This window comes from Ursus arctos, unplaced genomic scaffold (assembly GCF_023065955.2).
Source record: "Ursus arctos isolate Adak ecotype North America unplaced genomic scaffold, UrsArc2.0 scaffold_11, whole genome shotgun sequence".
NCBI lineage: Eukaryota > Metazoa > Chordata > Mammalia > Carnivora > Ursidae > Ursus > Ursus arctos.
In genome coordinates this window covers 12,420,315-12,542,210 of record NW_026622775.1, presented here as the reverse complement: position 1 = coordinate 12,542,210, position 121,896 = coordinate 12,420,315, and the positions used below count along the sequence as shown (strand labels likewise).

Genomic DNA, 121,896 nt, shown 5'->3' with positions numbered 1-121,896 from the left:
CCATGAGGTGATTTGACACATGAAAACTCTGCCCAAACAAGGATTGGCTGGGAAAATTAGACTGTTCCTCTTGTGAATTTCAGAATTTCAACTGGAAATTTGGACCAGATTGGGTAGTTGAAGCAGAAGTTGGGGGAAAAAAAAACATTCAGAGAAAGTGGTGGGACAGGAAAGCCATTAGAAAATAAGCTAAAAGGGATGAGTGCTCTTGTTGATAGTTCATAAAAGGAGAAAACGCGAAGACCAGAGCTGAATATCATGCAAGCAGAGAAACAGTAAACTCCTGCCTCCCAGGTAAAAAGAAGATCCATGTATTCCCTAGAACTCTGTCTGAGCCCCCACTTCAGTTTCAGTCTCTGTGACATTCTGTCCTCCAAGATTCCCATGAGATTCCTGCAGTCCTCCTGTGAACATTTATCTTTACAATAAACCTCTCATTACTTGACGTAATCCTGAATGGGCCCAACTCACACCAGTTTTACCAGTTTTAGAGGATTCTCTCTTTTTTATCCACCAATGACTATTCCTAGTTCTGAACTCTAATCCTCGCTTTCTTTCGTTCTTCACAACTTCATTCTCACATGCTAGAGATCTTCACAATTCTGTTCTTGGGAGAGTTCCCTTGTTCTCTCAGCATGGGCATGAACTCTTTTTAGTATACCTCTATGAGGACTCACAATTTATATTTACGTGTTAAAGCAAACCCTCAGAGACTGCTGTTAAACATTTAAACCAACCCCTACCTTCCGTCAGCCCTCCTTTGCCTCACATTTTGTTGTAAGACACACTACCCCAAATGGAGAATATTCCCCCATACTTCACAGTCTCCTGGAGAAGGAGGACTGTTTCTCTCTCCCCCTCTATCTCTCTGTATAAACAGATAAGTTTATATAACTTCTATGCAACTATAGCTGTCATGTAGTTTATAAGTCACATCGTGGGAATTGCTGGAATGACTCACTGTACTAAATGATACGCAGAACACATTAACAAAATGTGTGTGTCAGGGGATTTACATTTTCCTTTCTAAAAACTTTTATGGTGACATTGTCCCTTAGCCAGTGGTTTTCAAAAATTCTTAAGCAGTTGAACCATTTTTCCAAATGTGAATCCCAATATATAAAACATGCAGAGTGGAGCTGTTCTGTTGGAAACAGGAATAGAAAGCCCAAAGACTCCCTGTGTCAGTGTCTTATCCTGCCAAATCCCTGTTGGCTGCTCCTCGAAGTACCTTGTCAGGGCCCCACAGCTCTAGGGAGTGCAGTTTGAGAACGCTTGCCTGAATTTGAGACCCATAAACAAGGGCTACGTGGTATTAACTGGTGGAGGTGAAGAGTTGGCCACCGTCCAGGGTCAAACTTCTCGATAGCCCTGGGGAGCCCTGCGTCAGACTCTCACACTCTCAAAGGAAGGCATTGCCCCCTTGTCAAGCCCTTACTTGCTCCCATCATTTTTTGTATCTGATAAGACCATTCTCACAGCTTTATGAGTGGTTCTGGCTGACCTTTCATTTGCTTCTTGAGGAAGTGTAGTAACTTGTTCCAAAGCATATGTGTGCTTTTCCCTGCGGCATACAGGACGATACTTAGCTAATCGCCACACATTCCTATACCACAAGAGCTATGATATGTATCCCATGAGCAGTGGCACTGAGCCTTTGGTTTCTGGATGTCAGATGCAATAAGTGAAGTACTAAGATGACTCAAGATGGTTGGTGTCCCACCTCTGCGGACTGCCTAGATCTCAGTGAGCCTTCATCAAGTCTCTGATTTACATGAAAACAAGGCTCTAGGATCAGTACAGGTAGGAGATGCCCTGAAGGAAGCCTCATCTCTGAGGGACCGCCTCAGCATTTAGCCACGTGGGCCAGCTTGGGACCCGCGTCCTCACGAGGCTGCAGTACTCTGGGGTCTGACCTATCTTGGTATGCTGCTCTCCTTTTCTTTCCTGCTCACATATACTTTCCTCTTCCTTTCTGGTTATTTAAGCATGGTATAAATATCTCTTTCATAGTTTTAATGAGTGACATGCAGAGTTCTGTATCTGAGTTCCCAATGCAGCTTTCACATCCTGACCCTCTCCTGCTCTGTCTTCGCAGGAGGTCATAGTGCAGCAACACCAGTCACTTGGAGCGGCTGGTGAGGGCTCCTCTGACCACGAGGGGCAGTGTGTGAGTTCTCCCTTCATGGGTAGCTCGGGAGAACAAGCATGACTTATTTGTGTGACTGCTTAAATGTCCAGGAGGTATTAGGGGACATATCAGAGGACAAGGTTGTATCACTGATAAGTTAATCTTCTCAGAAGAGGGGCTTGGAGTGATAATGTGGACTGACGTAGTGTGCTGTGGAAGCAGGATGAAGTTATGTAAGGATTGAATTAGAATATCTATATATCTACATATAGATATATAGATATATTCTCACTGAACACAACAATACTTAGCGCGTTGTGATCGCCCACACAATGAATAGTGGTAATTTTGGTTGTTATTATTATTGTCGTCATTTTTGTTTGTTTGTGTAACATCAGCCTGCATCTGGGTTGACTGTAGATTGACAAGATGACATTAGATCTTTGTGAGGACTAGTGAAGTTTGTCTTTTATTCTACAAGTACATCACCCGCATAGTTTCCCTAGTAGGTATCATTATGCCTAGTATCATAGTAAGTTTTCAAAAAAAATTTTGTGGAGTGACTGAGTTCCTAACCTTGGCATATTGCTTCCCAAGTGTGTATTCTGGCATGTTGTTGAATCCCTGTACATTTATCACCCTGAATGGAAGAGGAAAACAAAACAGCTTTCTCTGATCAGTATCATTTTAACTAAATTTTGGATTTGCTTATGTCCCAAGTTGTGATGCCAGCTTTCATTTTTTTTGACTCTGCCCTTGTAGAGAGGACTTCATACTGCTGTAGGAGGCAGTAAGAGGGGAGTTACAGATGTTTCCAGTCTGTGTTTATTAAGCATTGACAGCCACTTGCGGATGGCTCTTGGCTAATGCAAAGTTGCTGGAACACAAAGGTTGCACCATATACGAAGCATTGTGCCTCTGCCTGGACTTTCTTTGCTTTTGAACAGTTTGGAGCCAATAGCTTAGAACACAGTGGCTGTTAAAACTAGGTTTACACTTCAATGGAAGGGGAAATTTTATCAGGTGATAAATTTTTATAGTTCCTGTTTATGGTTTGGTTGGCAAAGGAATAATTAGAATCTACAGCATATTCTTTTTTTTCCCAATCTTTTTTCTTTGAACCCGAGGCCACTTAAATGCCCAACTAAATCAGTCAGCTGTGGGGGCAACAAATTTTCTCTATGTGTCATAGACATTCTTGCACTTTCTTGGGAAAGTTACAGAATATTTCCACAGAAGATCTACCTTTCCTTCATGCTGAGGTTATCAGGGCCCCACGGCCTGTGTCTGAACGGAAGCAGTGAGCCTTTACGGGTTAGGGAACAATCAGAAAAACCATATCCTGTTGAGTTTTGCCTTGTGGTTATAGTGGTGGAGGAAGAGACAGGTGTATAAGTAACTGTTTTGCAAACTGCACTAGGAAACGGGACATACTCCTTTCTTAAGTCATTTCAAATGCATCCTGAGCAGACATCCCTAATATAATTATAGTGCTTAAATTTTCTGCACACTTCGAGTTTTATAACATTGTTTGCCAGCTTTATATTTTGCTTCAGGTGTTCAGTTCAAAAATAGCGTAACTTATAAGTACATTCTGTTTTTAAAAATTACAAAGCCAAGTTCTACAAATCGTGATAAAATTATGAGGAAGGACGACGGGAGATGCCAAAGAATAGCTTAATATATCAACATCCACAGCGCAAGCTTTGATCATGAGACTGTCCCCACTTATGTAAAAACGTAGTTAAGGAGACTTAAATTGGGACCCTAGAAATATTAGATATCTTTAACATGAATCAAGGATTTACAAAAAAAAAAATCCTTTTTAAAGAAATCAAATTATAATATAATGGTTTGAGAATAGGGATTGAATGGTGTTAGGATTCTAATTTTCATGGTGCCACTAACCTTATTAGCTAAATAAATTAGGTTTTATTTATATGATCCCAAAAGCTATGTGTGAAGTGAGATAATGTTTTGCATGATTCTCTCTTCTTCTTTTTTTTTTTTTTTTAACATTTTATTTATTTATTCGACAGAGGTAGAGACAGCCAGCGAGAGAGGGAAGACAAGCAGGGGGAGTGGGAGAGGAAGAAGCAGGCTCATAACGGAAGAGCCTGATGTGGGGCTCGATCCCATAACGCCGGGATCACGCCCTGAGCCGAAGGCAGACACTTAACCGCTGTGCCACCCAGGCGCCCCCATGATTCTTCTTAGAGAGAGAGAGAAACATCACTGGCTAACCTGCAGTCACTTTTTGAGAATCAGTTACGTGTCTCGGACTGGAATAAGAGCAGGAATAAAAGGAATAGAGTAGGCAGTCCTATTGTCAGATAGACATTCAAAGGGAAAAGATATTAAATGGTTTTGACCGATGACCTTTAATAAATGCCCCTCGGTGGTGGCTCCTAGTTGTTGCTCGGCTCCGTCAGTTTCCATCAATGCCACCCTTCCCTCCCCAAACAGACGTACCGCGCTCAGATGAAGCCAGGCTCAGACATAACTCTGAGACACATTACCCCTCACCATCTTGCCAGCCTTCCTGTGCCTCAAACGGTAAAGTCCACCAGGAAGTTTGGAACTTTCTCTGATGTTGCATTTTTTCATGACTGAAACTGTTGCCATTTTTGTGCTTCATGCTTCCTCACAAAAGTGTCTTTGTGAAAGTTCTCTAGTCTCAGAGCTATAAACTTTTTTCCATATCTAAAGAAGTGGCCCCAAATAAGTGTTTTTGTTGACCCCAAAACTGATTGTATGAATGCTGTAAGTTCTTTGCCTAAGTCTATGCTGGTAAATGACCTCTTCATACAAGACTAGGAAAGAGACGGCATTTGCAAACACAAGAGACTCTTTCCTCTACCACCACCCTTCAGGACAAGAGATTAACAACTGTAAATCGTCACATATTCCTGATCAAGATGCATTTCTTTAGCGAGGGGTCTTGAAAGGTAAAGGTGATGCACATTTATTGTTATTTGGGGACGAGATGGCCGCATTCAGAAAAACAAAGACCCTCATCTGAAAAGCTAAACATTGTTTCAGATGAAAACAATGTAAAAAAATTTAAAGCCATAAAATATTGTTTAAAATTTATAAAAATCTTAATCTCAGAATAATACTTACAGTCAAAAGACAAATAGCAAATGAGGGAAAATATTTGGAAATATATGAGGATGATCTAATCACAAAATATAGAAAAAGCGCCTACAGATTTACTAAGGGCAATTAAAATATGAGTAAATGACCATGTTTTTGAAAATATGACCAGATTTTATAAGGAAAAGAATAAAAATGATTTTTGAGCAAAAGAAAAGGCATACAACTTTACACATAATAAATGTATGAGTTAATATTAAATTAAAAAGCACTTTAAATTGACGCTATTTTAGTAACAAAGTTGGTAAAAACTGTTGGCAGATTTATTCTCTCTTTTATTGATGGAAGTATGAACTGGTTAAAGCTCTTTAGTGAGATACTAGGCAATATCTGTTAAAGTTTAAAATGTATATACTCTTTTATTCAGACATTCTACTTTGAAAATTGAGTCCTACAGTTTATATGTACAATTTGTGTGTACAATTGTGCGTACAGTTCTAACTTCATTAACTGAAGAATTTTTGATACCACCTAAGTACCCCAGGTAAAATAACTTACGGAACACTATCATGTGGAGTGTGAAGCAGCCCTTGAAGACTAGCAAAACATCTCTGTACATAGTGTGTGGAATGATCTTTAAGATCTGTGGTAAAATGAAAAATAGAACAAGATGCATAATATGTATATAATTTGTGTACCCTTTAAAAAATAACACACACACATACATGTTAGTATAGGAGTATAATTTAAAAGTACAATAGATACTTCACATTTACTGCATCTGGAGGATGGAAGGGAAGAAGAGAAGACAGGACAGAGAGGAAAACTTATTTTTTTCTTTATACCTTTTTCATGCTCCCAGAGTGAATGAGGTTGTATGAATTAGTATTTACCAACCTTTGAGTGCTTTATCATTTATAACACCACTATTATGTAATTTAGAAATCATATTAACACACAGAGATAGTGTCATGTTTATTTTACAGATGATGAATGAAGGGTTAACAAAATTTATGTAAGTTGCACAAGGTTAAAAAGTGTATTAGAGTTAAAATCAGGAAGTGACTCCTAAAGGCTTGGGATAGGCACAGCTGTCCTTCATGGCTGGGTCCAATGTTAGTAAAATTCTGTCTTTTAGCTATTGCCATCCCTCTTAAAATTCCTTCACACAGCTTTCCCAACCAATGGCAAGTGTTTAACTATGGTGATACGAAAGGATGAGCCTACCACTTAATATCTGGAGACACACACACACACACACACACTGCTAAATTTATTGTTTACTTAAGTGAGGGAGAGTTATGCTGGTTAGATATAATCCTCTCTGAGGATAACATTGAATTGATTGTATAAAGGACTTGGGAAATATCAGATGAAGGAGTTGGTGAAGTTTTAGAAATGGGTTGATGTCAGTTATAGAAACATTGTTACCTGGGTACCACTGTGGTTGATAAGTTGGCTTGAGAAGCTTGCTCACTGAGGTAAGTGGCTGACTTTCAAAAGAGAAGTATTGTCACTGATCAGTTGGATTGCAGAAGTGTGTTCACTGAGGCAAATTATCATTAATTTATTGTATTGACTTAAAACCAATTCTGTTGTCATGACTACAACATAACCAGCATTTTTTTAGGTGTATGGGAACTTCTAAAACTTTCATTCTCCATGGTTGTAGGCATTTCTAATTCTGGGTGGCCTACCTAGCTTATCTTCTCATTTTCAAACAACTTATCTCTAGTGCTATACAAGTGTGTCTCCTGGGGCAGTTAATATGTAGTATCCATAGTTCGTTGCTCAAGTTTACCCTTGTTTATTTTCTTCTCTCACATAAAAAAAAAAAAGTGTGTGAAAGAAGCAATGGCATTTTGGAGGTAATATTCTTTTTTTTTTTTTTTTTTAAGATTTATTCATTTATATCGGGGGGGCAGAGGGAGAGGGAGAGAAATCCTCAAGCAGACTCCCCTGCCAGGCAGGAAACCCGATGCAGAGGTTGGTCCGAGGACCCCGAGACCATGACTTGAGCTGAAATCAAGAGTCGATGCTTAACTGACTGAGCCACCCAAGCACCCCTGGAGGTAATATTCTAAAATTATGACTTCAGCCTGATCTTTGGTAGCCAGAATCCTTGCTGAACCCAGAGAGAATTCAGATTTCCATGGCTCTATCTGAGGAATTTGTGATTATGGGTAATTAGTGGTCTATTTACATGGCAGCCTGATTATTTTGGCTGAGAGATGAAAGGAGAGGTTGGTGCACAGGATCCCTGAGAAAGGACAGAAGACAGCAATGGAGGAGTCATGAAGAGTCAAGTCCTCTCCCCAGCTCCTTCCACGTCTTCCCAAGCACCTGTAGAAGAGGCAGAGGACAAGGCACTATTTTCATGAAAAACATTTTCATGTATGATGAGAAGTAGCACAATAGTTTGCCTTGGTTCATTCCAAAAGCAAAAAGTGGGTAAATGAGGGAGCAGGGCCATCTCATTATTGTCTGATTCTTGGAGATTGGTGGTTTAGAGGCTTTTGGGAGACAGCAGCCTCGTTGACTTCTCACGGGGGGCGCCATCAGGAATTGCACTGAGGCACCTTCCACCAGGTGGGAGAGCCAAAGTTACTGCCAGGGAGAAACCAGGGCAAGAGAGGAAGGCAGGGGAGATGCTACAAGGTATTGTGGCTTAGAGGAAAGTTTGCAAGTCCATGTGGCCTCTCCCCTATGGAGGCCTCTGAAACCCTAGGGAGCACAGTTTCAAGAAGTCTGGAGACTGTGGGTAAACAGGGACAAGACAGATTATCTGTATGATTGTCACTTGTTTAATTGTATAACTGTGAAAATGACTCCCATCTGCATTAATAGGATTTAGTACTGGGGTCATTGAGTTTATATTTATGTAATTCTGACTAAAAACCAATGTTGATCCTGTTCTTACTTTGACTTTTTTTGATGCTTCAAGACTCATGAGAATGTATCTCTGTTTCTAGTCACAGTTAGTTTATTCATTCATTCATTTAGTTATTTATTCATTCAGGTTTTTAGACAACAAGCATTTAATATGTGCTCACGATGAGGAAAAGACAGTTTCTATACTCATAGTGGTGTTTGTGATCCAGTCGGGAGCTAATCACCTTGACAATTACAACATTTTTTTATGTGTATAATGGGGTTATTTGCACAGTAAAAAACTTTTACAGAGTAATAGGAGCTTAAATCAGCTGGGTGGGGTCAGACCTGATTTTGGCTCAGGGTCGTGGGATCAAATGCCTTCAGACTCTGCTCTGGTGGGGAGTGTGCTTGAGATTTCTCTCCCTTTGCTTCTCCTTCCCCTCACACACACACTCTCTTTCTCAAAATAAATAAAATAAATCTTTCTTTCTTTTTTTTTTTTTTTTAATAAAACAAGATTTGTTGGCATCCTGGCAGAAGTGCCTGCAAATGCCTAAGTGATTTGTCAGGGAACTACAGGTGATTTTAAATTACTTGAGCACATAGGGTAGAAGGAGGGGTGAAAGATACGGTTAGATGGATGTTAGGGACATGTAACAAAATGATCCTTTAGCCAGAGTACAGTTTGTTATGGGAAATAATTGAAAAAAGAGTAACAGGATTAGATCTGTATGAATGTAAATCTCATCGACGACATTTTTTCAATATTCTAAATTTAAGTAATTGCATGTGGGTATACATCTGCATTCTTTATTCTAGTTGTTCATTTCTCTATTTTTTTTCAAGCACTCTCACTACTTTTCTTATCTTTTTTTTTCTTAATACCCAGTTCAATTTCACATGAAACTGTCTCCTAACTCTTCAAAAGTAGGAGAAGAAAATCCTTGAGATGGGTCCTAGGAGAGCATGTTAAGATGCCCTGAAATAACAGCCAGTGTCATCTTCCAATCAAGAAGCAGCAGTGCTGGTTTAGACTAGACTCACTAAAAATACATCTGGAGTCAGCTGCTTGAGAAACATTTGGAAAAGCTATTCTCCACAGAGGAATGGCCTTCTCTATTGTTCCAACAGAGCATTTGGTTTCTTGGAGATCATCAAATAAAAGTCCAACTGCACAGTTTTGCCTCTGGGCACAGGCTTTTTTCTTCTTCTTCCAGCTCCACCTCTCCTCATTAGTAATGTAATTCTCTTGGGAATCCCTGCTTGAAGAAAGACATCTGTTTCCATTTTCTTCTTCCTAGAGAGAGGAACCGACCGGATCTCTAAACATCATTGAATAGATTAGTATCAGGAGTGTTAGCATAAGCCCAAATATCAGGGAGAATCAGGGATGCAGAAGACAGGATGCAAAGTGTTTTCCCCACACCCTGGGATGTTTTACTGCTACTGCTACTCAGTGTGAAGGGAATACATTTCACTTTCTTTCATTTTCTTTACCCCACCTTCCTCCTTCCCTCTCTCTGTTTCTTCCTTCCTTCTTTTTTTTTTTTTTAATGTGTAGAATTAGTGAACAGATACAGAGGTATTCTACTTCCCCTGAAAGTGGAAATTAACATTTACAGTCTAAATTAGAAAATTATAATTTTGTTTTCTATAACATCTTACAAGTAAAATGTGTCCCTAATGGTCCTATGACTTAGAAGTGAGTTATAAATCTAAAATTAAAAAAATATATATATCTTCCTACATAATATATGTAGAGAGATACAAGAGACTAATGCATGAAAAAAGAAAGATGGTATATTTGCCTTTCAAGCACCTTGGTTAATTCAGTTTTGTTTGTTTGTTTTTGATAATTCATTTTGGGTGAAGTATACATTATGAATTACAAACACATTCAGTAATAAGGGACTGATAAATGAGTTTACTATCACAAACCAGTTATTTTAAAAAATATGCATAACTTCAGTTAGGTTAAGGTGGTTTGATCTTGTGACTTTTTTCTTCCACAAATTATTTAGTTCTATCAGCATGCCTCATGAGAGTTTCCCTTGTACTATTTATCAGTTTAACTCTTACATTTCATGAACATTAGGTAAGAAATATACCCCATTGTGCATGCTGCATACATAACATTTAAATATTAAATATATCTTAATATTTATTGTCTTTTGAAGAGAATGTTTTTCTTTTTTAAAGCATTTAGTTTGAAATTGACAGTTGGAAGCACCAAGGAAATCAACATTTCTGAGAGGCACACTATGTGCCAGTCTCTGTATATAAATGTATTATTTAAACCTTACACAAATTCTAAATTAGCTGTTGTTTTCTCCATTTTACAGATGACAATGAGAGAGGTTGGAAGATTTGGCCTTGTTTGTATAAAATCCAAGTACTAGAGTTTTGAATAAATTTCAAATCTGCCAGGCTTCAAATCCATGCTCTTTGCAGAAATTATATAAAGAGTTTGAAGACTAACGACACTTCTGAGTAAATTAAATGTTTTGTGCCAGATTCAGATAAGATTTCATACTCCCAGAACTTGTTACCAAAATAGGCTTATTCTAAAGTGTGATTCAGTCATTGTTTTAAGTGGTCACTTCTTTAAGCTGAGGATTATTTCATTTGCTTGTCTGTATTTTGCTGGGGCTGCAAACTGGTGAGGCTAGAAGTTAGAAGCATCTGATGTAGAAGGATTTAAGAATATTTGAGTAGACTCTGGAGAAGGAAAGAAAACAATGTAACACTGTTAACCCTTATAGCTGGTGGAGTCCGTGGCAAAATAGCCCTTTCCCCCCAAGTCCTAACACACTTGCCCTTTGATTTACAAGCTGCTATCTGATCAGACACTCACTTACCTTTTAACTAACTAAGAATTCCACCTGGGAGCTAAGTGATTTTGGTGCTTGGTTTCCAGAACAGAAAAACTAATCTGTCCAGTGATTCAGATATTGTTTTGTGTATTGTTACTGGAAATGGATTCAGTTACTGTTCCAAAGCCTTTATGTGAAAATGAAAAGTTACTCCTTGAATTCCAGGGTTTTTTCCTTAGAAAGATGAAAGACAGGGGTGCCTGGGTGACTCGGTTAAGCATCCAACTCTTGGTTTCAGCTCAGGTCATGATCACAGGGTTGTGAGATCAAGCCCCGAATCAGGCTCTGTCCTGGGCATGGAGCCTGCTTAAGATTCTCTCTCCCTCTGAACCAACTCCCTGCCCCGAACACACATATACTTGCCTGTGCACATGCTTCCTCTCTCTCTTTCTAAAAAAAAAAAAAAAAAAAAAAAAAGATGGAAGACATTTTAATTTAAAATTCTACCAAGTAATAGGTTTCATGGAAAGTCCTTCTTTATAAGATCATTAATATAAAGATAGCTAGCTAGCTAGCTAGCTAGATACAGTCCTTGGTTTCTCAATCTTGGCACTATTGACATTTGGCTGGGATATCTCTTGGTTGTGGACTGCTATCCTGTGCATTACAGGATGTACAACAGCATCCCTGGGTTCTATACCACGTAGATGCCAATAGCAGCTCCCCTTCAAGTTGTGACAATCAAAAATGTTTCCAGGTATTGTCACAAATCTCCTGAGTGACAACCACTTTTAGAATCACTGCCACAGACCTCTCAAACTTTATTTTGTTAGTGCTGTTTGGGATAGGAAAGAAAAAGACAGTCTTGAAGAAGAGTGGATAGAGAAGAAAAGATAAGAGAGAAAAGATAAACAAATAAAATTAGATATGCGATAGGATTATTTGTAATATCCCCAACTGAAAACAGTCCAAATGTTCATCAATTGGCAAATGGATAAACAAATTTTGGTACATCCACACAATGGAAATTTAGCCATAAATAGGAATGAACTACTGAGCAATGCAAAATCATTTTGCAGTTTGAATGAATTTGGAAAACACTATCTTAGTGAAAGAAATTAGAAACAAGAAAGGGCTATACATCCTATGATTCCATTTCAGTGAAGTTCTAGAAAAGATAGACACATAGGGACAAGAAGCAGATGATGACTGTCTGAGGGTGGGCATGGGGAGGAGGGATTGATCTCAGAAGGGCACGAGGAAACTTTTGTAGTGAGGAAAATGTCCTATATTTTGGCTGTGGTGGTGGTCGCCTGACTGTGGACATTGCCAAGATGTATGCAACGTAGACTTAAAATGGTTTAATTTTATTATATGTAAATTAAACCTCATGAAAGTTGTTTTTAAAATAGATGTGAAGAAAAAGGAAGAGAATATAATATAGAGGAGTAGATGAGGAAGACATTTTCAGACTCATCTTTGTAAATCATCTGTGACAGTTGACCTTGTGGAAGTGGACATGGATGCCTGGGGCTGGAGGTGATTGGCAGGTCTGATTTTTGCCTTGGGAAAATCCCCTGGCAGTCCCTATTTTACACAGCAGCCTGTTCCAAGTACGGCCAGTCAGAATTGTCTCAAAGATGATCTGGCCACCCCTAGATCCTTGGGAACGATCACCTAGGAACCCAGAGGCTCCTTTCAGAAACTATGAATAAATAAGAGGTACAAGGTTTAATGCTGCTACTAAGTTTCAGCACTAACAATAGAGAGTCAGATAGCAACATCTCCTGGACTCGGACTCGGAGATGCCACGCCAACATTAGAAATGACCTTTTGGAAGTTTGCTCATTAGCTAAGCAGATACTCAATGTTTCTTTTCTCCTCAACCCACTTCAGGAGCTTCTTGACATCAAACAGTGTGAACTAACAATCTGAGGACTTAATGCATGCTTAGCAGAAACAATTTTGCCAAGAAATGGTAAGCAAATGGTAAGAAAAAAGCCAAAGAGAGAGAGAGCTTGTGCTATGGAGTTAGAAGAAGGAAGGGAGCTTTCAAAAAAGAGGTTTAAAATTGACTTAAAAAAAAAAAAAAGGCCTTAAAACCGGACAGTGCAAATACTGGCTCAGTCGCTCGCTAGTTCAGTGACCTTGAATCAGTTACTTTCCTTTCTGAATCACAGTTTTTTTTAGTATAGAAAATGGGACAATACAGCTGTTTATAGTTATTATGAGAATACTAAAGTACTATATTAGTGTCTAGGTTGTTGACAAATTATCATAAATGTGGTGGCTTAAAAGAAGGAAAATTTATTCTCTCACAGTTCCGGAGGACAGAATCCCCAAATCAAAGTGTTGGTAGGGCCACATTCCCTCTGGAGACTCTAGGAGAGGATCCCTCCTCATCTCTTCTAGTTTCTGGTGGCTGCATCATTCCAATCTATGTCTCTGCCTTCATAGGGCCTTCTCTTGTGTGTCTCTGTCTATCTCCCTTTGCTTTTTCTCTTCTAAGGACACCTTTCCTTGTATGTAGCCCCTCCTTAATGCAGGATGATCTTATTGCAAAGTCCTTAATATATCAGCAAAGACCCTTTTTTCAAGTAAGGTCACATTCAGACGTTCCAGGTAGACATATCTTTTAGGTGGGGTGGGGGCACAATTCAACCCACTACAAGTACTTCTGGAGAGAAGACAGTGTCAGCTCAGTACTTGGTAGCTATTATGTTCATGATTTTATTTTTGTAATTTCACGAAGGCTGAAGAAGTAACTCCTGTAACAATTATTTGAATGCCTCAAATTTCATGTAATTCTATTCCTGTAGGCACAATAATGTATCAAGATAGATGACTTCTGAAATTAATGAAAATTCTATAATTAATTAGCCCTTTTCCCAATACTGTGATAGTGTTTCTCTCTTGTCTTCTTCCAGTTATCTGTGTAGCCTCAAATTCTCTCAGTAGGGGTGAACATTAAGGACATACGGTCATTATTTTTATTTTACACGTTATTTTAATAAATATTTATTGAACAATTATGATGATAATGGTGAATTGGAAGGCAATAAAGAGCATTAAGATCTGATAATCTGGGAATTTACTCTTGTTCCATGGAATAGAAGGGGGCTAATCTGTTTAGGGTCTTTACGTACAATATATTACTTGCTCCTCTCTTATGTTATGAGGTACCTGTTTTAATTCCACTCTCCACACACTCTCTCAGAGGTGGAGTCACCCAAGGTCACATAAGCAGTATGAGTGGCTTGGCTAGCTTAAGGGACTCCCCTACATATGGAACCATATAATACGCAAGACGTGTAGGCTCATTATCCCACCCCTCTTTCCAAATCAAAAATTTTAATTATGTGCCTCTACAATGTAATAGCTTTTGAAGTTATGATTCAAATGAATCTCTGATCTGCTCAGCAGTAGGATTCTGTGGAGTAGTTTAAACTCCAAAGAAGCTTTTCTTCTCCCCCTTTTTATAGGTTTAATAACAATCTTTTCTCCCTCAACGTCCCTTTGTAGTGATCTAGAGGCTCGGTATTTTCTATAGATAACACAACACAAGATCAAAATGTGCAGAAGTGAAATAAACGGTGTCTGAGGATCATCTGTTGTCCGGAGGCGGCGCGTTGGCAGGAATTCCGTTGGCTTTACTGCAGACTTGACAGGCATCCCGCTCCCTCACGGTGAAGCTAACCCGCCTCGGCAGCGGCTGCAAAAGCAGCTTCGGGTGATTAAATCTCAGTCTTTCTGTCAGGAAACTGCCTGTGATGTCTTTTCTCACAACTACTTATGTCTCATTACAAGCTTCCTTTCTTCTCTGTAGATTCGGCTCTGGCTTTGCGAGGAAAAGTGCTCACGCGGCACGTCTTGCTTTCAGATCCCTTACCTTTATATTTTAGGTGACAGGATGCTTTATTTGCTCATTAACAAAGAAGCTGAAAACAGAGGAAAATACCTCTGAAAATATTGAAGCTTGCACATGCATTTCTAGTCTAAATATAAATGCTTGAGGTTTTTTCCTCCCCAGTTGATGATGAACACACATCGTTGCTCTGTTTTCACTGATGTTTTCTAAGCAAAGATTACATTTCAATAAGAATATGTAGTGGATTTGTGCAGTCTTTTAAATGTATAAAAACATGAAATTTACCAACAGACTTAGAGAAGTGATCCAGCAAAAGGGTAGATATATGTTCTCAGGCAAATACTGTAAAAAGTATGTATACATTCAGCTTGGTAATGAGAATAGGCATTTGGATGGAGGAGATTCGTGAAAAAAAAAAAAATCCAAAACCCCCAAAAACCATAAAGGTTATGAATAATACTGAGCTGAGGGTTAGCCTGAAGCATCATCTACATCACTCAGGAATAGATATATTTATTTAAAGACAAAAACAAAACAGTCACAAAATTGAAACATGCATCTCCCGTCCCTTCCTGTAGTTTGCTTTCATTTCTTTCTTATTTTAATTGATAAATGGTTGTGATGTTTTTATCAGATGAGTCAGTTCAGGAATTAATGAAGTTAAATGTCAAGCTATCTCAGAACAAAGCTAGTATATAGCTTTGGGTTACGTTCCCTAGAAACAGATCTTGAGATGGAGATTCAGATATCCAATTTTTTTTTTAATTGAAATATAGTTGACACACAGTGTTACATTAGCATCAGGTGTACAATGTAGTGATTCAACAAACCTATTTATTATGCTGTACTCACCACAAGTATAGCTACCATCTGTCACCACACAATGCTACTACCATACTATTGACCATATTCCCTATGCTGAAGTGCATGTGTTTTATTGTAAGAGTGGTGTTCAGGAAAACCCTCTAAGGTGGTGAGTGACAGAATAGAGGGGAGAGAACTAAGTAAGGATATGGTCTCAGGTAAAGCTCAGAGTTGGCCTGCCCTACAAGGGGTGCATGGGGGAGCATAAACTATAACACAAAGTAGATCTTCCCTCAAGGCGAGGCGGGTGGCTTATCATTATTCATTGCCCTGCATTTGTGTGTGAGGCTGGATGGTGAGGTGGGGACATAACTTTCCTTAGCTCCCAACAGCTAAGGCCAATTCACTGAGGGAAGATGCAGCTGTGAGCTGTTGGGAGCCAGCACTTTCGGTGGCTACAGGTGAGTGTGCTGGCCCAGAAAAGGGGGTTTGACTGGCCCTCCACTGTCCCCTACATATAACTTATAGGGTCTGTTATACTAAAATAGCATGTGTGCATGTGTATGTGTGTGCCAGAATTTGGCCAGAAAGGACCACACATCTTCAAACATATTGGCTAAAATTTTGCCTTTTGGAATTTATTCTATGAGCAAATGAACTCATCATGGTTTAAAATGCTGGCACCATGGCATAGTTAATACAGCAAACATTTCATCTCACCTTGTACTAATTAATAGATTACTGTTCTTTCCAGAGCGGGATAAGTTTAGTTGAAAGAGATGGATTTGAATGACACATAAATAACTTCAACTTGAACTTAAGATACACACATAAAAGATAATACAGTGGGAGCTTTGGGCAGTCACAGGGATGGAAAACTTGCCAAAGTAATAGCAGCAGCCTCATAGCTTTGGGTCAGGCTGTCCTGTGTGTGGCTATGTGAATATATCTGCGCAGGCATCATGAAGTCATAGACCAATTTGTAGCTGATTAGTTACATATTTTCACTCCCCAGAGCTCTTATTCCATGCAATTAATCAAGACTGGATTATTGTACTTCTAATTAGTATTAAATATAGCAAAATTGTTTAGCAAAGAGAGGTTGGAGGAAGTAGAAAAGCTATAGTTCATGATCAAGTACCTGTATCTTAGGGATCGAAAGTTCAAGACCAGAACAGGGGATGGGTTCGCCCGCATCCCAACTAGTGAGCACGTAGCTTAGTTAGGCTACAGATAGTCTGTGTGAGCTGTAGATAAAGCATCTATAACTGTAAATCACTAGAACGGTGTTTCACTTCCTATCATAAACTTTCAGAAACTTGATTTTTTTTATGTTGATAAAAGAAAACATATGAAACATAATAACCTTACAAATGAAGATAAAAAGTAATACTCTTGCCAAAAAAATAATAAAAAATAATTGTGTATGTTAATTGTTTGATATTTAGCCTGGCTCCAATTTTTATTATTATTGTTAAATATAATACAATGAACTTGCATACACCAAACTTGCCCCTTTATTTCTGATGATTCTATCCTCTTTGCGAAAGGGTACATCAGTCATTTTTTATTTTCTGGTTTCTGGTTTCAGGGCTTCTGGGGAAAAAATTGCAATGAAAAGAAGCATACCTAAATATTAACTGTGTTTATGATGAAATTCATCTGTTACTGGAGCATGTGAATATGTATGTGGTATTAAGTTCAGGCATCAAGTGGATTGAGCAGTTTTCCTTAATTTTCTAGCCTCCAGATGTTATTACGTTTTTTTAAAACTTTCTGCTACTCAGATTTAAAAGAGCTTGTTTAAATTTCTATCTATATTAGGAACTTTATTTGGAGGTAACCTTTTTTTTTTTTTTAAAGATTTTTTTTATTTATTTGACAGAGAGATAGACAGCCAGCGAGAGAGGGAATATAAGCAGGGGGAGTGGAAGAGGAAGAAGCAGGCTCATAGCAGAGGAGCCTGATGTGGGGCTCGATCCCATAACTCCAGGATCACGCCCTGAGCAGAAGGCAGACGCTTAACCGCTGTGCCACCCAGGCGCCCCCGGAGGTAACCTTTTAAGGTATGTATTTCAGTTGGTTCTTTCCTACGAAAATGTCTATTATATTAGAATTTTCAGGTTTGTTATCGCGTAACTGTACATTATGTTCTTGTAAAATATAAACAACAAATCTATAACAAAGCCCACTCTCATTTCTATCATCTATCCCCTTTCCCATTCTCCATTTTGTTTCTTCTTTCTCTTTCTCTCTCATTTTTTTTTTAGTTTCCTCTGCTTTGATGATTTCAAGATTAAAACAAAATTCATGTTCAAATAAAAAATTGCTAGGTTAGATCCAGGTTTTACCCTTCCTGTATCACTAAAATTTCGTGGAATCCAGTGAGCCTTTTTGGTTTGAAGAATCTGATTTTAAGTTAGAAAAATTTCATTCTATTAAGTATCTGAATATTATTCTTCCATTCGGACATCTGTAATTCCTAGCTTAAAATAATTTCTTACTTATGTTTGTTCTTGCATTTTCTCTCTGCATCTGAATGAGTTTTGTGTTTTTGTCTTTCTCATTAGCAATTCAATTTTAGGCTGTGTTTTTATTTTCACAGCCTTCAATGAACATTTAAATTGTCATTGAATTTTAAATTCCCTTTTTTTTTCTTTTTCATGAAATTCTACTTTTATCTATGATTTTTTTTATATTATCCTTAAGGCTAAGCTTATTGAATTTTAACTTGCTTTTAAAAAATGTCAAGAAAAAAAATGTCAAGAATGTCAAACAGATTTTTGTTCTTTAAATTTTTTTTCATACTTTTCTAGAAGAAAGTCATTTTTGTAGACATGATCTTCATTTTCATCTGTGTCTTTAGGGCATGTTCCTTGCTCTTATGCTATAGCATTTTCTTTTATATTCTTTATTTTCATCATTATTACTCATTGTACGGGTGAGAGCTACCTAGATTTAGCATAAATGAATGGCGTTGGCAAGGCTGATGACATGTCCTTTGACCTCCAAGTAATAATAGCGGCCTTACCCCCTAGATATAATTCTGAAAATCAGGTTGATAGCCTCTTCTCTGTTTAATATGCAAATGCTTAGTGGGCATTTCTCTACTCTGTGTTTAATATATTGAAACTGGATTGTCTCCTCTTACCGATTTTGGGGTTCTCTGACTTGTGTAAGAATTAGGGATAGCACATGACTGCATTCTCTAGCCATTCTAATCTCAGGACTTGTTCATTCTTTCCCCTGTCTATAATACCTTCCCATTCTAGGTCTCAGAATGCTATAAAATTTTTTCTTTATCCCTTTCACTTTTGCTGGGCTGCTGAAAGCAGTAATCTTTGTTTATAATAATGAGTGTTGAATTTTACCTGAACCCTTGATCCTGAAAAACAGTAACAACATAAGGAATATACCTCCTACACCTTTTTGTGTTGTGGGAAATGGCTTACTACAGTTTATTCCCATATGATTTAGATAAGTCTAATGGATGCCCCCTTAATGACCTGTGACAAGGTCAGATACAGCCCCTCCAAATTTCCATTCTTTGCTCCACAAATGATTAACTGAACTGTTTTGTCTCCACTGATCAATCAAAACAAAATGCTTGTTAACCAAAGTTTGGTAAGTTCTTCTTCTTCTCAAAGGCCTCTGAACTTTGACCCACTCTCAGCCTGAGCCAGTCTTCATGGATGCCTCCTGAGAATAGTCCAACCGCAGGGTAAAAAACATTCTGATGTAAGATCTATTGTCTGACCCCCAAACCCTTGGTCATCCCACTTCCCCCCACCCAGTTTGTTCTAGCCTTGTTTATTCCTCTCTATAAAAGAAAAGCCCTCTTCTGCCTAACCTTTGAGATGCTTTCAAATTGCACTGTTGGGATGTTATACCTAATGCGATAGTTAACTTTACAGGATAGTGAAAGGTTGGGAATCCAACGGCGTTCCTTTTTTTCTATATGGATATCTAGTTGTCCCAGCCCAATTTGTGGAAAACTATTCTTTCTCCATTGAATTGAATTGGCACCCTTGTCTAAAATCACTTGACCATAAATGGAAGGGTTTATTTTTGGACTTTATAGTCTATTCCATTGATCTATATGTCTAATCTTATGTCAGTACCACACTGTCTTGACTTTTGTTACTCTGTAGTAACTTTGGAAATCAGGAACTGTGAGTCCTCCAACTTTATTCTTTTTCAAAATTGTTTTGACTCTTCCTGTCCTTTGCATTTCCATTTGAATTTTAGGATAAGTTTTTCAGTTTTTGCAAAAAAAAGTCAGCTGGGTTTTGATTGGGATTACATTGGATATGTTGATCAATTTGGGGAATATTACAATCTTAACAATATTAAGTCTTCCAGTGATTGGACATGGGGTTTCTTTCCATTTATTTGGATCTTTTAATTCTTTCAACAATGTTTTATAGTTTTTAGTATACTGGTCTTGTAGTGCTTTTGTAAATTTATTCCTAAATATTTGACCTTTTTGATGCTGTTGTAAGTGGAATTGTTTTCTTAATTTCACTTTCAGATTGTTCCCATTGTCCTTTTAACATTTATTTAGTGAGGGAAGTTTTTCTTCTGCTAAGGTTTGAAACTCTGGCGGGTGCTGTATTAATTCCCCGGGCTGCCATAACAAAGTTCCACAAACAAGGTGGCTCAGAACAATAGAAATTTATTGTCTCACAGTTCTGGAGGCCAGAAGTCCAAAAGCAGGGTGTTGGCAGGACCACGCTCCTTCTGGAACCTGTAGGGGGATCCTGCCTTAACTCTTCCTAGCCTCTGGTGGTTTGCTGACAATCCTTGGCAGTCGCTGGCTTGTAGATGCATCACTCCATGATGACAGATGCTTCTGCTGTCACATGATCATTGATCCTACGTCTCTGTCTTCATATGAGATTTTCCTCTTCTTATAAGGAAAGGACACTAGTCTTTTGGGATTAGGGCCCATCCTAGTGACTTCTTTATAACTTGAATACATCTGCGAAGATCCTATTTCCAAATAAAATCACATTCACAGGTAGCAGGGGTTAGGACCTCAACATAAATTTTGGGCACACAATTCAACCCATAACATGTTCCATGAGGTTTCTTTGTTTTCTTAGGCAATAGAAAGTACAATGCTTTCTTTACATTATGAAACCCAGTTTCGATTTAAAAAATAAAATGTCTAGCTCATGTCAAAGGTAAGGCCTGTAAGCTTTTTACCCTCCACAGAAAAATATAAGGTGGGTTTCTTTTCTCTTTATTGCTAGGCAACTCTCTGATTTGCAAGCTGCTGTTTCTAATCTTCTAGGGTTGGAATGGAGGAGGAAAAGGAAAAGGAGGGAAGAATGTTCTTATTTTACTAAGATAAGTTGTAAACTGCCATCTTTCTCTCTGGACCCAGATGATACTTCTAACTGATCTTTCATGGATTCTTTGGAGACTCTTCTGGGGAATTTTTTGACTACAAATCCTGTGATATCTCTTCTATGTATGCTGTTTCTCTGACTTTTTGCTCCCTCCCTTTTCCAGCAGTGACTCTAAGCAGATAGTCCCTGGTGGAGACCATTTGCCTTTCTGTGCTGGCAGTTTTATTGGGAAGAAACTTCTGTCATTTCTGCACTACCTGGTGCACATCTGGTTCTTGGGAAGTACTTGAAGTATGTTGTTCTCCGAAAAGGTCGACTACCTCTTTTCAGAGGAACTAACTGGCTAGCCAGTCTCTTCTCAGTTAAGATTGCTCAGGTGGTTCAGTTTTCTTTGCTTCTACGCTACCAACAGCACATACCAATGTTCCATCATTGTAGCCTCTCTTACTATACTTTAGGGGAAGAGGTGACAAAAATTCTCTCCTTGACCAAACTCTGGCCAGGCTCTCTGAGACCTCTTCTTGAGTAGGACTCAATCTTAGCCTACGAAGACTTGAATAAACACTATTAGAGTTTCTAACAGCTCAAGGCTACATCCTTAGGATGACCCTACTCACCCTTAAAGTGCCTGCCTGAGGAAACTCAAGGCTGCCAAAATAATCTTCTGTTTGTTGCAGACAACACTTGAAGATACGGCTTCTGTCTCTCAGACTCTGTGGGCATGCAGGAGCCTAACTTCCATAAACCGTACTTAGCAAATCCAGATGGATTTCACATGAACCAACACCTCCCCTTCCTGCTTTTTGTAATTTTTTATTTTTCTGACTCTACTGACTCTCTGTTCTACCTTCTCCCTAGTTTTTCATTCTCTCTTTAAAACACTCAGTGACTTCTGTACAAATTGAAGTTGAGTTCAGTTCATGCTGGACTCTTTCCTATTGCAGTAGGTGTTACTGATTAAAATCCATCCTTACCACTTTAACTAGTACCCAGCTTTATTTATCACTGACGGAAGGAAGCAACCTTCTCCTCCCCTTCTTTTCAGGAGCTGAGATTTGTAACACTCTAGTATCTTTCTTCAAAAATTATTCCCACATAGTTCTCTTGAGTTTACATGCTTTTATATATTTGATCTAGGTCAGAGACTTTTGCTTGAAGGGCCCAAGAATCATATAACTGATTAATACAGTTTGGATTCCCCCTGAAGCAGACCCTGAAATAAGGATTGAGTGAAAGTAGTTTTTTTGGAGGGGATGGAAAACATCATCGGGCTGGGGCTGGGGTTGAGGGGAGGTGGATAGGAAAGTGAGAACAGGAAGGAAAGCCTCTAGAAAGAAGATATACTATTAAAGCAGCTGTCATGATGGAGAATTGAAGCTTAATCTCACAGGGAAACTCTGAGAACTTGTAAAAAATGCATGCCTCAGAATTTTCCCACCAGTGGGATAAGACAGAAATGATATTTATGCACCAATGTTGGTTGAAGAATGCTTCCTTCTAGCAAGAGAGAAAGAAAAACAGTTAATTTCCTGGCACTTCCAGCCTGCTGTACCTGTGAGGAGAACTGCTCTGTAGAGCTCTAGAATAAGCCTTTAGACCATAGTTGCAGATCCTGGCACTTAAAAATTTTCCAGATAACATTAAGTAGAAAGACAAGGGGTCTGGGTGGGGGCACTGACAGTATTTGCTGCAGTCTAAGACTTGCATGTTTAGGTTCCATTTGTGTCAAGGTAGTGGCTGGTAACAAGTTCTTTTTTTTTTTTTTTTTTTTTAAGATTATTTATTTTTATTTGGGGGTGGGGGGAAGGCAGAGAGAGTCCCTTAGCAGACTCTGAGCCAAGCTTGGAGCCTAGTGCAGGGCTGGATCCTATGAACTGAAATCATGACCCGAGGGGAAACCGAGAGTCCGATGCTCAACCAACTGCACTACCCAGGCATCCCTGGTAATAAGTTCTTTAAAAAAAAAAAAAAAAAAAAAAAAGACAATACAAATATTGAGCATCTAAGATACAAGTTTTAGTCTCTGCTACAGCCATTGGTCCTAAGTCCACAACTGATATTTATCATTTCCCTTCTCCACCAGTGTTCTAGATTATCCCACAGTCTCACCTAGCATTTCTGCTGATCTCTGTCATTTGCCCAGTGAGGTAACACAGACAGACTATAGCAGATGCCTTGTCCACATCCTCTTGGATCCTTTCATCATTTTTTTGTGCACACTGCATCTCAGTGTGCTTTCACATCCAACAGTCAGTACTTCCATCACTTTGACACTGGGCTACCTGCAGTAGCTGCTGGAACCCACTTTGCCTACAGACAAGGAAGCTCAGAAGTACTTGGGAATTTAAACCCACATGGGGGCAATTCTTAACCAATGATTGAGGTTCAAGGATGTAGCTACTCCAGTTCTCTTATCCTTGTTAAGTAGCACTGTGAGATGTCACGTATGCTGCTTCCTGTGGGATGGCAAGTTTCTTTCCGTTGGTCTTTGCTTGACATCATACTATTGCTTGGACTTCTTCCATTCCCAGTCCCATTCCACCTACTCCCCTACTAGTGTTTCCTAGGAACATCTCCTGTATAAACAAATTTTCTTAAGAATCCTTGTCTCAGTGTCTGCTTCTGAAGAAACCCAGACTTAGACTCATCCTGAGTGGTTGGAACCCCAGATTATTTAGCCCTTGTCAAGCTGTGTGTCAGACAGTTGCACAATTAGGGTTTAGAAGCACCAAGAAAACAAACTCCTGACTTCCAGAAACACTCATTCCTTCACCACTGTGAAACAATAGCACTATCCCCTCATGGTAATCAGGATTGTTTTCCCTTGTCAATATACTAAATCTGTTTTTTAACCTGCTGGTCTACTGGCATAAAAAGGTCCAAATGACCAGATAGTAGCCTAGCCCTAATAAGTTTAGCTTAGTGGATGCCTTAGTATGTCCTCTGCAAGTACCACTTCTAAAGCTGCTAACTGAGTAATAGTGAGAAGTGTCATTTCTGTCTTGGTTTAAAGTATGTATAGCATATTTTTTTAAAGATTTATTTATTAATTTGAGAGAGAGGGTGTGTGCAAGAGGGGGAGGGGCAGAGGGAAAGGGAGTGAGAATCTCAAGAAGACTCCCCACTGAGTGTGGAGCCTGACTTGGGGCTTGATCCCATGACCCATGAGATCATGACCTCAGCCAAAAACCAAGGGTTGGATGCTTAACTGACCGAGCCACCCAGATGCCCCATACATATAGCACATTTAATGAAAATGTCCCAACATTGTATGATATCATCTCCAAGCTAATGCTTTAGTTGACCATTTCCAAGGCCTTTCTAAAGTTATAGGAGGCCAATCTAAAGTTATAGGAAGCCAATCTAAAGTTATAGGATTTTGGACAATGTGATTATTGTAGGAACAGTGAATCTGTGATCATAGACTCACAGTGTTACCATTTTAGCTGAAAAAGTGGACCCTTGGTAAGGGATGATATATGCAGGATCCCATGATGACAAGTCAGACACTAGGTGAGCCCTTAAAATGCTGGAGGTAAGTCAAGTTAACTGCAGGCATGAAAGCCAAACCCAAATCTCTCCTCAACGGTACTGTCCCAAAGAACTTTCTGCAATGGTAGTAATGTTCTACATCTGTGCTGCTCAGTATGGTAGCCACTGGCCATATGTGGCTATTGACAGTTGAAGTGCAGTTGGTATGACTGAGGAATTGTATTTTGAATTTTATTGCACTTTAATGTGTTAAATTTAGAATTAAATGGTTATATGTGGCTAATGTCTGTTAAATTGCAGAGCACAACAATAGGTCAATGGATTTCAACATTTTGCTAGTACATCTTATAAAATAATTGTGAAAGTTTATTTACTCTCATACATATTTTAAAATTAACATGAAAAACTTCTATTACATATTGAAACAATTAAAAATATAAACATACTACATGTATATATGTAAAATATAGAAGCATATTAAAAGTTTAAAATAAAATGTCAGTTTGTATCAACTAAGGTCATCTTAGTAGACAGAAACCACACAGTAATTTGAAAAGGAAAGTATACTATACGAATTATTTTGGAAATTAACCCCTTATCAGATAAATGGTTTGCAAATATTTTCTCCCATTCCATGGTTTGCCTTTTCGTTTGCTGGACTGACTGTTTCCTTTGAAGTACAGAAGTATTTAAGTTTGATTTAGTCCCACTCGCTTTGTTGCCAGTGCTTTTGGTGTCATAGCCGTGAAATCATTGCCAAGACCAATGATATGGAGCTTTCCCCTATATTTTCTTCTAGGAGTTTTACAGTTTCAAATCTTATGTTTAAGTCTTTAATCCATTTTAGTTGATTTTTGGGTAATGTGTAAGATAATTTGCCTAGTTTCATTCTTTTGCATGTAGATATCCAACTACCCTCCCTCCCCCCAATTTGTTGAAGACTATCCTTTCCTCATTGTGCAGTCTTGGCACTCTTGTTGAAGATAAGTTGACTGTATATGAATGGATTTATTTCTGGACTCTCTATACTATCCATTGTCTGTTTGTCTGTCTGTCTGTCTTTATGCCAGTACCATGCTGTTCTGATTACTGTAGCCTTGTAATATATTTTAAAATCAGTGAGTATGATGCCTTTTGCTTTGTTTTTCTTTTTCAAAATTGTTTTGGCTATTTGGGGTCTTTTGTGCTTCCATATGAATTTTTTTATTTCTGTAAAAAATACTATTGGGACTTTGATAGAGATACTGCATTGTATCTGTAGATCACTTTGGGTTATCATGAAAGTTTTAATGCTATTAATCCTTCTGATCCATGAACACAGGATGTCTTTCTGTTGTTTACATCTTTAATTTCTCTCATCAGTGTTTTATAGTTTTCAGCATATAAGTTTTTCACTTCCTTAGTTAAGTTTATTCTTAAGTATTTTATTCTTTCTGATGCTATTATAAATGGGATTGTTTTCCTAAATTCCTTTTCAGATAGTTTATTATTAGTGTATAGAAATGCAACTGATTCTTTTGATTTTGTGTCCTGTAATAATAATGAGTCTGAGAGGTTATTTTCCAAAATTTATAAGGGAATTCTACATCTCAACAGCAAAAACAAACAGACAAAATGAACTAATAACTTGATTTAAAAAATGGGCTAAGAATTTGGATTGGTATTTCTCCAATGAAGACATACAAATGGCCAGTATGTATATAAAAAGATGCTGGGCATCATTAATCATCAGGGACATGCAAATCAAAACCATAATGATATAATTTCACATCTGTTAGAATGGCCATTATAAAACAAACAAAAGAAGCCTAGTGTGCAGAAATCGAAACCCTTGTATGCTTTTGGTAAGAATGTAGAATGGTGCAGCTGCTACAAAAAACAACATGGAGGTTTCTCAAAAAATTGAAAATAGAGCTACCAGCTGATCCAGCAGTCCTACTTCTGAGTATTTATCTAAAAGAACTGAAATCAGAGTCTTGAAGAGATGTTAGCACTTCCATTTTTATTGCAACATTATTCGTAATAGCTGAGATGTGGCAACAATTAAATGTTCACTGACAGATGAATGATTATATACACATAGCCCCCCCCACACCATATTTTGAAAAACAGTGAAATATTAGTCAGCCTTAAAAAAGAAGAAATCACTTCCACTTGCAACAATATGGATGAACCTTGAGGACATTATGTTAAGTGAAATAAATTTAGTCACAGAAAGACAAATACTGCATGATTCCACTTATATGAGGTAACTTAAAATAGTCAAATTCATAGAATCAAAGAGTAGAATGGTGGTTGTGGGGTGGAGTCAGGGAGGGAGACATAGGAGCTTCTAGTCAATGAATATAAAGTTTCAGTTATGCAAGATGAGTAAGTTCTAGAGATAGCAATACTGTATTTCACTTTAAAGATCTGTAAAAAGTGTATTCATGTTAAGTGTTCTTATCAAAATAAAAATGAAAAGAACATTTCTCATAATGAAAGAAAATCTAAATAGATTCAGAACACTCATTGTATTTCAGTGACTAAAAAACATTAATAAAGATGTAACAGATTGAAATTTTCTGGTAAACTCATTGATTTTCAAGTTTAAAGAAGGAAACTTGCAAGCATCCTGGGAAAAGAAACAGAAGGTCACTTAAAAAGGAAAATAGGAAGATGACTTCAGAATTCTCAGCAACTTTAGATGACAGATGACAACAGAGAAACCTCTACAATGTATAAAAAAGAAATAAATATAATCCAACATTCCTATGACCACTTGACTTGTCATCCACTGCAAACACAGAATGAAGATGAGTTTGACAGCCCAAAGCTCAAGAAGTAAAGCATTTACCTAATCACTGGTAAAATATATACTGGTGAGTAATGTCCATTTAATCAGAATTATATCTAAATAATCACAGAAAACAAAATATAAAAGTAATGCAAAAAGTATATTTTAAAAAATAAAGATACTTAATATGAATAATAATGTAATTCTAACAAAACAATTATTAACTATAAGGAATTTGGAATAATGAGGAACTAGCTAATAAGTTAAAAAGCCTTAAACATTTAAAAATGAATGAATATCAGATATCATGAGCATCATCTCTTATCTCTGGGACTGAAATAGAGCACTCAGGAAGAATTAACACCCCCCACCTCACCCACTCTGGGCTGAGAACCATATTTCTTTGTAGAGGGCAGAGCTGGGTTCACTGAATGGTGCAGAAATCATTCAGTCACTGCAGCTGGTGAGACTTGCAGGGAATCTCCCTAGTCTTCTGTGGGAGCCATTCATGGGGATATGCTATGTCTCAGGATGTGCTAAAAATTCGGGCACCTGGGTGGCTCCGTAGGTTAAGCGTCTGCTTTCGACTCAGGTCATGATCCCAGGGTCCTGAGATGGAGCCCCGAATCCCACTCCCTGCTCAGCCGGGAGCCTGCTTCTCCCTCTCTCTCTCCCCCTCCCCCCTGTGCTTGTGCTCACTCTCTCAAATAAACAAATAAAGTCTTTAAAAAAAAAAAAAAAGGATGTGCTAAAAATTAACTGGAGGAGTTGCCAGGGCAGGCTGCTGACTGCTGGCCACTGCTGGCCACTGCACATTGCATGGAGTTGCCCACTGCAGGAGCGGGGTACTAAAAAAAGAAAGAAAAAAAAAAATCACACCTTGCAGGAACCCAGTGCTTAAGAAATGGTGATCTGAAGGAACTCAGCATCAGAAAAATGGCACTCTGCAAAAACAAGGAACAGAGAAAGCTGCACCCTGTAGGACAGGGCACTGGAGAAATCATGCTCTACAGGAGCTGAGTGCTGGTGGCTGGACGCGCAGAGGGAGTCACGGCCTCAGAAGCTAGTCTGCTGGCGGAGCAGCGCAAAACCCATCAGGTACAGTGCCCATGTCAGAAGGAACACAGTGAAGTGGTCACAAGCTGGCCATGGGATCATGATTTTCCTGAGGGACTGCGTGTTCTGGGCATGCAATCGGGGCAGAGAGACACTGGTCGTCCCCATACACATCAACTCTAAAATCGGAGTAGGGAAAAACCCCAAACAGCAGCACACTGGGACGGGGGAGAAAAGCCTCTTCCTTTTGCAATATTCCTCCTGCTCCCTCTAATGATAACACCTACTGTCATGCTTGCTGCAAAGGAGAGATGCTTAAAGGGTCTAAATCCATTATCACAGGACAGATAGTGAATGTAGACTGAGAGGCAATAAATTGATAACTGGCACACAGGCATTTTGTGACTTCAGCACTAAAATAAATCCGTAACCTCAACTTTTAAATGTATCTAATGTTATCTAAATAGTGTTGTGATTCTTCTACTATTTTCATCCATTTGTAAATCACATAAACTCATGTCAGAAATTTTGTCATTCTTTTTTTTTAAATTTAAACTAATATTTCCATTTCACTTCTCAATGACTTCACTGAATTTTTCCGCAATTATTTCATACTTCTTGGACATCAAATATGTTTGTGAACTGAAATTAAGTATTTAAATTACCATAAGGTAGAATTTGGAGATTTCAGGATCCTGGTATTAACAATGTCACTCAATTCTTTTCAGTCCTTCCTGTTTAAATACCAAATATCCCATACTGAACGACAAACTGTCGTTCACCTGATACTTGCTCACCTGATGACTTGAGTAGGCCTTCCAAGATGTTAAAACAAAGAACTGGAAATTGCTGGTTTTGTGACCCAGTCATTAGAGTCACTCACTTTTTTAATTTTGTGAAAGTACACCAAAAACTCTTTATAATAGATAACAAAGTTTCCACTTTCACCTGTTACTCTTTCACATAGAACCTTATATTCGAATATTGATAAAACTGGGATAAAATCCACCATATAAAATTAAAAATTTTATTATTTTTCCCATGAACAGTGAACAAAGACTTATATAGTCCTGCCAATGTTCAAATTTTCTAAGTGCCTTAGAAAGTTATAACAGGGGATGCCTGGGTGGCTCAGATGGTTGAGTGTCTGCCTTCAGCTCAGGTCATGATCCCGGGGTCCTGGGGTAGAGCCCCACATCGGGCTGCCTGCTCAGCAGAGAGCCTGCTTCTCCCACTGCCTCTCCCTCTGCCTGCTACTCCTCCTGCTTGTGCTCTCTTTCTCTCTGTCAAGTAAGAAAATAAAATCTTAAAAAAAAAAAAAAGTTGTAACAGGTGGGCAAAGAAGACACTGAGAATTTTCATAAGTGGAGATAAATTAATAATTTTATTTTATAGTTTTAAATAATAATTATACATATGAAATAGGTATATAATTATGCATATGGAATAATTATGCATATGAAAGAATTAGAACAGCATGATAATAATTGAGAAGGAGGACTTCTTCACGTAGCAGTGAAGGTGTTTTTCTCAAGTACAGGTCATTACAACTCCAGTTTCTCGTTGGGAATGAGGTGTGCCACAACCGTACATAATGTTCTGACACCCAGGTTTTCAGAAATTTTGACTTTGTAGCTATCAGAGATAAAGATTTCTTTTAGATACTCATGAAAGTTTCAGGTCTCTTGCCCACATTGGAGATGCCAGAAGAAATGTTAGTTGGCTTGAAGACATCAATAAAAATTATCCAATTGGAAGAACACAGAGAAAAAAGATTCAGGAAAAATGAACAGGGCCTCAGTGATCTGAGTAACAGATCAAAAGTCTACGACCTGGCTAAAGTCTCAAAAAGGTTAGGAGATATTTGAAGAAATAAGAGCATAAATCTTCTAAAATTTGATGAAAAAGCATCAACTTACTGATCTCAAATGCTTAGCGAACCATAAGCAGATAAATATAACTAGGCACATCACAGCAAAATTGTTGAAAACCAAAGATTAAACAATCTTGAAAGCAACCAAAGAAGAAAAGAAATATTACATACAATTGAACAATGTTATAGATGATATCTGACTCCACATTAGAAACAATGGAAGGAGAAGATGATGGAATAAATTTATTTAAAGCACTGAAAAATAACCTGTCAATACAGGTTCCTCTATCCAGCAAAAATGTCTATCGAAGCTGAGGTAAAATAAAGGTGTTGTTACACAAAGGGAAGCAGAGAGAATTCAGTTCCATCAGACTTTCACTATAAGAAATTTAAAAAGAGGTTATTCATTCAGCTGAAGGGAAATGACACCAGATAGCAATTCAGATCCATGGCAATAAAGAGCACCAGAAATTGCAACATGTGAGTAAATATACAAGACTGTATATTTCTTCTTTTCATTTCCTTAAAAGGCAACTGGCATTTTAAAGTGAAACAAAAAAAAAAAATTTTTTTTACAGGGGTGTTATAGTGTGTGCAAAGTAAATGATGTTAACAATATCCTAAAGGACAGGAGATGGCAGGTATATGGAACTATACTGCAGAGGGGGGTTTATATTTGTAAAGTGGGAATTGTAAAGTGATGAAGTAATGATACTAAGAGGCTGATTAGTAAAGCATACATATAATTACACATATAAAAAGATTAAATTGTAAAAATACATATTTGGAAATTAAATAGCTTACTTCTGAGTAACTTCTATATCAAATAAGACATATTAAGAGAAATGAGAAAATATATTGAACTGAATGAAAATAACAATACATATGAAAATTTGTGACCATCAGCTAACATAGGTCTTAGAAGGAAATGTATATCTTTAAATACCTATATTAGAAAAGAACAAACATTTAAGATGAATTATTTAAATTTCTACTTTAACAAACTAAAGAAGTTTAAATCCAAGATAAGAATAAGAAGCAAAAAACAAAATATAAAATGGACGAACAAGAGAAAATTAACAAAATTAGAAGTCAGGTTTTTTTTTAAAGATTAATAACTTTGATCTAGTGACACTTAGCAAGAAAAAGAGAAAGAGAAAATACTATACTTATATCGCAAATAGAAGAAGACATCACTACAGATACTATAAACATTAAAAAGATATTAAAGGGTTAATTCTAACAACTCTATGCCAATAAATTTGAAAGCTTAAATGAAATGGGCGAATTCCTTAAAAAATGCAATTTACCAAAAGTGCCTTAGTTAGAAATATAAAATCTGAAGACCCCATAGTGATTAGGGAAACTTAATTTACAATCAAAAGCCTTTTTACAAAAAAAAAAAAAAAATGATACAGATGGCTTCACTGGTGAATGCTATAAAACATTCAAGGAAGAAATAATCCCAATCTTGTGCAATATCTTTCAGAAAACAGGAGGAGGGAACCAAGCCTTTTATGAAACCAGCACAATCCTCACACTGAAACCTAACAAAAACTTTACAAGAAAGAATGTTACAGATCAATATCCCTCCTGATCACAGGCATAAAATCCTCAACAGGGTATTAGCAAATCAAATCTAGAATTATGTAAAAAAGAAAATACATTATGATTGAGTGGGGTTTATCCTAGGAATGCGAGATTGGTTCAACACTTGAAAAGGATGGATGCAATTAACCATGGCTAGCAGAATAAAGGAGAAAAAAAATCATTTGATCATATCAATAGAAGCAGAAAAAGAATTTAATAAAATTCAGTATCCATGCATGATAAGCTAGGAATAGAAGATGGATAGACAAGTAGGAATAGTAGGAATCTTCTTCAATTTTATAGAGGAAATCTACAAAAAATAGTATAGCAAAAATCATTTTTAATGGTGAAAGATGGAGCACTTTTCCCTTAACACCAGAGAAGAAAGCGAGGATATTTGCTCTCACCACTTGCATTCAACATTATAGTGGAGATGCTAGTTACTCTAATAAAGCAAGAAGGAGGGGGGAAAGGATAGAAATTGGAAAGAAAGAAGTAAAATTGACTCTATTTGTAGTCCTAAGGAATCCAAAGACCAAAAACAAAACAAAACAAAAAATCCCACAAAACAAACAATAACCCACTAGAATCCTCTTCTAATTCAGCGTCAAAAAACATAAAATCCTTAGAGAAACAAATTTGGCAAGAGATTTTATGACCTCTACACTTAAAATTACAAAATGTTGCTGAGAGAACTTAGAAAAGACCTAAATAAATGGATAGCTATATTGTATTAGGATTAGAATTATAACAATATATATCGAAATTTGTGACAATCAGCTAACATAGGTCTTAGAGGGAAATGTGTATCTTTAAATACCTGTATTAGAAAAGAAGAAGCATTTCAGATGAATTATTTAAATTTCTACTTTAACAAACTAAAAAAGAAATTTAAATCGATAAGAATAAGAAGGACTGGTACCAAAAAATAAAAATAATTCCCACAATTCAGTAATTTTTTTAAAAAGATTTTATTTACTTGAGAGAGAGAGAGAGAGAGAGAGAGAGAGCACAAGCAGGCAGAAGGGCAGAGGGAGAGGGAGAAGCAGGCTGCCTTCTGAGCAGGGAGCCTGATGTGGGATTCTATCCCAGGACCCTGAGATCACCACCAGAGCCAAAGGCAGACGCTTAACCCACTGAGCCACCCAGGCGCCCCTACAATTCAGTAATTTGATGAAAAAATTTAAAAGGACACAAGACTAGAAGAAACACTTACTGGGTTTAAGAGAGAGAGAAGATGAGTTAATAACCAGGGCACCCCTGCTCCTTTCTGTTATTGTGTGGAAGGGCAGTACCCGCAGGGGTCAATGGCTGCTACTCTGTTTTCCCAATCATGTACAGATTCCGCTAATGCAGGGAATTCTGGGAAAACGAGTTCAAAATTAACCCAGCCGACGCAATACACACCATCTCAGTAGCCATGAATCACTATAATTCTATTTTTGGAAGAGAGAAAACCCAAGCCTTACAATTTCACCCTCCAAAGCTTGAGAAAATTGGGGGAAGAAAATCTAAATTCACCACAGTTTTCTAAAGGGTAATTTTTCCACTTGATATTGTTAGCTGTCAAATTAACTTCTCTTACTTTATTTGCACACATGAAATTTATTCATAAAGAACTGTGCATGGTACACTGAGCAGCAGGGTATTTCTAAAATCTCTTTGCATTCACTACTCAGTTTTTTCCTCCTGTTATTTTACTTCCTTACTGTTTACCATCTAACCATTATTATGTATGTCTTGTAAATACATAATTACACACCGGGTTTGCATCTAGCGGAACAACCCTCTTTCAGTAGAAGGGGGGATATTTATAAGCACAGCTGCTGTTATTATGTGTTACTCTCAGGCCTCCCAGCTACGGATGAGGGGGAAAAAAAGGCACACCTCTGTTCGTTATTCTTCTGGAGTTACACAATGAATTTTGACCAAAAAACCCCACCATTTTCTAACAGGTTTAAATGCTGGATGTGTCTTTTCTTAGGCAACGAATAAGCAAATCTGACACATGTGAGTGAATTGCTGGTAAGCATAGTATTTATACTTAACATGGTGCCCTGAAACTTTGTTCTTTCTAAACAGCTTTCCATGTTCAACATTCTCATTTTGTCATTCACATTGATAATTTCTTGGTCTACAAAAAATTTTAAAATACAGGAATTATTTTCTTTATTCCCTTGATTGACTTAGTCACCAAATTCCATGAATATTTATTTATTTTTCTATTTAACATTCATTAAACCTTTACTAGACACTGGGAAAGAAATGAGTCAAGAGAGGAGAGGGGAAAGATGAACATAACATGGCCACGGGCCCAGCTTTCCATCCATTCCCTGGCTGCTGGCTTCCTCCATGCCTTGTGGGGTCAAGTGTGGTTTGCTCTTTATAAGACTCACCAGAGGGGTTCTCAGTACCAACCAATCAAACTGAAGCTCCTTGCATACATCTTTTTTAAAAAAAATAAGATTTATGTATTTATTTTAGAGGTGGAGGAGGGGTGGAGGGAGAGGGAAACCCAAGCAGACACCCCGCCAAGCACAGAGCCTGACCTGGGGCTAGATCTTATAACTCCGATGATGACCCTGAGATCACGACCTGAGCTGGAACCAAGAGTCTGTGGCTTAACCAACTGCACCACCCAGGCTCCCCACCTTGTATGCATGTTAAGGCATCACTTTCCTTCCCTGTCCCTGGCTTCATCTGCAACACCCCCCTCACAAATTTATTTCCCCAAGTCCCCCTCCATCAAATTTACTTCCCAGTGCTCCCATGCAATCTTACCTCACCCCCATCACACCCTTTCCTCTCTTCCTTAGTCCATTCAGTGCAAGCCCACCTCCCAGACTTCCCTTCTGCTATTCTGCCACCTCGGGTGCTTTCTCTCTTCTCTTCATATCCTACCCATGTCAAAATCCATTTTGACAATTCCTTATCCCGTACATGAATTTCCAATTAGTAAACATTGTGTACTAATATAATTATATCAATCTCTATTTCTCACTTTGTTTCATGGGTATATGTTTTCCTAACTAATTTGTTAATTAAACCTTATCTGCTTTTTATGCTGTGTGATTGTTGGCAGGCTATTTAATTCACAGACAACTGCAGTGTAGTGACTAGGAGCCCAGATTCTGGAACCTCACACTGAATTTATATCTCAGCTACTTACTGTATGATCTTGGGCAAGTTATTTAATTTCTCTGTGCCTCAGTGCCTTCATCTGGAAAGTGAAGATAATATTACCTCTCTCATAGGATTGACATGAAGATTAATGGAGTAAAAATACTGGCAAAGTGTTTAAAGAGGTGACTACAACAGTTAAATTGCTAAGTAAATATTAGCTATTATTAGTAGTACTAAATAAACACTTGTTAATTAAAAACAGAAGCACATACACTATAATTAATAAAATATTTTTAAGAGCAGAAAATACACTGGCATGAGTGATAACAGAAAGAAGCAACTGATTTTGTATATAGTAAAAAATATGCAGTCTTCAATGTTTCTTCCTCTGTCATACTTACCTAGGTAACCCCCAATCCTGGTCAAACCATATTTGCACTGATCATGACAATATCTGCACAATCATGCTGACTGACCTTGGTTTACACTGATGAGCAGTAATAGTCAAACACTAGTGCAATCCATGTTTTCGTAGCCCGTCCATTCTTATTGTCCTTGACCAACTCTTTTATACCTTCTCTTTGTGTCTTAATCCTTTATCAGTTTCTCCCCCATCCTTAAGCTTAAGCTAAAAACCTAGTTTCTTATCAGAGTAAACAGAAGAGACCTTCCACAGGTTCTCACCAGTACATCTCCCCACCTTCCTGCCCCTAAAAAGACTCCGCCCTCCCTACTGTTACTATGATAAACAATTAGTGTTCCTGTCTAAGGTCAACCCCCTAAATTACACACTAGATCTTGTTCCTCTTGACTATTTAAGAATCTCCCTCTACTATTTGTCCTCTCTCTTGCCTGCATGATTAATAGTTCCCTCTCTACTGGATCATTCTCATCTTTGTACAGACATGCAGTTATTTCTCTCCTCCTAAATGTCTTCTCTCTCTCTCTTTTTTTTTAAAAGATTTTATTTATTTATTTGACAAAGAGAGAAACAGCCAGCGAGAGAGGGGAACACAAGCAGGGGGAGTGGGAGAGGAAGAAGCAGGCTCCCTGCTTCTTGTGGGATCACACCCTGAACCGAAGGCAGACACTTAATGACTGAGCCTCCCAGGCGCCCCAAATATCTTCTCTTGACCATCACTTCCCCCTTCAGCTGTTGGGCCATTCCTCTGCTCCTTTACAGAAAAATTCTCAGAGTTGTCTCTATTCTCTATCTCTATCTCCTCTTCTCTTCTCTCTTGAACCTAATGTGATTAATCCTTTGTTCCCACTACTCCACTGAAACTGCTCTTCCCAAGGCTACTAATGATCTCTATCTTGGTAAGTTGACCAAGACAGGCTTTAATGTTCCCCTTAGCTTGACTAAGGTGGTTTTCCTGACAATAGGCCCCTGATTTCCCTTTCTTAGAGCACTGACTTCAAAAGCTTGCAATTGTAAACTTCCCCTTTGAGATGTAAATCTTTTCCCACACTCTTGCCAGTTTCATAAACCAGGATGATATTTCTCAAAGACTGGGAACCATCCTATTAACGTGGAATCATTAAGGTAGTGCCCCTATTTCTCCGTCTCTGTGGGAGGGTAGGAGCCTAACTTTGATAAGCATCAGTTAGCAAACACAGATGAGCTACTCACAGTGATCAACCTCACCCAGATCCTCTAGTACTTTTCCAATAGCTCACCCTGTTCTTAAAAACACTCCCATTTTTTGTTTCAACAGAATTGAGTTCAATCCTGCTCCCCTACTGCAATAGTCTTGAATGATGTCTTCTTACCTGATTAACTCCATCCAGTGTAATGGCCAACTCATTGCTTATCTTATTCAACTTGTCAATAATATTTGGTATAATCCATCACTCTCTCTTGAAAAATTTTCTGGCTCTTTTTCCACCATACAGGCTGCTATTTCTCAGTCTTGCTTGCTTGTTTCTGCTCATAAAATTGACCTTTAAATGGAAGGCTGACCAAGGATGCAATTCTTTTTTTTTTTTTTTTTTTTTTTTAGCCAAGGTGGTGTATCTTTATTTACTTGTTTGTTTGCTTTATTTTTAATTGAAGTATAGTTGACACACGATATTATGTTAGTTTCATGTGTATAATATAGTGGGATTTCACTTATATGTGGAAACTAAAAGGAAAGGAAAATAAATAAACAAAACAGAAATGGATTCATAAATTCAATGAGCCAATTCTTAGACCATTTCTGTAGTTATGCTATAATCCCTAAGTAATTTTATCTAGTTCTATGGCTTTAACTACCATGTATATCCATTAGGATTTGATCAGAGAAGCAGAATCCTCATGAGTGATATGGAATAAGGGCTTTCTACCTTCAAAATAGAGGTAAACTTTGGTAAACAAATTCTCACTCTCTAAAGCTCATAATTTAAGGGATTTGGATAATGATATCTTTGTCATCCAAACTTGCAGTCAATGCCTGTGATTTGAATATAGGAACTATTTATAATAGCTTAATGAGATATATATATTCAAAATCTGGTATTTCTCATCACTTCCATCAAAACCACAATCATTTCTCTCCTAAGGTACTGCTCCTCAATTTGTCTCCCTTCTCCTCATTTGTTCCTCTATAGTCTTTTCCTCACCTAACATTAGAATGATGCTTAAAAAAGTCAAATCATGTTACCTTTCTTATACTAACCCAGAGTAAAATCCAAAGTCCCAAACCCCAAATTTAATTCCTTAAAATAAATCTCTCATGTGAATATTGGAGCTGATAAGTCTGAAATCTGCAAGACAGGCCAGCATGCTGGAAATTCTGGCTGGAGTTGATGTTGCAGTCTTGAGTTCCAAGGCAGTCTGAAAAGAGACTTCCTTCCTCCTTAGGGGACCTTAGTCTTTTCTCTTAAGGTCTGCAACTGATTGAATGAGGCCTGGCCACATTATGGAGAAAAATATGCTTTACTTAAAGAAAAAAAAATAAATCTATCTATCTATCTATCTATCTATATCTGTGTTTCTTTGGAGAACCCTAACTATACAGTCATCTTTTCAATTTAGTTTTCACTTACCACTCTGTTCAAAATAGTAACAACCCCATATAATTGCCCCATGGCAATCACTAGTTCATGTACCCTGTTTTCTTTTTCTCCAGAGCCCATATGTCTTATATTCATATGGTTTTTAATACTTTTTCATAGCTTATGCTAGAACAGCTGAACTTCATGAAGATAGGGACTTCATTCTGTCCTCTGATGGATCCCTAGAAGAGTGTTGGACTTCTAGTAAGCACTCAGTGAATAGTTATTGAATAAATCAATGAATGAATAAATTTTAAATAAATTGAGTTTCTGAGTTAGTTGAAAAATCCTTGGCAATGACTGAGTCCTTGCAATGGCATGGAAAAAAGATCAACTCAACACTGGGAGACATAGTGAAGAGGAAGAGGAAATCATTACAGCATGTAAGTACCAAATTTGTTGTAAATCAAAGAAAAAGGAAAATAGAAGATAATGATAAAAAATAAGGAATTAATAATTTCTTGATTTGCATTGTGCAATTTTAAAAATCAGTAATGATAGCTACTGTCTTTCTTGCCTCTGCCTGGAAAAGCAAAGCAATCCGAAGAAAAATTAGCATAGAGAAATGAAAACAAAGGAAAGGACAAAATTTGGGAAAAGGAAAAAGAAGATAAATGGCCTTAATGAATGCTAGTGCTTAGCTAAGATTAGGAACCACAAATGCTAATGCCACCTATTTACACAGATTCTAACACTGCTTATCTGTTTGCAGAGAAGAGAAATTAGCTTATGCTAGAAAATATGAAAATGAATAAAGCACTAAATATTTATAGCCTACAGAATAAAATGGAGGAGAAAAGCTTATTTGTGGAATTTAAATATTTTATGCATTGCATTTAAAAAGATATTCTGTACCAGAGTCCTGACAAAAACAGATAAAATAAAAAGCATGCTCACTCCCTCCATATGAGATATGCTTTCCAGACAATGCATCTCGCAAGACTGAGGTGGCTTTTAAATTTTTACTCATACGTTTACTTCTTTATTCATTTATTCACCAAATATGCATTGATTATATGTGTGAGACCTGGTGATAGGCGCTGTGTTTAAGAACTTAACAGATAACGATCTTGACTTGTGAGCTTAGAGGCTACCATGGTAGCAGATGCTAAGAACTAATCATATATAACTGCAAATTTTGACAAGCGATAAAAAAGGAAAATATAAGACATTATGAGCTATTATAATTAAGAGACTTAATTTTGATGGAATGTTAGGGAAGACCGATCTGGGGCACATTTACAATGAAACAAAGGATCAGTAGGGCTTAACCAAGCACTGAATGGGAGGATTTGAGTTTGGGGTAGAAGGAACAAAATATCTAAATCATGAAGAAAAGGCTTGGTGCATTTGTACAACTGAAATCAGTCCAGAATGTTTGGGAGAGAATGTTGCTGAGGAGAAAGGGCCAAGCCCCATGTGCCATTTGAGCCCTTGTTAAAGACTTGGTAATTCATATTTGGTACTTGAAATATCAACACTTGTATGTGGAATTGAAGAAATATTATCAGAAAATTGTACACAAGGGAACAAGAGAATATTTGGAGATGTTTTATTGCTAGAATCTAGGGAGAGATGCTTTGTAACAGGTATCACCTGTAAATAATTATAGCCTTCCTAATGTCAGAAGCAGGCTCTGGGATTAGCATTTAAGTGGAAGTAGTTTGTTTGAGAACTGATTCCAGGAGCATGGTAGGGAAATGAATTAAGTGAGTCAGATAAGGGAGGAAACTGTGTTAGGCTGAGAAGCTGTGTTAGGCTGAATAAATGGCCCTCAAGATACCCATGTCCTAATTCCTAGAACCTGTGAATGTTACCTTATATGGTAAAAAGATTTACACATGTGATGAAGTTAAGGATCTTGAGGTGGACAAGTTATCCTGGATTATCTGAGTGGGCCCTACATGTTATTTTCAGTGTCCTTGTAAGAGTGAGGGGAAGGGAGATTTGACTACAGAAGAGAAGTAGGCCACGTGACTCTAGAAGCACAAATTGGAGTGATGGAGGAGGATGGAGGAAGTGAAACTGAAAAAGGCAAGAAATGGATTGTTTTTTAGAGCCTCTAGAGGATGTGTTACCCTGCCAAGACCTAGTTTTGGCCCAGCAAAGGCACTGGGGACATCTCCCCTAAGGACTGTAAGATAATGCATTTGTTTTGTTTCATGTTTGTTGTAATGTTATAGGAGCAATAGCAAACTAATACAGAAGTAGATATAGAAGGATACATGAATAGGAAGATTATTCTGTGGACCACTAGGACTCAATACTACTGGTGAACTCTGGGAAACAGTGAAAAATACCCTTTAGAATTGCCCCAGATCAGTCTCAAGGAAATTGGAGTAATTATCAACCAACATCCCTTCATGATTTTTTAAGAACAGATTACAAAGGTATTAACTGCCTAGGACTTCTGGTCTTCCTCTAGTGTACTAACGAAAAATGTGTCTGAAGCCAGAGAGAGCCTTTGGATAGAGAATGGCATATGCCTGCTGTAACAAAACATTTAGCATGCATGGAAATGTTGAGGAATGAAGGCACTGACAATATCTGCAATAGTCTATCCCTTAGAATTTGATCTACTTGTTTCCATGTTAATATTTCTCTGTTCTTTCATTGATTTTTCAAGAAAGTCATATTTTTTTTAAAGTCTCAAAACAAAGAGTACAATGGGATAAACCACAGTTCCTGGTCCCTGCTGCTGTAGTTGGTTCCAAGGTCATATTTAACATTTATTATATCCCTTCTCTATTATTTCTCTAGATCTCCCTGTTCTCAGGCAGCGCTTCTGTAGGTTGGGTTTTTTTTTTTTGCCTACTGGAGTAATGAAGATCTTCACCCTTAAGGGATTTAAGCCTTTTCTTACTGTGTCTTTGTCAGGCTGTGCGTGCTGTAATTGCCTATTCTTGGTTATTATAAAAAATGCAAGCCCCATGGAGTTCCCTTAATTATAACATTTTCCTCCCTACCCCATTATGTAGAAACAGCCTTATCTTCTTATGATAATCAGAGACAATTACCGCTAACAATATAGTAATTCCCTTTTCTGCTTGATGATCTGTAGGCATATAGAATAAGGGGGCACCTGTAGATTTAGGTTTTGTGATGTTCTTACTGTGTCCAGAGCTAGAAGCATTTCTTCATCTAGAAAACATAATTTCCCCAAGTGGGCCCTCAAGAATAATGTTGAGGGAGGCCATTTCTGCTTCTATCCCTTAGTTTCCAGACCCATATATTCTATCATTAACACAACACCTTATAGAAGCTGCTTCAAAGTCTGTATTGCATGTTATGGAGAATTTCCCAAATAAACAAGGTGTTATCTCCAAATAATGCCTTATATGTACCTTTGAGAATTCATTCCAGTGTTCTATTAGTATGTGATTCTAAGAAGCACTGGTAAGGGAGTAGGTAAAACAAGTAAGGGAAGAATCCTAGTATAGGTTATTTTAATGATCAAGTTGTTGCTTTTAGTAATGGGCTCTTTCCTCCTGGTACCCTTCAGGAGACTATGCCTTAGCTTCGTTTGTCTTTACTCATTGGTCATAGGTATGGATTGATCAAGGCATCAGGAATGGAGGCTATGTGTAGATTCAACAATATCATCTGAATAATAGTACCACACTTGAGACCAATATCTTCTAGCAGGATCAGTAAGTTACCTTTTGGAAGGTTGACTACATTGAACACTTTCCAAGATGTAGGCTATAGTGCTTTGCCCTCACGGAGATAAACACATGTTTCTTAACATGGATTTGTTTGTCTTCCCTACCTCAAGCACTGCTGCTAGTACCAGTCTTCCTATACTCTCAGAGTGCTTTATCAATGCCATTGTATCTTATATATACTACCTTTAGTAGAGGTTGTGCACAGTTATAGAAAATGTGGCAATGTACCAAAGATTTTACTTATCTTACTATATTCCCCATCACATAGAAGGAGTAGGCATAGTAGAATAATGGAATAAACTGTTAAGACTCAGTTTTGGAGAAAGCTGAGATGCAAATATCCTTGAGAAGTTGGGGAACGATTATGTAGCATGTGGTATAGACCTTCAACAAGTAACTAATATATAGCACTGTCTTGCCCACAGAGAGTGTACACAGGTATACCAAATAAGTTAAAGAGGTGGGAGTAGCCATCTCTCACATTATACTTTATAATCTGCTAGAATTTTTGCTTCCCTTTTTCATGACCTTGAGTTATGAATTTGGTTGTCCCAGTCCCAAGGTAGGGCTATTTCTGCTAGGAAAAACAGTCTTGGTTCTAACAAATTAGAATGTGAGGCCTTGATCTGGCTATTTTGAACTCTTCATGACAAGAATCCAACTTTTAGGGTGATTAATTATAATAACTAGGGGCAAATTGGTTTGCTGCTAAACAAAAAGTGAAAAGAAGACTCTTTTTGGAATTGGGGAGATTCACCGGGAGGTGTCTTAGTACTCTCTCATCCCGAAATTGTGGTCATTGTAAAATAGTGGTAACCAAAAAAAGATAACACCACCAAGAATACCAATTCTGCAGAGATAAAAGGTTTGGGTCACTCTATGAGGTAAAGAATCTTGTGCAGCCAAAGTGTAAGGCAGAAGGTAAAGAGTATGTGGAATATGTGTGGGACAAAGAAATTAGGATTACCAAATTTGTCACCATGAAAAAGTAACAGAGTCATGAATCATAGCAGGTATGCTTTTTGGTTATGTAAGTATTTATTTTATCCCTTCTTCACCCAGAACCTTATATAAAGAATGTCAGTTGCATGTAATGTTCTAGGATTCACATAACAATCCTAGTTGTGACCAGATTGATAACACTATGCAATTACACAGTAACTGGCAGGACTTCTTGAATCCTCTGCATTACTGTTTCATATTTCATCCAGCAAAGTATAGGAGTAGATGATAAGAAGACAAAGGGATGTATTGTGTTGCATCTCATCTGTTTGCTCCTCCAGAAGTACTCTCTATCCTTCCTTCTCTCCCATATTCAGTATGGACCTGAATAGACATCACTGTTCTCATCATCATACAGGTTTTCTTCTGTCAGATTTCCTTATTTCAGTAACTTTTCCTCTCCTCATTCCTTTTGGCGTGGGATCGTAAGCTCTGTGTTACTCGACTATCTTTGTTGGTTCTCCTATACCTACATGTTTGTGAATAGTGTCTTTATAATGAACTCTCCTTAAATTATCCTATCTCAAAGTACATCAGCAATTTCATATGGGGACCCTTGCTGATAAAGATGGCCAGTAGTTTGGGATGTGTTGAGTCTGAGGGTCCTGGAAATTCATTTTGAGGATATTTCCTAAGAGGATAGATGGGAAAAGGTCTAGACTGGTGACATACATTTGCAAATGATTAGCAGATAACTGGAAGATGTGATCACCCATGTGGAGCATCAAGCTGGTGACAGAATACTGTGGACACAAACATTGAGGTGGAAGGTATAGGATGAGGATCTAACAAAGGAGGGAAGGAAGGCATAGGCATCAACTTATTAAGAGAAACAGGAATGTGCAGCATAATGGGAATAAGTGGATGGAGCACTTTTTAAAAGGATAATGTCATTATCAGTGTCAAGATGCAACAGAGAGATCTAGTAAGATGATAGTTTAAAAAAAGAAAGCTTAATTGTTTGTGGCAACTGCAAAGACAAAATTATGGAGGCAATTGAAAAGTCATTTGTGACTTGGAAAAGAAGTAGAGCCATCTGTTAAAAATATATTTGTTAAGGAAGGAAGAGAAGTACCTGGACACACGGCATGAGGTCTTAGAGGAGATTATGCTTTTTAGGACAAAGAGCACGTCAGCACGTTTTTAGATTTGAGAAGAACACAGTAGAAAGCGAGTGAATAAAGGTATGTGAAGGAGATGAAGGGCAAAAGAAGCAAATGTTCCAAAATATGGCAAGACAAGGTCAAGAAAATATGAAGAAAAGTTAAGCTTGATTGGAAGAAGAAACTTTCCAACTTCTGGACCTATAAGTTAGGCACTGATATGGATGCAGATTAATTTATAGATATGAGGGCAGAACATTGAAAGCTCACTTTATAGTTTCAATTTCCTTATGTTTCTGTTGAAAGCTAAGAGTGGGCTGGAAAGAAGACAAAGTATGAAGCAGATATTGGAGGAAATGGGAGGCAACACAGACCATAGACAAAAAATGGGTAATGCGGAGGGCTCAGGTAATGTTAGAAAACATGAACTTATAGAGGCAATAGTCTATATATTCGTGTTTTTCTCTAGAAGACCTGAGATTTCTTCATTATAGGAGTGAAAAGGGGGACAGATATCACTGATCCAGCTGCTAAATATTAAAAATAGAAATGTTTATTTCTTCTTTCTTCTCCTCCCTTCTTCTTTCCTTTCTCTCCTTACCTGTTTCCTTCATTCCCTCTTTCCATCTTTTCTTGCTACTTTTATGTCTTCCCTCCTTCATTCCTTCCTACCATCTTTCTTCTCTTTCTTCCCTCTTCCGTTCTTTTCTCTTTTCCTTTAACATTTATGGTGCACATTTATGTATCAGATATTGTGAAAGCTACAGAAAGCACGTTTTATGATGTGTTTATAATACAAAGTTCCAAAAAAGGAGTTGGCAATGTCCCTTTGCTTGGGAGGTTATTAATCTTTGCATAATATCCAATGGAAAGATAAGGTTGTTTGTTTATACATATTGAACTTTTGTTAGTTTTGTACTTTGGGAGTGCAGGAAATAAGATGTGGGTTATTCTGAAAATGTTTTCTTTATTACTTTTTGCTAAGGCCTCCAACCCATCAACACTTCTAATTCTTCACAGTGGGAGATTTGACAATTTATGAAATCCTTGACTATCACTAATAACTTATTGGGAGCCAGTATTATTTCTTCCGGTACATTATATAGCCACCTTCCTCAACCCTACTGGCATGGCCTCTGTTAGGCCTACTTTTCCCAATGTTCTTGATTGCATTAATATCCATTTGGAAGTGTCTTTAGAATTGACCATTTTCCTCTCTCAATTCGAGGGACAAAAAAGAAAGCCTGGCATCCTATCTTCTCACCCAATCTTTTCCTGGTTTCCTTGGTGTGGATAATGGGAAAAACAAAACAAAAATAAGAACAAATCTCCCTCTGGACAGATGAAAATTTTCTTTTTATCGGGGTAGATAATAGGGAAAATAATTTCAGGTTTATAACCAAAGAGCTAGAATTTGGAAAGAGGGCAGATGAGAGAAAGAAGACAGAAAGACAAATTTGGATTAATGTACATGATGTCATCCAATTCTTCTAAGTATGGAATTGAGGAAGAAAATGAAAGGAAAGAAACCCTCTTTCCAAAGACTTTGGGGTTGACACATATTTTTCACGACTTGGCTCAGAGACTCAATGATGACAGCCACATAGAGATGAAGCTATATATTCTTGACCTTTCAGATTTTCCTCTCCCTGCCCACTCAGAATATATCTTTGACTAAACTAGAGTTTTTCCTACTGCAAAGTTGAAAATGAAATAAACCTTAGTGAAATAATTAATCTACATTTCACAAAGTTAAATTGTTGAAAAGGTAATTTCTAGTACAGTAATCTAAGGGCAAGAGTTGACTTTCAGTAATTTAGAAGTATAGATGGCCAAATGCTTTAATTGTTAAAAAGCCAAATTGGTACCTAAAGTTCCAAAATTGGCTCTCTTCCTAGCCCAAATGTCGTAGCTAATTTTTTTAGCTGTTTCTTACTGTTTGGATTACCTGGCAATTGAATGATGTTTAAAGGAAGGAGGATCAGGTAATTGTCTCTTATTGTACCTGGTTTTGGCCATGAGTTCCATGACTACAAATAAATCTTCACATAAAAGATACTGTCCCTTTGTGTTGGACAGTGAAAGCATCCTTTTGACTGAGATAAATAACACTTATAGTGCCCAGATCCCCTTTTCCTCCTTTCTTCTCTTCTTCTCACGAATTGAAATGTGTAGATAGTTATGGCAAGGACTGAGAGTGTATTTTTCCAATGAAATGACAGATCATCATATTTTGTATTTTATTTTTGTTTCCTCGTGACCAAAGCAAAAGTTTTTATGGAGGTGGACGAGGCAACAATCAGGGTGTATCCCTGAATATACTTTAAAATCATTACTTTTTCTCATTATTTTCTTATAAGGTGAATGTGGTTGTCAAAGTAGAATATGTATGTAATCTGTATTGGCAGATACACACTGAGCCTTGTTTATGGGTTTAACACTGCTTCGGAGAAGGCTATGGTGAATTAATCTAAAGCACAAACAACAGGAAGCTGGTCTGCATGCAATCCTTTTCCTAGGTATTTTTTTCTTTTAGGAAATTGTTGCAAAGCTACACAAATCAATAGTAGCACGTTAATAGGAGAGGAATTTTTTGGGTGTGCTACCAGTACCTAGTGTTCAGGCAGTAAATGCGATATAATTGATTCATGCAGTCCTTGCTGCTTTCTAGCATCATCGTGTATATTTATATATTTATATGTGAATAACAATCAAGCGAATGAATGACACTGGCAAATTCCTCACTCTGTTTTCTTGTATTGGCTTCCTTCCTGTGCCCTCATTTTTTTGATTTGTGTCTGTGTATTATAGCCTACCTAAGCTGTTTGTCAGTCCTCTCTAACAGCCTTTTCTCTTTGTGAGAAGGTAGATCACTCTAGATACTTGGTTCCTTGCGGATGTCCAGAATTTCATCCAAAACTCCCTGTCTTGGTGGTGAATGATTTTTCTTTGTTGAAATATAACTTTGGAAAGTGACTAGTTTTGGGAATGACATCTCACTGAATCATTCAAGGTTTGGATAGTCTACCTTGAGTAACTTTGCAAATACAAGAGTAGACCCTCAGCAGGCATCATACATTTTCAGAGTTTTATTCATGAGGGTATCCAGGAATAGTATAAAACAGCAAGAGTTGTTCTAATATGTATCAGACATTGTTACTTCCTTGATTGGGCGGGTAAGGAAATTTCTGGCAGACTATTTTACCTGGAATGTAGGTAGTTTAGATTTATTTTTTTAATTAGAAAGCCCTGGTAGAAACAGTCCAGGCTATATTCATTTTTTCAAAATCCCTATCACATGGTTGATACATAATTATGTTTCTCAATAAGGATTAAACATGAGAGAATACCTGGATTTGCATGTGCTCGCTCTTGAAACCACACTAAAATGACACAAAGAAATTTTAGAAGGCTTAAAGCTACCAGAAAAGAAGAAGGAGGAGGAGAAGAAGAAACAGCAGTCATAGTTTCAAACATCAAAATGAACAAATGGTAATTAACTTAGCTGACCAAAAAGAAAAAAAAAAATGGAAACTGAAGTTGACTGTGGTGAAAGCTTAGAAATAACTATTTTCCACCTGGCAGTGCCAAGAAATCGCAAGAATTGAAAATAGCAAGAACCTCCAAAAAAGGAGAGGGTAGGGGCACTGTAAACAAGAGGTCTGTTTGAAAAATCTATATAATAAGGAATTTGGCCCCACTTACCCCAGTTGTCACCCTGAAACACTGGGTGAATGCATGTACCCTATGCCAGCAAGAGACTCTGGAGAGAAATAACTTGTGGGGCAATGGCTTCAGGGACACAAGTCTCATGTTCCTAAGTACATGCAAAGGGAGTGGGAAATGTAGCCCTTAAGTGGAAATGATAGCTCCATTGTGGAAAGTGGGTAGGAATTGTGGGTTATGCACACTCTCTGCTTCATTATGATGAACACTAACCTTAAGGAACTTTACAAGTATGACTAACTACTTGGTGTGGGAATAATCTTAATTGTTGACTTTGTTCTTTTCAGTCATGACTCCCAAATCAAATTATTTTATTTTGGGTATTTTATGTAGTCTGGATTTATTCTATATGCTCATAAACTCTCATATAAATGTTTGAATTTTCAAATGTGTTTCAAAATACAAGGGGTTATCATCATGGTTCTATAAAATCACTAGATGCTGGTCACAAAAATCCTATCAGATAACTCTATGACTATCTTCATATAAGAAACTAGAAATCTCTTAAGACTTGTAGGGAGAAAGCATTTGGTATGATCTAAATGTGTTTATGCAGTTAGTTTTCCTTTTATTTCAGTCTTCGATTTTATTTCTTTACCCCTGGAGCAGACACTTGTTTTTGTTTTGTTTTTTTGGGGGGTTTTTTTGACATGCACCTCATCCCCTCAGCCCCTGTGACTAGTAGCGTTTGTGGTGGGCTGTTCTTATCACATTGATAGCTTCCTGCCTCAAGCTCTTGCTGTGTCTCTTGGCATTTTCGTAAGCTTTGGGCAGCTCAGTAAACCCCCAAACAAAGCAACCAAGAAGTGCAAGGAGTTAATTCCACTTGGGCAACCTTAACCAAAGAGGGTTAAAATTTCTGAATGAAACCTCCCAACTGCCAGAAGAACAATGAAGAGGCATGGTCTACACAGTTCCTCAGAAGATCTCAGCTAGGATTGAATCTCAGCTACCGTTAAGTGGTAACCAGCTCAGTAATGCACCCTCAATTGGCTCTCTTCCCTTCCCTGTATCACTCATCATGGTCCCTCACTTCTGCTTCCTGAGATTCCACACACCCCCACACCCCATTAGCTACTTGCACTAAATCCTTGTCTCAGGCTCTGCTTTCGGGGAAAACCAAACTGAAACAACTCCCATATAAATACTTAGCTATGACCTCCTGTGACCCCCTTCCACTCCCTGCAGAGAAGAAAAGAAAACCCAGTGCTTAGAATTTTGCAAATATATGTGTTTATACTTTCATTTGACTTGTCTACCTTAAAACTGGTATGAATAGCATGATTGCTAGCATTTATGTGAGATAAAACTTTTATTATTTTTGGCTATTGATTCATAATAAAACAAGAATGTCTGCAACTAGCATGTTATATTAATTTAAATGATGATTATCAAAATAAATTGTCATTGGGCCTGCATTAGTACAGGAGAATAATTAAGATGTATCCACTCCCGTGGAGATGTCTACAGGATTTGCAGGTTCTAGAATGAAAGGTCCACCACCTTTTTCTCTTTCTTCAGAAATCTTTGGTATTTTGGCTTGGAAACTATTGCTGATGTGTGCTGTGTTAGCCTAAAGAACTGGAGGAATTAAAAAAGAGTCTGTGCAAACATAAATTTCCCAGCATTTTTTTCCTTTTCTGTGTCTCTTTCTGACCTTGGAGTCTGGAACACCTTTCATTTTTTTCTTTAATGTACAGATGGCAGACCCCTTACCGGAAAATATTTCAAATTTTATGGCTCTATTTTTTTCTGAATCTGATCTTTTCCAGCCTAGAAGACACTATTTATCATCCCAACCAGCTTCACATTGCTCTACTCACTCACATGCAGAGAAAAGAGTACAGGAACACCTGAGAAAAGAAGGTTGAAGGGAGATCTTTTGTTGATGATAGTGGTTTAATTTGAAATTAAAATTAAAATTTAAAATTTATTCTATTTGTGGCATAGATAATGCAAATAGTACAAAGTGCTTCTTCTTTGAAAGGCAAACAATAATGCCGGTTGTTTTGTGTATACTCAAAGGTATATGCATATAAATGTGCTTATACATATATGTACATAAATATCACTGTATATATCAAATATATAACTGTATCTCATAATATAACTAATATATATGTACATATCTAATATATAATACATAATCATACTTTATAATATTATATTTTATGTAGATAATATATAATCAGTAATAGTAACATAATGTGCATAGTGTTCAGCCTGTTCTATACCTTTTTTTTTTTTTGCTTAAGGTATCTTGGAGATTTTTCTGTGCTAAAATATATGTAATGGAATCAATATTTTTAGTGTCTGTGTAATATCTATTTTAGGAATATGCCATCAATTATTTAACCAACCTTTAGGAAGGATTTTGATGTAGATCTTGGCATTTTTTGGATAAATCTTTGCTAATAAAAATAATGTTGCAATAAATATTCTTTTATATATGCCATTTTACTCATATGCCACCAAGTCAGTAGGTTAAATTCCTAGAAGAGTTGCCAAAATAAAAAGTCTGAGAATTCGTAATTTTGATAAAGACTGTGAAATTGCTAATTTACGCTCTTACAAGTTGTCTGAGGTGAGTCTGTTATCTGATATCCTAGCTGACTTGCTGAGTTGTACTTTTTGATTTTCAACAATCTGTTAGATGAAAAAAATAGTTCATTGGATCAGTAGTTTACTTTGATTTCTTTTATTATTAACCAGGTTGAGTGCCCTTTTATGTACTGAGAAATAGTTGTATTTCCTTTCCTGTGAACTGCCTTTTATCCCCCTTACTTATTTTTCTATTGCATTATTTCATTGATTTGTACAACTCTTGTATATAAGGAAATGAGTCATTTGTGAGTGACGTAAGTTGTATTTTTTTTTCTATTTGTCATTTGTATTTGGTATTTATGGCTTTTTTATATGCAGAAAATTTAAATTTCTGAGCAACTAAATGTATGATTTCTTTTGTAGTTTGAATTTTGCAACTCACTTGGAAAGGCTTCCCTTTTCTGAGATTATAAATGTATTTATTTCATGCTTTATGTTAGTACTTCAAAAATATCTTTATGTTTAAATCTTTGATCTATTTTGAATTTATTTTGTGTAAGACATGTGTTAGGAAGAAATCTTAACTTTTTCTATATATCTACCAAGTTGTCTGAAAACCCTTCATTAAATAATCCATCTTCCCCAGACTCATTTGAAATACTATACCATTTTTATCAGATTACATTCTTGTATGTATTAGATCAAATTCAGGATTTTGTCATTTCTCTTCTATTGGCCTATTTTTCTAATGCATAAATGTGCATAATGCATAAATATCACACATTCTTAATGACTATAGTTTTAGAAATTATTTTAGTATATGGACAGCTAGTCTTGCCTCTGCCCCTGTTTGCTATTAACATTACCCTGGTTATTCTTGCATTTTGATTTTGCATATATACTTAGAACTGTCTCATTTGATTTTGCTTAAATGATGTTTTTTAGGGGTCATATTCAGACATTGATTAGTTCAGATAATCGATATCCTTATGTTATAAAGGGTTGCAATCCAAGAACATGGTATGATTTTCCATGTTTTCCATTTTCTGTGTCCCTCAGTGCTATTGTAAGCTTACTATTTTAATCTCACATATTTAAGTTTAGTTCTAGATATTTTATCATTTTGGTAATACTATAAATGATATTTTTTACCATTAGCTTCTTAATGATTGCTTACCTTTATGAAGACTATTGATTTCTGGATACATTCATCTTAGTAATTTTTCTTAAAAATTATAATAGCTTTTCAGTTTGATCTTACTGACCTTTCCCAGCAAATAATCATATTACCTACAAATAATGTTATTTTTACTTCTTCCTGTGCAGTATTGTGTTTCAAGTGCTTCTTTCCCTAAAGTTGTTGTTTAGTACTTCTGGAATAAAGTTAAAAAATTGAGGTGAAAAAGGTCATGTGTTTATTTTTTTAATTGTTTGCATTAATAAGAGTTCATTTCCATTTCATTTTGTTTAATTTCTTCCTTCAAATCTTCCATTAATATCTTTTGGTGAAGACTTCAGATAGAATTTTTTTCTTTTTTTATTGAAATATAATCAACATGCAGTGTTATATTGGTTTCAGGTGTACAATATAATGATTCAGTAAGTCTACACATTATTCAGTGCTTATCACAATAACTAGATCTTCTTTATCTATTTCACTCATCCTCCCATCCACCTCTCCTGGCAACCACTAGTTTGTTCTCTGTATTTAGGAGTCTGGGGGCTTTTTTTGTCTTTTTTTTTTCTTTTTTTGTTTTGTTTCTCAAATTCATATATATATATATATATATATATATATATATATATATATTTATCTCCCTTATCAGATATTTCATTTGTGAATATCTTCTCCCATTATCATTTTGTTAAATATGCAAAAGCTTTTTATTTTGGTATAGTCCCAATAATTTTCTCTTGCCTTAGGAGATGTATCTAGAAAAATGTTTCTACCAAAGAAATTACTGCCTATGTTTTCTTTCAGGAGTTTTATGACTTCAGATCTCATATTTAGGTCTTTAATCCACTTTTATTTATTTATTTTTTTTTTAAGATTTATTTATTTATTTTAGAGAGAGACAGACCACATGTGGAGTGGAGGAGGGACAGAGGGAGAGAGAGAATCTCAAGCAGACTCCCCACTGAGCTCCTAGCCAACCTGAGAGTTCTTGACCCTGAGATCATGGCCTAAGCCGAAATCAAGAGTCACCACTTAATTGACTAAACCACCCAGGCACCCTGGTCTTTAATCCATTTGAGTTTATTTTTGTGTGTGGTGTACGAAAATGGTCTAGTTTCATTCTTTTGCATATAGCTGTCCAGTTTTCCCAGCACCGTTTATTAAACTATCTTTTCTTTATGGTATATTCTTGCCTCCTTTGTCATAGATTAATTGACTGTATAAACTCGGCTTTATTTCTGGGCTCTCTAATCTATTCTGTTGATCTATGTGTCTATTTTTGTGCTAGTACCATAGTGTTTTGATTACTACAGCTTTGTAGTATATCTTGAAATCTGATTGTGATACCTCCAGCTTTGTTCTTCTTCCACAAGATTGCTTTGGCTATTTGGCATCTTGTGTGGTTTCATACACATTTTAGTATTATTTTTTTTCTAGTTCTGTGAAAAATATTGGTGTTTTGATAAGAATTGCATTAAATCTGTAGATTGCTAGAAATAATTTTTAAAGAAATTAATAGAATTTATTTTTGAAGCAGTTTTAGGTTTATAGAAATTTAATGGAAAATATAGAGCCATTATGATATTTTACCGGTTTTTACAAGTATATATTTTTTAATGATGTTTCTAATTTTGCTCTCATTTCTGTAATACTATTATTTCTTTTCTTCTCATTCTTCCCTGAATTCTGACATGTCATAATTCTATCTTCTATTATTATCATGGTTCGTCCCGGAAGAGGTGATTTTGTCAAATTTATTTACAGTTATAACTACTATTGATCACAATTTTCACTGGTAACCTGACAATATTTGAGGGTCAAATGTATTTTGTTTTGATTTACTCCCTGTTTCTTTTCTTCTCTATTCTTTTAATCTTCATATGGGATCTAGCCTGGTTTCTGTTTGGTTAATACAGTCTTTTGACTGAGATAAATTCTCTATATATCAGCTACTTGCAAAATGTCTGTGTGGAGATGGATCCAGGGCTGTATCTCTCTAGTAGGATTTCTCCCATGACACCTGGTTATGTTTGTAAGTGGATTCTTTTCACGTTTATATTTCCCCAGCTCACTAATATGGACACTATTGTCTTCTCATAATGCAGTCTTTCTACTCGCCTGTCCAATCGACAGATGCTTTCTACAGATCGGGCTTGGCTATGTGGATCCTTGTTCAGTGCCATCTTCTCTGCTTCTTAAAATTTTATAACAAACTGGATCTAGGAAGCCTCCCTCCCTCTGTTTCTGTTCTTATTGTTCCAAACAAGACATCTTTGATCTTGCACATCAAGTGTTTCTCTTTAGAGAACTGTAGTCTGAGACATTCTCTCTTGAGCTAACCTGTACCTCAGTTGACCTTCCCTGCATTTAACTGCCTTTTATCAAATTGTATAGTTCTGACTTGTGGAAATCTTCTAGTTTCATCAGAGATGGATTTGCATTTCTGTTTCTCTTTATTATTTTGCATGGTTTCTAAGGGGAAGAAGAGAAAAATTATTCTAATGTGTTATTTTAAAATAAAAAATCTGAACTATTTTTGAAATTCAATTTTTAATATTACTAAGTCCAATTTTACTCTTGTTCTTTAGTTTTGAATCTTGGCTGGAAACAACTTTTCAGGATTGGGTATCTGTACACTTTGGTAAATGCAAAGAAATGCTTTAAGTGAGAGGTGCTGAGATAGCTTTGAAGAGGAGTGCTGGGAGTGGGGAGAAACACATGTGATATAAGGAGAACAGAATAAGGGGTTGTACTATGTTATTTTCATTATAGGATTAAGCTAGAACTTTGATGTGTATGTGTGATTTATTTGATGACAGTAGGTTTATAACTTTGTAATGTTATATAATACGTAATATGTTTGTTCAGAGCTATACAAACAAGGATAAAAGTTAATGGTTCTTATTTTCGAGTAAACAAAAATCTGGAATAGTGATGACAAGAGTCACTATATTTAATAGTGACTTTTATATTAAAAAGTGACTACAAAAATTGCTATTTAAATAATTATTTTATTTTATTTTTATTTATTGACAGAGAGAGTGAAAGAGAGAGCACAAGCAGGGGGAGCGGCAGGCAGAGGGAGAGGGAGAAGCAGGCTTCCCGCTGAGCAGGGATCCCGACTCGGGGCTCCATCCCAGGACCCCAGGATCATGACCTGAGCCAAAGGCAGATGCTTAACTGACTGAGCCACCCAGGCCCTCCTAAATAATAATTATAAATGCAATTGCCAGTGTCTTATGAATTTAGTTCTTCAGGTGGAGAACACATATTTTTCAGGAAATAATCTGATGAAGTTATCAGAATAATTTTGTTATTTTGTTATTTCCTTCACTGTTCTCTCTAAATTAGTAAATTAGGATGTTCATTTCAAGAGAAAAATAAAATTAAATAAGAGACTTTTGTTGAAGCATATCAAAGTTTTCATTCAAAGTTGGATTTGAGGGACACCTGGGTGGCTCAGTCGGGTAAGTGGCTGCCTTTGGTTCGGGTCGTGATCTCAGGGTCCTGGAATCATTCCCACATCATGGGCTCCCTGCTCAGTGGGGAGCCTGCTTCTTCCTCTATCCCTGCCCTTCCCCCCGTTCGTGTGCACTGTCTCTCAAATTAAAAAAAAAAAAAAATGTTGAATTTGAACTATTCTTTTCTCAGTTCTAGACTGAAATCCTAGGCATGCACAGGTAAGTTTTACCTTAATTTCTGCTTTTTTAGTATAGCTGCCTAATCTTATCAAATATATAAAATCAACTTGCTGGTGGCTGACATTTAAAAATTAAAACAAAATGTGTTTGGTAGAAGTACTTATCAGGGGGGCTCCTGGGGGGCTCAGTCATTAAGCGTCTGCCTTTGGCTCAGGGCGTGATCCCAGAGTTCTGAGATCGAGCCCAGCATCGGGCTCCTCCGCTGGGAGTCTGCTTCTTCCTCTCCCACCCCCCCCCTTGTGTTCCCTCTCTCGCTGGCTGTCTCTCTCTCTGTCAAGTAAATAAATAAAATCTTAAAAAAAAAAGAAGAAGTACTTATCAGGAATTAGTTGGGAAATGTAAGCATTGAATTCTACACATATTAATTGATCAAGATAAATTACATTTATTCCAAAGAATATCCCCAATTCCTCAATTACTTATTGGCCACCAGACTTTAAGTACTGTGTGCTGAATTAAGTAAAAAGAAATAAAAATTTATGATGACAAGAAATTATACTTGGGATTTGTTAATAATTTCATCTGGATAAGAAGTATATTATAAAATATGTGGCATGCTCCCTTCCAACGTATGAATAAATTATTTTATAATAGCAGCAATTCATTATATATAAAGAACTAAAAGAATATATAAGTTAGAAAGAACATGGACTTTGAATTCAGTCATATCTATGTTGAAAATCCAAAATCCTGCTTCACTTCTTACAGGAAACGTGACCTTGGCTAAATTTTTCAACTTAAGAATCTCATCATCTTTGAATTAGTAATGCAAGCACTTATATAACAACATTGTGAGGAGGGGTACATGCTTTAGACGACCTCAGTTTGAAAGCAAGGTTTAGGCAAGGGAGGGAGTCAAGCAGCAATCATATGTCCAAATTCACATGATCATTGGACACAGTATTACAGGGGCTTATAGTACTCAATTTCTCATTCGTCTTTGTCATTTTATCTTATTTCTCTATTGGTTCAAAGCTTTTATGAAAAAAGAGGTGATATATAGAAAGCTCAATAGTAAAAACCAAAACAATAAGTTAAAATAAGAGAATAGACTGAGGAGGGTCAAATCCTAATTCTACCTCTTACCACTTGGGCAAATTACTTAACCAGTCTGTGCCTTGGCACTGTCATCTATCAAGCGGGGATAGCAATAGTAGTTATTTTCTTGTGGTTGACATACAGCAGCAAATAGTCATAATTTGCTAATCTATTTGTTCTCCACAAAAATAGGGAAAATCATTAATTGAACTGCACGCTTTAAGATAGCTTTAGTCTTAAAAGGAGGGTTCAACCACAGGCTTCCCAAAATAGAGTCTTGAATGGTAATCATCTGGATGGCCTGTTCCTGTTTGCGGTTTGCAGCACCAGCCCAATCAAACACATGAAGGTAGTCTTTTAAGTTAGAGCGGTTTGGGGGCCTAGGTGCCAGGGAAACTGTTCAAATGGTAGATAACTGCTTAACTAACAGTCTGATATCACCAGGAGATAAACATGAAAAATATGTGGATGAAATCGTGGCAAAGCTTAAAAAGGTGACTATTAAAAAAAGACTGGTACTGAGAATACAGAAGTTAGAGAGTACTAATAACCATCATAAAAGATACTATTCCAAGGAACAAGACAAAGAGAAATTCAGGCAAAACTGACAGTTCTGCTTACTCATTTCATCAGAACGTCTTGTGTTTTGAATCGTGCTGAAGAGTACTTACTAAAGGAATTAATAATAAACATTGTGAATAAAGTACGCTGGAATTCTGTGTTACAGCAACAGGAAAAGTGTAGGTAATATTCCACTTGGTAAGTATCTTTTTCATCTAAAATAGTAAATACATATGCCAAGTATGACAATGTACTATTTGACTAGAATTCACAACTAAAGGCCAGATAATGCCCTTTAGTTTCTGCTGGTAATGTGGCCTTCATGATTATTCAGTTCTCATTTGACAGATATAAACCCAGTTGAATCCTCCATTCACCATCTAAAGCATAAGCCCTATGGATTGGATAAGCAGTAAGATCTAAGAAACAGAAAAGCTTGCCTTTTCATTTTGACCTGCATATTCAGAATATGAATACTTTGTTAGAGTCATGTATTGTAAATATCTCCTTTGAATGTGCAGGGTTTTTTTCATTCTTTTATGGGTATTTTAAAAAAAAGATTTATTGATTTGAGAGAGAGGGAGAGTGAGAAAGAGAGAGAAAGTGCTTGTGTGCTTGTGAGCACAAGTAGGCGGAGGAGAAGAGAGAGAGGATCCTTAAGCAGACTCCTGCTGATTGTGGAGCCTGATTTGGGGTGGGGGGGCGCTGGATCCTAGGACCCTGAGATCATGATCTGAGCCAAAATCAAGAGCCGGCCACTTAACCAACTGAGCCACCCAGGTGCCCCTTTAATGGTATTTTTAGTGAACAAAAGTTCTCTATTAAAAAAAGTTCTTAAATTTAATGATGTCCAATTTATCATTCTTTTCTTAATGATTTATGCTGTTTCATGTGCTGTTTAAGAAATTGTTTCCTCCAGAGATGCCTGGGTGGCTCAGTTGGTTAAGCCTCTGCCTTTTCCTCAGTCATAATCTCAGGGTCCTGGGATCTAGCCCTGCACCTGGCTCTCTGCTCAGCGGGGTGTCTGTTTCTCCCTCTCTCTCTGTGCTCACTCTCTCTCTTTCTCTCTCTCAAATACATAAAATCTTTAAAAAAATAATTTAAAAAATTGTTGCCTCCTTAAGGCAAAGGAAGAGAGAATGCCAATATGAATTCACCTAAAGCATAATTTTATCTCATATATGACATAAAAATCAAAGGCATTGCCATTTAATCAAACTTATTGGTACTACAGCATCCCAGTTTTATTAAAAAATTATTAATGTAATAATAAGTCATAAGTTCTATGAGTTTACTGGAAACAACATGTACATACTTACTAAACTCCTAATACACACAGATTAGTCTAAAATTTCTTGTAAAAAATTGATCCAGCTTTTAGAGGTTTTTATCTCTTGTGACTTGAAACTCTTCCTCTCTGAGACTTCTATTTATTTGCACAGGTATTCTTCATATGGTGTCTAATTTTTCCTCTATATACCAGTTCTCCAGATACTTAGAGATAACTCTCATCTGCCTATGAAGACATTGCTTTTAAAAGGCATCACATGGGTGAAAGAGCACTTGGGTTTGAGGTGGTAGAAGAAGAGAGCCAGCAGCCACTGAAACCATTGATCTTAGGCTTAGAAGTGATTTCAGGAATCTGAGTGGGTCTCTGGGCTTCATCTGACTTGGGAATGTGTGAGCATTGAGCATGAATGTTTGGAGAATGCTTTTTGGGGAGTTTTTCACTTTTTAGTGAGGGTCAAAGAGGTACAGGGGCAATTAGGAATGCAAAATCACTGAACTCATATGGGAAAGGTTATAGAGGGTAGTGTTAGTGGCTAGAGTCAGTTGAGTTAAGGCCTGACAAAAGGTCTGTGAATTTGTTAATTTTTAATTCATTGTTGTAGTTAGTGAATTGAAGGCATCAAAAATCATACATTGGGGAGTTAATGATAAACTGGAGTAGTTAGTGATAAACTGGAGTAGTTAGTATAGATAAACTTTTCTTTTAGTGATAATAGAAAAATATTGAAGGCTGGAGTATCTAAAAGTGATGTGAGGGCTATTAGCTCACTGGTAAGAGAGAAAACATTGAGTTTTGTTGTCATTTTGAGAAACTTGTGCTTAAACATTGAAAAAGTGATACTTAAATTGTAGAAAAAGATTGGCAATAATAAGAAGTGTTATCATATTCACTTGAGAGCTCTGTCTACTTTGTGGAAGGTTGCCACTTAACATTTTGCCAATTTTATGAGTAATTATATATAGAAACCTTAGCTAACTTCCGCAGTATTTCTGATTATTCACACAGTACTTTGCTGCCCTCAGAGATCAAGTTGGCTGGAAGTTCTCTTGACTATCTTCTGGGCCTTTTGAAAACATAGGTAAATAAGAGACCGGGTATCCCAGAAAAGAAAGAGGTAATTAAGAGGTTCAAGAAAACATATTCAGAATCCAGGAGGACTAGAACTTAGTCTCGGAAAAAAAGAAATTTTAAATCAGAAAAGAATGGAATGCTAGAAAAAAAATGGGATAAAGAAAGAGCTTCAGAGGTCCTAATTATGTCCACAGTGGCAAACATATTCTAATATATAAATGTCTCAAAATGTTGTACACCTTAAATTTTCATAATGTTATATGTCAAATATATTTGAACAAAAGAAGAAAGAAAAAGAAAAAGCTACAGAGATACATAAAGGAGGAGGAATGGAGGGAAGGTAATTAACATTTAATAATATAATCTTTTTGAAAACTAAGGAGGCTTGATAGTTGAGAGTAAAAAGTCTCAGTTATATTTAGTTTTGACAAGAGTAAAAAATATACATAACTTACCAGAGTCATTTTAAGGTTCATGATGATCATTCTGTTATGAATAGAAGGAATTAGGTAAATGTTTTATTAATCAATAAAGGTGCTTTAATACTATGGATTTGTGTAGGAAAATTCCAAAGCACACAGTTATTAAGTAATACAATATTCTTTTTTAAATCTGGACCCTAAGAATGAAAGAATTCTGTTGTCTGCCTGCTAACCTGAATTAGTATTTTCTCTGATGCAGAATCAATCCAAGACTGATTGTTGGTTGATGTATTCCAGAGAAGGTTCAAATTTCCTCTCATTGGGAAATATTAATGTCCCCAAATATGGTGAGATTCCTGGAAGTATTCTTCTTTTTGTCAGTCACTTCACTTAAACTTAAATACCATCAATCCAGATCAGTTCTCTCAAGAGGCTTGAGTCTTCCTTAAAACCTGACAGGATCTCTTTTTTTTCTAAAACATCTCACATCTAGAACTCTTTATAAATTCATTTGGTTTCCAGTTCTTCTAACATTATATCTTTTCAAATTTATACTGCCTCTTGCAAGAATCAGGATAATTTTAATTATTTTGCTGTCTAGTTAAAGGGTGTCTTTCAGTAGGTGAAAGAGTTCGGGTGTTAATCTGAGAGCCCAATTTATGACCAGAATTTTCCAAGATATTAGAAAGATTCTGGTTTATTTCATGTAGGTCTGTGTTATATCATGGAGTTGGATTACAGGTAAAATAATCTTCTAACTTCAGTGACATTTGGAAATCAGTATAATGTTTGCTAATATTTTTCTCAGATGTGGGAGGATATTGCTTCACTTCTCCTTAGATGTTAGTGCTGAGTGGTAGCTTTTCCTAATCCTAATTTGCCATTCTGGGCTCTGGCTCTTACCCAGGCCTGTCCCAGAGAGAGTCCCATGCCTGCGGAGGGATGAGAAAATTTGTCACTATACTATGCCACCCACCAGATAGCATTATCCCAGATAAATATACACCTGGGATTCTAAGCACTTATTTAGTTTGTGACTGTTTGCCAAGAATTCCAATCAAGCATATAACAGACTAATGGAGTACCTTCTACATCTCAAGACTATGTGCTAGTCATATGGTGGAGGGGATGCCAGACAAATCATTGCTTTCTTGGAATTAATAGAGAATAAGCAAAGGCATTTTAAATGGAGAGGGTGCTGTGAAGACAACAAACAGGGTGGTGGGATAGAGAATGAGTAGGAGAGGCTGTTTTAGATTTGGAAATCAAAGAGTATTCTTTGAAATTGTTGAAACCTGAATGATCAGGAGCCAGTCCTGTGAATATCTGAGAAGAATCTTCTGGGCAGAAGGAAAGTGGGTATACCCTAATGTGGGATCAAGTAGGTATGTTCTAAGAAGAGGAAGAGGCTAGTGTGGGTTTAGGACCATAGACAAAGAGAAAGATATGAGAAAGTTAGACTGGTGAACAGAAACTAGCTCACACAGAATATGAGAAATTGAGTTTTTATTTCAGGTGCAATTGAAAACCACTATAGGATTTTGAGCAAGAAAACTTCATGGCCTAATTTTGATTATACAGTGATCATTCTGAATATTAGGTGGAGAATAAGGGAAATAGCTCATCCAGGATGACCAGTTAAAAGACTCTGCTCATAGTCTATGTGAAAAATTATGAAGGCTTGTGCCAGGAAGTTGGTGGCAGAAATAAGAGAAAGTGGTAGATTCACAATTTATTTGGGAGTTAGACTTGACTGATTTGCTAAGTGGTTGGCTATAGAATGAAGAAAAAGATACAACTCGAGTTTGGTTCCTGGAGTTTTGGCTCAAGTAGCTGAGAGGATGATGGTGAGATTTATGGATACAACTAAAGCATATATTCCTAGAGACAAGTATTCCAGGATAACTTTCTGATTATCCCAGGTTCTGATTTTGGTACCTCTAAGGTATTATTCTAGGAGTAATAATCTCAGGACTCATAGACAGCCTGCTCGAGACCTAATTCCCTGTATTACATTTCTTTATCTTTTACATGCTAGAGTGATTTCTCTTTCTTGCAACTGAACTATGTTAGTGGGAGCCTGGAGAAAATCAAGAATATAGTTTCATTGCAGTCAAGAGAAAGAAGTGTTATGTAATATAACTGTCAACTCTGTTAAATTGTGGAATGCTGTCAAGAGATCAAGTAAAATGAATAAAAGGAGTGATCTCTGGATTTAACATGGAAGTAATTGGCACTGATGGTAACTATAGTTCACTAGAATGTTGGAGTAAAGTCCAAGTAGATGAGGTTGAGGAGTAAATAGGAAATTAGGGAGTAACAGAGGAACTATACAGATGAATCTTTTAAGTAGTTTTGTTGTAACATGGAGCAGAGAAATGTTATAGTAGCTACAGGGGGCAAAGGAGTCAAGGAAGGTTGCATTTGGAGTGGAGATACCTTACGTATTAGTTATCTTGCTTTGGTTGCAAGTTGTAGAAATTCCAATTCAAATTGACTTATGCAGTAAAAAATGTGAATGGTTCATGTAACTGAAAAAGTCCTAAATTGGAGGCTCCAACTGCATTTTTCTGCAGCTCTCAGTTCTGCAGTTCTCTACATTTTTCTTTGTGCCCAGTTTCAGGTTTTTTTTTTAAATAGTGAAATAATAACAACACTCTGGCCTCCATATATTTACAGAACATAGACCAGAGTGAGTGGAAAACACAAAAGTCCTGACATTCACTCTGATTAGACCAATATAAATCAGTCAGTGTCCAGAGGAATTTCATGAACTAATTGGCTAGGATCTTGGAGACTTTGTATAGGTGACTGTGATTACCATTGCCTGGACTGCTTAGACCTTGAAGCTGAAGGTGGAGGTCAGTCTCATCTAACATTTGGCTAATGGACAATGGGGAATGGAGGGGCTGGCAAAGTTCATAACCCAATATGCTGTCTGTGTGCTATGGGAAAGAATCTAGAGGAAGAGATCAATAATAGAACAGAGACTAGAGGTAATTTTAGTTCAAGATCTCTGAGACAGTAGAAATAATCCAGTGCACAAGTGCAGGAGCTGGTGATGGATTGGAGGAGGGTCACCTTCTCCACTGAGAAGAGAAAGAGAAGAAAGAGAGAAGAAAGCAGCTGGCTGCATTTAGAAGGAAGGAGGAATTCCATCTGATGGCTTCTATTTTCCAAGGAAGCAACAGACAAGATCATCAGTTGATGGCAACAGAGGCAGAGAGGAAGAGGAATGTTGATGCAGGAGGAGAAGATATGAAATTATCATTTTGGAGACTGTAAAAATGACATGTGAGGTATCAAAAACCAAAATTCAATTGAGTAAATTTGAAGATCTAATTGGCTTTATTAAATGATGCATGAATCAGCCAGTATTCCGTCTAGCAAATAGAGGGGGGATCTGTGAAGTTTTACAAAATAGAGGGTTTTTATAGGAAGAAGAGTGGGGCAAGAAAGTTATTAGCAAAAGAAAGGTTTTGAGCAAAGTTACTTTTCCTTAAGGAGAAGAACAGGGTGACTTATACAGGTTACCTCATCTTCCTTTGAGGGATGAAGAGGGTCCATGTGGCGGACTCATAGGTGCTGATCAGAAAATTCCTGACTGACTGGTTAAGACTATGTTTCTGGGGAGGTTGAAACTGCAATTATATTAGGTATTAAGCCCCAATTTGGAGTCTTGGCCTAAGTGATGCCAAGTGATTTTCTTTTTACAAGGGGAAATACCGAAGAATGAGTGAATGACAGAATAATGATCAAATTCCTATTTCTATTTTGGAAGATTGCAATTTTTTCAGACACTCAGGTGAACAAACTTGAAGGAATTATTTATTACCTTTCCTTTGTTTTCTATTTTTCACACTCAATTTCTAAAAATGATTTTCCTTATGATTTTTTAGTTAATAGCCATTCTTTCCCTTCTATCCCACTATCAGTCCTCTGATGTAAGCTGTCATCTTTGTACAGAAGGATTATTGTATAAATCTCAGCAGAAATTTCCTTTTCTCTTCTTGATCCAGCCACACTGCTGGATTTATGGATTATCATCCATAAATACAATTTTTGTCATGTTGTTTCCTTGTTTGTCTGAGTTTCAAAGGTCTTTAGGCTAGGTCTTCCTTACATTTTTTTTTCCCCTGTGCTTTGCAATATAAGAATTTCTAGTCCTGTCAGTCTAGTCTTTTCCTTTGACCAGGAGTGTAATATTTCCTTCTACTTTTCTGTGTTCACTCAAAGTTCCCTTGCTAGAAAGTGCAAACATGATCTTTTCAGGAGAATAAATTACACCCATTCTTTAGGACTCCACTATCCAAAAGAACTTTATGTTATGATGGGCATTTGTATCTGCATAGCCATGTAGGGACCAAGGGTCTGCTGCCCCAAGATAGGCCACTTTGGCATGAAGATTATTTTGAATTAAAAGCAATCAAAACCCAACAGATTCAGGAAAAACTCTTATAATTTCTCCTCAACTGCTTAAATTTACATTGGAAAGGGGAGCCTGTACCAGGAAAAGTGCTAGTAACAGACATCTCTTTTTACCTAAGAAACTTATTTGCATAACAGGGCTGCCTCTGTTTTCCAAACATCTTCACTCACCCTCTTGCTAATGCTCTTCCTCTCCTTTGTATCCCCAGACCTCTACTCCTGTTTTTAGCTCAGGATGTAATACAAGCCTCATGTTGTCTGATAATCTTTGGAATTTTATCCCTGTGTGGATTCCCTGTAAGTACAAACTAAATTTGATTTTCTCCTGTTCATCAGTCCTGTAAAATGATTTTTTAGTCCAGCTAGAAGAACCTTAGAGGAAAATTTCTACCTCCCCAACAGCCACATGCAACTATTGAGCACTTGAAATGTGTGAGGAACTGTTACATTATAGTTTTACTTATATTTAATGTTACTTATATTTAAATTTAAATGTAAAGAGCCATGTGTGGCTAGTGGCTGCCACATGGACAGCACATTAGGAGCTACACCTTATCCCATTACTTCCCTGAAGTCATTTGATCAGTTAAACTTTTATAGACTTTCCCCCTCCTGGAAACTCCAGCAGCTTTGATGATCTATATAGCACAGCTGTACATTTATCTCTATATTTTTCTACTTTGATGTTTTTATACTTGCCTTGTTTCTCCCCATCTTATTTTTCTCTTTTACTTACAATGTTGAGCTTATAGTATAACCCTCAATACACACTTGACTAAGGTTTTGAATTATTTATGTCGTAAGGGGATGCTTCTCCTCTACTAAAACAAAACAAAAATAAAAGATAAAAACAGAGGAACCCTCTACCAGGCCACTCTTCTGGCAGGAAGGGAATCCAAAATGGCTTCTCCTTGTTCTTCTTGAGTACCTTTCTCTGTCTTGAATGGCTTCCGTCTTCATTTCTGCCTGGAGGAATTAAAACAGCATTATTGTTACATGCTTTGCAAAGACTGTTTTCTGATATACAGTTAAATAACAGTTTATTACTATTAGGACAGTAGTATTTTAATTGCTGCTCTGTGCCATGTTAAAATTATATTGTTGCTTTACTAAAGAATTACTAAGATATATAGCATTTTCCTGGAAGTTAGGGGACCATTTGATTTCCACAATTTACTAGTCAAACTGGTACTCTATCAATTAAATCTAAAAGTTTTTTAATTTGAGGACATTCAACTTTTGAAGTAGGAAGTAAAGGGGCCATGTTGCCAGTCTGGAAGGAAGTTAAATGGATTACTAAGTAATTCTGTACTGCCCCTCTCCTGAAGGGTTATTCCAATCCACTCACATAATACATGTTTTTTTTTGTTGTTTTTTTTCTTTTTTCTTTTCTTTTCTTTTTTTTTTTTTTTTATCAGTTGAAAGAAATGTAGCATTCTCCTTTCCTTCCAATGGAAAGCTGGCCTTCACTTATGCAAATGATGGTCCTCATGCTGGGGGCCCACAAGAGAGCGCCTGACACAATTGCATCAACAGAGATATAAATCCCTCTACTTGCCTGCCTTCCCTATTCATGAAGCTGCTTCAGTGTTCAGTAATGTTCATTTGCATGTTAACACTAGCAAAAAGTATGCAAAACATGAATGCTGAACTTTTCAAAGGGGAGGAGGGAATAATGCAGCAGGGAGGCAGACAAGGGAGAAGGATAAAGCCCAGAGCAGATAGTTTGGCTTGGTTTTGCTTTCTAGACAATGAATGTCTAGAAGCAAAATCAACTTGCCAATCTACCTTTCTTAAAAATAAAATGTAGTCAAGCCCATTTACTTCTTGCCAGATTAGGCAACTTGATTTTTTTTCCAGGGTTTTTACTCTTAAACTTGGATATAAGGTATATCAATTCAAATACTGTGGCTGGCCCATATCAATCTTGCCCCCTAAGAATAAGATTTTTATCTTTCTCATTTGTCTGTTCATGTTTACTTCTTTATTTTACACACACACACACACACACACGTATGAACACACATGAACACACACATAGCCTCTAACAAGTACATAATATTATGCACTATATGGCATATAGTAGCATTCTGATGATGACAAGGTGGTTGGATTTGGCTAAATTCTGTGATTTATAAAGACTAACATTATTCTATTACATTGGGATACCTCTGTATGATATAAATACTTTTGCTTCTTTCACTTATATGCCATATAAATATAAGTGCAGTGAAACAACAAGCAAACATAAAAAGCACTGATTTATTTACTTTAATTTAAAAAGAAAACCCACAACTTTTTTGGCTGTTGGGGAAAAATGCTTACTTCAAGAATGGTATAGCAAAAAGGATGTTTAGTTAAATCCTGGGAAAAAAAAATGGAGAAAACAGAATAACAAAGAAAGAATGCTAAAAAGACAGTAGTTGAAGAGAAATCTGACATTTAAACCTAGGCCCCCCCTGGTGCCCATGGCAACTCTTCTGACAACTTAGTAAAAAAAAAAAAAAAAGACAAAAGACAAAAAATCCATTCTCTTCTTTGCTTTCAAGGATAATCCTTGCTTTTTATTTTTTTTTTCCCCCCCTGGGAACCATGACAATTTTTTTTCTTTTTTGGGACCATGCAGGAATTTCTTTTATAAGAGACCTAATAAATAATGGAGGATTAATATCCTTTAGACAACTAGATGGGAAATTTGATCTTCCCAGAACACATTTTCACACTTATATGTGACCTGGGTGCTAAGAAGCATAAGTAGGGTTAGTTGTTTTATATTTAGGATTTATGCTATTTTACAGTTTTCAAGTCGAACACAGTATTTAAATATAATTCATGTGAGATGAGTAACTTATTTTAATTGTTCTGTTGAACCCAGCATGTGATAATCATTCTCTCTCAATTTGAATGATGTTCCTATGTATTCTGTCATCTGGTTATCTCCGGTTATATCATCACCTAAGATTAGATAAAAATAAAAAGTGTACACTAAATCTGTGACCTTCAACTTCTGTTTGAAAATAATTTCCAAATTGAGAGTCATTTTTCAAGAGCTCTATTACATCAGGATGTGAGTCTAATTTCAGAGGGACTTGTGAGCCCAAACATAGTGGGGTGGGAACCACTGTTTCCAGGGAGATAGAATTACTGCCCAGTGAGCCTCACTGCTATTTTATATGTAATTTGCTCAAGATTGTTTTCATTTTCTTTTAAGTGGGGAATGAAGAATGGTTATATTTCAACTGTTTGTTTGCAAACCTTAAGTCTGAAATTCAGGAATGCCAGTTTGTGCTTAAATATTTTTGTTATTGTTACCACTTTAAAGATTAATATGTATATGCTTAACAAAATTAACATGGTCTAAGAATACAGACTGAACTTTTAATGTTTTAAAGAAAATTTTCAGGAAGGTTCAATGTCTAAAAGGGTCTTACTGTTCAATATCTTCCAGAATCTTAAGATTATTTCTCAGGAAGATGAATCATCTTTTAACAGGGAGGAAGTTTATTGAGCACTTACTCTGTGTCAGGGTCATTTACATAAATTATTTCTTAGCCTCTTGACACATCTATAAGGTAAGATTTTGTGCCCATCTTACAGGTAAAGAAAGATAATAAGGAACTTATCCAATGTCACATAATTTGTAACAAGCAGCTGAGCTGGCATCAAGCCTCAGTCTATTTGGATCCAAATCGTAGTGCTGATGTTTACCACCTCATAAAGCATCACAGAATCAGTGCAATAAATCCCATCTCTCTTCTTCGACAGATAAATTCAAGCAGGCTTCAAAAAGATTAAAAAGGAGGTTACTTTTTCTTTTCTTTTCCTCTACTTTTTGGTTATGTGTTCATTTTTCAGTATAAGTGTACTATATTTTTATTTCTGTTAAAGAGCGAGACGGAAGGACTAGGAAGAAGGGGGGAAGAGAATCTTCATCTCTGAGTTCATGCCTGGAAAGGCCTGCCCAAGCATGGAGAGGGGAGATGGCAGCTTTCCCCACAAAAATGTCAGTGGCTGATTTGCCTCTTCATCTCTGATATCAGCCACGTCTGACATTCTCTGGCAGAACGTTGACAGTTAGTCACAACCATGAACACAAGAGAAAAAAATGTCATGACAATTTGAGTACTGCAAACAGAACTGGCTTTAATAATCATATAAAAATATATACGTTGTAAAATGAATGTTGTGTTTTGAAATGGCCGTGGAAATGTGCTGCTCAGATGTGGTTGCCTGACAGCTTCAGCTGCTGCCCCTCTGTATTCACTTTGTTCCTGCTAAGGCCAAACTTTCTTTAGGTGCTCTCAATGAATATGCGAGCACTATGGGGGTGCTAGTGCAGGCCCATTCCTGTAGAGGGACTCATCTAAGTCATGGCTTTAGCTCCCCATCAGCCAGGTTGAAACATCCATATTACTGCTCTGAGTCTCTTCCTAAACAGTTCTTTTTCCTTTCCCCTCTCCTTTCACTGGTATGAGACCTGGGTTTAGGGTCTGAAGTTTTCCCTCTCTACTCTACCTCCTCCTCTTTATCCTTGGTAGGTGCTCTCTCTGATAAATCTCTTCAACATTTAATTCCATCTTGACATCTACTTCTTGAAGGACTCAAACTGACATATGCTTCAAAGTAGTTGACCTGGAAGGCCAGTCATTTATATTGAAGATGTGTTCATATCTCAAAACACTACTCTTTCTAGATGTTCTCAGTATTTGCCTAATGACCTAAAGAACCATAGATATTTTATAACTAAAAATGTATTAATGAATTTGAATCCTGATCTTCATCAGTATATCTGTCTTTAAATAACTGTCTACTTCTGGAAAATCAAATTTTGTATAAAAGAATTCATATTTCTTAAATGGATACATTATAGTGCTTCTGAAATTCACTATAGATTATTTATGTAGTCCTAAAGGGTCATGATGGGCATGATAAAGTTTCTGTAATCAAACTCACCTGTAAACAAGTCTTTAGCTTTAAAATTATTTGAACAATCTACTGAGATTTTACCCATTTGAACTTCAGAGTCAATATCCTTTTTTACCCAAGTGCCACCTAAGTACCTTCTCTATTAGGAACCATATTTTAAACTGATCCAGTTAATACTCTTACCACTAGCCTGTTAGTCCCCAGTGTAATTTTTCTGCCAAATTCCTTTTAAATGGTATCCTTAAATCTAATGATCCTTTTCTACACTCATCAGTTACGGGCTGTCACTACCTTTACAGCTAGTTAATTTCTCAACGAGTGTCTCTTTCTCATGCAGGCCGGGATAGGGAGACATAAATTTTTCCATCATGAGGAATTGGTTGACTAAGTTGTACATCAGTCCAGAGAAGCAAGTATGTCCAATTCTACAGCTATAAGTTTATAAGAGTTGTACTGACACCTGATAGGTACAATAGAAAAGGTGTGTCTAAAGTTATACGATATAGTAATTCTAACTTCACCATTTACTAGTTTTGTGACTTCAGGTAAGTTAAGGAATACTTTAAGTCTCAGTTTCCATCTTCCAATATCTATTCTGAATAGCATTGACTCCTAGAGTTGTTATAATGGTTGCATGATGATCTGCATAAAGTATTTAAGTAATTCTTATGCAGAGAGGGCCCTTAATAAATGTTAGTTATTATTATTATGTTATAGCTCAAAGTACCTAAAAATTTAGTTTTTTCACATCCAGATTTCTTTCTTTAAAATACTTTCAAATGGACAACACATCTGAAACAAATTAGGAAATTAAACTAACTTGAAAAATGTGAATTTACTAAGTTATTTATTCAGGTTTTGGATTTGCACTGAAGTTTTAATTTTTTGTTCTTATTTCTAATTATATAAACCTATGATATGTGCATTTAACTTAATGCAGATTTCAGCTACTTCAGTAAAAGAAGATGGATGAATGTATTATAATATGGCAAATTGTCAGCCTAGAGATGGTTCTGTCTAAAAGCCAGACTAAAGATGAGGTGTTACCTGACATTCCCTAGTTGTCATACCATGACATGTGCAATTTCTTTAATTATTCTGATAGTGGAATTTAAAATACAGATCGTCCTCAACTTATGATGTGACTATGTCCTAATAAGCCCATTGTAAGACGAAAATGCATTTAATGCACCTAAACTACCAAACATCTCAGCTTAACGTAGCCTGCCTTCAATATGTTTAGAACACTTACATTAGCCTACGGTTGGGCAAAATCATTGAACACAAAGCCTATTTTATAATCAAATGGCTATCTCATGTAATTTATTGAATACTGTACTGTAAGTAAAAAACAGAATGGTTGTGCAGGGACAGAATGGTCATAAGTGTATCTATTCCTTGTTTACTCTTGTGATGGGTGTCTGGCTGGAAGCTGTGGCTCCCTGTGGCTTCCCAGCATCACCAGAAATGATCGTACCACATGTCACTATCAAAATTCAAAGTACAATTTCTGCTGAATGTGTGTTGCTTTCACATAATCATAAAGTTGAAAAATTGTATCATAAATAGAGGCCTGTATGTTTTTGGTACTTCTCTTATTTAGAATGGCTATAATGAGAAATACAAGATTTGCTTCTCATTTGCATTGCGAATGTCTTTTAAAATGTGTCTTTTTCACATTGCATTAAAATTTGGAGAGTCAAATGGTGACTCTGGCTGATAATACTGTATTGTATAATTAAAACTTGCTAAGAGAGTAGAATTTACACAAGAAAGAAAGAAAGAAAGAAAGAAAGAAAGAAAGAAAGAAAGAAAGAAAGAAAGAAAGGTAAATATGTGAGGTGAGGATGTGTTAATTAACTTGGTAGGAATTCTTTCACAATGTACCTGTATATCAAATGTTCATGCTGTACCTTTTAAATATATTACAATGTTATTTGTCAATTATATCTCAATAATGCTGAAAAAAAATTGGAGAGTTAAGCTTCAAAGTTTTCTCAAAGCAAATTCATTTTCAGATATCTGAAAGAAACAACCTGTCTCATTGTGCAAAGCTCCCTGTGCACAGTATTTATGCCATCGAGTGGCATAAATAGGACTTCCATTGATTTGTTTATTGCACCTTTTTGGAGACTAAACATGTCTTTTTTTGACAGCAGCTACGCAAAAGTATCAATTGCCTTTTCTTTCATCAGAACTGTTGGATAGCAGGTTTTCCACAAGTCATAGGTCAACAGAGTTGGGGTGAAGAGGGGTTGAACTTTCAAGGGCACTTTAGAGCTTAGGTTCCTCTTTCTCTTGCCACTTGGAAGGGCCCACTTCCTTCATGTAGTCATCCTTCATCTCAGTTTCTCCTCCATTGTGTTTTCTGTCTCCATTGTTACCTAATCTTTGGGGTGGAAAATGAATCTACAAGCAGTTATCAGAACATTTCTTTGCCGTAGTCAGTCTGAAAGTTTTTCTGAGCCTTTATTTTTACTTTTATATGAATTGAAGTTGTCTTCACAGTTCCGATGAGGAAGCGGAAAAGAAGGAAATGAATTGAACAATGAATATGCAGATTAACATGAACATTTTTTATTTGTTTTTATTATTATGGAGGAATTCAAGCTTCAAATATAGGGAGAATAGAATACTATGAAGAATTCTTGTGTTGTTGTAACCCAGCTTCAACCATCATCTACCCGAGCCACTTTTGTTTCATTGATCTCCCTGTACTTTACCTTTGGTTTTGATCCTGAAGTATTCTAGAGCAAAACTCAGACATCATATCATTTCGCCCTTACGTACTTCAATAAAGATTTTAGCAGATAAGGACTTTTGTTTCCATTGTTGATGCAATTATGCAGGGTGGAGAATACAGTATTCTTTTATCCTCTATGGCAATGTAGGTTAATTTGTTTGTTATTAAATATTGACATTAAGAGTTTGGAACAGCTTTTTGCGCTAACCATACTGTGTAATGAGAAATATTTTAGAGGATTTGAAATTCTATATTGCTAAATTCCTTATAGGATAGATATGGCTTTCTTGTTTTGTAGTTATAAATACTATAGTTAGGGCGCTAGCAAATGTAGTAATGCAGATGTGATATGCAGCACATCAGGCTTTCAGTTCTTCCTTAAGTCCCGAAGTCATTGGTAAGTGTTATCAAAAATCCTTTCAAAGGGTTGAAACTTGAGAGGTGAAACATAAAAAATAAAAAAATTAAAAAGACAGATGCTGTGCCCAGAGACACGTGATGCCTTTTGGAGGAAAGGGTTAATGCTTTATTTCTGTGGGAAGGGTTAATATTTTACTTTTAAGGGTGGAGGAGGAGAGGAGACTGAACACTAGACCCAGGAAGGATGGTACTATCTTCTTACTCAAGGTATGGTTAGCACAACTGACTAGGAAGGATGGTACTATCTTCTTACTCAAGGTATGGTTAGCACAACTGACTAAGTCCTGGCAACCGTAGATGTAGTAACTGATTGCACAGCAGGAAACACAAATGAGGTTTTATTTACTGTATTTTCTTTTTGAGATTTTGAGAGACTGTATTGGCAGGTGAGTAAATTGACTCTTGACCATTGTGCTCACTCTGCAGAAAGAGTTTTAGTACATGTGGCCTCTGAGTTGTCACATGTTCATTTCCACCACAGTGGCACTGCTGGCATTTCTGTGTCTGTTCAGGGTCATGGTCATTTCTTTGAGGGCAAAGGGTTTATCCCTTTTTGGTACATTCATCTATTGAGTCTCTGCTGCGGGCGTATCTTTCACTGGCCACTTCTTGAACTCTTAATACTAGATTTGTTTTTCCTATATGTCTCTTCAAAGGAGAGTTAGAAGTTTATTCTGTGACTCTACTTTTGCTGTTGCCTTTTGATCATTTGTTTAATTGTCTTGAGCACTTATAGAACAGGTATTGTTTCTTGACTGTTTTATTCATTCCATATTTTACTCAAGAGTCTTTCCCATAAACCTGTTAAAACTGGAAGAATAAAATCTGATGGAGGAGACATTCCACCCTCTTTTCCCTTTCTCCAAAGCTCCCTCTGAGGTCCTTGACTCTTTTGCTAAAACATTTCAAATCAGCCTTTGCTTTTATAAATTCAGTAATGAGAAGCTTTTAAAAATAGTCTATTTCATTATCGAAAAACCATGTTAGTAAGTCATTATTTTTGTTGTATAAAACTCTGCCTCTCTGTTTAGCTTATACCCATTCACGCTTTCCATGCGAAAACCTTTCAGATATTGGAAGACATTTATAGCACACTTTTCTTAATTCAAGGTCAAATCTGGGCTAGAATTCCTACTAAGTTTAGTTAGCGCAAAGGGTGTGTATTCACATGGGCACTCTCTTAGACTCATAGATTAAGTGTAACTTATGTATTTTAAACATTAATAAAGTGAAAAAGTGTGCTCAATACTTTTAAAAAATAGGAGACAGAGAGAGAGAAATTTAAAATGTGTTCCCTTGTACAAATCTCTGTGTAATGCCACCTGAGCATATTTATAATTAAAGATAGATTCCAATATAAATATCCATATGCAATATACATTTAAAAATCTTTGAAAAATTAAAACATAGAAACAAAACATGAATTTAGAATGCCAACAAGCAAAAAACAAAACAAAAAAACCCTAGAATGTTGTTCTTGTGTAAAAGTTTTTTTTATTTTCTAAAGATAAAAATTTGTTAAAAAAGATTTAATTACTTTTTGTTTACTTCACTTTATTTCTGTGCAGAATTATAAAATGGCATAAGATGGAATCAGTTATCCTTTATACAACTCTCTGCTGTCTCTCTTCTTTCTAGTTTCTGAGACTTTGGAACTTTTGAATATTTTATATATAACAGTCTTTATATTTTCTCATGATGCTTTCTACAGGCATTAAACAATAATGTTTAAAAATGTTTTGTAATTGATTAGTGATGGAACACTGCCCAGCAACTAAAACACAGGTTATATTTAGCAAATCATGACTGTATTACATTTTGATTTCTAGTCGAAGAAATAGCTGTATTTGTTTTCAACGGCAAAGGCTATGCTTAATGAAAAGTTTCAATAGTTCTAGATCTTTAACAAACAGAAACATTCTTCAATATTTGAAACATGTTTCAATAGTCTTATTTTTACAATTTTAAATGGTGTAGTTCAATGCAGACAAGATTTAATGAACCCCAAGTTTTCTTTTTTCTTTTCCTTCTTCCTCTTTTTTTTTTTTTTTAAACTAAAGAGGGAACCTTAACCCACTTCTTAAAATCAAGATGTGGTTCAAATGGCCAAGACCATTACAATACTTGAAAAATGATGTTAGCTCAATTTATCCTTTCTTTCTAAATGTTGATGTAATCAGGAAATGATTTAATGTGTTCTTGTCATTAATAATAAAACAAGCCATAAGTAGAATATACTGAACCACAATCACTTCGTTTTGTTTTCCTGCAAAACAAGGAGGAGAATGAAAAATAGAGCTCTCTAACCTGGCTAGTAAAACAACCATCCTTCCAAACTAGCAGCTTCAGTTAATTCAGTACACTGGCGCTGTGGAATTGTGGTGACATTTACTAGCACATTACCTTTCTTGAGAAATCAGCTTATTTGTGATATAAAAGAGAAAAAGAAGAAAAAATGGCAAGGTTGTGTTTATGGCTTTCTTTTTCATTTGGTAAACAAGATATTTTTCAGGGTAAATTCTCTATAATACAAATAAATAGGTGTCTCTCATCTTCATCAACTTTTGCACACTTATGCTGCTTATTTAGTTCCAACACACATATATATTGAAAATCTTGGCAGATATTTGCTTTCAAAATGAGATTTGTCAAGTTTATGAACTCAACACTCCATACTCTGTTAATGTATTCATATCTTTAAAACCTGGGAGGAAAAATAATTGATGCTGGGTCAGTGTGATTTACAATCTCTAATTTGTTAATGAGATTTACTGACCATTTGTCTTTACTTTGTCTCTGTGCAGAGTTATAAAATGGCATGAGAGTCAGTGACCATTTATGTCTTCTAACTTGACCATGTTTGTCTTGAACATTTTTTCATCCTAAAGGAGACTGTGCTTTTTCATTACACCATACAGTGCAGAATGTTTAAAAATATTTCATGGAGGATTGTGGTGAAAAAAAAAAAGTTCCATGGAGGAGTTAATAAAATGTCTTCATCAAGTAAGTGGAAAATGTTTTATACATTATATTTCATTTACAAAGAAATTGGGGGCCTAGAAATAGAAAAAGAATAGAAGAATTCCTCTTTTGAGCTCATCCTTTGAAAATACTTGCTATGACTTATAGTGATATGTTTAATTTTTCTCAGTCAGATAAAGTGTGTCATCTATGGCGAAGACAAGGATTGATTAAGTAGTTCTATTTAACAATATTCTTCTTAAGTTGCTTTTTTATGAACTGGAGCTATGACTAATTTGTTAATTTCTTTGGGAGATTGTAATAAGATTATTTCTCAACAGTAAACAATGTCTCACATATCACTCTTGCACATAGATTTACAAAGAAACACTAAGAGGAATGTGTTTTTCAAACTCTTTAATTACTTTATAGATTGAACTTATATTCACCTTGGAAACTAATTAAAAATACCACATCTTACAAAAAACTTCTGAAAAATGAAGAAAATGTTCTAGCTTTCTATCTAGAGAGAACCTTCTACATAGGTTTTTCTTACAGCTATTCCAGGAGCTGACCCAATATTTAAAAAAAATATATGTTAGCTTTACTGCATCATAGTAAAAGTAGTTTCAGATGTATTTGCAAATGTGACTGCAGTGAGAGATATTTTCTCACACTTTCCTCTTGCTGCTAAGGATATAGGTTAAAGATTTCAGAGATTTTAATGTTAATATTTAAAATTAAGTCAACTATTCATTTGTCGAGGGACATCTCGGCTCTTTCCATAGTTCGGCTGTTGTGGACATTGCTGCTATAAACATTGGGGTGCAAGTGCCCCTTCGGATTGATACATTTGTATCTTTTGGGTAAATACCGGGTATTGCAATTGCTGGGTCGTAGGATAGCTTTATTTTTGACTTCTTGAAGAACCTCCATACTGTTTCCCAGACTGGATGTACCAGCTTGCATTCCCACCAACAATGTAAGAGGGTTTGCTTTTCTCTGCATTCTCGCCAACATTTGTTATTTTGTGTCTTGTTAATTTTAGCCATTCTGACTGGTGTGAGATGGTATCTCATTGTGGCTTTGATTTGTATTTTCTTGATGCCAAGTGATGTGGAACATTTTTTCATATGTCTGCTGGCTGTTTGTATGTCTTCTTTGGAGACATGTCTGTTCATGTCTTCTGCCCGTTTTTTTTTTATTTTAATTTTTTTTATTATATTATGTTAGTCACCATACAGTACATCCTTGGTTTCTGATGTAAAGTTCGATGATTCACTAGTTGCGTATAACACCCAGTGCACCATGCAATACATGCCCTCCTTACTACCCATCACCAGCCTATCCCATTCCCCCCATCCACCTCCCCTCTGAAGCCCTCAGTTCGTTTCTCAGAGTCCATAGTCTCTCATGCTTCATTCCCCTTTCTGATTACCCCCTTCTTTATCCCTTTCTTCCCCTAGATGAGAGAAATCATATGATAATTGTCTTTCTCTGCTTGACTTATTTCACTTAGCATTATCTCCTCCAGTGGCGTCTATGTTGCAGCAAATGTTCAGAATTCATTCTTTTTGATAGCTGAGTAATATTCCATTGTATATATGGACCACAACTTCTTAATCCAGTCATCTGTTGAAGGGCATCTCGGTTCTTTCCACGATTTGGCTATTGTGGACAATGCTGCTATGCACATTGGGGTGCATATGGCCCTTCTCTTCACTACATCTGTATCATTGGGGTAAATACCCAGTAGTGCAATGGCTGGGTCATAGGGTAGCTCAATTTTTAACTTTTTAAGGGACCTCCACACTGTTTTCCAGAGTGGCTGTACCAACTTGCATTCCCACCAACAATGTAGGAGGGATCCCCTTTCTCCACATCCTCTCCAGCAATTGTTGTTTCTTGCCTTGTCAATTTTTGCCATTCTAACTGGCGTAAGGTGGTATCTTAGTGTGGTTTTGATTTGAATTTCCCTGATGGCTAATGATTTTGAACATTTTTTCATGTGTCTGTTACCCATTTGTATGTCTTCATTGGAAAAGTGTCTGTTCATATCTTCTGCCCATTTTTTGATTTGTTTGCTTGTTTCTCGTGTATTGAGTTTGAGAAGTTCTTTGTAGATCTTGGATACCAGTCTTTTATCTGCAGTATCATTTGCAAATATATTCTCCCATTCCATGGGCTGCCTCTTAGTTTTTCTGTTTCCTTGGCTGTGCAGAAGCTTTTTATCTTGATGAAGTCCCACAAGTTCATTTTATCTTTTGTTTCTCTTGCCTTTGGAGATGTGTCATGAAAAAGGTTGCTTTGGCCGATGTCGTAGAGGTTGCCGCCTATGTTCTCCTCTAGGATTTTGATGGATTCCTGTCTCACATCAAGGTCTTTCATCCATTTGGAGTTTATCTTTGAGTATGGTGTGAGAGAGTGGTCAAGTTTCATTCTTTTGCATGTAGCTGTCCAATTTTCCCAGCACCATTTATTGAAGAGACTGTCTTTTTTTCCACTGGATGTTTTTTCCTGCTTTATCAAAGACTAGTTGCCCAAAGAGCCGACGGTCCATTTCTGGGTTCTCTATTCTGTTCCATTGGTCTATGTGTCTGTTTTTGTGCCAGTACCATGCTGTCTTTGTGATCACAGCTTTGTAGTACAGCTCGAAATCTGGCATTGTGATGCCCCAGCTTTGTTTTTCCTTTTCAACAGTTCCTTGGCGATTCGGGGCCTTTTCTGGTTCCATACAAATTTAAGGACTATTGTTTCAGTTCTTTGAAAAATGTCATTGGTATTTTGATTGGGATAGCATTGAAAGTGTAGATTGCTCTGGGTAGCATGGACATTTTAACTATGTTAATTCTTCCGATCCATGAGCATGGAATATTTTTCCATCTCTTTGTGTCTTCCTCAATGTCTTTCAAGAGTGATTTATAGTTTCTAGAATATGGGACCTTTACGTCTCTGGTTAAGTTAATTCCAAGGTAACGTATGGTTTTTGGTGCTATTGTAAATGGGATGGATTCCCTAATTTCTCTTTCTTCAGTCTCATTATTCGTGTATAGAAATGCAACTGATTTCTGAGCATTGATTTCGTATCCTGCCACATTACTGAATTGCTCTATAACTTCTAATAGTTTGGGAGTGCATTCTTTTGGGTTTTCCGTATAGAGTATCATGTCATCTGCGAAGAGAGACGTTTTGACTTCTTTGCCGATTTGGATACCTTTTATCCCTTTTTGTTGTCTGATTGCTGTTGCAAGGACTTCTAGTACTATGTTGAATAAGAGGCGAGAGTGGGCATCCTTGTCGTGTTCCTGATCTTAAGGGAAAGGCTTCCAGCTTTTCCCCATTGAGAATGATATTTGCTGTAGGCTTTTCATAGATGGTTTTTATGAGATTGAGGAAGGTACCCTCTATCTCTACACTCTGAAGGGTTTTAATAGGAAAGGATCCTGTATTTCGTCAAATGCTTTTTCTGCATCTATTGAGAGAATCATATGATTTTTGAATTTTTCCTTCTGGACAAAATCTAAGACACTGATAGATTTGCGAATGTTGAACCACCCTTGCATCCCAGGGATGAATCCCACTTGGTCATGATGGATAATCCTTTTAATGTATGGATTCTATTAGCCAGGATCTTGTTGAGGATTTTGGTGTCCATATTCATTAGGGAAATCAGTCTGTAATTCTCCTTTTTGATGGGGTCTTTGCCTGGTTTGGGGATCAAGGTAATATTGGCCTCATAGAATGAGTTTGGTAACTTTCCTTCTGTTTCTATTTTTTGAAATAGCTTTAGGAGAATAGGTATTATTTCTTCTTTGAATGTGTGGTAGAATTCCCCAGGAAAACCGTCCGGGCCTGGAGTTTTGTTTTTTGGAAGGTTGTTTATCACCAACTCAATCTCTTCATAATTAATTGGCCTGCTTAAGAAATCAATTTCTTCCTGTTTCAATCTTGGTAGTTTATAGGTTTCCAGGAAGGCCTCCATCTCTTCCAGATTGCTTAATTTATTGGCATATAGCTGTTGATAAAAGTTTCTAATAATCCTTCCAATTTCATTGGTGTTGGTGGTGACCTCTCCTTTTTCATTCATAATTTTATTAATTTGGGTCCTTTCTCTATTCTTTTGGATAAGTCTTGCCAGTGGTCTGTCAATTTTATTAATTCTCTCAAAGAACCAGCTTCTAGTTCTGTTGATCTGCTCTACTGTAATCCTGGTTTCTAATTCATTGATTTCTGCTCTAATCTTGATCAACTGCTTTCTCGTGCGTGGATTAGCCTATCCCTCTGTTGCTGTTCCAGCTTCTTGAGGTGAGAATATAAAAACTGCATTTTAGATTTTTCTATTCTTTTGAGTGAGGCTTGGAAGGCTATATATTTTCCCCTTAGGACTGCCTTTACAGTGTCCCATGGGTTTTGGACCATTGTGTTTTCATTCTCGTTGGTCTCCATAAGTTGTTTAAATTGATTTTTGATTTCCTGGTTTATCGAATCATTCCTGAGCAGGATGGTTCTTAGTCTCCAAGTGTTTGAGTTTCTTCCAAATTTTTCCTTGTGGTTGAGTTCCAATTTCAAAGCGTTGTGGTCTGAGAATATGCAGGGAATAATTTCAGTCTTTTGGTATCGGTTGAGGCCTGTTTTGTGACCCAGAACATGGTCTATTCTTGAGAATGTTCCATGGGCATTAGAATAGAATGAGTATTCTTTGGTTCTGGGGTGTAGTGTTCTATACATATCTTTGAGGTCCAAACAGTCGAGTATGGCATGCAAAGCCCTTGTTTCTTTGTCGATTTCTGCATGGGTGCTCTGTCTATTTCTGATAGTGGAGTGTTGAGGTCCCCTACTATTAACGTATTTTTATCTATATGTCTCTTTATTCTGGTTAAGAGTTGGCTTGTGTATCTTGCTGTGCTCCCCTGTTGGGCGCATATATATTTATAATTGTCATATCCACTTACATCCTTTAAGAATAATATAGTGCCCTTCTGTGTCTCTAACTATAGTCTTTAGTTTAAAATCCAATCTGTCTGATATGAGAATTGCTACCCCAGCTTTCTTTTGAGGTCCATTGGCGTGAAAGATGGTATTCCATCCCTTTACTTTCAGTCTGAATGTGTCTTTAGGTTCAAAATGAGTCTCTTGTACACAGCAAATGGATGGGTCATGTCTTTATCCAATCTGCAAACCTGTGGTGCTTTATGGGAGCATTTAGGCCATTTACATTGAGACTGATTATTGAGAGATTTGATTTTAATGATGCCATGTTGCCAGTAAAGTCTTTGTTTCTATAGATTGTGACTTTCTGTTCTGTATCACTCTTGGGGACTTTTTACTTTTATAGAACCCCCCTTAATATCTCCTGTAGGGCTGGTTTCGTGGTTACGAAATTGGTCAGTGACTGGCGATTCTGGAAGGTCTTTATTTCTCCATCAATTTTGAATGACAGCCTTGCTGGATAAAGGATCCTTGGCTGCATGTTTTTCTCTGAAAGAGCTTTAAAAATGCCCCCAACCCTTTCTCTCATTCCAGGTCTGTGTAGACAGGTCTGACGTAATTCTGATACCTTTGCCTTGGTATGTGAGAAATTTCTTTGCCCTGGCCGCTTTCAATACTGTATCCTTGGATCTAATAATTGCGAAATGCACTATAACGTGACGTGGCATAGGTTTGTCGTGGTTGAGCTTGGGAGGGGTCCTTTCTGCTTCTTGGACATGAAAGCTTGTTTCCTTTTCTAGATTAGGGAAGTTTTCAGCTACCATTTGTTCAAATACCTCTTCTAGACCTCTTTTTTTCTCCACCCCCTCAGGGATGCCAATGATTCTGACACTGGAACGTTTCATTGAGTCAGTAATCTCCCGTAACCTACATTCCTGTGTGTGGATTTTTTTGAATCCAGATTCTATTTTAGCGTTTTCTTCTACTAACCCATCCTCCAATTTGCTGATACTTTCTTCTGCCTCATTCACCCTGGCCGTCAGAGCCTCTAGTTTTGACAGCATTTGGCTCATAGAATTTTTAATTTCTGCCAGGTTCGCTCTCATTTCCGCCCTTAGAGATTCTATATTCTCATTAACATTTTCGTTAATACTTTTTTCAAATCTACACATCTTGACCATTGTTACTCTGAATTGCATTTCTCATAATTTGGTTATATCCATATCCATTAGTTCTGTGGCAGAGGCCACAGACTCATTGTCTTTTCTTTGCTGGGCGGGGTTTCTCCTTCCGTCATTCTGATGAGGAGAGGGTGCGAGGTTATCCAGAGCCCAAATTATTTACCAGGATCCAGACCATGTGCCCTTGTTTTATAGGGTTCTTAGGGATGTGGGCTTCTTGATTTTTCAGGCTGCCTTCTGGGGGAGGGGCCTCTTACGCGATACTCAGGCAACCCTGTTTGGGTAGAGTCTCCGTGTCCCCTGCCAGGGGGGATGGGGATGGGCACACTCTGAGCCGGTTTTTCCAGGCTTTTGTTCTCTGGTGGCTTTCCCTGGCAGTTTGCTGTGCCTGTTCGGAGAGTCAGAGCAGCAATGGCCGAATCTCAGCCTCTGTCTCAGAACAGAGGGATCGTGGACCGTTCTCTACTAATGTTCTGGCCACTTTAACTCTGTTTCTGTTGGTGCTACTCAACCCTGCAGTGTCTCGGGTTGTGCGCCCCACACCCGGCGTCCCAGCCCTCACTTCCAGGGCCAGCACGTCTCTGTCCTTTGTGTTTCTAACACCACCAGCCGCCAGCCCCTCCCCCGGTGCGCTACTGGAACTCCCGGTCTCAGTCTGGTTCCAGTGAGCGTACCTGATCTCCGTTTCAGTCTGGTCGCGAGCGTTCCCGGTCTCAGTCTGCTCTCTGGCGGGTGCCGTCTGTGAGTCCGCCCGCTCCCCCGTGCAGGTGGCTACCATTTCCTGGCGCCCGAATGCGGCAGCTCCCTCCCCCTTCCGTTTATCTTCCGAAATCTGTGCGCGGTTTCACGGCTCCCCGCTTCATACCTCAATACTCAGCACTGGAGATGTTCATTTGTAGAGATCCAGATGTATCTTCCTGCGTCTCAGGGTGATTCCGTGGATGTTCAGGCTGGTCTGGTACCTATCCTACTCGATTCAGGGGACCGGCTGAAAAAGGGGTCCCCTAGTCCTCCGCCATCCTAATTCCCCTCTTCTGCCCATTTCTTGACTGGATTATTTGTTTTTTGGGTGTTGAGTTTTAGTAGTTCTTTATAGATCTTGGATACAAGCCCTTTATCTGAAATGTCATTTTCAAGTGCCTTCTCCCATTCCATTAGTTTTGTTGACTGTTTCCTTTGCTGTGCAGAAGACTTTTATCTTGATGATGTCCCAATAGTTCATTTTTCCTTTGTTTCCCTTGCCTTTGGAGACATGTCTAGCAAGAAGTTGCTGCATCTGAGGTCACAGAGGTTGCTGCCTGTGTTCTCCTCTAGGATCTTGATGGATTCCTGTCTCACATTGAGGTCTTTCATCCATTTTGAGTTTATCTTTATATATGGTGTAAGAAAATGGCCCAGTTTCATTCTTCTACATGTGGTTGTTCAATTTTCTCAACATGATGGAATATTACTCAGCCATCAGGAAAAATGAATACTTACCATTTACATCAATGTGGTTGGAACTGGAGGATATTATGCTGAACAATATAATCAGAGAAAGACAATTATCATATGGTTTCACTTGTATGTGGAATACAAGAAACAGCGTAGGGGATCATAGGGGAGGGGAGGGGAAACTGAATGATAAATCATCAGAGAGGGGAAAAAAACCATGAGAGACTCTTAAACTATAGGAAGCAAACTGTGGGTTGCTGGAGGGCTGGGAGGTGGGGGGATGGGGTAACTGGGTTACGGGCATTAAGGAGGTCACTTGATGTGATGAACACTCTGTGTCATATGCAACTGATGAATTATTGAACTTTGCATCTGAAACTAATGATGTTACTGTATGTTGGCTAGTTGAATTTAAATTTAAAAAAATAAAAGTAAGTCAACTAAGTGAAGCAAAAAAAATGGAATAGACAAATTCCTTAGTTCAATATTTTATTGTATTATTTTGTTTTAACTCTAATATTCTCCTTTGGTTTCCAAAAAATTTCCAGGGAATTTCTTTTCCATGTAACTCATCGTAGTAACTTTTGAATTCTCTTCCATTTTTTGAATGGGATATGCTCTTTCTGAATATTGACCTTAAAAAAATAATATTGTTAATAAATTGTGCTGAATCGAGTGGATATGCCCCTGATAAAAAGTCTCCATTCTACTTTATTTCGCTTGCATCTTTTCAACATAGGTAACTCTGTCCACAAAGAAGTTTGTAATAGTTGTTCAAATGCTAATATGTTCCATTATATTTTCTAGTATTTTAAGCTATTAATGTTAGTAATGTGCATCTATTACAAGCATCTTTAAATATGTCTCTCATTAAATGCTTTAAATTTCTAGAATTTGAATTGTTAGGTAAATGGCATGCAAATATATGAGTAAGCTTCTTTTAAAAAGTTGTATCCATTTACATCAGCAGTAGGAGAGTTGGAGTGTACCTGTTTGCTCACACCCTGATTAACACTAGTGAATATTTTTTTTAAACATTTTCCAACTGGTTGATTAGAAATGAAATTATTTTAGAGTTTATGTTTTGAGCTTATTTATATTTGTAACTTTCTCTTTTTATTATGGTATTTTCCTATTTTTCTCTCAAACATCTATTTTTTTAAAGATTTTGTTTATTTATTTGGGAGACAGAGAGCATGAGAGAGTGGCAGAGGGAGAGGGAGGGCTCAATTCCAGGACGCCGGGATCATGACCTGAGCCGAAGGCAGACACTTACCCATCTGAGCCACTCAGGTGCCCTCAAACATTCATTTTTTACTTGACTTGGAATTTATATGAACATGCACACTGAAACTCACACATGCACACACATATTAAGGACACACATTCTTTTGTCTGTTATATATATTGCTAATATTTTTTTCCAGATTTCTACTTGCCTTTTAATTTGATGATCTGTTACATCTTATAGAAGTTTTAAATTTTATACATTATTAAAACTATAGGGTATTTAGAGATCTTGACAACCACCCTAAAATTTATCTTCGTGTTCTCTTTAATGCGTGGCAAATTATATGCAAATCAAGTCACAGGAACTGATAAATCCCTATGGATTCCTGAAACATTCCAACAATATCTATTTGTGACTATGAGATACCAAAAAAGGAAAGATTATTACACTGCTTTTTTAAAGTAAGCCATTACTGAAAAATAATATATATATTGTTTTGTGCACTCATCATTAGTGAACAAATTTTCCTAAAAAAAACCATCATCCACATTAAGAAAAAACACAGTTCACGTTTTCTTTTTCTTTTCTTTTTTTTTTTTTACAGTTCACGTTTTCTGAACCTTAGGAGCCCCTATTTGTGCCTCTTCCCGTCACTACCCCGCAAAGAGTAATCACTCTCCTGGTTTATAACACCAACGACTGTTTTTCCTTTTTTTGAGTTTTACATAAATGGAATCAAACAGTGTGTAATCTTCTGTGTCAGATTTCTTTCATTTTACATTATGTATGCAAAAATCATTGTATTTGCATAGGATTGTAGTTCTTTTATTTTTATTGCTGTAGAGCATTCCTTTGGGTTACCATAACACATTTATTTATCCATTATGTAGATTAGAGATAAGTGGTAGGTTGCAGTTTTGGCTTTGTGAACAGTACTTTCAGGAACATTGTTGAACATATTTTGTTGTGAAAATATGCGTACATTTGAGGTTGATATATACTTAGGAGTTAAATTGCTGAGTCATAGCATTTGTGTGCATATTCAGCATTAGTAGATACTGCCAAATAGTTTTTTAAAATCATAGCACCAGCTTACAATTCCTTTAGCAGCATATGAGAGATGCAATTTTCCACATCTTTCTAATTGCTTGGTGTATTCACTTTTAATTGTTGTATAACAAATCACCACAAATTTTGTGTTTTAAAACAACATACATTTATTACTTTACGGTTTCTATAGGTCAGACATTTGTGTGGCTTAGCTGGCTTCTCTGCTTAGAGACTCACAGGCTGAAATCCAGGTGTTGGACAGGCTGTTTTCTCATCTAGAGGCTTTTCGAGAAATGGGTCCTCTTCCAAGTTTCTTACATACCTGGAAGATTTCATTTCTTTGCAGCTAGAGAATATGTAGCTTGCTTCTTCAAAGCCAACAATAGAGAGTTTCTACTCTTCAAGACCCTTTTTCAAAAAGGCTTACCTGGTTAGGTTGGTATCATCCAGAATAATTTTTTTTATTAACTTAAACTGATTAGAAAACTTAATTATGTCTGTACAATCCATTCACCTTTTCCATCTTGTATAAGTTAGAAGCAAGTTACAGACCACACCTACCGATCAAACAAGAGTTGTGAATTATACAAAGACATGGAGACCAGGATGCTGGAATCATGCTTTTGGAATTCCGCCATTCACATTTGGTCTTATTTCTCTTTTTAATTTTAGTCAGTTTGGTGGCATTGCATTTTGGTTTTAATTTGCATTTTCTTGATGACATGAAGTTGAGCAGCCTTTCGCATTTTATTGTCCATTTGAATATCCTCTTTTAGTAAGTATCTGCCAGTCTTTGCCATTTTTTTGTAAGTTTGACTTTTAGTCACTTTTAGTGTCTCAATGGCTTCTTTTACTGAATAAAAGTGGTTAATTTTAATATAACCTATCTTATTTTTTCTTTATTGGTAGTGTGTTTTTGTAGTCTACTTAATAAGTTTTGGCCTAGGGACGCCCAGGTGGCTTAGTGGGTTAAACGTCTGTCTTTGGCTCAGGTCATGAGCCTGGGGTCCTGGAATCAAGCCCCACATGGGGCCCCTTGCTCAACAGGGAACCTGCCTCTCCCTTGGCCTCTGCCTCCTCCCCTCTGCTTGTGCTCTGACTCTCTCTGAAATAAATACATAAAATCTTTAAAAATAAATGAATAAATAAATAAATAATGTTTTGCCTAATCCAAGGTTGTACATATGGTCTCCTATATTTTCTTTAAAAGCTTTACTTGTACTTTCCATATTTTGATATTCATCAGTCTGGAATTGATTTGGGCATATAGTATTAAGAGATTTTTACTATGTGGATATCCTCTTAATGTGTGCCACAAAATCCGTAAATGGCCCCAGAGTAATAGGAGTTGTAAATCACCAGCTTAGTATTTTGAGTTTCTCTGTCCTCTGATACCTTAGCTCCTCTAGTCCTCAAAGCTTCTGTAGCTCCCTACTACATTAAAACAGATAATTTTAAAATTTTATCCAGCGTTTGTAATAGTTCTAAGTGGGATTCTTGTCTTACTTCATCCTACGTTGAAGGAGTAATTTGCAATAAGTTTTAAAATATAAAAACATTTGCCATGAAACTTTAAACTCTCTTCACAGTTATTAAGATCATGTCTATAAAAAACCACAGTGAAACAAATTATCAAAACTAATTTGGAATGATCAAAGGCATTGCTGCCATAGTGATGTGGTAGTGCAATGAGTTGGCTAGTAGACTAGAAACAAAGCAAAACATTCAGCCTCCCTATCTGGTGGTCTGGAGACGCAAATTACTGCAACTTTAGCAGCTTAAAATAACCTACATTCGTTATCTCATCGTTTCTGTGCATTGGGCATCTAGGCACAGCTTAACTGGGCTCTCTGTGTCAGGATCTTCAATTAAGGTGTCACTGGGGCTGTGTTCTCATCTGGCTTGACCAAGAAGACTTTGCTTCTGAGCTCATCTAGTTGTTGGCAGAATTCATTTCATTGTGCCTGCATGACTGAGGGCTCTGTTCCTTTTTACTTTTTCTTTCCCTTTCTTTCCTTTCCTTTCCTTTCCTTTCCTTTCCTTTCCTTTCCTTTCCTTTCCTTTCCTTTCCTTTCCTTTCCTTTTTCCTTTCTTTCTTTCTTTCTTTCTTTCTTTCTTTCTTTCTTTCTTTCTTTCTTTCTTTCTTTCTTTCTTTCTTCCTTCCTTCCTTCCTTCCTTCCTTCCTTCCTTCCTTCCTTCCTTCCTTCCTTCCTTCCTTCCTTCCTTCCTTTCTTTCTTTCTTTCTTTCTTTCTTTCTTTCTTTCTTTCTTTCTTTCTTTCTCTTTCGTTTTTGTTGGCTGTTGGCCAGAGCTGCCCTCAAGTCCTAGAGGGCACTCACAATTTCTTGCCATGTGGCCCTGCAATTGGCAGTTTGCAATCTGGGTATTTGCTTGTTCATGGCCAGGAGGATAGTCTTTCCAGTTGGCTAACAAAAGGTCATCACAGGAGTGCCAGCCCACCACCTTTCCCACAGTCTGTTGTCTAGAAGCAAATCACAAGTCCCACCCAGACTTTGGGAGAGGTTCTTACAAGATATAACATTAGGGAGTGGAAATCATGGAGCCGTCTTAGAATTTGCTTACCACAGCTCCCTAAATCATAAATATGATATAATTTTCAGTGGTGTTTACATTTAGATTACACTTCTGTCTATAATAACTTAGGATGGAATATGTACATCTAGTTTTAGTATTTACTTTCTCTTCTCAGCACCTCATGGCTCTCATCAAACAGTATGTTTATTCACAGCTTACTTGGATTTTATGTAACAGAACACTTGTTTTTTTGAAAAAATACTTGTGCCTTATGCCTCTCTTTCTTGTTTCATCTATTTCCCTTTTACTAGGCAAGTGCACTCATCCATCTGGCCCAGTGAGAGCTAATGTGCCTAGAGATTATATACCCACCCCCAACCTCCACCCACTTTTTGGGGCAGCGTCAATGACTGAATAACATGGGTATTCAGAGGGCTAGTCCCTTGTCTCAAACAAAAACCAACTTGGTGCAGTTTTTGCTGCAAAGTGCCTTGTGGGATAAGGCAAAAGTGAGACTCTAGCCAAGGCCACATCCTTTTCAGCTTTCTTCCTTGTCCTATCCTGCTTCGCACATTCCACTTCTCCTGAAACATTCCTTCAGTAAGTAAATTTTGTTTTGGGGTACTTAGATGAACTCTCTAGGAAAACCTCCTAACTTTTCCTTAGCATGTTGTTGCAGTTTGAATGAAAAGAAGTTATATGATTATTTTGAAAACCTAATGAAATTAAATACCATAGGGCCACAAAACAGAGACATTGCAATTCTACTTGCTGGTTTTTAACACATACACATGGGTATTTTTAAAAAACTGTGTTTTCTTTTATTTTAATATAAGGAAGCATCTAGATAAGGTTACAGTTGACCCCTGAACAGTGCTGGGGTTAGGGACACCAACCCTATGTGGCCAAAAATTCATGCATAACTTTGACTCCCCCCAAATTTAACTAGTAATAGCCTACTTTTGACCAGAAGCCTTACCAGTAATGTAAATAGTTGACTAACACATGTTTTGTTTGTTGTATGTATCATATACCGTATCCCACAATAAAGTAATTTAGAGAAAAGAAAATATTATTAAGAAAATCATAAGGAAGAGAAAATGCATTTACAACTGTATTGTGTTTATCAGAAAAAAATATGCATATAAATGAGCCCATGCAGTTCAAACCTGTGTTGTTGAAGGGTCAACTACATAAGTATACTTAATAAAAAAGAATTATTCTGATTTATGAATAATTCATTTGTAGAGTGTTATTTGATCCTTTGAAAGGTTTTTTTTTTTTCAATTCAAGTGCCAATTAACCCACCTCAACCTGTTTCTGTTAGGTTTTGGGTCTTCAATTCTTTGGTGCATCTGGGACAGAACTGAATGACCTGGTAACATTCCTAGTTTGTGCAATAGGTAGTGGGATATTCATGCTATCCACAACCTGTGCAGTGTGGCACCAGCCCCTTGCAACAGCCATGAACAGTGAGTGAACAGCTGGCACCCCTGTTCTGGTGATAATTAGCTGACTATCTCTCCTAATTATAGATGTATATGTCGATTTATTTTTCTACCCAAGTGTAACTCTACTTTAAAATCATTAGGGAACACTATTTTAAATAATCTTAAAGACAATTTTTTGTTGAGGCAAATGACTGAATTTTTAAAAAAAGGAAATAGTAACATTAATCATTTATATAAATGTCAATTTTAGTGTATCAGATTTGCTTAAAGCAAGGAAACTTTTTTTAATTTATACGTACAATTCAACTAATGAACCAGAGATTAAAATTTAAGCCATACCTGATGATCTTGAGTCTGCCTTAATTTTCTTTTTCTTGCCAATGTGTGTATCCTTAGGATAAGCCTACGTAAATGATTTAGACTTGGAAACTAAACGTTCCAGTTCATATTAGATATTTTATAGATATTTGCATGATATATTCTCTGTATAAATTTCTATAAATAGACACACCAACCACTTGGTCATCCAAATCTGACACCTGGAAATCAGCTTTCACTTTACTTTCTCCTTTTCTCTCTCCTTCATCCTATGCCGGCTTATTTGTCGCTAGATTCTGCTGATTCTAATATCCAAACATTGTTCTGTCTTCTTATTATAGTAAATCCCCCTTGACTTCAATAAAAGATCTTATCATTACTGATTAGACCACTGCTATAACTTCCTTTGCTGGTCTCTACTCCCTCCATCCCTTTACATCATGGTTGAAATTTTTTCTTTAACATGTAAATGTGACTATGCTATTCACTTGCTTAAGACACATGAAAAGTGCCATTCTACTCGGAATATATTGAAGACCACAATCTTTATGTGACACATAAGACTCTTCACAGTCTGGTCTCTGCCACTCATCTACATTCATGTTCTGTTCCATGTTAATGGCCTTTCGTTCATTAGACATTTCACACTTTCTCATCCCCCTATGCCTTAGCACATTCACTTACTTCTGACTGTAATTTCTTTCTTCTATTCCTTTACCAAGTGAGGAACTGCTTGTCCATCCTGACACTATTTAAAGGTTAACTCCTGAGTGAGTTCTTTGTCATCACTGGGCAGAGTTCAGGGCTTCTTTAAGCTTGTCGTGCACATTATGAATGCCTCTCTTGTAGCGCAGGATGACAAGTTCCTTTAGGACCTGGACTGAATTTTCTTTATATTACCAGCGCCAGCCCAGCAAATTGCTTGTCACACAACCCTCAATAAGTTATCTGAGTTTTCAATAAATGAATAACTGTTTAAATCACTAAGCTGTTTCACAACTCTAATTTTTTAACACTTTAAGAAATGGACGAACTTCTTTGTCACTTTTAATCTATTACAGGTCCTTACAATAGAATACCCAACAAGTACTAAATTACCAATAATTTTTTGAATGAATTAATGAATTACTAAATGTTGTTCCAGAGCAGTGTAAGCAAAAGAAGCGTGTTAGAGTTCTTCTTTTGTAACTATGTCTGTTGCACAGTTCCTTCTGGATTTAATAACTTTTAAGAATCATATGATTTTTATAAAATTATGTTTTATTGATTTAATTACTGTTTCTTTAAAATTTCTTTTTATTTGGATGTAGTTGACACACAATGTTACATCAATTTCAGTTTCAACTTCTCTATACATTATGTTATGCTTATACTGCAAGTGTAGGTACCATCTGCCACCATACAATGCTATCACAATATTGTTGACTATATTCCCTATGCTGTACCTTTTATTCCCATGACCTGTTCATTACATATCTGGGAACCTGTATCTCTCACTCCCCCTTTTGCCCACCCCCCCCCCCCGGCAACCAACAGTTCTCTGTATTTATAGGTCTGATTCTGCTTTTGTTTATTCATTTATTTTGTTTTTTAGATTCCACATATGAGTGAAATCATATGGTATTTGCCTTTTTCAGTCTGACTTATTTCATTAGCATAATGTCCTCTGAGTTCATCCATGTTGTTTCAGATGGCAAGCTTTCATTGTTTCTTATGGCTGTGTAATATCCCATGTGTGTGTGTGTGTGTGTGTGTGTGTGTGTGTGTGCACCACATCTTCCTTATCCGTTTATCTCATAGGCATGTAGGCTGCTTCCATATCTTGACTATTGTAAATAATGCTGCAATAAACATAGGGGTGCATATATCTTTTTGAATTAGTGTTTTCATTTTCTTTGGGAAAATGCCCAGTGGTGGAATTACTAGGTTATTTGGTATTTCTGTTTTCAATTTTTTGAGGAAACTTTATACTCTTTTCCACGTAATTACTGTTTCTTTAAATAATTGGCTACTGATCTCAAACAGATATACTATTTTGATGTCAAAAGCTGTTCCTGTTCAACTCTTGTTCTTTTCCAATACTTATCTTTTGAAAAGTAATAGATTTTAAAGTCAAGATATATACTTTATATCCCAACTTGAAGTAAACATAAGTATTATCACAGTGAGTATTACAGTATGTCTTTTGATTTAGAAATATGTCCTTTAACTTGGTAAACTATGCCCAGTACTATCAAAGGCCACTAAATAATAGTACCCAACTCAAAAAAAAAAAAAAATGAGGAAGGAATACAATAATTTGTGTTCAAAAAACTCTGCTGAAAATGTCATGTCACTCTTTGATGTCTCCTTATATATTTTAACATTTATGTATTGTTTGCAATGTTTTCTGATAGATATACCATTTTATCTTAAAGATAATAATTTAATCTTGACTCCCAAATTTATCAATGTATTAGGAAAACTTGGATAGGATGGTAACTATTTTGAAAGGCTGTATTATACGTTATGAGTGTATTAGAAGATAAATCAAGGACAAAGGATGACAAGAAGAAAAAAGTAATTTTGGTTGTAGGAATCATGGAAGCAATGTTGAAATCCTACATTTGGAGATAAACAGGTTTTCATGGCTGAAGATGTACTGTGACTGCCCAGAGGACAAAAATATTTTCTGTTAATGAATGTTCTTTGTCTCCATCACCCTCAATCCACCATTCAGGTGATGTACATCTTCCTCCTCTATTCTGACCTCTACCCCCTAATAGAAGTTCTGCTTTTTCCAAAGAAAATGCTGGAAAATACCAGAGAAAGAAAATATCTATGTTGTAGCTTTTCTCACATAAAGAAGCTACATAATGAGAAGCTGAGAAACAGTGGTGAGTGGAGAGAGAGAAGGACATGCTTCATGGACTGAAGCAGGGAGGGTTGTTGGGATTTTGAGATGTAAGAAACTCCAGAGCAGTTAACAAGTACAAGTGAACTGGGCATTAGTGGGAAGAGAAGTTGAGATGGGCTTTTATAGATTAGAAATTGAATCCCCTTTAATATTCCTGAAGACATGCAAGTAGAATGAATTTCCATTAAAACTTATTTTTGGTTGTTGGAGTAAACTTCCATAAATATGGTTCCGTATACACCTTTGCATGAGAACCTGGCTTAATTATTAAGTTTACATGTTCATAGACGTATAGAGGCACTTGATGTATTTTAGGTAATGACGGTTTAGTTCCATTGGAATTACGAGATTATGAAAATGTACTGTGAAAATTATGGCTGGAAAAATAGTGTGTGTTCATGTGTGTTTGCTTGGGGAAGGGGGCTAATCAGCATGTGGTGGGCCCTGAATGTCAGGATGCTGAGATTGGGTTTCATTAGGAGGCAATAAAAAGCCATTTAAGAACTTTGTTCAGATAGTGAGGCAAGCATTGTTATGCCTAGGAAACATTTATCTGACAGTTATGTGCACATGAAGTGGAAGATAAATGTGGGGCTTTTGAAATACTGTTACAGAAATATCTAAACTTTTAAAAATTGTTTTTAATTCCAATACAGTTATCATGCAGTATTATATTAGTTTCAGGTGTGTATCCAAACTTTTTTGATTGTGCATCTCATTCATTAAAAAATTGGACCATATCCTATTCTATGTTTAAAAATTATATACATATTAATATCTTATAGACATTATAAAATACTAACAAAAATAGAAATACAAATGCTGTAGTGTATTATCATGTCACCCTTTGAGTATATTCAGACCACTTTGAAAACTGCTGGTATAGAGAGAAGATGGTAAGGATCTCTATTATAATCATGAAGGTGGAAATGGCCAGTTTGGGAACAATGTATAGGTTGTGATATTTGACCAACTGGATTTGGGGCATAAAGGAGAGAGCTGGAAATGATGGCTCTCACATTTCAGACTTATTAAACAGTAGATTAATAGTTTAAGTAATAGAAACATGCTGTTTGGTTTAAAAAAGTTGTTTTGAGGGAAATGTAATGAAATTGATTCTGACAACATTAATTTGGGCTGCTGGTTAGTAATAAGATAGAAAAATCTGGCAGAAAATTAGAATTTCAGCATTGGAAGCTAAAAGCAAGACTGTGGTTGGAAATGCAAATTTGTAAGTTCTCACAATGTGACAGGTGGAGCTAGAGTAAAAAGTTAAGCGAAGAAGAAAGTAACTGAGGGAAGAAGGCAAATCTATGAAGACCATTTGCATTTGTGGAGCAGGTTTGGGTTTAAGGGTGTAAGCCAGCAGAGAAGGAATGGTGTAAAGAACCAAGGGAGAAGACAAGACTCCTGGAAAAGAGAGATTTTTAATACAACTGGTGTGTTCAACAATATCAAGGATTTCTGGAAAATCTATAAACAAGAAACTAAGAGAAGTTTACTGGATTAGGGGTTAAAAGGTGATTTTGGTGTGATTAAAAAGCTGTAATCTTTCATCAATCATGAAGCAGAAGATATGTCAAAAGTCTGAAGATCGTACTGACCTGAAAAGCAAAAGAAAGTTCTATTAAATGCAGACTTGAAAAAGAACGCATTTCTAGAAAATAATTATTAATTACCCTGAATTATATACAATATTTAAATATTAAGGAAATTCAAATAAAAATTTAAGCTTAGGCATGTCATTAAGATACATTTGTATCTAAATTGTTCTCTTTTTGTATGTTAAATTGTTCAAAGAATATGAATATGTATGATTAAGTTTATATATTTATGTTTTATTACCTAATTTATATGTTTGTATGTTAATAATTTCCTATATCTTTATAGACATTATGATTATTTTAAAGGGTGTATGATAATTCATCTAAAGGCATACTATAATTCTTTCTGGATCTTGAAGTGATTTTCTGTGCATGAGAGTGAAGGACTCTTCACATGAAGTGAAGTCAAGCAGGATTGCAGAGGGGAAATGTTAATTTTGCTTATTTTCTTTGGGTACATTGAGATTTGGTTTCTACCTCAAGCTTTCAGTATTTGTTTTCTCTGCTGGGAAGTATATATTTTCTAGTTGCACTGGATGAAATAACATTTTTCCCTGAAGTCCTTCATGATTTATTTCTATACTTGATTGAAACACTGCATTGAGAACTTTATAATCACATACTGACATTTTATTTAAAAACAACATGATCCATTTTTAAAAAATTTTAAACACATTTAAAATTGTTGTTTCTTGATCCACCCCTGTGTTTTTGCATATGTGGAAAATTACTTCATGTTAGTGTTCTTCATGCTGTTTGATTTTGAGACAGACATCAAATTATATGCCTAGAAACAAAATTTTATGGACTCTTAAAATTGTGATAGAACTTGTAGGATCATTCACTTTTTCTGACTTAGAAACTAGTCATATGAGAATCTACTATCAATAAAGGTCAACAAAGGAGAGATTCTAATCAAGGTATTGGTAAAAATATATCAATATTTTTGCATGACCTAGCTTATTTTAATTTTGATTTCTGTAACATATCAAATTGACCACCCTGATAAAGAAAATCACCAGACTAATGATGCATGATTTAAAATCACATAAGAATGACTTCATCGGGGCACCTGTGGCTCAGCTGGTTGGCAGCCCACTCTCGATTTTGGCTCAAGTCATGATCTTGGGGTTGTGAGATTCAGCCCCACATTGGCCTCTGCACTGGGTGTGGAGCCTGCTTGGGATTCTCTCTCTTCATCTCCCTCTGTCTCTATCCACCTTCACCAAACTGCTCGTGCACGCTCGCTCTCTCTCTCTCAAAAAAAAAAAAAAAAAAAAAAAAAAAACACTTTACTCTCAGAAAACTGACAAAACTCTTTTCGGTATAACTCAAACCAATTTACCATTGTTTGTTCTTCAGGGGGTAATTTTCCCGGTTTGTTGATGTGTACTGTATGTAACAGAACCATAAAATTTACGAGTAAAAAATATATCTATCACTTTTTTTTGATCCACTGGTCCTGTCCCTTTGTTATAGAGGTAGAATACATAGAACGCCATTCACTGCCTAAGCATTGAGTGTGTATGTATTTTTATGTGTACATCGACAACTTAAAAAGAGATATTAGAGAAGGCAGTTAATCTATAGTTCCTGTCTTTGAAGGACTTACAAGTTCATTTGGAGGTAAGCTACATAGGTATAAGAAGATTGCATTGGTACAAATTGCATGGTCTGGTAAAAATCACATGAATGCTTGAGGCACTGAGTAGAACAGAGTGGGTTGGAGATCAAGGGAAGGCTTTGTAGAGGTGAGTATGGTCCTAGTTTTGAAAAAGATGTTATATGCACATAAACATATAGGAACAGAAGGAGAGAATGAAAAAGGAAGAGAGAAACAGGGAAGAGGAGATGTTGAGGGAGATATTGTGTATCTGCCGTGTTCTAGACTCTATTTCCCATGCTTTATAGATTTCTCTCATTTAAGCATGGGCCAAATAAAAGGTAAATGTATCTTTATTTAACAAGTCATGCTGATTTTCCCCAATCATTTGAGTATTAGGTGTGTGTGTCTGTGTGTGTGTGTTCCAAGTAGCTTACAGTTGACATTTCTTCTGTTGTTTTTTTACAGAGTGGGATCAGAGGTTTAAACTCATAGTTTAAAACTCTGGATTTTAGGACTGTACAACTTAACAGAGATCCCTTAGATATCTAAATGCTTTCACACAATCTTATTATGTAGGTATGCTTTAACTTAAATAAATTTTGTAAGACAATCATGTCATGTAATAGAACATCAAAAGTGTTCCCCCTTTTACTTACGAGGAATTGGAGATATTAGGATGACATTCTCTAAATTATGCAATAGGGCAGTGGGAAAGCCTATAACAATACCTTTTAATTTTAGAAAATTCTCCAAAAATTCTACTTAAAACATATTTTTAAGAGTTTTTAGATTTGTGGTTGCTGTATTGTATTGTGCCTTTTCAGGGGAAAAGTACTCCTGACTGTTATTTAATACTATGCTTCATTATTGCCTTACGGAGAATGTTGGATGCAAGGTCAGTTGAGCAATATGATTTTCTAACTCCCCCATAATGTCCCTGATTACTGAAGACCATTGAGTGAAGGAGGCACAGACTGCTGTTGTCATTAAAGGGCTGAAACTAGTCAGTGCATTTTAAATGGACAATAAAGTCATGTGAAATAGAAAAGACATTTTTAAACTGTTTTGAGTAGTAGATAATATTAAAAAGAGGTAAAGAGAACAAAAGCAGACACATAAGCGCTAAGAAGAGAATGGGATGATTGTGTAGAATTTCAAGAAGTTTACTAAAAAGGTGGATACTGCTCATTTTGCATGCAGAAAGCACTTTGAGTTAATAGTAGAGAAGGTCTTTGAATATTCTTTTGCATTAATTTCCATTGGATATGGGAATATCTATCAGACTTTCATTTTGCTATTTTAGAACTAATGGAGAAAGCACTTCTCTTCTCTTATAGTCATTATAGTAATTATAATATCTTTACCAATAGGTGAAACCTATCTACTTCTATAATCTGCAAAATGCCTTATTAGTTGACAGTCAAGTTTTCAATAATGAATTATCTATCCTGGGAACTTGTGTACTTATATTTCATTTTGCTTACTTTATATATAGTTTTCACTTTGTCATTTAGACAAATCTCATCTAAATATTGTTATTTCTTTTAAAAGTCTGCTCTTCAGTCTAGTATTAATTTACTTTTATATTAGCTTTCAAAAAATGAATCTTCTTTCAGTTTTAAACTTTAAATTATAATTCCAATGGCTTTTCTATTTGTAATGCTCTCTTCCATTATTACTAAGAAAATCTCAAGAACCTTGCTTTCTTGATATTCCAAAACAAAAGTTTTGAAAAACTCTTCAAATGATTATACAAAAAATTATAATTTTTGGTAATGGAAAAATTACCAAAGCTTCTGAAAGGATTTCTACTTACATTTTTTCAGAAACGGAAATAGTAACTTACTGAGGTTTTCATAAAAAGAAAAGCTCATGAGGGTCAAACATTGATCTGCTTTCTGTTCCTTGCACTTGTACTGGGAAAAAAGCATTTATTTAAAATTTTCTATCAATACTTACTATTGTGTCCTATGTAATTTCATGTATGTGCCAAAATAGAAAAACCTGTTTAATTTGACTTTTGGGGGTCCTTAAAAGCATAGATACATCTTTTCTATTTAACTCATATTTCTTACCTAAAATTTTAGCATAATAAAATACAAATTAAATTTTTAATTTTTTCCTTATAAATAATTCTTATTATGAAAGTTACAAACCTGATACAGGGATAATTGCTTTTATACAAGAAATAAAGGTATTTAAATAAGAACTGCTACCAAAATCTTAATCACAACACTGGTCACAGTAACTTGTCTCTTGATTACTCCAAGGCATATTGGCTGACTTTTGACCATTCTAATAATTTTCCATTAGCATCATATTTGATTTTTCAGTTGAATGTCTGTGTAGGCTGTATCTCTTGTGATTTTATCACAGATGACTTCCTGGGTGATTTCTTCACATTCTTGACATAGTAGGTGCTGCTTAGATATTTCACTTATCTGTGGCTTCCTTGTGGGTCCTTGGAGACATGGGTGGTAAAGAAAATTTCTCACCTTGGAGGTCTTTCTCTTCATGGATTGTGTGATTCTATCTTCTCAAGTAACAGTTTCACTGAAAGTGACAGGTTTCTTCTTTGTTCCTTGTTACTTACATGTCTTTTCAAATTTCTAGGAAGTGTAGTTTCTATAGCATGGTCACTGAGTAGGTCACTATTGTTCCTGAAGTGGAAATTACTTCAGTGGAGTAGAAAGTTACACTTTTCTTATGGTTCCTACCTCTTAATTTATTTAGTTTCAAAGAGCATTTAGCAAATACCAATATATGCCATATGTAGGTCCAGGTCTTCAAAATCAAATGAATAAGATCATCTCAGTCTCAAAGTCCTATCCCTAGTTCAGCAGAAGACCCAGAAGCTGGTGGCTGATGATTCAACTCTTCATGATAACTGACTAATCTTCACACTGATCATCACCCTTTTAAAAAATTAGGTGGTGTTGGTATATATTTTGCTTAATTAATAAGGGTTTCATTATGTAAATTCTTTAGGCAGTTGGTCAGAAGAAAGAAAAAAGGTAAAGTCGAAAAGATTATTCTTTTTTTAAAGAATAACCTACTAATAATGTACTTAACTTTTATCTGTGCTTCAGTTTGGGGGCCTTGAACATACTAGGTTTGCCAAGTGTATTTCATTACGCAGTTCATAGGCTAAAAATCAAGGTCATAAATGGTGATGACTAGAAGATTTCTCTATTTTAAAAAATAAAGTCATGACACTGGACAGAAAGAGTGGTATAGTAAAAAATATACATATATATATAAGTCCACTGAAGGTGGAATATGGTTATGTACTATATTGCAAATTGTTACTTACGATATTCTGAGGCGACACACCATTTCTAACTAAAGGTCCTGAACTGGTTAATGTTGGAGGTTAAATGTCCATTCCATACTTCCTTCCTGTTTCATTGTTTCCTATTTACTATTCTCTGTAGACTTGTATTTAAATAGACTTCACATCTCTCTAAAAAAGAGACTATAATCTATGATGGTTAATTTTATGTATCGGCTTGACTGAGCTACAAGGTGTCTAGATATTTGATAAAACATTTTTCTGGTTGTGTCTATGAGGAGGATTCTGGACTAGAGTAACATTTGGATCGGTAGATTGGATAAAGCAGATCGCCCACTCCTGACTAGAACAAAAAGGTTGAGTTAGAGTGAATCTACTCTCTCTGCCTGTCTTTCAGCTGGAACCACCCAGTCTTCACCTGCCTTTGGATTTTAGGTTCATACTGGAAATTACACCATTCACTCCCCTGGTTCTTAGGCCTTCAGAATTTTTTAGTTTCTAGCTTTCCAACTGTAATTCCTGGGACTTCTTGGCCTCCATAACCACATGAGCCAACTCTTTTAATAATACATATATTATTAATATATTAATGTTATATATTTAAAATATATAAAATATATCATGTATATATGTAAACACATAATAGTAATAATATATTATTTTATATATATAAACATATATATATATGTTTTCTGCTATTGGCTCTGTTTCTCTTGAGAACCTAGACTAATACATAATCATTGCCTTCCTAAGCAGTTTAGTCAGAGTACAATTGGGTAAACCTAAATCTAAACCCTTCCTTCTCCCTTCATCCATCCATGCATCTTTTATCTCCAGGTTTCCCTCAGTATAAAACAGTCAAAGGTCAAGAGAAGGGTTAAAGACATACAGCATCTTCATGGGCAGTTCTGATCCCTCATCTGTACTTCAAATGATCACTGGAACATTGCTGTTAACATTTGGAGTGTACACAACTAATCATATTTTCACCCTTTTCTTTCCTCTTTCTAAATTTATTGTTTAACATGGATATGTAAACATCTCTTTAAAAGATATGAAATGGTAATATATAGGTGATCCTCATTATCTATGGATTTTATATTTGCAAGTTTGCCTACTTACTAAAATTTATTTATAACCCCAAATCGAAATACTCAAGGCACTTTCTTGGTCATTAGCAGAAAATGTACAGAAACATAGAGAGTAGTGGATAACTTGAGTCACGCAATGCCCATGTTCCCAGCTGAGGCTGAACACACCAACCCTCTACCTCCTTGTTTCTGCTCTTTTATTACAAACTATTCAGTGCCATATATTTTGCATTTTTTGTTTTTCTTTGATTCTCCTGTGTAAAATGGCCCCCAAGCTGAGTTCTGAAGTGCTCTCTAGTGTCTCTAAGTGCATGAAAGCTGTGATGTGCCATATGGGGAATGTGGGTGCCTTACCTAAGTGTCATTCAGGCATGAGTTATAGTGCTGCTGGCTGTGAGCTCAGTGTTACTCAATAATATATAATATATATTAAATAAGTGTTTTAAACAGAAACACATGAAACAACATTATGTACTGATTGGTTGATGAAAATGTTGTGACCAGAGGCTCATGGTGTATTTCCCCTAAAAGCAATGGTTCAGAGTTCATGAATTCAGTGTTCATGGCCATTGTATAGAACATGATTACCATGAATAATGAGAATTTGCTGTATGTGGTCAAGAATAATAAGAAAAATAGTTAATTTTTCCCCAGATTCAGATTGCAGTCCTTAGGCTTGTTATCTTGGATTTAACTTCTAGGCTACAGTTTCTCCATTTCTTTAATAAAAATGATAATTCCTTGAACTACTGTCTGAAAAGTGTTTTTTAAAGATTAAATGAAGTAATATGTATAAGATTGCTTTGTAAACTGAAATGCTAAAACAGGAGCAGTAAGCACAATTTATTTAAGAAGCAGAAACCCTGCTGGGGATTTCATAATTACTACTGTTTACAAATGTTTAATAATACAACAATTCTTTCTTGATTTAATAAGACCAGAAATTGCATTGTTCAGCTCTTTAAACAGTTTAGATCTGAAATTCAAATTTCATTTTAACTAGAAACATTGTCTCTTCTGTGTGTTTTTCAACTTGTTAAAATATATTACATTGTACAGGAGTAAAACTGAATATTAAAGAATACTGTGGTCTTGCATGTAGTTGTATCTTTTGTTTTCTCTGGGCCATCTCTGCTTAATTTACTAACACATAAATCTTTCCTATTCTCAGTGCTGCAAAGCCAATTTAGCAGAGGAAGAATGAAGCTGAATTCTGTTCTGCCTCATGCATCACTAACAAAATTGCTAGGCCAGTTAAGTTTTGATTGCAGAATATTTATTTTTGGTGACAGATGTTGCTGATGTAGGAACCTAGGCTATCACAGCTCGAATTAGTCCTGGGTTGAGGTTGGGGAAAAAAAAATACTGAGATGGAAAGTTTAAACAGAAGAAAATATGGAACATCAAGATGGCATTTTTAGCATTACATTTCTGATAATATTTGTGTAGTGACTAGGATGTGACTACATATACATGTAGACAATGACTTTTAGGCAGAAGGTGGATACAGCCTTAATGAAATCACATTCTTAAAATTCTTAAAAGCGAGATTATGGAACCTAAAAGAAGTAAATTTACTACATTCCAAGCACTTGTTTGGCTCAAAACAGGGGCTAGACTCGAGACTAGTGACTAGAAATCAGGTGGTTTCTGAGTGGAAGGGACAGCTCTATGTGCCCCTATGCTTAAATCTATCGTAATACTTACCACATCATATTTAATAATTGTTTTCCTTATCTTTGTGTCCCAGTCATCCACAGATGACTGTTAGCATGTTTGTATGTAATAGATTTTCAATAAGTGTTGGATGAAAAAAATCTGCATAAGATATAATTCCCCATCTCTGCACTGAATGCCCTCATATGAGAGGAAAAGAGGCATTGGGATTCTTGTCTCCTTGGCAAGATCCTGCACAGTTCTATGCAGAGAGGTTTTTGTGGTCTCCAAATGAATCAGTGAGGAAGATGTGTCAGAGGCAGGCACTGAGAAGACCATGGCACTATTTTTTTTAGTACAATCCCACCTTCTCTCTTTAAAAATAGTGAAATGTAAAGTTGTCCAAACCCATAGAATACACAACACTGAGAGTCAATGGTAATGTAAACTATTGACACTGGGTGATGATGATGTGTTAATATAGATCCATCAATTGTAATAAATGTATTACTCTGGTGAGGATGCAAATAAGAGGGGAAGCTGTGCAGGTGTGTGGGGGAGAGGTTTATGGGAATTATGTGTATTTTCTGCTCCATATTGCTGTGAACATAAAACTGCTCTAAAAAAATAAAGCTTATTAAAAAATAGCAAAAGGTTGTTGACCAAAATGGATCTTCCATTCTTAGTCTGCAGTTCTTGACATATAAAAAGGTCACTAGAAATCCCATTTCTGATTCTTTCCAAGGGTGAACCAAAGGGTGGACTTCTTGGAAGCAAATTAGTGAAGGAGAAAGCTCAGTAAGTTTGATTGATTGTTTTATCTGTCCCCACAGTACGTTAGCTTTTTGTGCACTAAAAGGAAGATTCAGTTTTAATATGAATTGCTCATGTTTAAATATAAATAAAATTTCAATCCTTATTTTTTGAGATATATTAGCAGAGAGCATATCAAATATCCAGTAAACCGTACTTAAATTTTACAAGGTGTACTTTGAATAGTCATTCATACTTGTGCATTCCATGACTCTATGGCATGTAACCTTGCCAACACCTTCTCTTGCTTTCTCTTGGTAGAGGGCATTCACCTATTTGTTCCTGGAAATCCAAGTAAATGATTAGTGGATTGTGAACAAAAAAGCATGAGTTGTTTCTTTGCCAAGGACAATTTTCTGCTATGCAGAGCATTTTTCAATAAACATTTTCCCCTTGCTGAGATATGGGACAATTTTCTTGTGAATGTTGCTTGGAAGTGAACTTTTAAACATAGGGAATAAAAATACATACACACACACACAGACTCCTGAGTGCAGATAATAGTCACAATAATGAAACCTGACTTTTCGGGTTAAACAGGTAGAAAAGTGATAGCTGTCACGCTCCTTGGTGATTGCTCAAGGTCTAGGTCATTTCAGGCAGGAAAAATCTCTGATTTGATACAACACTTCTTACCTAATGAATGGCCGAGTCCCAAATGTCTGACAACGCCACATCTCTCTCATTTCCTTCAGTGTGTGAGAGAGGAATAATGTGTAATTTAGTGATGTGAGAAGCTGACACATAGCTGTCAGGTGTTTCAGCTCAGCCTCTTTTCCACAGGAAGCGCAATGTTGAGTTGCTTCTAACTTCCCCATGAGATTACTGATTTTATGTTGCTAGAGAGACTGGTGACCTTAGCTCCGTAAGGCAGACTCTTCCTGTGCAGGTAGAATGGCAACTCCTATTATCCAGGTATAATTACTCTTGGACCAAATATTTTGTACACATTTCTTGTTTCCTATTGTGAGATGTTATTGATATAAATCTGAAGTCAAGGTTCGTTTTCTGGGGCCTGATTAAAAGCTGGGATTTAGATTCACAATTAATTCCAGGTTCAAATGCTTGTGGTTCCCTGATAATTTTTGTAATGTCAGTGTAGGTCACTGTTTACTGGAGAAACCAAATCTATTTATGAAAGGTGCTGCTGATAGCAACTATTTAATTGAATTGAACTAATACGGCAGGGTGTCGTGGAAACAGAGCATTGGGAAAGTGTAGTTTGCATATTTAAGTGGATGGACAAGCCAATAACAAATATTGTATTACAACAATGTGTATAATTTATTTTATTTTCAATTACAAAAATCCCCCTGTTCACTGCACAAAATACTCTGCCTTTCCTAGCTTTGTGCACACACATGTGTATATACAGCCTATTGGCCTATTTAGCTTCTCTTGTCTATCCATTCACTTGTAAAAGCTGCTAATTCATCAACAAGGTGGATACAATCTACATACGAAATGAGTTAGAGGCAAGAAAGCTGTGGATTGCTGACATCAACTAACTTATTAGCAATGTTTTACATACCTTTGTTCTTCAATGGATTGTATAGGTTCATTCTTTATTGACACTTGAGAAAAAAATTAAGAAGTGAATTATTGTTAAATGATATAAACGTGAACAGCAAGATGGAGGTGAGTATTTAAAAAGTAAATCAAAGTCAGGTAGTTGAGGTGCAAGCTTCTCTATCATCTGGTTGATATCAAGAGAAGAGAAATGTCAAACATTTGGCATTTCTTTTTTCGATTTCCATTCCAGCTTCTCTCCCTCTCTCTCAGAGAGTGAATTTAACTAGAAGTATTTGCTTTAGTTAACTGGAAATTCAAGAAATCCAGAAATAAATATTTTTAAACTGGTATCCAGATGTAGAAAATGTAGAAGTAATTATGAACCCCTGTAGGGAAAATATAATTAAAAACAAAACCTCGTCCTCATCCAGAAAAACTGTCCACAAAGGTAGAAGAGAAAGAAAACAACTTAATTATGGGCGAAGTATTAAACCAGGCTGTGATGTGCATCAGGGGCAATCTGCAAAGAGGTTATAGACAGAAAGAAATTTCACCTTTTTATATAGCCAAGCAGATACAAGCTGTTGCATATGTATTATCAAGATAAACAATACCTAGTCTTCAAGGAAAAGGACTTGACAGTACCATTTGTCATACATAGTTCATCCTAGATTCACCTTGTAATTGGGGTGACCATCTGTGTAAGCTAATTGGCTTTATTCAAATGAAAAAGAAATCTCTCCTATCTTCACAACAAAGGGAAGTTTTGGAGCTTGGATCAAGATGCCCACTGAGTTAGGCTTCTACATCCACAGTAACTGGGGGAGACTATCTTTCTTGATCTTTACATTTCAAAGAGATAGTTTCCAGCTCCTTGAGAAATGCGTTTCTGGTTCTTAACACTGGCGAGAGTCTTATTTAGTTTTTAAAGAGATTTATATATATTTCAAAAAGACAGAAAGAAATTACAGGTTTTCTAAGATAAAGGAGATGTCTCTTCCTTTATTTTAATCAGGGAGAATTAAACCTGCTCCTTTTTTGGTTAGTATTTACCCTTATAAATGTATATTACTATGTAAAAGTAATATTATACTTTTCTAATGATCTCCATTACTTTTCCTACCTTTCTCTGGGCAAGTTGCAGCTGTCTAAATATCCACCAAGTTTATAGTAAAACACCATGGGTGCCCATCATTTAGTATCAAAGTCTTGTTATGAGGCACTCACTGAAAGGTACTGTAGGGGAGGAAAACTTTTCTCTTCCTCCTTTCTAGGTTCTTTGGCTGGCCTCGTAATTAAAGGGACATAAGACAGATTAACAGGAGAAAAAACAAATTTAATTTTGTATGTTTAGGAGCCCCAAAGATATAAAGCTCAAGGAAGTGACCAAGCAGGCAGCTTTTTAACTTTTTTGACAAGAAAACAATAAATTTGTGAGGAACTGACAAGCCAAAGGGATTTGGACTTGGGATAGCAAATTAGTGAAGAAGTAACAAGGTTTGTTTATAGAGACTTCTCAGTGCTAAATTCTCGGTCTCTGTTTATGAGAATGCCCTCTTCTGTCCTAGTATAGGTAGGGTGCCTTTCACATGAGAGATTTATTTCCTGCCTTGCAGGGGTAGTGCAAAGGAGGGTTAGAGTGTCTTTACTCTGGCTGTTTCTTGGGTTACTTTAATTCATTAAATAATCAAATTGCCGGTGCCACACTCTGGGTGGCATGCTCTATTCCCCCTCAGTATGGATCAAATGTCCAGTGTTTAATATATGTAGCTCGAATTGTTTTAAGTCTTGAGGACAAACCCATCCTTTGGGCATTTGTTTTGTGTGTGTGTGTGTGTGTGTGTGTGTGTGTGTGTGTGTGTGTGTGTTGCTTTGGGTCTAAATCAATAGTCATACTATTATAATAATCAATTACATCTTTATGCAGTCATCTTTGTTTATCTATACTGGAATTAGAACTTGTCATTCTAAACTTAATAGAGTAATAGACTGTCTTTTGCAGTCACTGTTTGTAAATGCCAGATTTCTGTTAATTGAATGTTTTTACTTTTCTATATTATCTTTCCAATCAAACTAATTAGCAACATATTTTTGCTTGAAACTTAGGGCTTGGGTACCTGGATGCATATTAATTACTTTTACTTTGTTGTTGTCAAAAGTTATTAATGAATATGGTCTCAATTTTACTTTGTCATTAACAATTAGATTGGACTTTTAAATCCAGATCCTGTTTATACTGGGAGTGTAATTTACAGCTGATTGGAAATGAGACTGTGGGGAACCATTACTGGGTGTACATAAAGAGAAATGCAATAAATAACATGTTTTAAAATGTAATCTTTAAAGAGAAATGCAATAAGTAACATGTAGTAAAATGTAATTCTTTAAGTAATTGAAATAACCATACTTAGCTGATGTGTTACCTTGAAGAAACTATTAATCTCTATGAATCCCAGAGTTATTATCTGTAAAATGGGCATCATAATTGCTGTATTATAAGATTATAATGATGATAAATTGAGATAGTGTATATAGGGGCTAAGAACAGATTCCGACACAAGATGAATGGTGCTAAAGAGGCTACCAGCATAGGGCTATACCCTCTACTTATGACTTTGAGCCTTTCCATCAACTCCAGGCCATGCTCCATCAATTTTCGCTCCTTTTGCTCATTATCAACATGTTTCCCAGTGGTATCTTTCCTTTAGTCTTCATGTATATTTACATCGCTTCTGTCAAAAACAAATTACAACATGCATATATAGTTATAAAGACTGATATAGATAGAGATATATAGCAACTTAATCTGATCTATTTTTAAAAATCAACATTAGTAAAGTATGATTTTTGCATAATAAAATGTACTCATTTTAAGCAAAGCTTAGTTTTGGTGAAAAACATATGTATGTGTATACACACATATATATACAAATATATATACATATATATATATATATATATATACACACACACATATATATACATACATACACACATACATATATATACCTATATATATACCACCACATGGAAGACTTACCACAATAATTCTCTCATGCCTATCTTCAGTCAATACCCATCTCAACTCCTGCCAGAGGAAACACCAGATATCTCCTTTCTGTATTTGTAGATTAGTCTTGCATTTTTAAGATTTCATATATTTATATTTACCATATAAATGAAATCACATAATATATACTGTTCTGTGTCTTACATCTTTTTTAGTTTAACAGTTTTGAGATTTATCCATGCTGTTGTGTGTTGAGTGTGTATGGTCCCTTTTATTACTGAGTACTATTCTATTATATTGTTATATCATAACTTGTTTATCCATTCACTTGTCATTGGATATTTGGGTGTATTTGGATGTTTTCAGGTTGGGCCGTTATAAACAAAGCTGCTATAAATATTATACAAGTGTTGGTGTGAATTTATGTTTTATTTCTCTTGGGTGAATATTTAGGAGTAGATTGTTAGATCATAAGATTATGTATGCTTAAATTATAAGAAACTGTCAAAATATTTCCCAAAGTTGTAACCTTTGTGTTCCCCTAAGTGTATGAAAGTTCCTGTTTCCTCTCCATCACTTGGTATTGTCAATCTTGCAAATTTCAGTCATTCTAATTGATGTGGACTAAAAAGACATTGTGGCTTTAATCCCCCCCACCCTGCCTTTCCAGTTTTTCTAAGACTTGGAATTTGTTGCTTTTTTTTTTTTCTTCTGGGGAATAAACCACTCATCTCTCGCTAGTTTGGATATTATTTGTCTCTGGAAAATGAGAGAAGGGATCTGGGTAACCTAACTTCTTTTATAGACTTTGAGCTGAGGTTGCCCCCATTCATCCTGCCTCTCTGTGGTTTCTGTGCCTCAAATTCTGGGCCCCTTAGGGAGATTTCTGCAGGTCGGACAGCTGCTTCATCTGGTCATTATCCTCCAAAGGCACTTAGGTCACAGCTTTCTCGTGCTACATCAGTTACCCCTTGTCCATCTGCTTTCTGTTGTCCCAAACTTTGTTGACAACTCTTAGCTCTGGTCATCTTCTCTCTAGTTCACTTTATTCTTATGGGTTTGTTAATTTAAAATTTTTTTCTTTAATTTATTTAGATGAAGCAGAAAAAAAGCACATTCGGTTCTCCTCCACATTTATAGTCTCTTTTCACCTTTCTCACTTTCTTCACTATTCCACACAGAAGTTGTCAATGACAATGCTAATAATCTCTTTAAGCTTAATTTTAGTTGATTTAATCTGTCTTGACCAAACCTCTTTCCCTTCACCAGAACTCCTTTTGTTCTTCATATCCATGTCCCAACTCTGTGTTCTTACCTCAAACTTCTCTTTCATTCCATTTTTGTCTTCCTGCCTGGTTTGCCTTTCTCCAACCCTTAAATTATATGAACAGGCCTGTATTGGGGAGACGTCAGCATATTTTTATTTCCAGTGGCTCTATGATACAAGTTATTTCAGTAAAACTCCATGAGGATTTGGCATCACCACTCTTCAATAGCAGCCTAATTCTCTAAGGGAAGAGAGTTATTGCTCTATATGCGTTGTTGTCTGAGCTTTGCAAGATAAAATGTAGAAGGGAGCTTCATGATAATTCTCTCTAAGGTTCTCTGGTTTCTTTGATTCCAAGAAGCTGTCTCATATATATAATGTGTTGACAGTGAGAAAATTGACCATTTCAAGCAAGATCTAAACCTGGGGATAAAAAAAAAAAAAGGCAAAATGAGTCTTTTTTCATTTCCTTTCAGAACAGCACAATTTTAAAACTCTCCTGAGCTAGAAAGAGAAGATCCAGGTCATGAAAATCTCACAAGATTCTGCTTAATTTTGCTGTGTACCTAAAACTGCTCTAAAAAATAGTTTATTAAAAAATGAAGAATCTCACAAGAATGGTACTATAACTGGAAAATATGCTTTAAGGAATAATGAAACAAATTCTCAGTCAACTTTAAAAATGTCGAGTGTGACAGAAAAAAATTGATTGTCTTAAAATTCATTTTCTGAATTCTCTTTAGTTAACAAACTGGGAGGTTTAGATGGATATAGAACAGATCCAAAGTAATCTCAAATCTTCAATTTTGGGTCTGGATTGCTCTGCAATGTATTTGTTTGATTTGCTAATTTCAGAGAAATTATTATTTTAATTTTTAACTAAAACCAGTCCCTTTTTATTGGTATGCTATTAAGACGTTGAATCCCAAGATGGTAGTTAATTTGTATTTGTAGTAAGCTTTTCTGACAGATACTAAGTGTAAAATGCACTTGCTGTTTAACATTTATTACCATAGATGTCAAAGAACCAAGTCATATCAAGCTACCCTGTACTTAGGAGAAACAAATTGTTCTACAGAAAATGAAGGGAGCTTAGAATGCTTGACAAGCTGGAGACGGTATGTGGAAGCTTTCACCTTTAGGTTACTGATGTGAGTCTTAGGTAGTGGTGGGTAAAGCTTATTAGAAACCAAATGATGGTCTCTGGCTTACATTCTTTCTAAAAGGAGGGTTCAAAAATACTATACTAAGATTATTTTAATAATAATATACCAAACTTAGCATGAAAGCTCTGGTTAGTGGAATTTGTAATGTTGTTTTCTGTAGGATATAGGAGTACTCCAGTTTTTATATAGCTGCATTTCTATATAAGGCATTCTTTTCTATAAAATATGGAGCTTCATAATTAAAGAGAATAACTTTATACTTTGTCTAGCAGAATTGATTTTCTTGATCGGGGATCACTTCCTGTGAGGATTTCTCTTTATGTTGTGGTTTTTCCACTTCTTAACACCTGCAGAGAGATTAAGAATGATGTCATGTTTACAGAAAATGACCTCATTTTATCTATAAAATATTTTCTTGTACCCATGTATATATTGTTTGACATATAAATAAATAAATGAAATGTTATACATAAATTTCTTTCAATTAGCTCTTCATAAATATTCCTGTTTTCCCAAGCACAGTATATCAGGCATAGCTGCAGTGGCAAACTGTACTTTATTATTACTATTTATTTAATTTTTATTTTTTATAACAAATGAATCTGAGCATAGTGAATAGTAATGATGAATAAGCATTTGTTGGGATAGAAACTCCCATTGATTAGAACATGTCTAGAAATACTGTCAGATAGACTGAAGTTCAGTCTTGTTAGAATACCTATTATCTAAAGGTAAATCAGGGGTAGAGTTGATGTGGTGTGGGGAAAAGGAGAGGATGTGAAAATCCAGCCCAAACTTCACTTCTCATTACCATCTTGCATCTACTTCACATCCATTTTGTTTATTAGCCTCTGTTTCCACTTCTTATCTCCTTTTTTAAAAAAAGATTTTATATTTATCAGAGAGAGAGAAAGCTTGCGCGCGCACCCAAGCAGAGGGAGCAGCAGGCAGGGGGAGAAGCAGGCTCCCTGCTGAGCAAGGATGTGGGGCTCTATGCCAGGACCCTGGGATCATGACCTGAGCCAAAGGCAGATGCTTAATCAACTGAGCCAGCCGGGTGTCCCATTATCTCCTTCTTCTTAAGATAAATTGTCTCATCCTTACCCTTAAGTATCCTCTCTGAAACTCTTCTAATTGGGCCTCCTGCTCCAAGATACGGGAGCTGCTAACACCTGTTGCCTTTGACCTTCATAGCCAACTAAAGCTATTAAGTATGCTTGATGTCCCCACCTTGGGCCTTTAATATCCCCTCCCCCTTTTTCTGGTTCTTTCAGCTTCTTTCTGTAGTATTTGACAGTTTTACTACTCCACTTTTAATCTGTAATATCCCACAGTTCTATTTCCTACTTCTCTACTTCATTAAGGACTCCTTTTCGATCAACTTAGGCTTTTTTTTTTTCCACGCACACCCTTTAAATGTAGATATTGAAATAGATACTGTTGTTGGTCCTCTTTATTATTCTCTGTCTTTTAAAAAAAGATTTTATTTATTTATTTGTCAGAGAGGGAACATAAGCAGGGTGAGCGGCAGACAGAGGGAGAAGCAGGCTCACTGCTGAGCAAGGAGCCTGATGCAATGCGGGGCTCCATCCCAGGACCCTGGAATCATGACCTGAGCCAAAGGTAGAGGCTTAACCGACTGAGCCACCCAGGTGCCCCTCTTTATTATTCTCTTATCCAATTAAGTAAAAAGTTTCTTTTTAAAAATATTTTATTCATTTATTTGAGAGAGAGAGAGCACAAGCTGGGAGGAGAAGGAGAGGCAGTCTCAACACAGGGCTTGATACCAGGACCACCCTCCCACCCCTATCATGACTTGAGCTGAAAGCAGATGCTCAACTGAGTGAGCCACCCAGGTGTCCCCAAGTAAAAAGTTTCTGAAAGCCTACACTACATTAAGTACTGTGTTATAAGGAAGAGAAGATATGGTCCTGCCTCAGAGTCACAATCCAGTGAGGAAGACAGATACGACATTAAAGCATTAAAATATAGTGCAATACTGTGCCATCTAGAAGAGGAGCTATATTCAGGTATGGGAATCCAGGAGGAGGCTTTATCCCTTCTGTTTCCAATGGATTCCCGTAAAGGTAACACCTAGTGATACCGTGATTTATAATAAGAAATATACTCTTGGTCTTCTTCATGTTTCTGGCACAGAGCTCCTAAAATCCTTAGCATTTCTTATGATGAGCGCCAAAAAGGTGTTTTGATATGCTAATGAGATGACTTTTGGAAACCTCTTAAGTTTAGTGGCTGGTTGCCGTGAAGCCAAGCATGTGATTGGAGGGTTGTAACTTTTAGTCCTATCCCCTGACTTCCGGGGAGGAGAGAAAGGCTGGAGCTTGAGTTCAATTACCATTGGCCAATGAGTTAGTCAATTATTTCTATGTAATGAAGCCTTTACATAAGCCCAAAAGGAGGGATTTGGAAGAGCTTCTGAGTTGGCGAGCTGGTGGAGGTTTAGGTGAGAGTGGCCATGCTCAAAGTGAGCCGGGAAGCTCTGTACTCCTTCCCATGTACCTTGACCATACATCTGTTTCCAAGTTATCTTCTACTAATCTGGTAAGTAAAATGTTTCTTGGAGTTCTGTGAGTGGCTCTAGCAAATTAATTGAACCAGAGGAGGGGGTCCTGGGAACCTCTGATAGATAGCTGGTACTTTCAATCTGGCATCTGAAGTGCAGGGGGTGGGGTAAGGACTAGTCTTAAGGAACTAAGCCCTTAACCTGTGGATTTGATGCCATCTCTGGGTAGGTAGTGTCAGAATTTAGTTAAATTGTTGTATATCTAGGGACACCTCCCACCACCATAACTAGAATTTGGAGTAGAATCCTAATGGAGTTAGCCTAAGTTTTAATTGGTACTAGAATTCTTTTACACCTGAAACTTGTTTTGAAGGCCTGAGGAAGAGTTACCAGGTGGACACAACACAGAGTGGGGGTGGAACGAGGGAAAGGTTCCAGGCAGAGGAAACAGTTTCTGCACAGGCTCTGGGGGCTTGTGGAAAAGTATGATCTCTGCTGAACTAGAGTGGATTAATATGATTGGAACCTGGGATAAGTCTGGGGAAGAGAAGAAAAATAGGAGTAGAGTTAGAAAGAAGCAAGTTTGTAAAAATCCTTGTATGACATCCTAAAATTTATGTGCCGGGTTGTAACTGCTACCCCTTGACCTTGATCTGAGGAACATTTCTTTTTTGTGAAAACACACTTGCCAATTTAATAAGAAAAGTCCCACTAAATAAATGGAATTTGCTGAACATTGTGCTTTTCTGGAGGCCAATTTCATGAAATTGCTGAGCTCTTCTAATAACAACCAAGTCATTACTAATTTAATTCTTTTGATCCACCATACCCCCAACACATACATGTTCAGGATAAAAAAGGTAGCAATAATATATCACATACCGTTTGGACCACTTTGCAGAATCAAACTTATATAAACAAAAGTAAAAGGACTTAAGTGTATATACATAGGAGTGATAAATGTCCTGTTGAGGGTAGCAGCAAAAAGAAACTGAGAAACCCTGGTCTATCAATAGCAGGATGCTTGAATAAATGTGATGCATCTTTTTTTATGGTCTATTATACAACTGTTAAGAAAAATCCCGTATTAGATCTACTGATTTAAGGGATTACCATGGTGTTTGGTTAAATGAGAAGAGAATGAGCTGGTGATGGCCTTGTTATTATGCTGCCTCCCTTCCTCAAGTTTTGGAGTGACACCCTGATTCAGGAACGAAGCGAACTATATTTCCATTCTTGTTTTGGTTGATACTTTCTTTTTTCCCCACGTTGGATCTCATTTCTCTTTGAATGATGGCCTTCTCCACATCAGTTACTTGTACTGGTAATGCATTGTTTCCTACTGATGTTAGGATTGCGAAACTAATTTCAAAAAGAGCATGGTTTCTTCACTTTTAATTTCTCTGCATTCATTTAGTTTTTAAAGTACACTTTTTCTCCCCCTTCGATCTCATCAAATTTCAACTACCACGCTCCTATTTCTCTAGATGATATATTATTTGCATCTGCACAGATCCACATAATGCTAAAACCCTGGAGGTGTGATTATCCTGAAGCACAAATTAACATTTGCATCAGCTGTCTGCAAGAGTGGTGAAAAATGCTTTTTTAGTGTTGCTGCCCTGGAAGGAGTTTAATAAATTTTCCTATATATAGATGGAGAAAAATAATTTCTGACTTAACCACCACCTGTAAGATTTTCCTATTCAGAGGCCTTTCCTTTTGACTGTCTTCACTTTTTCATTGCCATATGTTCCAGAATGAGAAATTAAAATTATTTTACTTTGTGTTTTTGCTGTTCGCATCTTTAAGTGGGCATCATTAAATATTTTATGGAAATTGTTCAAATTAAGTAGCAATTAAAAGAGCCTGTTTTCTAAAATCGTGCATAGTATTAATGATCTTTTAGATGTGATTTTCCAAATATTTCTTTCCTTTAAACTTTCCTACAGAATATTGTGTGTGTGGCTTTGAGCCTGTAAGCTTTTAGATAGTAAAATGTCTTGAAGTCACAGTATTCAGACTGTGGCTCTGCCAGACCTCTGGATTTCTTCATCCTGCTTTCTCCTCATGCTTTCGGTCAGCTTACAACTCTTGTCACCTAATCATACACTGAATAAGACTACAGGAAAGAGCTTAAACTCAAATAGTCTGTTATTTTTTCATGCCTTTTAAAGAGTAGGTTAATGGTATAAGAAAGATCGAAATAATGTGCTAAAATATTTTAGAATGTCTGCAATTTTAAATCACTCATGTTTCTACTCTTCTCTCCCCTTCCTCCTGCACAATTTACTCAATCAATTCAGTTAATTATATTTTCCATTTTGTTAGGTTTTTCCTCAGAGGACTAGTTTCTTTATAGCCTTGGACCTGTTGATCTGCTGTAATGTGCATGGTCTTTAGCCATTTCTGAGAAATCTGTAGCCAGATAAATCTTTGTTTTTCTTCTATGTTCTATTTAATGAAGATTATGAAGAGGCTTGCAGTAGCACTATCATTTGAGATTTCATTATTGTTATAAAGTGTTTGCCAATTTTTTTCATATGGTAATTGATAATTGGGGTTTTACCTATTTTATAATGAGAATGCAAGTCTTCAAAAGCCGACCTCTTTGAGACTAATTAATTACAGAATGATATAACTATTGGTAATGGGTGATTCAATTTTTCGATTTAATTACAAATCTAGAGCTTTTCTTTGCTTCCCCAAATAATTTTGCTTATGGTCAAAAGCATAATAAGAAGTAGAACATGGATTAATTGTGAAGAAAACTGTAAATCTCATTCTCATCACTCTTTATATTATTGATACTATAGAAGAACCAGATGAGGGAATGGGCATGGCAGGGGCCAAGTGGTACATAGCCATTATTTGGTCAATTTTCTTTGGGATTTGTATATATTCTGCCTCAACTCTCAAAGCCAATGATAAGTACAGGGAGGGCAAATCAAAAAGCTCTGATTCCACATTTTCTTACTTAGGCACCAGAGACATCGCTTCCCATCCAGCTTTTCTTTCAGGAAGCAATGCTTGGTTGAAATGGTAAACAGTAGAACATGGATCCCTCTAAGGATGAAAATGAAATCTATAAAATAGTATCTTTATGGGATCTGTTAATATGTATTAAGCATTTTATATGAATCAAGTTCTCATCATGATAGAGGAAACAGACACATAAAGAGAATTATTATGCCATGTGGTACCTTCTATGATAGAGGCATTGGTTCAGGGTGATAGGGAAGCACAAAACCAGCATACAAATCAGCCTAGGAAAATCCATAAAGTCCTCTTGTAGAAGTCAAAGTCTGATTTGTCTTTAAAATTGGTGAGAAGGGTGCCTGGTGGCTCAACTGGTTAAGTGTCTAACTCTTGGTTTCAGTTCAGGTCATGATCTCAGGGTCTTGAGATCAAGCCCTGGTCAGTCGGACTCCGTGCTCAGTGGGGAATGTGCTGGAGATTCCTCTCCCTCTCTGTCTCCCTCTGACCCTCCCCCCCTGTTCATTTTCTCCTTCTCCCTCTCTCTCTAATAAATAAAAAAAAGCCTTAAAAAAATTGGTTAGAAATTAGCCAGATGCGAAGTTAGAGGAGGCAGAGGGAATACACCAGCAAGGAAGGTAGGCTAAAATAATAACAAAAATAGTAATAATAATAATAATAATGAAGAATTCCAACATTTATTTAATGTTTACCATACATCAGGTATTATTTTAAGTGAGGCGTTAAACCATTTCATCTTCCCAACAAATATATGAAGCAGCTATTACTATTCTAATTCTATGTGTGAAAAAGCTGAAGCACTGAATGTTTAAGTAAATTACCCAACGTTACATAGCCAGTAAGTGACACAGCCATATTGTTTGACTCCAGAGTCCATATTTTAAGCACTGTACTATAGCATCTTGCTATAGTTTACTGATGGTTGTACTGAACTATAAGTTAGTTAAAATTACTGGCCAAAAATCCTAATTTGGGAAATCAGAAGACACAGCTGGAGAGACTGATGGGTGGTAGGTGTTGACTTTATATGTCTTGTTAAGAAGATTAGGGCTTTTCAGCTATCTTTGGTGAGGGGCTGGTTAAAATTTCCAGTATGATGTGGACTGATATGTTTACAAAATGTAAAACCGTATGCATGGATATCAAGGCAATCTTAAATTACTTTAAAGATTCTAAATGCTTACTCTCAATTTCTATATTTCCCTAATCATGAATTGGTAGCATGCATTGGTAGGGCACCATTTTAATTATCATTGCTGTATATGTTTTACTTTATACTTTGTGGTGGAATTAAAGATTTCTCTAACCATTCAGATGGTCAGGTTAGCATTTTATTTTATTTTTTAAAATTTTTACAAGGTATTTTTATGTTTTTAAAAAGATTTATTTGTCAGAGAGAGAGATAGAGAGAGGGAGAGTACAAGGAGGGGGAGGGAGAAGCAGGCTCCCTGCTGAGCAAGGACCCCCCACCCCCACCCCACCACCCCCATGCGGGACTCAATCCCAGGACCCTGGGATCATGACCAGAGCTGAAGGCAGACACTTTAACTGACTGAGCCACCCAGGCATCCAGGATAGCATTTTAGATATTTATGTCTCTGTGGAGAATGGATTTGAGGTTGGCAAGACTGATTACGATGAGCTCAATTATGTATCAGTGACAGTAGGCTAGGCAAGAGATTACTAGAACCTAAACTAAGACTGTGGATATAACAATGAAAGTGAGATGGATGGTTTTGAGAAACACTTAGGAAATATGACTGACCTGGCCCCATGAACGTGATTCTCCCATTCACAGCTCCACTAAAGTAGCTCTTTGTGATTGTTCTGTTTTCCTCCTAAAAATAATTTTTTGAGATACCCATCTCAGAAGCTGCCATATATGTACTTCTTAAATCAAAAACTTTCTCTTTTTTTTGCTTCAAAATATATTAGGCATTTTGTTGAAGTGAGGCCCCTTTTAGACCCTGGTTTCACATGGTAGCAAGACTGGCTGGGCTGAAGAAGGCAGGATGACCTGGAGGGCTGAAAAAAAGTGAGGTGTCATTCTTTGATTGAACAGGTGTCTTGTACAGAAACATGGGGGCAATTCTAAGAGTTAGTGGCTTGAAGAATGAGTTTTTAGGAGAAAGGTCAAGTCCCCCAAGAAGCTGAGGCTAGGATTCCTTAAGCAGTTCAAGAAATGCGCAATATGTCCCTCTGAGCAGAGGGCCAACAAACAATGTAGAAACGTGCAGTAGGTATTGGGAAAAGGTTCAGGGTGATGGATGGTCTGTAGCAGGGACCTAAGTGTTTCAGGCCTTGAGATTCTAAGCAAGGACTTATCTGTAGTAGCAAAGGCTAGGAACTCATTCTTGTGGACTTGAGTTTGAGGTCAAGGGAATGGTCATTTTTGGAATGTGCCTGGCACTTCAATAAATGTTTTACATATATAATCTCTTTTCACTCTCACAGCAAATCTGCCATGGGGGTAATACCCTTATTTTGAGAAAATGGAGAGTGTGACATGTTATGAAATGTGCCTAAATGTGTGCAGTTATGAGGTGGTGAAGCTTGTTGTTTTGTGCTCCCATGCTTGCTTTTTTTCCAGGACACCATGGTCCTTCCAGCTATAATTGTCCTTAGTGTCAAGGTGGTGAGCCATTGACCTTAAAGTTTCCGTACATGATGAGATTACAGAGGTCGGTGTACATGACTGGGGAAGATATTCCTTGGACTTCATAAATCTCCAGATCTTTTTTCACTACAGTTCTCTTCCTAATGGAGAAGTTGCAAGGGAAATTATTGGAAATTCAGAAGTTTTATTCTCTTAACAAATCTTTATTGATCTTCTATGTGTCAAAACCTTAAAATATATTAGTAAATGAAACACAAAATGCCACAATTTTAGTGAAGAAAAGATGGATAATAAAAAAAAGCAATGCATAAGTAATATAGTATGAGGTAAGAAGTTAATGATAAAAATCTGATGCGTGAAGCATCAGAATTATAATTTTTAAATAGGGTTCTCATGGTAAGCATCACTGAGCAGTTGACACTGAGTAATAAAAAAAGAAAAGATAGGTCATCCCTATATTCAAAGAATATCTGCTACTCCCATAAAGCTGTGTTCAAAGTCTTCTTGCATTTTTTTAAGAAGGCCAATGTTTGGGGATTTTTTTCAGTCAGTACTACCTCTGCCTATTTTAGCCTTGTCCAGCATCAACACTAATGACCAGACATGTATAGTCCCAGCCCTGCTGTTGGGGTTGAATTGATGGGACAAGATCACATAATCTTTTGGGAACTCTTTCCACTGGTGAGTCAGTTCTGAAAATAACTAGTGCTCAATTGGGCAAAATGAAATTTTAGGAGATTATGTGAATATTATGCTACATTCCTCCTAATTAAATCCATCCTGCTTGGCCTGGCCACGTGATTTGGCTTCTATTCAATCCCCCGAGGGATGGATTTACCTGATTTCTATTCTGTCACCCATATGATGCAAAGAACCACCCTAGCTGAGAAGCACCTGTCACTATTTATAACCATGTTCTTTTGGTATTTGCTTGATTCCTTTAAGAGTAAACAAACATTTTGTGAATTTAATGTTGTATACAGACTTAGAAAGATATTTTTCCCCTTGTACCATAATGTTGTCAGCTGTATTTATGAATTCTGGTGACCCTGGAGAGTATATTTTTCCCCTTGGCACCCATCAGGAATAGAAAGACTCGAAGAAAATATTGTATTCATGGGGGACAGTCTGAATGTAGCCAAACAGACAGATGTTTCAAAAACATGCTTTTCTTAATCAAATATGGTCTGTGATCCGCAGAATATCACAGGGTTTGATAAAAGCCCAAACTACAGAAGCCTCATTGAGCTGAAATACAAGTGTGCCATGGCTTGTTAACAGAGCTTAACAGCTTGTGTACTCTTTCACCCTGTTACATGCCTAATAGAGTAATAAAAATGTATGAGGGATAAAAACCATTCTGATTTGTGAAACACAAAATCTCTGCTGTGAATTAGAATAGTTTTTGGAGTTACTACATTTTTATATGTAATTTAAAGTGCAACTAACTAGCAATTTGTAGAGAGCTAATATACACGCATCATTTTATCTAAATATGTGTGTCTATTTACCTTTCACTATCATTAACAACTATGCACACATTTTTAAAATCAAGGATAAGTTTTTATTTCTAAATTAATTTTTTAGTGAAATGACTGTTTTATTAATAGGTCTCTAAACACACACACACACACACACACACACACACACACACACACTCCAAGAAAACAACCAAAAACATGTAGAGGAGAGTTTTAAATAAATTAAACCTTTTGTTAACATGCGTCATTGTTTAGCCACTGCTTGTGAGAATGAAGTGAAGTGTATTATTAAGGATGAAAACACTTTCCAAATGTTGGCACTATTATCAAAATCTTTAAAGAAAATGCAGTTCATAAAAATTTGTATCATGATCTTTGAGTAGTTATTGCATTTCCACAAATGTTTCCCCTGCATCAGGTCTGTCAAAGTCATAAAGAACAGAAAGTTACTGCTTAATTCTTTTTCCTAAGTGGGATGAATGGATTTTAGAGGCTGACTAACTTCCTGCTGTGGAGTGATCCGTTATAACTATATAGGTCAAAATTGATTTTTATAATCATTGAAGAGTTACAAATAAAAGAGTAGATAAATATCCACAAAAAATACCTTTCCCTCCCTTGTTTTCCTTTTATTTCTTGTATTCACAAACCTAGGAAAAACCTTATTCATAATGCATATTTTTTTCCAAATTACAATTTTATTTTACAATTATTATTGTAATCATACAATGTCTGTAATAACCTTTTTCCCTAAATAACAGGATTTTTAGAAATTATTACAGTTGAAGTTTATGTTTTCTGATCTTGAATGAATCAGAGACATATGTTAAAAATATATTTTTTGGTGGGGTGCCTGGCAAGCTCAGTTTGTGGAGCATGCAACTCTTGATCTTGGAGTTTTAAGTTTGAGACCCACATTGGGTGTAGAAAATACTTAAAAATAAAATCTTTAAATATATAAATATATATTTAAATATATATACACATACATATATTTAAATATATATACACATACATATATATATATATATATATATATATATGTTTTGGAGACTTTCACTTCCCTAACTACTATCCATTTGCCTTTTTCTTATAGATACTACTGTAAATTTCATGGTGGACTATGATTATTTCACTACTCTTTAAATTTAAAATTTTAGAAATGATTATTTTCAAAAAATTGTTATTTTCCACGATTATGAGCATAATGGATGGTCACTGGAAAACAAACAAACAAAAAAACAAAACTCCACAAAATAGGAGGATCCATTACTCAAATAAAACAAAGTTTATCCACTTAAGAATAACAACTGTTAAAGATTTTTATTTATACATCCAGACTTTTTCTAATATACCTCTATATGTTAGATACATATTAATATCAATGTGATTCTATTTATTAATGTATTCAATGACATGTACTTATGATATATGTATTTACATGTAAACATATGTACCTATATAATCCAAAAACGTTTTATAGCATGAGGATAATTTTATAACCAATCTTTTCTTTGCTTATGGGAATTAGGAATAAGCGATAGAACTTGGGTCTTCCTGGGTAGGTAGAGAAGATGGCCATGACATTAATTTAAACTTTTACTTTATTCTTTTACAAAAAAATTCTTTCCCTCTATATACAGTAAAACAAAAAATAAAGAAAAATCATTATATTTAAATAAACTCGCATAAGGCTCTGCTCCCAGCTTTACCCATTCTTCATTTACTATCTCCATATAAAAACCTTCTTTATTTCTTCCTTTTCCTTGAAATATTATTACAGGGCCATACCTTTTTTTTTTTCATTAGATCACATCAATATTTATGATGGTTGAGGACATAGTAGGGAGATGCTTAATAATTAATTGGTAATATGTCTGATACCTTCTAGGATGGGGCATCTGTATTCATATAAACATGAAGTCTTTAGGAGCAATAACATTTCCTTTACTTGTGAATCTCATGAGCATTTAATGAATGATATATTTATTTCAATCCTTTTATGACCTTGCAGATTATTTCAGAATATCCTCTAAAAGTGTAAAAAGAAAATTTGTTGTAGTTTTTTTTTTTTTTTTTGAAAATTCTTTTTAGGGTGTGAAGGAAAGTGAGACCTATATATATCTTTAGTCTCTTAATATTTTTATTTTAACTTTCCTTAGTTATTATGTTTTAAAATTACAGGCATTGAAAAATAATAAATAATGCAGAATCTTATGTCATGTAAATCAGAAGCAATGTTTTTTAAAAATTATTACATTGTTATTTCACAGAATAACATATATATACTGAAATTTTAACTAATTGAAAACATAAAACTAAAAAATTCTCTCACATTAATCCAGATGCATTGCATCCACATGTAGCAAGCACTGAAGTCTTTTCTTTAAAAAATATTTTTATTTTAATTTTTAATAGACTTTATTTTTTAGAGTAGTTTTAGGTTTACAGAAAAAAATGGGTGGAAAGTACTGAGATTTCCTATATTCTACACTTCTCCACATACACACACCCTCTCCTGCTATCAAAGTCTCACACCAGAGTGATGCATTTGTTTCACTCAATGGACTACGTTTACACATCATTATCACTCATTCTGTAGTTTACATTAGTGTTCACTCTTGGTGGTATATGTTCTGTGGGTTTGGACAAATATATAAAGTACAAGTATTTACCATTATAGTATCATACAGAGTCATTTCCCTGTCTTCAAATTATCTGTGCTCCACCTATTCATTCCTCTCTTCCCTACCCCTAGGCAACCACTGATCTTTTTACTGTCTCCATAGTTTTGCCTTTTCCAGAATGTCCTGGAGTTGGAATCATATAGTATGTAGCCTTTTCAGATTGCCTTACTAGTAAACATGCATTTAAGGTTTTTCCATTTCTTTTTATGGCTTGATAGTTCATTTCTTTTTGGGAACTGAATAATATTCCTATTCCATTGTCTGGATGTACTACAGTTTATTTTCCCGTTCATTAACTGAGAGACATCTTGGTTGCTTTCAAGTTTTGGCAATTATGAATAAAGCTGCTGTGAGTATCTGTGTGCAGGTTTTTGTGTGGACATGTGTTCAGCTTGTTTGGATAAATACCAAGGAGCACAACTGCTGGATAACATGAGTATGTTTCATTTTATAAGAAACCACCAAACTGTCTTCCAAAGTGGCTATTTTTGCATTCCCACCAGCAATGAATAAGAGTTCCTGTTGCTCCACATCTTGGCAGCATATTATCAGTGTTTTGGGTTCTGGCTGTTTAAATAGCTGTTTAGTGGTATGTCATTGTTTGAATTTGTAATTCCCTAATGGCGTATGATGCTAAACATCTTTTCATGTACTTATTTGCCATCTGTATATCTTCTTTGATGAAGTTCAACCCTTTAGGTTGTTTTATAATTGGGTTGCTCTTCTTACTGTTGAATTTTAAGAGTGCTTTTATATTTAGAGTAACAGTCTTGTAAGATATGTCTTCTGCAAATATTTTCTCTGTGTCTTCTCCAATTTTTTATTTCAGAATATGTGAGTACTGAAATTGTATCTTTTAAGGAATTCATCTGTATCATCTA

General features: G+C 36.4%; 1 long non-coding RNA gene across 1 annotated transcript; it reads left to right on the top strand.

The window, feature by feature from the left end:
• The first annotated feature begins 12,374 nt into the window (after positions 1–12,374).
• LOC125281016 (uncharacterized) lies at positions 12,375–74,703 on the top strand. The gene is made up of 4 exons (XR_007187990.2): positions 12,375–12,892; positions 14,437–14,644; positions 17,472–17,652; positions 74,596–74,703. It is a non-coding gene; the product is annotated as an uncharacterized LOC125281016 (long non-coding RNA).
• Positions 74,704–121,896: the final 47,193 nt, after the last annotated feature.